At 48.3% G+C, this 142,065-nt stretch overlaps 5 protein-coding genes across 5 annotated transcripts in view; 2 read left to right on the forward strand and 3 right to left on the reverse strand.

Annotated features, from left to right (window-relative positions):
- Positions 1 to 1,757, forward strand: part of SLC2A6 (solute carrier family 2 member 6) — a 25,516-nt gene extending 23,759 nt beyond the window's left edge. Inside the window, exon 10 of the mRNA XM_056860193.1 lies at positions 1,584 to 1,757. Within this exon, the coding sequence (XP_056716171.1) occupies positions 1,584 to 1,757 (174 nt within the window). The remainder of the gene's footprint in view (positions 1 to 1,583) is intronic.
- A 6,849-nt stretch (positions 1,758 to 8,606) lies between these two features.
- CACFD1 (calcium channel flower domain containing 1) lies at positions 8,607 to 18,398 on the reverse strand. Its single transcript, XM_056860195.1, has 5 exons — positions 18,281 to 18,398; positions 13,375 to 13,447; positions 11,701 to 11,826; positions 9,696 to 9,803; positions 8,607 to 8,700 (listed from the first exon to the last, which is right to left on the reverse strand). Exons 1-5 carry the CDS (start codon positions 18,396 to 18,398, stop codon positions 8,607 to 8,609), a joined length of 519 nt encoding a protein of 172 aa, XP_056716173.1.
- A 5,421-nt stretch (positions 18,399 to 23,819) lies between these two features.
- Positions 23,820 to 91,516, reverse strand: ADAMTS13 (ADAM metallopeptidase with thrombospondin type 1 motif 13). Its single transcript, XM_056860196.1, has 28 exons — positions 91,376 to 91,516; positions 89,840 to 89,981; positions 88,295 to 88,434; positions 86,266 to 86,349; positions 83,663 to 83,787; positions 77,025 to 77,171; positions 73,991 to 74,125; positions 73,641 to 73,791; positions 68,451 to 68,555; positions 67,131 to 67,282; positions 64,386 to 64,449; positions 63,353 to 63,479; positions 62,576 to 62,724; positions 61,579 to 61,699; positions 52,859 to 52,939; positions 52,028 to 52,209; positions 50,243 to 50,378; positions 47,682 to 47,811; positions 42,629 to 42,848; positions 39,487 to 39,604; positions 38,438 to 38,567; positions 36,433 to 36,615; positions 33,471 to 33,675; positions 32,874 to 32,992; positions 27,883 to 28,031; positions 26,248 to 26,424; positions 24,951 to 25,135; positions 23,820 to 23,972 (listed from the first exon to the last, which is right to left on the reverse strand). Exons 1-28 carry the CDS (start codon positions 91,514 to 91,516, stop codon positions 23,820 to 23,822), a joined length of 3,951 nt encoding a protein of 1,316 aa, XP_056716174.1.
- A 13,648-nt stretch (positions 91,517 to 105,164) lies between these two features.
- Positions 105,165 to 118,252, forward strand: REXO4 (REX4 homolog, 3'-5' exonuclease). Its single transcript, XM_056860197.1, has 8 exons — positions 105,165 to 105,419; positions 107,483 to 107,829; positions 108,472 to 108,618; positions 110,505 to 110,698; positions 111,823 to 111,911; positions 112,219 to 112,293; positions 113,050 to 113,124; positions 118,109 to 118,252. Exons 1-8 carry the CDS (start codon positions 105,192 to 105,194, stop codon positions 118,250 to 118,252), a joined length of 1,299 nt encoding a protein of 432 aa, XP_056716175.1. The 5' UTR covers positions 105,165 to 105,191.
- Positions 118,253 to 119,846: 1,594 nt separating this feature from the next.
- Positions 119,847 to 142,065, reverse strand: part of STKLD1 (serine/threonine kinase like domain containing 1) — a 60,526-nt gene continuing 38,307 nt past the window's right edge. The window contains exons 11-18 of the mRNA XM_056860198.1: positions 141,766 to 141,849; positions 136,733 to 136,873; positions 134,580 to 134,708; positions 133,648 to 133,776; positions 126,118 to 126,246; positions 124,892 to 125,032; positions 120,227 to 120,306; positions 119,847 to 119,903 (exon numbers count right to left, since the gene is read on the reverse strand). Coding sequence (XP_056716176.1) covers positions 119,847 to 119,903; positions 120,227 to 120,306; positions 124,892 to 125,032; positions 126,118 to 126,246; positions 133,648 to 133,776; positions 134,580 to 134,708; positions 136,733 to 136,873; positions 141,766 to 141,849 — 890 coding nt within the window. The remainder of the gene's footprint in view (positions 119,904 to 120,226; positions 120,307 to 124,891; positions 125,033 to 126,117; positions 126,247 to 133,647; positions 133,777 to 134,579; positions 134,709 to 136,732; positions 136,874 to 141,765; positions 141,850 to 142,065) is intronic.

The raw sequence follows: 142,065 nt of genomic DNA on the forward strand, positions 1-142,065 counted from the left end.
GGTTCGAATCCCTACTTGAGCATGGAAGCTTGCTGGGTGACCTTGGGCCAGTCACATACACTCAGCCTAACCTACCTCACAAGGCTGTTGTGAGAATAAAGTGGAGGGGATGCGAGCCACTTTGGGCCCCCATTGGGGAGAAAGGCAGGGCATAAATGAAATAATAAATTAATAAATTAAAGGACACGGGGCGGGATTCTCAGCAGCACCAGACGAGCTGCAGTTGTGAAAAGGCACCTCCCCCTTCCCGCAGCATCCTGCGGCTCTCCCCAAAACGCAACTTCTGGTCCCAGCAGACGCTCAGAAAGAGCATGTGGTTCGGTGAGGGAGTATGCAGAGACTTGGGAAGCAACAGAGATCTCACATGAGCAGAAAACTTGGGATGGTGAGAAAGCAAGAATGGCTTTTGGGTGGAGGCAAAGATGTGAAGGGGGGGACCTCAGATAGGGACGAAAGAGGTGCCTGCTGGCTGGGATGGGGCCAGGCAGCAAAAAATCCCATGCTACAGCTGCAGGCCTGCCACATGGCTGACTCCTCGGTCTGCAGCAACAAAGGCCCGGGTGATATTCTGCACAGATGGGTTTTGGATACCGGACCCAGGCCTGTGCTGTGCCCATAAAGGTCTCCCTTTCCACCCTGACAGGGCTGCCACAGAATTGCAACCACCGTAGGTGACTGCTAAGCAGTGAGGGGGAAGGCGCAGGAAGGTTGGTGGCCAGCACAATGGGCGACTGGCCGAGGAGAAAACTTTCCCTCGGGACCCAGAGAGGAGTGGGGCTGCCTGCAGAGAGGCCAGAACGGAGGACTGGGGAACTGAGGGTGTGAGGAGGCTACAGGCTGAAGAGGCTTCGCCTCTCAAGCCAGACGCAGGAGGATGAGGGGCCAGAGCAGGCTGCCCGGCTGCGGAATGCGCAAGAGGCGGTTCCCGGCTTGGCATGTTCCTCCCCAGGGGTCCCCAATGTTTTTGAGCCTGCGGGCATCTTTGGAATTCTAATAGTGCGGTGGCTGCCATGCAATGGCTGCCACAGCTTACCTTCATTCACACAGTAAGGATCCTTGTGCTGTGGTGGCAGCTGCTGCTAAAGCAATATTTTAAAAAATCTGCGCCACCAATCAGTACTCAGTCAGAAGCCATGCGGGGCAATAGCCCCGCCTGGCCCCACACACGTTCCAAAAACACTTGGTGGGTGCCAGGAAAAGAACTGGTGGGCACCTTGGGGCCCACATGCATCACTTTGGGGACCCCTAGTCTACTGCCTCCCTTTGCTTTCTCTGCTGGCTTTCTCTTAGCAGGGAATTTTTAACCTACAAAGCATTCCAGCATTTCCCTACAAGTGGGAAGCAATGGGAATAATAAGCCAGACCACCAAGTGTCCTTCCTGAACATCACAGGGTGATTCCAAATTAATGGTCACATCTTAGGGCTAGTAGATGTGACATTCTGCAAGCCCCCACCCTCAACTCAGCCAGCACACAGACCTCAACCACAGCTCCAACCCCCTCAACATGTGGGCTGATACTCTCCTCAGGTTTAAAACCACTCCGTCCTTTCTACTGGATTGAACGTTTATTTAATTCCTTAGGAAGCCTTTGGCCTGGACGTGCCCTTCTTTTTCTTCAGCATCATCTGCGTGATGAACCTGATCTTCACAAAATGGTTGATTCCCGAAACCAAAGGCAGGTCCCTGGAGCGAATAGAATCGTATTTCCGGACTGGGCGGAAGTCATTTCTGGAATCCTTCCGGCGCCATAGATAATCTTGCAAGAACTAATTAAAGATAGAAGGACAGGAGGGAGATTTTGGAGGCCAGCGTGGGATGATCAAATGTGGTGACTGATCTCTGAGTGAAGAAGAGAATGCCAGTTTTTCAATGTGGGGGAGGGAGGTGAAGAAGCTCATCCGCACAGGTTAACTTGCAGATAGCCAAGAGCTGGTGTAGCAAAGGGATCTGAACTAGGAAGCTGGAAACCCCCACATGAATCCGACATTGGCAGTGAACTCACCAGGGGGTCTTAGGGAAGACACTTGCCCTCTCTGCCTTGGCTGTCCACAAAATGGAAACAGCAATGCTGACCACCACCACCCCCCGATCACGTCATCAGATTTCTGAGAGACTGGCCAAGATGCTCAGGTCATTCTGAAGCCATCGTAGTCATCACCCAAGGGTTCCTGTGGGTCAAGCCAAGCCCTCAGGGCTCCAGAAATGGCGGAGAAGTCTTTGGCAATCACACAGTTAAATCCCGAATCTACGAGGTTCTGTGACCTGCAATACTACTGCCCAGAAATGGTTCCCTCTGCCCATCCCTACACGCAATGTTTGCTTATGAGGGGCAGCTCATAGCAAAACTGGGTGAGAGCCTAAACAGATCCATAAACAGATCTCCCAAATGGTGGGTTTTTTTTGTTGAGAAATATCCACAAGAGTACAAGGGGGTGGGGGTGTCGAGCTGATTCTTTGAGGCTATTTAAACATTCTGTTTGCAGAGATGGATAGATTTGATTAGTTAAAAGCAGCATTTTAGATCAGTCACATTTTATGGCCCCTGATTGTACACCAAGAAGTCAGTGAACCAGCACGTGCATATTTAGTTTTGGATTTCTTCCACCCTCCCCAATAAATCTAACTTTGCTTCTGAAAGAAGTTTAAAAAATGCAGTGATTTTTGGTGCAAAATTGGTAGGCAGTGGGAGAGGGGGAAAAAAACTAGGACCAGTACCTTGGGATCTGCTCCTGCCCACATCTCAGGCTGTGCAGTGACTGGGGCTGAAGGGAAAAGTTGGCAGCTGCCGGTAGCGTTTGCATGTCAAGAAGCCAAATCTGACCAGACTGAACTATGCACAATTAAGCAGCTCAAGGATGGGCAATCTAAAAAATTGATTATTAATTGTATGTTAGGGGACAGATGGGACACACAGATTGTCTACCAATGTTTTTGGCTTTTACCCCTATAACATCTTTGCAGTCCAGTATCCCATTCCACACCGCCCCCTCCCCTGCGCCCACAAATCCACAGGGGGCAGCTCTGATCAGGAAAATGGTTATGCGCTGCCCTCGCCCTCCTTCCCTGATCATGTTCAATCACATATACCACAGTTGTTTTCAAGTAAAAGCACTCACCCACTCCTGCTCCACCTCTCTCAGCACTCTTTGTGCCAAACTGGTTTTGCAGAAACGGGTGGGGTTGGAAAAGCTGCAACGCCATCATCTCCTGACACTGGTCAAAAGGGTAGAGGCCACCAAAAGTGGCAAGGTGGGGCTCGCCCCCACCCACATCCATTGACCCATTTGGCCCTCTACAGCGTGGGTGCCCAGAGACCATTTGGAATTGTTTGGCGAGGAAAAGGAAGAAAAAGGGGGAAGGATTTGTTGAGCACAAGCAGAAGGCCCAGGAAGGCCTTCAGTGAGCCCAGCACTGCCCCCTTCTCCTTCTGGCTTCTGAAACTGCATCAGACAGTCCTCTACATACCTCCAAATTATTCTCTGGGTCCATAATGGCTAGCAACTTTAGAAGTTTAAACCGGATATTGAATGGATTTCCTGCAGCAGAAAAGCTAAATATACACAACTCGCAGCAGACAGCTTAGAATTTAGCTTCTGCCTAAAGGAGACACTCAAAGCATTGCAAGCACTTTCTTCCCTGTGTGCATCATATTCTTCAGAGGAAGAATTCCTCCCCCAAAACACACAACTGCAATTAAGGAGACTTTGAAACCACAGAGTTCTTACCAGAGGTAGAAAGGTCTTTTTATTCACTGCATACACAAAAGAGGAGCAATGTAGACAGCCCTATAAAATGATGGTTGTCGAGTTTCAACATTTCCCAAAAACTGGCCTCTCTAGCAATTTCCTTGAAGCCCAGCAAAAGCAGCCTTCCCTCCGGCGTGGTCAGTGTGCCACAGGGCAGCCGCCTGCGCTGCAGATGCCAAGGGCAGCCCCAACTCTTCAGCTTTTAGCGGTACAGCCCAGAGGCACCCTGGTGCTCAGTGGGAATTAGGCCTTACTTGGGTCTGCCTCCAGGCTGTACCACTAAAAGCTGACATAATCTGCATGGAGACACCACAATTAGCTGCAGTTTGTGGAAACCACAATTTGTATAACACACTCTGGTCAAGGCCAAACTGCATGTTTTGGGTTTTTACCAAGTTTACCAACTCGGGTTCCCGGCAGCCACACAGCAGCTGCAGGGAATGGCTTTTCAAAAATAAAGGCGAGCCCAAAGGTGCTCAGAGCACCACCACAGGGGTGGCAGGGTGGCCCCTCCCATGCAGAAACAGTGCTGGGGGGAGTTATTTCCCCATTTTTGCTGTGTCAGGTACACAGAATTCTTCAGAATATGTCCATGAACATGTAGTTTGGCCCTTGGTCTGTCAAGTAACAAATTCTGGTTGGTCTACCCACTCAGGCTTTGCTTCTCTCCTCCTCTCTACCTCCCAAGTAGAGAGGACATATTCTGTGGCCCTTGATGGGCAACACAGTGCAAACTGTGGTTTGTGACTGAGATGTCATTTGTGGATTGAAGTGTCACAACAAACCAGTTGGTTAGAATAATAACAAAACTACTACAAGTCCTGAAATCTCTATTTGATGCCAACCAACAAACCTTGGTTTGCTGGACCGTCTGCAATTGGATGGGATAACTAACCGAGATTTGATCCAGCCATGGTTCAGCTTTATGTCCTAATGCAGCTGTAATTTTAATGTACCTCTGTAGAAAAGACCCCCCCCCCCCCGCACCCAGAAAACCAGGAGTCACAGAGAATGGCAGTAGTCCACCCAGCTTTTTCTGCAAAATGATACCATTCTAGCCTGGGATGGATGGGCCCTTTAACTTAGCAGGAAAGTTCCTGATGGGTCACTGCCAGGGAGGGAGTGTTTAAGCCTCTCATGGGAAATCTAGATGGGGAATGGTCTAACCCCACACAGCTCCAGCCAAAGTCAGAAGCACTTAGGAGTACAGTGCAGTAAAAACAAAAGGAATGCTCATTTATGCATCCCTCTGATAAAATGCAGTTTGGATCTCAGAACTAGCTCAACGTTTTCTCCCAAGATGGTTTCTTTGCATTTCATTTCCGAAAAGGCTCCATCACAGAACAATGTGGGAACCATCAGTGTTTAAATCCCGGGCTTGCTGGCGAATGTCTAATCCAACCCTGTAGGCACACCAGCCCTGGCCACTGAAACGCCGGCAATTTCACCTGGGTCATCCCACCACTACGGAAATCCTCCCCGCCTCTCAACCACCACCTACAATTGGTCTGTCATTTACTTGAAAGCATTTTATTCTTTGAAGAGCCCTGAAGAGCAAACTTTTCACAACAGGGTAATCAGTCAAGTAAAGCTTCATTTAACAAGAGAATGAGCCAAGAGGCCCTGGACCTGATCTGGCGTTAGGTCACTTGGTTGAGCACAACCAGCCATCCCAGGTAATGCCCTGCCACACACACACACACACCCAGCCAGGAATTTGTTCCACCGACAATGGAACAATTCCTTCTTTAAAAATTAGAACAAAGAGCAGAAGGACATGAGCTCATCACCAAGCCTTCCTCTGCTTCTCCATGACTGCAGAGCTGAGACCCTCCCTTAAACCAGATCACTAAGGGGGGAGTGCCCTCCCCCTACTCAGCAAATGCGCCAGACCCCATGGGCATCCTCAAAATGTGTGCCGGTGTGATGCTGATTTATCTGGCTTTGCCTCCTCCCATAGTGCTGCCATTCAGGTGCCCACAGCAACAGGACCATGAACATCTGAAGCTGCCTTCTGGGAAGTCAACTGGCCCATCGATAGCCTGCTCTGATTGGCAGCAGCTCCCCAGTTCACAGACTCCAAGGCCTGTCCCAGCTATGCCATCCAACATCCTTTTTAACTGGAGATGCCAGGGACCCAAAACTGGGGTTTCCTGGATGCCCAGCATGGGCTCCACTGTTGGTCTCTGTTAATGGAGAAATTAAAAAGGTGGAAACTCCCTGGAGAGAGGCAAGGCTGTGAGGAACCTGCCCCAAACAAAGTGTGTGTCTGGGGGAGAAATCCTGACACCTGTAAGATACGAGGAACAAGATACCCTCCCTCCCACCACTGGGACCCGATGGCACCTCCTTGCAATTAAAAAGGGTCAGGCTGCCACGCGTGGAAGGCCGTTCTTGACGAGGTGCACCCGAGAGGCTGTTCTTGACAAGATTACCTCACTACAACCATGTGAAGTAGGCTAGACTGAGTGTGTGTGTGTGTGTATGTGTGACTGGCCCAAGGTCACCCAGCAGCTTTCATGGCAGAGGGGGGATCCAAACGGGTCTCCCAGATCTGAGTCTGAAACTCTAACCATGACACCTCGTAGGAGGGACACCTGAATTAATGGCATCCTTAAGTCTGCCTTGCTAGATCTCGCCTACAACTTTAAAGGGAAAAAATTATGGTGCCGCTACTCTGTTCGCAAAAGCAGCAGCAAGGATGGGAAACCTGCCAACAGCTTGGAAAGGTGCAAGAAAGTGTTTGAGTGCAGGGGGACCCCAAACGCCTCCTTCCTGCTTCCCTGAAAAGTTCAGCTCTAGAAGTGGAGCCAAGCCACAGGGCCAGAGGGAATGCTCCACAGCCCAGCCAGACAAGCACGTGTGGCCTTCCAGACCACGGGGCCCTGCTGGTATGTACGCTTACATTCACTGCATTTTCTCCAGTTGGGGAAATGGTGCTGGTGACTGTAAATTGTTAAAAGCACCCAAGAGGGAAAGCGGCAGACACCGGGCAGATCAACCAGGTTGCGTAGGATCCACGCAGGACACCATCCTGAGAAAAAGCCACTGTTCAGCTGGGCAGGAAGTTCCAATATGCATTAAAAAAATGCAGCTGTGCAGATTCAGCATCTCCAAAACCAGCAGTAGGCAGGTCAGTGAAATAAGTCGGCCTGAGGGTAGATCACCCTCTTCTTGAGTCTTTCTCTCCATCCACATGGAGGAAAATGGTATTAAACCTGTTTCATTCAATCTCTGAAGTTCCAGAGGAGGAGAAGAACTTGTCAACAGAAATCTTCCTCTGCTTTTTCAATGAGCCGCACGAAACTAGTAAAATTTCTGTGCCATTTCTAAGTTTGTTTACAAAGGAAGCATTCTGCTGGGGTTCTTCCTTTCCCGCCACATCCTATGGCAAATACTGGCCACACTACAGCTAGCAGGTAAAATACTTACGCATCTAAATCCTAAATTACCATTTTACTCCATTAACTAAAGTGTTCTCAAGCAACAAAGGCCCATCTCCTTTTGCAGAAAGAGACTTAAGGTGAATAAACAGCAATCATTTCCCAACAAGAAAGCACCAATGTCACGTGTTCCATACCCAAAGGGAACCAGAAGTGTCCTAAATAAAGTCCTAAAGAAATAAATAATTGCATCATGATAAACATCAATAAATGTAAACCTAAAGGATAAATAGGAAGCACAGAAAAAAGAACTTAATAAATATAGTTAAGAGCTGGAAAATAATCAAACAGAAAAGCTAGAAAAGAATCAAATCTAGACTGTCAGCTCTCCAGGCCACAGAAACTGTTCTTAATACACAGAACGTTCAGTGCCTCAGAGTTAAAGAATCCAAGTTCGGTACTGTATAGACGGGACTGGGGGGGGGGGGGCACTGAACCGGAAGGATTGGCGTGCACAATCCAAATGCCCCCCACACCATGTCTGATCATTTGGGTGTGTGGGGTGCCTCTGATAGCCTCAGGATCCCAATAAATGCCTACCTCTGGAACTGATCTTGGCCATACTTGCAAAATGTTATCTTTTATTAAATAGTAAAAACTGTGTTCTCTCTAGTCGTCTCTAGGAGAGACTAAAAGAAAATCTTGGAAAAACACAGACCAAGAATCCACAGGTCACACCTCCCCCTACAAAAAAAGCATCTCCTAATCAGCACTCCACCATTAAGTTCTAAAATTACTAAACTATCTCACAGAACACCTACACTAGAAAGAAACATAATTCTGCATTGTGCACAAGAAACCCCCTTAAGAGGAGGGAGTAAAGTTACCAAAGTCTGCAACCCCTAGAAGTCACAGCCAAGGGAGATCACCAAAAGAGAGCACGGTTGCTCACAGATTCACTTCTTATAAATTAGAATACCAGAGTTCGGTGGATGCTATCACTGCCGCCCCCAATAAAATTCAATGCCCGGGGTGGGGGGGATACAGCACCTGCTATACCCAGAAGTCCCATACTGAGCCACCAAATTGGGAGGTTGTCAAGCAGCATTTAAAGGGTTTTCTGAGAATGCAGCACAATATTGTGAGCAATGGGCTTTTCACCCTATTTGGTTCTAATCCTACCTGAGAACTTAGTGGGGCAGGGCTCAGGGAGGAGTTCTGATTTAAGCCCCGCCTCCTTAAAAGATGCAGCATATTTGATTCACAGTGTTACATTGGTTCAGGTTTCTGAAAGTCATTTTGGAGAGAAAGGAGTTAAGCTTTCCTTCTGTCCTCCCCGGTCCAGTAATGAAAGTTTGGAAGAGCTTCAAAAGAGTTCTGAGGTCAGTTTTACCAGGCGTGGAATTCACAGGATTCGTTTCTTCAAAGTCAAGCTGGGAATGCATGGCCCTGAACGAATCCTTCCAAGGTGGAGGTCACACTGCCTGCCCTTCGACGGTCCCTGTGAGCCCCTCTTCATTGTTCTGCTTGCGCAACTGCTGCATCTTTGCATACGAAATGGCGTCTCCCCTACAAAAGCAAAGGACAAGACACTGGCTTTTTGAGAAAGGACAGCATTTCCCTACATGTGCAGCTCCTGGCACTAGCAAAAGAAGCCCAAGAAACGGCCCCTCAGAGCCATGATCGCCCTTCCCAGAGGCAGGGCTGTGAGGTTCTGTGAAGCAGGGGTCTGGCTGGAGTCCAACGACTGACAAGCAGCCAGTTTTGGGGTTGGCGACTGGTGGGGGGACAGTGCTGTCAAGTCGCAGGACACTTATGGTGATCCCCCACAGGGTTTTCAAGGCAAGAGTCATTCAGAGGTGGTTTTGCTACATAGCAACCCTGTTCTTCCTTGGTGGTCTCCCACTCAAATACTAACCACGGCTGATCCTACTTTGCTTCCAAAATCAGGCTAGCCTAGGCCATCCAGGTCAGACCACTGAGTGCATGTCAATTGCTGGGTCTCCTGCAAGGGATGCTGGACTATGGGCCTTGGTTTAATCCTGAGGCTCTTAGTCTTAAGCAAGACTGCAGAGGATCATTTGGCGAGATTAGCTATGCCTCAACTGTTCAGAGACCTCAAACACACACTCACACTGTGCAAACATAAAACACAATTGGTGAACCAGACGAATGTGAGGATGTGCTGTCAAGTCACAGCTGATTTATAGTGACCCGGTAGGGTTTTCAAGGCAAGTGATGATGTTCAGAGGTGGTTTGCCATAGCCTGCCTCTGCATCACAACCCTGGTATTCCTTGGAGGTCGTCCATCCAAATACTCACCAGGGCTGACCCTCTCTGAGATCTGATGAAATCAGACTAGCCTGGGGCTATCCGGGTCAGGGCAGAAGCATACCAGTTTAAAAACATTCCTGCCATCAATCATCTCTAGAATACTGGACCCTGTAAAATGGACATTCCTACTAAATGCGAGTGCACATGTAAACATTCACAGAAACATGAACAGATCGCAACCCCCATTTCACTGCGAAGGGTAGAGGGCCGGGGCGAAAGTCTTCGCTTACTTTTTGCCCAGGGCTGAAAGCCCATATAGCACACCTGTCGCAAATGCAACGGCGTTGCCCAGCAAGGTTGTCAGAGTCAGGCTCAGTATGACTGGAAACACGGCCATCCTGGAAAGAGAGAGGAAACGGGTGAGACCCCTGGATCGTGCCCAGCTGCATCTGCCATCAGTGCAGGACGCCAGTGCTCTATTTATTTATTTATTTATTTATTGGATTTGTATCCCGCTCTCATTCCCGGCAAGCCGGGCTCAGAGCAGGTAACAACATGATCAGAGAGGGTCAACAAAGCACCATCCACAGACACTTTGTTAAGAGGTTCACCTTATAAACAGCTTTTAGGCCCTACAAAAAATATTTTTTGAAACCTGGAGGCAGGGATGATAAGAATACCCAATTCAAACCAAACTTGTTCAGGAAAACTCTTATACAACAGGGGGTCCCTGTTGTGTAAGGATTACTTCATTTTCTTAAGCACTATAAAGGCTACGGCTGCATTCAGGTATCACAATAAATCTCTGCTTGTCCATGACAGACACAAACATATTGTCCTTTATTGGCATAAAATCACTGTACATACGGTAGCGTGTAAAAATATAAATATTTGAGATATAACCTTACAAAATGGTTGAAAGACACTTGCATAAGATAGTGTTGTGAGCTAACACATCTGTCTATTTAAATAATTTGCGGGGTTCTATAGCAATCTTTGAAAATTGTGCTACCTTCTCCAGAACATAGGGTGAACGATTATTCAAAAGAAAGAAAGGAAGCATTACTGGAATCGGAGGCATTCAGTCTACACCTATGCAAAGGGCTTAGTTGTTCATTACGAATATCTGAATAGAAACTACAATAAAATAAAACATGGACAACTGTTTCAACGCACTTACTGCCACAGGGATAAAGTCTGTCTGACTGAGGGATTTTGCTAAATCTTCCATCAAGTAACACAGATGGCAAAACATTAAACCTAGCTAGGGAGATGGCTCTGCGATAAGATGGATCATACATATGAGATAGATATGGGGAAGGCTGGTAAACATCAAAAGGTATCCTTAAGTTTAGTGGCGAGCAGGTTTTATTAGCAGCCCTATATAAATCCTGAAGGCCTATGTCTAAAAGTCTGCGTTTTATCATCTGGAAAGCTTCTACGTCAGAGAACAAACACAGCTCAATTCTGATTGCAAACTTCCTGGTTTGTAAAGCCTGGGGTCAAATTCCAATTTGCCATGACACTGCAAATGCAAACTGGACTTCCGTGATTTTGTGAGCAGGAAGCCCCAGTTTGCTGAGGAGCATTCGTGGCAGGGTCGCAGCAGACTCAAACTTTCAATTGTGCTCCAGGTGCAAGGAGAAGGGGGGAAGGAAAGAAGGAGAGGAGCATGGCTGGTTGGGGCATCTGAAAGAGATCTATGTATTGTTATTATTGAACTGCCAAGAACAATTAAACTCTTGGGTCTTCCTCAACAACTGGCATTTGCAGAATGAGGCCTGCGTCCTTTGTCTAAAGCAGTGGTGCCCAACCTTTTTTTGACCAGGGACCACTAGGACTTTTTTGTTCGGTGCAGGGACCCCAAGGTTCAAAATAAAAATTCAGAGAATTTGAAAATAAACTTTAATCATAACTGTTAGTTAAACATTAAACTTAGAATAATATTTGAATATATATTTTTATAATAGAGAACTTTTAATTGAAAATATTAATTTATTACGGGTTTATAATTTTGTTTCGTGGACCTTAATTTAGTTCTCGCGGACCCCTGGGGGTCCACGGACCCCCGGTTGGGAACCAGTGGTCTAAAGCAAGGCCCAGGTTCCTGCCCTCGTTTTCTACATCTTGCTGCTGTTTATACAACTTTTGTATGTTTTATGTGTATGAGGTCATAACAGGCAACAGAAGGGGAGAAGCGGGCCCGTCCCCTGAGTTCTTGCCCTTGTTATCTCTGGTGGCAGCCTTCCCCTCCTCCCTCCGGAGGTGCTCAAACATGCCCTCTGGCACACTCACCCGCAGTAGAAAGCTGCTTTTTGCCAGGGGCGGAGCTTATCTGCCCTTGCAGATACGGCATTTGCAAACTCAACAAACTGGCAGCAGAACGGCGCTTCACAGAGGAAGAGGACAAAGGCGTTCAGCCTGTGGAATGAAAAAACCAGATACAAAACATCCATGGATCCACCCTCCTGTGCCTCATGGCCCCAGCAATTGAGGACCGCCTCCTCCCATATGAGCAGACCCGTACACTCCAGTCACCTTCAGAAGCCCTGCTTCAGTTATCCCCACCCTCTGAAGCTAGACAGGTGGCAACCCAAGAAAGGGCCTTCTTGGACATAGCACCAACACTTTGGAGACCCCTTCCCAGGCAGATTGGTCTGTTTCCCTCTACTGGTGCCTTTCGCCAACGTGTGAAGACTTTTTTGTTTCATCTGGCATACCCCCAATAATGGTTACTGGGCCTCATTCTGGCATTATGTGTTTAAATTTAATTATTCTATCATTTTGAATATACTTTTAATTGCTCAAATATCTTAATTTTTTTATGTTTGCTGCCTTGTGGATCTGCTCTGCTTTGAGCAGAGATGAATTTAGTCCCAAAATTCCATTCGGCAAATCCTGGCCACCTGCTCAAATCTACTGCTCTCTATTAGCTGCTGGCCCAGGCTAGCCCAATCTCATCAGATCTTGGAAGCTAAGCAGGGTTGACCCTGGTTAGTGCTTGGATTGGAGACCTCCAAGGATATCCAGGGTCAACACGCAGAGCCAGGTAATGGCAAACCACCTCTGCTCATCTCTGGCCTTGAAAACCCCATGGGGTCACCACAAGTCAGCTGCCACCTGAGGGCACTTTCCGCCACCACCATTTGCTGCCCTATGGTATCAGATTTCTGCTTCTTTCAAGACAGCACTTTTGTTTTTCCAGTTATGCAAAAAAAATTAACAGCCAAAAAACAAAACCAGCAAGGAAACAAAACAAGGCCAACCCATGGAGAGAAAATGTATTCCTTCTAGTAAATGTCCCGAGGAAGGTCAAGTGGTTCTAGCAAGTGGTCCCGAAACTTAGACACGGAACCCAGTTACAACTGCTGGCATAAACTTGGTCTCTAGGGTTGAGAAGGGATCACAAGGGTTTTCGCAGGAGGCTTTGGGAGCCCTCAAGCAGATCAGATCACAAGCTCTTCCTGCCCCATCTCTAGACTGCGACGGTAGCGGATTTATAATCAAAGGACCCCAATTCCATCAAACCTTCCAAGAAGGTAAGAAAAGCCCTACTGGGTTAGCCTGAGGGTCCAGTGAGTCCAGCATCCTGCCTCTCACAGCAGCCTAGAGGACAAAGCCTGCCCCCCCTGCTGTTGCCCCCAAAGGGATGCCTGCCTCTGAAAATGGGGGGGGGGATTTAGCCACAACAGCTAATATTTAATTCAGAGTGGAGCTGTGGGGCGGAGCTTCCAAGAAAATATGAAAAATATGAAATATATGAAAAATAGATAAAGAGGGAAAGGGGTGCTGGGGAAATGCGGTGGCCAACGGTTGCCTCCCATTGGCTGTTTCTCCCCTGAAAACGCCCTCCTGTTCCTGCCAACCAAACAAACCCATGTTTGCTTGTTTCACATGCAACGTACTGGTCTGCAGCGCTCAAAATCAAGCGAGCAAAAGAAACGTAATGAGGGGATGCGAGGTACTCACATCATCCAAACTCCAGCCGCTATGTTGAGAGGATGGACCGTGATGCAGTTGAAGAGGCCAGCTACGGCACAGGCTGAAAGAGGGGAAAAAGAGAGGGTAAGAGCCTGGTTGGAGGGAGGGGGCATTTGAATGGGCACAGGGTTGACCAGCTGGCCAAGGTGAGGGCAGGGGCTGCATCTGCTCACGCTAATCAAATCCACACTGTGCTCAGGGTAATGCTGATGGATCACCACTTTTGGTCAGTTCCTCCAGACCAGATTGGCCAGGGATCCTGGGGTTTTTTGCCTTCCTCTGGGCAGAGGAGGGGTCACTGGGGGAATGGGGGGGTAGTTGTGAAGTTCCTGCGTTGTGCTGGGGGTTGGACCAGCTCTATATTTCTGCGTTGTGCTGGGGTTTGGACCAGCTCTATGTTTCTAAAGGCACAGGAGCCAGGCCAGTTCAAAAATGCCCAACCCCGGCACTGCTGTTTGGTGCAGCTCCCAAATACCCTCCCCCATGGGATCGAGAATGAGCCAGGCACTCATTAAACTTGCACAAAGTCTTCTGCATCTGATATCCACTTCGTCCCCTTTAGAGTAGTCAGCAGGTAACTGTATCCCATTAGTAGAGAGGCGGCCGCAGGCTGGGTTTGCAAGAGGCTCCTCTGCTGAATGCACAAAAAATAACATCACCACAGAAGGAGGGGGAGACCCACAGGCTCCTCCTCCCTGAAATTACAAACTCTGGAGGTGGGAAACGTTGGGGGTGCTGGGTATCAAGCGGCCAGTTCTTCCAGCAATTCTTCCAGAGTCGGTGTGGCTGGGGTCAGGGTCTTCAGCTACAGCCCCTCCTCTGCTCGGGAGGCACACTTTGGCCTTGGGCACGTTGCTGGGACCCGGAGGCCCAACCTTCTGCTCATGCAGATAAATTCTTGCCACGTCAGCTTGCTGGAACAAAAGGCAAAGTGTTCCAGGACTGAAACAGGCTTCTGGGCCAGCTTCACTAGGGTTACACAGACATTCACAGCAGAGACTGACACTGTATTATGCTAGAGGAAGCCGAGATGATTATTCACCCTGGGTTGGGAAGGGCCCCCCATGCCCACAGAGGAAACACTTCTGAAAAGGGCATCTGTGTGTCAAGCTCTCCCCTCTCAGATGCCAGACCCCTGCCCCCATGACCAGATGTCAGCACAGTGGCAGCCCCCCACCCCATGTCCCTGGCTCTAGCTGGGGAGGAAATTCATGACATCCAGCTGGATTAAGTGTTCTGCAGAACGCAAAAACGTGCCCATGATACTGTGTTATTTTGCGTGGTCTTAATACAGGGCATTGTGATCTGGATGGTTCAGGCTACCCCAATCTCGCCAGATACTGGAAGCCAAACAGGGTCAGCCCGGATCAGTATTTGGATGGGAGACCACTGGGCCACTCCAGGGTTGCTATGCAGAGGCTGGCAACGGCAAACCACCTCTGAACGTCTGCCTTGACCTAGATGGCCCAGCCTACCCAAAATCTCATCAGATTTTGGAAGCCAAGCAGGGTTGGCCCTGGGCGCTACTTGGATGGGAAACCACCAAGGAAGAACTGGGTCACTACACAGAGCAGGCAGTGGCAAACCACCTCTGAAAGACTCTGGCCTTGAAAACCCTACGGGATTCCCATAGGTCGACTGGCACTTGATGGCATTTTACACACACACACAAACTTAGCACTGGTTGTGTTTATTTGGACCAACGTGGATTTGCCTGAGCTCCGTACAGAGAGCTCTTCCTCCTTACCTGGGGTCAGTTTAGACATGATGATATTGTTTTATGCCACATGACTGCCTTGGTTTCAACAAAAACTGCCCAGGAGAGACAAGCTGAACCTCCTTTCGAGATGCTCCTGGCACCTTAGGCAGGTATTCTTTGTTCAGCTATGTATACCGTTTTTCTCTCCAGTGAGGACCCCAAGTGGCTTACATTCCTTTGCCCCCTCCCCATTTTATCTTTACAACCCCCCCCCCCCACACACTCTGAAGTAGGTTTGACCAGCCCAATGTCACCCCTCAAGCTTCCAGGGCAGAGATTCAAATCTGGGTCTCCCAGATCCTAGTCCGACACATGAACTTTGAAGCTCTTCTCTGCAGCTTTGCTTTGCTCCAAGATCAGAAATGGGCCTAAAGTAGAGGTCATAGTGAGCTTCCCTCCCCCAGGGGGCCCTTAAAAATTAGGGGGGGCGCCTCTCCACCTCCTGCTACATCTCGGGAAGGAGGAGCAAGCATGCAGTGAGAGAGACGTGGGTTCTCCCCCGCCCCACATCACGTTGAGTAAGCCCTGTGTATCAGTAAACTTGGGTTAATCCCCAAGTACCGGTACCTACTCCATTCAGAGCTGGCGCTCTGATGAGCATACCTGCAGGGTGCCTGTGTTTCCACACATACTGCAGTCTCGTTTTTTGATGGGCACTTGAAAACCAACCCTTTGCTTTCCTCTTCTATCCCTCAGTTTCCCCATCCATGGGGAGATTAGCCCGGCCTTAGCTAGCGGCTACTGGTGCTTTTCTCTTCTCCTTCCTGCATGTACTGCATTTAATCATTTGTAAGCTGACCTATAAATATTTGCAAAGAACACTCCCCAGCAATGGGCTTGCCAGCACCCAATTGTGCAGGATTCGCCTTGCTCCCTCTTCCTTATTTACCATACTTATTACAGAAATACTCCTGGAAAAGAAGAAATGCATTGCAAGGATGAACCATTCCAAGAAAGTCCTGGTAACATTCAGGTATTGTGAAGAAATTGCTGGTGCCACTATTTGTTCCTTGTTTTGGCACCCTTCAGGTGAGGATGGGGGTTCATCCCCTGCCCCACCACTCTTTGCAAAGTGACCCTCTGGGCAAACTGGCTGCTGACCAGGGCATAGTGGCTGGCCCAAGGCCAGCTAGTGAGGCTGTAGTGGGATTTGAACACCGCTCTTCCTCTGAGCCAAGAACCATGATTTATAGAGCACTTTGACAGGCAAATTGTGCAGCAGGCTTTCAAGCACTCTTTATACAACTTTCTTGCACCAACAGACTTGCAAGGCAGGTCAGCTTGACAAAGCTGAGTAGGGAGGAATACCACCATGATGACACTTACCCCAAAGGAAGGATTAGATTCCCCACAGCAAAGCCCAACCCAACCTGGGCTATAAAACAGCACAAGGAAGAGAAACAAGAAAACATGCTTCATCTGGGTCCAGCACATGGCTAGAACCCATGAAGCTGCCTTCTACTGGATCAGGTCCACCAAGGTCAGAATTGTCTACTCAGACTGGCAGCAGCTCTCCAGCGTCTCAGGCGGAGGTCTTTCACATCTCCTATAACTTACACCAACAGCTAGTGTGGTAAAGTGTCAGGCTAAGATTTGGGAGACCCAGGTTCGAATCTGTACTCTGTCATGGAAGCTGGCTGGGTGACCTTGGGCCAGTCGTGCACTTTCAGGTGACCTTGGGCCAGTCATGCACTCTCAGCCTAACCTACCTCACAGGGTTGTGGGGAAGATAAAATGGGTATTTTAAAAGGGAAGAAATAAATAACATTCCTCAAAAGGAGGACAAATTTCTGCTCATTGCCCTCAACCCAGTCTGCCTTTTCAAAACATACAGAAATGTCTTTTGTCTCCCACAAAAATAAACCCTGAACTGCGAGCACTGAGTCCTAACACTCCATCACACCCCAATGCGACCAAGGAACAGAATTTGCAATGTAGAAACAGAGGTGGGGCCACAGAGAGAGGCAAGAGCCATGTGGGGAGGTTTGCCCCTTAACAGCCAGGGGTTCAGGGCAGAGTTGCATCCCAGGAGGGATGTCTGAACCCTACCTCTACTCACCCCGCACCTGTCTTTGGTATTACTAATAAAGAGTACTTAGTTATTCACTGCCTTGTTTCCTTCCCAATGGGACCCACTATGATAGAACACACAGCCAGGGCTCAGAGTGGATCTGCAAACTCACCAGCCTTGGGGTGGGGGTGGGGGGGTGGAGCTTACTTATTTAATGATACTGCTCATACAGCCAATTTGGCTCTGAACAGTGTCACAGTAAGACTAAAAGAATATATATATTCATAAACATATAACCAGGAATTAATAATTTTAATCTTGATCAACTGGAGGGGGGGATTGGCAACTGCCAATGTAATATTAAAGCCCACCCCTGATTTTTGTGTTTTATTATTCATTTTGTCATTTTAAATGTTGCTTTGAATTGTTCAGACTGTTTAATGTTGGGGGCTCTGCTTGGGTAGAAAGGCAGCGCAAAAAGGTTTTAAACGAACAGCTTCGCCTTGCTTTTGCCCATCTGGCTGGGGGCAAGGTTTGGAACGGACTGCTTGCTTCAAGCGCTGCTGGCAGCTGGCAGCTGGCTCCTCGGCAGGCCAGGCCGGGCAGAAGGCGAGAAGCCCCCGCGCGCGGCCGGCCCCGGGGGGCCCCGAGGGGCTGGCCGGCCGGCTCTCGCCAGAGCCGGCAAGCTCAGCAGGGTCGGGGCTGGTTTGCGCTCGGATGGGGGACCCCTCCCGGGCAGGGCCGTGGCGCCACGGCAGGCCATGCCCTTGAGCCGCCCCTCTGCCGTCTCTTGCCTTGAAAACCCCCCCCCCCCGAGGCGTCCCCGCAAGGCGGCTGTGCCTCGGCGGCCCTTTCCCACAGCGGGCCGAACACTCGTCCCGGCCCGCTTCAGCTGGCCCAGGGAAGCGCCCGAGGGAAAGGGCTGCGGGAGCGCCCGGCTGCCAGCCGCGCCAGCCTCGGGGAGCTCCCCGTCCAGGGGCAGGGTACCTCCCACCCCCGCGGCCTCCTCGGGGTGCAAACGGGATGCTCCGCTGGGCAGGGAGCTGCTCTGGTTCCGTGGGGGGTGGGCGGGGGTCTAGCCTTGAGCCCCCTCCCCTCCCCTCCCGGGCAGGGGCGCTACTCACAGGCGCCGCCGAGGAGGCCGGCCAGCCGGCACAGCCAGCGGTACCCCCAGGTGATGCCCTCCTCGCCCTCCGGCGGGCCGGCGGGGGCGGGCGGCGGCGGCTCGCCCGGCGCGCTCATCCTGGGCCGGCCCGGCGCCTCCTCGCCCCCCCCCTCCTCCTCCTCCTCCTCCTCCTCCTCCTCCTCCCCCCGCAGGGCCGGTCCGGCGGCCGGTGCAGCCCCCCCCCCACGCGTTGCATTGTGGGGCCCCCTCCCGGGGGGCGGGAGGAGGAGGAGTCTCGCTGCTGTCCGTCGTGTGTGTGTGTGGGGGGGGGGGTGCGGGTACTGCGCTGCGTTTGGGCGCCCTGGGCTGGGTGGCATCGCTGCAGCCGCCTTCCCCCCCCCCTTCCAGGTGTGAACTCTTCGCAAACGAGCGGCTTGACGCCCGGGCCTCCTCCTCCTCGCGAGGAGCACTAAGGGAGGCGCATTCCCCCTCGCACAGCAGCCTGGCACGGGGCGCCGCCAAGCCCTCCCCCTGCGTGCCTTCCCCGGGCCTGCTCTGCCCATGTGCCACCGCCTGCCCCTGAGCCTTCTCCGGTGCCAGGGCAGCGCCCCCAACCGTACGTGGCCGGCACCCCTGGCCATCCCAGTCCTCTCCCCAACTACCTGTCCCTCCAGAATCTGCTCCTCCTATCCTCTTAACCTTTGGAAATAAAAGGTTAAGTACTACCCCCACCGCGAAACGGATTCTGCTATTGAGGTGGTGGGGGGAGAACACCTGACCAAAAGTAAGATTTACCCGATGAATCCTAAGGAGAAGATTGTACTTAAAGACTTTATTGCTAAAAACTTGGCAAGGGGCTTTATTCGCCCTTCCCCAGCCTTCTTCGTGCGCAAGAAGACAGGCGACTTGCGAGTGTGTATAGACTTTCGCAAACTCAATGCAGTTACCCAAACCAGTGCTTACTCCATCCCCCTCATCCCAGACCTACTGAGCCAACTGAAAGAAGGGAGCATTTTCACCAAACTGGACCTGGTGGAAGCGTCTTACCGCATTTGTATTAGGGAGGGGGATGAGCCGTTGACAGCCTTTTCCAGCTGTTTTGGGATGTTTGAATACTTGGTAATGCCTTTTGGCTTAAAAGGAGCTCCGGGGGTCTTCATGCAAATGATCAATGAAATCCTCCATGACTTCTTGTTTAAAGGAGTGGTAGATGACATTCTCATTTACTCTAGGACTTTCTTGAGGGTTCTGAGACTCCTTTCCAAGTTTGGACAAATCACAAGAACCTGGAGGCCCTAACAGGGACTCGTAAACTCACCGCAAAACAAGTCAGATGGGCAGACTTCTTTTCCAAATTTCGTTTTGTGATCAAACACGTCCTGGGGAAGCAAAACCTATTAGCTGACGCTCTTACCCGAGTCCCTCAATACCCGGTTAAGGTGGAATGCCCCACTGAGTCCCTGTTTACTCCAGAGCAAAGGGGTATCCTGCCCACCTTAGCTGTTCAAACTCGCACTCAAGCGCGCCTAACTCAGGCAACCCCGCCTATTGGGGGGGGGGACAGCTTCAGTCCCTCCGCCGCCATCCGGAGGGACAGGCAACCTTCCTTCAGCTCAGCTCAGGGAGTACTCCCGTCGTCACGGAAGAGCTGCCCAATTCCGTTCGTGACGTTCTAATTCACGCGTGCCAGGCAGAGCTGGATGTCAACGCTCTGCCTCCCGGTCTTGAACGGGGGGACATGTGGGTTAAAGATGCTAAGTTGTACGTGCCCAAAGCTTTGCGGGCGGATATTTTCAGACTTGCTCATGGAGCCAAAACCGCTGGACATTTTGGCTTTGTCAAAACCCTGCACTTGCTCCGTTGTCAATTCTGGCGGGCAGGTATGTGCTCGGATTTGGACTCCTACATCCGCAGCTGTCCAGTATGCGCCACCGCGAAACGTCCCACCGGCAAGCCGACTGGACTGCTAAAACCCTTAGAAGTGCCCCAGGGACCATGGGAAGTCATTGCCATGGACTTTATGATTGATTTGCCTTTGAGCCGAGGGAAAACGGTACTATGGGTGATAACTGATCTTTTTTCCAAGCAGGTGCGCTGGTATGCCCTCTGCTCAAAAACTCGTCCATTTGTTTGTGTCACATGTTTTCAAATATCATTCGTTCCCGCGCAAGATATCGGATTGCGGATCAATATTTGTGACAAAGTTTTGGAAAGCCTTTCTTAAATTAGTTGGGGTGGAACAAGGATTGTCAAGTTCATTTCACCCTCAAATGGACGGGCAAACCAAAACAGTTAATGCTGTACTAGAATGTTACCTCCGTTGTTATGTGAATTATCACCAGGATGATTGGGTTGATCTGCTACCTTTTGCTGAATATGCGTACAATAATTCTGTGCACCAGTCCACTGGATTCAGTCCCTTCCACATTGTCCACGGCAAAGAATTTGGACCTGTCGGTCAAGTGGATATATCGGGGGAGGAGTGGCCCCTGAGATGTCGAACTGGATTCAAACCATTCAATCTACCTGGCCTTGGCTAACTAAAAACCTGGAGCGGGCCAAAAGAAAGTACAAAGCTCAGGCTGATAAACACTGGGCTCCTGGGTGGACATTCAAAGTAGGAGATCAGGTGTATCTCTCTACCAAGAACCTGCGGTCTCTGCGACCCTCCAAGTGTAAGCCCTTGCCCAAAGAATCCCCAAAAGCAACAACCCAGACAGGTAGTCCTAAGGCAAGTTGACTTTATTGGAAAAATCAAACGGGTTAACAGTGCTTGCAAACTAACTAAGCCAAGAATGGCTGGCTGGCGCAAATCAGTAGTATATATTAGCATAGCTGATATGGCAGGTTGGCATAGTAACTCAGTTTCCCACGGGAGAGGAATGCACGAGATAAAGTGTCTGTTAGAACAACAAAGCGAGGCAGCTGCGAGAAGCCGCGAGAAAGTCATAACACCTCAGAGGAGCCGAACAGGCCCACTCCTGACACCAAGAAACTGAGTGAAAAGTACATTGGTCCCTTCCCCATTTCTCGAATCATTAATGAAGTAACAATGGAATTGCAGCTCCCCAAATCGTTAAGAATTCACCCAGTGTTCCATGTTAGTTTACTGAAACAGTACGTGCCCGCGCCCCAGTGGCATCCAGAAGACCCCCCAGAGATTCCCGAGATGGGGGGGGGGAGAGAACATTGCGAGGTTTCCAAAATCTTCGATTCCCAGATACATCGAGGATGAATGGGTTAAGCATCAGCATATCACCGCACCTCGCCTGACCCGTCAGTTCCATGCCGCCTACCCAGATAAGCCCGCCCCGTCGGACGAGGGAGGAGGAGGCCTCTGGAGGGGCAGAATGTGAGAGTCATGCTTGGGAGCGCAGCTGGCCTCCAAGGTTGTAGCCCAGAGTATGTTATGTCTGCTCACACTTCGTTTGACAACCGTAATCTGTCATGAGAACCAGGCTTGGCCTGGCATCCAACTGTGCCTTTGGTTTTCTGTATATGTTCTAACCTGCTCATCCCCCTCCCATTAGAGTCCTCGTACCTTTCCCTGTAAGTTGCTGTTATTCACCTCCTGCTTCCTAAATAAACCAGCTTCTTAGAATACTCTGTCTGGACGTTTAGTGATTGGGATCCGACAGGTGAACTCAGACCTTACAAGCAGAGACATTTCTGTGTATCCCGCTACCAATTTTCATATCACTAATGTGCAGCTACATTCTGTGCATGACTGGAAGAAAATCCCATTGTGTTCATTGGCGTTGACTCCAAAGAAAGTATTCGTATGAGAAGTCAGTCAAGCTTATTAATATGGCCGACTGGAGAAGTTACAGCAGAGGCCAGGCGTGGCGCTTTCACGCACCACCTGTGGCTTTTTGGGGCCCCACTCCCCAACAAGGCGTCTGCTCTACAGGGAAGCAGGTAAAAGCAACTTCCTGGGAGGGCTTGTGGCTGGCGGGTGGTTTTCACCCTGAAACAGCCCCCGCCAGAAGAATGAGTCAGCTGTGGGCCTCCCTGAGGCACAGGCCAAAGATGAAAGGAAACGTGGTTCTTTTGGTGGATGGGAATTGCTAACGTGAGCCACGGAGTGAGCACCACCCGGTTAAGGAATTTGGAGTTTTGCAGAGGAGGGGGAGATTAAGGGGGTGGAAGTAGGACATGAGAGCTTTACTGCATTATATACGCTGCTTGGGGAACTTTCTGCCAGAGGAGCCAGTGATGGCAGCTAACTTAGCTTTAAAGAGGAGGATCAGACTGGCTCAAGGGTGGGGGGTTCTGACGTCGTCTCTGCCCAGCTTTGGCATTCACTTGACAGGTAGAATCTGCCCACGTCCACCACACCCCAACTACATCCAGATTAGACTGTTGGAAGGTAGTTCAGAAATGACAATTGGTACAAAACACAGCAGCAATGGCGGTCTGCCATGGGTTACAGCGGTTACATCACACCTACTGAAAGAACTTCACTGGCTGTCTATCTGCTTCTGGGCTCTGTTCAAGGTGCTGGCTTTCATCCCTAAGCCCCAAACCCCCTGGGACCAGGGCTATTAAAGGACCGTTTCCAGACCCCCAGGGCCAGGGTGATTAAAGGACAGTTTTACTGGCATGCCCAAGGGGTATGTGTGCATTGAATGAACAGTCAGGAAAAGCAGGCAGAGGAAGTAACTGGGGGAGACTGACAGTACAATCCTAAACAGGGCTACACCCTTCTACGGGAATGGAAGTCAATGGGCTTAGAAGGGCACGACTCAGGATGGCTCTGTAAGTGATGTGCTGAAGGTCTCACTCTAAGTCAGTAATACAGACAGTCTACATTAGGATATTTTCCCCATGGGTTGTTTGCCCTGGCTTTGATGCTGCTGGGAAGTGGGGGGTTCCATTTCCCCACAGCACTGTAGAAAATCCATGCAATTCCCAGGTTTTCTGCAGTTTTTCTCCAGTCTTTCCCAGACCTGACTTGCTGCAAAGTTTTGGAAAAGATTGTTACAACTACTTGTATATTGGATTCTCTAAATTTCCAGTTTTCATTTTAAAAAAAGATGTCTCCTTTCATGGCAGAGGTACACTTTCCCACTTATACAATGAAAGGACCTAGAGACCCACCTTTTATAATGAAAGCTAGGAATTCAGAGACCCCTGACACACAGATTGTTATAATGTTACAATAACATGCAATTGCTGTATTTTTTTTTTTTTAATTAGTAAGTCCTGGTTGCTGTTGCTGGGAACTGGGGCAGGGACACCGTGGGGCAACCTGCCACCGTGTGGAAGCCCTGTTGCCGCTGTGCTGTATCAGGAGTCCCAGCAGCAATGGAGAAAACCACACAAGCCTAACCCCGTGTGGAAAATACACAGGAATCTACCTTGCTGCCTCCCCTTCCACAACTATTGGTTCACAGAACATTTGAGCCAGTGCAAAGGCGGTTGGAGCTGCTGCCTGTTTGCAGGACGTTTCTCCATCCTGCATCTCCACAACTCTCAACATTTCTCCCGTTGCAGAGCCTCTGAGGTAGCCAGGCAGTGCTCATTCCCTCCGTGCTAACCACACGGCTGCTAGGGTTTTACTCGGGTTCCACAATCCAGTACTTTGCTCGGAAACGGATACCAGCAAAGTCTTTGTTAAATTCAATCTCTGCCCGGTTCCCGGTCGATTGCCAGTAAAACAGCTGGTTTCCAGAGAAGACAGAAGTCTTCATGGTGTTCACGTCTCGAATCTAAAAGGAAGGTGCTGGTCAGTCAATCAGCCAATTGCACATTTCTCAGACTGCCTCTTTCCATCTGTTTGTTGCCAATGCCCGCATACGCACAAACTTAAACCAGTTTAGCAATCATTCCTGCCCCCCAGGGGATTCACACAGGACCCTTCAAGCATTTCTCAGCTGCTTCAGACACCATGGGTGCGCATGTGTGGAAAACAGAAAGGCAAATCTTGAAAAGCATCGGGTCTCTGAATCAATGGATGGCTATGAGGGAAGGTGAGTTAGCAATTGTGTTTCAAACATTCTGTGCTGTGCACAGCATTAGTTTGGCTCTGAGAGCTACGCTTAGGTAATAGGGAGGGGTGAAGCAGGGAAGATGCTCACCTTCAGCTCACCAGGAATGCTCTCGGTGGACTGCTGCCCTGGAGGGCCACTGGTGGCCGGGACGAAGCAAAGCCAAGCGACCCCTGTGATACCGGCAGTGCACGGAGGCCACTCACACAGGTGAGCCTGTACCTGTTGCAGTCATCACTGTGGCTGGGTCTGTGAGTGGCCTCTGGGGCACCCCAGGGCCCATGTGGCTCAGTTTCTCTGGGGCTGTTTTCGTATCCACTGTGACAGCCAGCATGGTGTAGTGGTTAGTATTGGACTAGGATCTTGGAGACCCAGGGCTGAATCCCCACTTTGCCATGTAAGCTCACTGGGAGACCTTGGGCCAGTCCTATACTCTCAGCCAAACCTACCTCACAGGCTTGTTGTGAGGTTGTTGTGAGACCACTGAGGAAGTCCAGGGTCACTACGCAGAAGCAGGCAGTGGCAAACCACCTCCAAATGTCTCTTGCCTACAGGGTTGCTGCTACTGCTGCCCCCACCTTACAGGGCTGCTGAAAAGAGCTCCAAGCAAATGTGTGGGGAATCGCTTCTGACCCCTTGAACAACCACAGGTAAATGCTCACTACTGCAACAGGGTGGGAATGCGCGCAGTGCTCTCACCAAGATGTAATGGGACTGCATTTGGTTGGCCTGGGCGCTCACATCCACATGTACAGCATGGATGGCTATGCGGTATCGAGGAGCCACGTCAATGAAGATCCTGCATGTTGCTTGCAGGTCCACGCCAGCTGACGGTGAAGGGTTTGCTATTTCTCCTCGAGGACCAAAGAGCTGCACATCGCAGTCTGTGGTGGCAAAAAGAATGAAGAGTTCATGGGCTGGACTCTGGCTCCACCAAGCTGCTGCAGATGCAAACTGCTGCTAACAAGATGGGCATGGTGAGGCAGCAGCTGGGGCCCTGGCATAAAAATGTGATGGCAGCCCCAGAGCCCTTGGAGATGCCTGCAGGAGTCAGGCGGCCAGCTCTTCTCAAGCATTACATGCGGTAGAGTTCCTTGCAGTGGTGGGGAAAACTTCCCCTTAGTGTTGCCACCTCTGAGTTGTGAAATCCAGGAGATCTGGGGGTGGAGCCTGGGGAAGGCAAGACTGGGGAGGGACCTCAGCCAGGTTATAATGCCATACGGTCCACCCTCCAAAGCAGCCATTTTCTCCAGGGGAACTGATCTCTGTAGCCTGGACGGCCAGTTGTAATTCCAGGAGATCTCCAGCCCCCACCTGGAGGTTGGCAACCTCGCCCCGTTTCCTTCCTGTACTTCAGGGAGAGGAGGAGGCCTATCAAACACAGTGGCCTGACTTCAGAGACCGGTAGCCCCTCCCAGCAGAAAAACAGACATGATACAAATTGTGGCTCTCCATACATGAATAAAAGCCAAATAGCACATGCTTCAGATCAGGGGCACAAGAGGAGAGGAGATTCATCCCTTCCACACTCCTCAGTTTTGCAAAATCAGACTCCCTGCACCATTATTCACTCTTTAAAGGGGCAAACACAGGGTTTCTTACAGGACAGGTCTTCTAAAACTGTAATAACAGCATGCAAAGTCCAGACATGTGAGTGAAACCAAGCAGGAACTGAAGGGTTAAACGCCCTCTCCCCACCCCAGGTGGCCTGATCTGAATTGAGGCTGCATGCATACACACTCGGCCTTCTCCAAATGGGCAGACATCTATGATCTGAGTCATGTCTGGTAATGCCCCATGGCTTGTCATTTGTCATAATCAAATAACAGATGCATGCTGATGCGTGGAGGAGCCTGTGGCCTAGGCAGGAAGGTTCTGTGAGGCCCAGGCAGATCCTACAAAACCTGCCACCAATCGCCAAGCCATGTGGCTTCCTCCTCTAACCCGAATGCTCCACCTTGTCTTCAAAAGAAGCATCAGTTTTGAGCCAGCACACCTTGGTGGTATTTCTTCCTAGCCACTGTGCTGCTGTACTGAAGGACCACTCCGTTGCCAGGCAGCAGGAGGCGCTGTCTCACCATCAGGGTGTTTGTGCGGGTGTTGATAACCGACATTGTCAACCTCTTGCAGCCTGTCCGCCACATCATCCGGCCCAAAAACACCACCAGCTCTCCTGGAACCAAAGACACGGAGGGGAACGGGTCAGACATCTCCTCCTCTGGCACCGTGAGTGAGACCAAACACCACAGCTCCCTCCAGAAGCAGTTGTGCCAGACTTAAGGTTGCCAACCTCCAGGTAGGACCTGGCAATCTCCTGGAATGACAATCCATTTCCAGATGACAGAGATCAGTTCCCCCACAGAAAACTGCTGCTGTGGAGGGTGGACTTCACAGCTAGGGCTGCCTGGTCCATCCTGGCAACCAGCAGTTGTTGGGAGGCAGGTACAGGGGGCAACCATCTGTGTCCATGAATGATGACATCACTTCCAGTGTGATGCAGAAGCGCCGGCATGACACCAGGGGGATGCTCTAGCAATTGCCCCCAAACCCTATTGTTTCCATAGAGTTTTGAAGACACTGACAGAGCATCCCCACAGTGTGATGCTGGCACTCCTGCATCTCACTGGAAGTGATGCCATCATGCACGGATGCAGATCGCTCCCCCCCCCCTTCAGCTGGCCTGCTTTCATTCGTCAAACAGCTGAGTGCTGGTGGGCAGTGGCAGGAATCCCTGGGAGATTGCTTGCCGTTAGTGGGCACCTGGGAACCCTATTCATGGCATTATGCCCCATTGAAGCCCCTCCCTTCCTCAAACCTTACCATCCCTAGGCTCCACCACTCAAATCTCTGGGAATTTCCCAACCTGGAATTGGCAACCCTACCAGACCTGCTTGCTATATCACAAAAAGGGCCAGCTTTTGACTGGCCCAGAACTCTTCATCAGGCTGGATATTTTGTAAAAAAACAGTGGGGGCCTGCTGGAGAACTTTCTCCTCCACACACTTATGGGGGGGGTTAGTACTGAATATCTTGCTTTGTGAAGCATGAAGGGAACTCAAAATATCGCTATACTGGGACGGTTTGGTTGGTCTTAATAACAAGTATTACATGATTGTTGTTTCTGGAATTTTTCTATGGACTCACACCGCCACCAATTTTTGTCAACTTTGGAAAGCTCCAAGAATCCCCAGAGAACCTGAAGTTTTAGGAATATGAAGAATGTTTCTGTTCAGTCCTATAATCCCCATCCCATCCCTAAACTACAATTCCCATCATTCTTTGCGTGTTTCTGCCTCACATTCTTGGTAAGAACCACTTACAGCACATTGAAGAGGAAACATGGCGCCTGGGATAGGGGAGAGGATATGCTCAGGCTGCAGATTCGATCCCTCTACTTCTGGTGCACCTGAGGCATCAGCCCCCGTGGGCGCCTCTCTGGCTAGACTGCAGGTGTTCAGGGGCGCACTGTACGGTTACTTACCAATGAGATCCGTCATCAAGGGACATTCAGGGACATACTGTGGATGGGATTGGGATCCAGCCTGGCAAGCAGACTGGACTTCCTTCAGGACCCCTCAGGGACTTTCTGGCCGAGGTGGCAACTGAACTGGGGACAGACCCGGGCACCCACCTGCGCTGCAGTTGAGGGAGCTCTCCAGCACCTGGACTGTCACCACCTCTCCTAAGGGGCGGCCAATGGCAACGGTGCAACCGCTGGCTTGCAAGCCGGTCATGTTGATCAAGCCGGTGGAATTGAGGAACAGCCTCCCACAGACGCCTGCGTGGAAACAGGGAAGCCAACAGGTGAGGCACGCAGGCCGAGGCAATACAAGCGGTAAGCTGGTCCGGCCAGCCTCAACAGATTTCAAGCAAGAAGTGTGTGTGTGTGTGGGGGGGGGGGGCTGGATCCCCTTGCATCACCTGATCCCTGTCTGAAGAGGGTTGCCAGATTCGGATTAGGAAGTTCCTGGAGATTTGAGGGAAGGTGCCTAGGGAGGGGTGGGTAAGGGGAGGGGAGGGGAGGCACCTCAGCCAGGGGAACTGATTTCTGTCATGTGGAGATCAGCTGTAATTCCAGGAGATCTGGCGGTTGGCAACCCTATGTCAGCGCCAGGAGCTGCAGCTGCAGTTGCCTGGATCTAAAGCATGGGAGGGGCCACAGTAGGGCTGTCGATTCGGTTCCATTTGATAAGAAAAACAGCCAAATTTTCCCTGATTCGGGGGTTTTCAGTTCGGATGGAACCGAATTAAAAAAAAGGTGGGAAAACGATGCACCGAATTTGGCGAGTTCGGGGCGATCGCCGAATAAATTAGGCAAATTCGGGGCCTCCGAATCAGCAGCATAACCATCACTTAGTAAGCAGCATTCTCCCGCGGCCAATGGTGGCCAAGCCAGGTTTTCTCCTGGCCAATCAGAGCAGGGATTCTCACTTTTGAAATGGCCAGGAGAAGAGTATAAAAAGTCCCGTGACTCCCGTCCCAGTCCCTCCCGTCCCGACTGTATTCAATCATTGCCTTTCTCTTTGGTGGCGGTGCTACTGAGCAATCCGATTCCTGACTGGGCCGAGCTGCTGGTGCTTACCGGAATAGGATTGGATTTATTTCTCTGTGCTCCTCCTGCTTGAAGAAGACGTCTCACAGTTTAATTTTTTGCGGTTTTCCTCTATACCTTTTCTTGTGTGTGTGGGGGGGGGAAGCAGAGTCTGTGTGTGTGTATGTGGGTGGGGGAGCAGTTTCTGTGGGTGGGGGGGAAGCCAAAGGGGGGCTTTCGCCCCTTCTGCCAAGGGGGGGGGGTTGAGAGTGGCGGAGCGGCTTGCATGTCTCTCCGTCCGCTTGACAAACGCTCCTGCCGCACCTGGGTTTAGTTTCCCCGTTTGGGGTGCAGCGCGGCGCCCTATTGGTTTGAAAGGGGGGGAGGAGAAAGGGTGGCGGAGAGGCTTGCATGTCTCTCCGTCTGCTTGGCAAGCGCGCCTTGCGCGCTTTGGATTTCCCCCCCCCCATTTGGGGGTGCAGCGCAGCGCCGCATTGGTTGGAGAGGTGGGGGGTTAGACTTGCGTGAGTCTCCCTCTGCTTTTCAAGCGTGCCTTGCGTGCTTTGGATTTTCCCCCCGTTTGGGGTACAGCAGCCGAGCCCTATTGGTTTGAGGCTAGCTGAGCTGAGGCAGGCTAGCGTGCTTCGGTCACATCATGAGACACTTTGGTCACATTAAGAGTCACTGGGAAAGACAGTCAAAATTACCTGCCCACGCCTCAAATTCGATGTTGGGGCGACCGTAATCCTCCCAATATTTTTTTGAAGAGCTTGTAATGCGCTGGCCTCTTCTCCCCGGGACACAGCCGTACGTGCCTCACGGAGGCCTGGAAGGCGTCCCGCATCTTCCTATATTTTTGAAGGCATTTGCCCGGGGTTCGGTTATAGTCCCAAGCCAGGAGAGCCTCAGAGACCTGTTGGAACACAGACCAGCTGTGCTCCTTGGGCCGGTCGAAGGCCTCGAATAGGTAGCCCCACCTGCCCATCTCCTTCTCCAGCCAGGGAGTTTGCCTATGCATCCTCCTCCTTCCTGCCATTTTCCTGGAGTGAGCCCTCCTAGATGCGCGGGGGCTCGTGGGAGCAGGAGGGAGGTGGCACGGGGTGTCGAAATCACCATTTGCAACTTTTGGTGGGGTTGTTTGCATAAGGGGGGAGCGTCCCTCCACCATGAGAAGAAGGAGCAGGGCAGAAAATACTAACTGTGGAGTGTTTTTTTTTTTTTTTTGCACGGTCTGTTTTGCTGCTCGCTCTAAACTGTGTTTGCAAAATGTGACTTTTACAATGCATTTGCATGGTCTCTCAGTCCCAAGTCACCTGCTGATTTGTTCCTATTTGCTGCGTTAATTAATAGCATATGCAGTGTATAGCTATTGCGCCTCTGCCCTGAAGTTTGCAAATTGCAATCCTAAGGTCGTGTGTTGCTTTGCATGGTTTGCAAACTCCCGTCTCTGTCCCTTTCCATGTTTTGAAAACTCCCAAGGTTGTGTCACGTGTTGCTTTGCATGGTTTTGCAAACGTCCCAAACGTCTATTCATTCCAATGGGCAGATAGTTGGGGGAGACCCCTTCTGGGCCCCATATCTCAGGCCCCCCTGCCCCAATCGTCACCAAACTTGGGGGTTCTTGCATGAAGGGCCCCCTCAAGCTACGCTGACAGTTTGGGACCTCAAACCCCAAAAATGCCCCCGGAGCCGCAGAAAGGCGCGAATGTGGTTTTTATGCCTTTATTCTGCTGAATTTTCCCCTGAACTCAAATCTCACGCCGAATTCCATGGAACCAAAGTGGGGGAGTTCGGACTTCGACATTTCCCAAATCAAAACGGGCCAGATTTTGCTGGATCTGAATTTTTTTTCCAACAGCCCTAGGCCACAGTTTTACTGGCCAGCCACACACAAAGGCACAGAGAGGAAGAGGGTGAACCACCGAGCCAACAGCATGTTGCAGCAGAACCAAAAGGACATGCATTAGTGAACACATGAAACCTCACCGGCTACACATTAGAAATGGGCTGCACCACATTTCAGATATTCTAAGGGAGCTTCTACATAGGGCTGTCAATTCGGTTCAGCCCGAACTCAAAAAATCAGCCGAATTTCCCCTGATTCAGTGGTTTTTAGTTCGGGAGGAACCGAACTCAAAACTGGCAGGCAACCGGGGGGGCCGAATTCAGCGAGTTCGGGAGTTCGCGAATAAATTTGGCAAATTCGGCCGTCAGTAAGCAGCATAACCGTCAGTAAGCAGCATTCTCCTCCCCCGGCCAATCGGTGGCCAAGCTGGGTCTTCTTCTGGCCAATCAGTCAGGATTGAGTACTGGAGGAATCAGCTGATGTGCGGCCCGGCCAGGGAGAGAGAAAGAGAGAGCGAAATCCTCGTGTGTGTGGGGGGGTGCTTGTGCACATTCGCTCCTTTCTGTGGCTGCAGGGGGCGTATTTTTTGGGGTACAGACACAAAACTTTCACTGGAATTTCAGACCAGTGTTCTTAAGATACCCCCCAAGTTTTGTAAACATTGGGTCAGGGGGTCCCGAGATATGGGCTCCCCCCCTTTTTCTTTCCATGGCTGCAGGGGGCGCATTTTTGGGGGTACAGATCCCAAACTTTGAGCGGAGTTTCAGACCAGTGTTCTTAAGATACCCCCCAAGTTTTGTAAACATTGGGTCAGGGGGTCTCGAGATATGGGCTCTCCCCCTTTTCCCTCCCCCCTTTTTCCATTTATGTGGCTGCAGGGGGCGCTTTTTTGGGGATATAGCCCCCAAACTTTTAGCATAGCTTCAGTCAATTATTCTTAAGATACTACCCAAGTTTTGTAAAGATGGGTTCAGTGGGGGCAGAAATATCGCCTCCCCCCCTTTTCTCTTTCCATGGCTGCAGGGGGCGCATTTTTGGGGGTGCAGATCCCAAACTTTGAGCGGAGTTTCAGACCAGTGTTCTTAAGATACCCCCCAAGTTTTGTGAACATTGGGTCAGGGGGTCCCGAGATATGGGCTTTCCCCTTTCCCCTTTCCCCTTTTCCCTATTGGGATGAATGGATCAGCCGATCCTGTGCATCTCCAGAGCAAAACGTTCCGTGCCTAATTGGAATCATCTTGGATTACAAGTCCTCTTCAACCCCTCTTGATGGAACAGAAGACAGCCACAGTAAGACCCCTTTGGGGGCTTTAATCTATAATTTTTCTCCTGTGTATGTGTGTGTGTGTGGGGGGGAAAGCAGAGTCTGTGTGTGTGTGGGGAGGGAGCCGTTTCTGTGGGTGGGGGGGAAGCCAAAGGGGGCTTTTGTCGGTTCTGCCTGGGGTGTGTGTTCCACCTCGAGTCTCTCGCTCCCTGGTTTGAGGGGGGGAGGTTTCAGTTGTGTGTTGCAAAGGTGTTGTTTAACAAGGTTGTGTTGTTTTGCAGTTGTTTTGCAGTTGTTTTGCAAACGTCTCAGCTGTTGTCGGGGCTGGGAGCTTTGTGCGTGGGCGGCAAGCTCTGCTGAGAGATGCACATTAAGGGTGGGGGGGACCCCTTTCAGGGCCCATATCTCAGCCCCCCCTGACCTAATCTTTACAAAACTTGGGGAGTCTTTCAATAAACGTCCTTTGAAGCTCTGCCGAAAGTTTGGGACCTCTAACCCCAAAAATGCCCCCCCAGAGCCGCGGAAAGGCGCGATTGTGTTTTTAATGGCTTTATTCAGCCGGATTTTTTCCCGAACTTTGAATTCCCGCCGAATTGAACGGATCCGAAGTGGGGGAGTTCGGACTTCGGCACGTACCGAACCCACAAGGGCCAAATTCGGCCGAATCCGAACTGTACCGAATTTTTTTTTTTGACAGCCCTACTTCTACATATTACAGTTTGAACACTGGCACCCAAGGGCCAGAGTTAAAATATCCATATGCTTAAAATAAACAGTGCTACCCAACTGAACTCACCAGCCTTATCTTCCCCTGCCATCTTCTCCAACTGCTTCCCAGAAGTAGCCACTTCACCAGGCCATGGGAGATCCAGGGCTGGACCTCCTGGGACCTCAGGGCCGACAGCAGCTGCAGTTACCATTCGGTCAGCACCTGGCGTTGGAGTCCAGTCCTCCCACCTGAGGAGCCCGTCTGCTGTGGCTCGTTCAAGGCAGGGGCCCAGGGAGCAGCTTCTCACCGTCACAGGCTTGGGGGAATGCATGCACAGGGCAGGGTTCACGCGAGCTCCCGTTTGGGCATTGACGCAGAAATCTTGTCGTGCCTGGATGCCGTTTCCACAAGACACAGAGCACTTGTGGTGGGGGGGGAGAGAAATGTACATAAGCCAGGTACTCAGTGCAGGCCCTGCCCAGACTGGAAGGGGGCTCATCATAAAGAACAAGAAACACTCTTGCCCCCCCAAGCACTCCCACCTCCTCCTAGGGTTGCAAACATCCACCTGGAAATCTCCCAGAATTAGGCCTGATCTCCAGACTACAGAGGTCAGTTCCCCTGGAGAAAATGGCTGCTGTGGAGGATGTACTCAACAGCATTATACCTCACTGAGGTCCCTCCTCTCCCCAAAAACTGGACTCCACCTCTAAATCTCCAGGAATTTCCCAGCCCAGAGTTGGCAACCCTATGGCTCCTTCAGAATCTTTGACCTTCAACTACCAAGCGGTTTGAGGTCAAGATCTGGATTTTAGAATTCTGCCCAATTCTGAAACCCTTCAGCATTCCATGGCAGCTCCAGCAGGTACCTCTGTCCATTTGGTGAATCGCCACTCGTAAGAGCACATCCGGATGACACAGGGGATGCTGGAAAGGGGCTTCTCTGCTTCCGGGCAAGCAATGCTTGCTACTTCAGTCTCTTGGCCTCCGGAAAACTGTACACAAATAATGGTCTGGATGGTTTCCCCAAGCCCGCAGGAGGAGGAACATGGGCCGAGACCTGCCACTTTCCACCTTTTCAGAATGAGAAAAAAAACTGATGAACTGATGGTGCAGGGACACACATGGCTGCTCTCCACACCACCCCTCATTGAAACAGAACATGTGATGGGGCTAGGGTTGCCAGCCTCCAGGTGGGGCCTGGAGATCTCCTGGAATTACAGCTTACCTCCAGACTACAGAGTTCAGTTCCCCTGGAGAAATGGATGCTTTGGAGGGTGGACTCTCACCTGCCCCCAAACCTCCAGGATTTTCCCACCCCAGAGTTGGCAATCTCACATGGGGCCTCATCCTGTATTTGCCACTCCTAGGGGTACAGCCTGCAGTTAAATGTGCCACCCCAGATATCTCGGTAAAAATGTTGCAAGGCCATTGCTGAATTTGCATTCCATGAATGCTCAGAGATAGAACTACAACTACCTTTCCAGGAAGGCAAAAAGTTGCAGATAGTTTTTAAAGGTAGCAGGACACCAAATTTGTGTGCTGCGATAAAAACATTAAAAACAGGTTTAAAAACTGGGGTTTTTTTTAGTTATTTCTGATTGTTTGCTGCCTTGGAGGCTCTAAATTGCATGGAAAGGAGGCACTGAAATGTTTTTAAAGAAACAGAATAAATAACAAAAATGCACAAAAGGTGTCCCCCCCCCATGGGCTCAGAGGATCTCACTGCAGAGGAGGCTGCCCACTGTATCCTTGTGCGTTTTAACCACTGTGGCCTTTCCTCTTTTCCCTGAGTCCCTGCTAGGGGTGGGTAACTCGGCCGCGTCTCTGTATTGTGCTGGACTGAAACATTCAGTCACTCAAGATATAAAGATGGAGCCCTGAAAGGAGGCTGCACGCGACACATCGGATCTCATTTTACCGCCTGCCCATCACCTTTGTTACTGGTGGGGGGAATTCTGCCACACTTCTGCATCAGGTATGACTGGATCTTTCAATTATTTCTGATGCAGGGACAGAATCGCCCCCACCCCTCAGAGGAGGCTGCCAAGTATATTTCTGTATGTCATTACTCTTTCCAATTAGGAAACATGGTGCCTTTTAACTCTTTCACACTCTAAGGCCATTTTTGCATGGTAATTAGCAGCGCGTTCCAAGCTGAATTGCCCTGCATATTTTTTTGAATTTGGCACTCTGAACCGTCATTCCAGAAATTACTGTGAAGCCGGTGCATACCTGCTTCGCATTACCAAAGAGCCCATTTAACCCAACCTTTGGTGTTTGCAGTGAAGAATCTCCCTCAAGGAACAATGCAAAACAACAGAGGCGCATTAGCTATGCATATGCTAATAGCTATGCAAACAAGAAGGAGCAGGTGAGTGGGGGGAGTGGAACTTCTCCTTTTGCATCGGAACTGTGAAAAGGCATTTTTAAAGTCGCATTTTAAAAAAGAGCTTTGAGAGCAAGCATCAAAACTGACCATGCAAAAATGGCCTCAAAGATCCCATCCAATTTTAATTCACAAAAAATGTCCCTTGGCAATCAGAAGACTGGGAAACACTGCTGAAGTACAATCTCCGTACTCGCGTGGTGAGTCCCACCCTGGCCCCCCATGAGTCGCTCATGAGTTTAACTCCGCTCCAAAATTGGGCACTCTCTTTGGGAAGCCTCTCTAGGAAGAGTAGGGACAGGACATCGAATCACAAGGCCCCAGAGAGAAGGACAGGGGTTCTCCTCTGACAGGAATCAACTGATTGGCTTAGCACCAGCTGAGGGAGGAACAGAGCACCTATCCCTGCAAGGGTGTGTGATTGTAACACCACTGATAACCCACCCATGTGGGAGTGACTGTCGCCGGTCCCAGGAGCAGGCATGGGAAGACCCTTGAAGGTAGGCCCCCGTCAGGCTGGAGTGGCTTGGGATCTGTGAGATGGCAAGCCTTGAAGCCAGGGCACCAGACTAGCCAGGTTGTGTCACCTGACTGTGTGGTCTGGCCTCTCTGCTGCCTTCTCCCGTGGGTCTTCCCCCTACACGCAATAGCATACACCTTCCCCTCTTACTCCAACTTCCCCAAATAAAGTTAAAACTTGTTGTTTAAGACAGCCTGCATCTTCCCCAGATCGCCAAAGTGCAAATGGGCTGGCTTTGGTGTGTCAACTCTCAGGTAAGCCAGGCTGTGCATTTGGCTGGCTGGGGGGGTGTGTGACAGAGAGGGGCAGAGCTGGGCTATACCTGGAGATTTGGGGGAGGATGGCCCTCAGTGGGATTTAATGCCATAGAGTCCACCCTCTAATGCAGCTATTTTCTCCAGGGCAACTGATTTCATAGAATCATAGAGTTGGAAGGGACCACCAGGGTCATCAAGTCCAACCCCCTGCACAATGCAGGAAATTCACAACTACCTCCCCCCCCCACACCCCCAGTGACCAGAAGATGGCCAAGATGCCCTCCCTCTCATCATCTGCCTAAGGTCACAGAATCAGCATTGCTGACAGAATCACCATCTCTGTAGTCTGGAGACTAGGGATCATCCTGGGAGATTTTCAGCCTCCACCTGGAGGTTGGCAACCCTAGGTGTGCCTGACAGACTGCCTCAGCAGCTGCATGTTGAGTCTGTGTGGGCTATCTTTTGGGGGCAAGCAGTAGCCAAGTGGGCTCCAGGGGAGCTGGGGAAGAGGGCCCCTCCCTCTCTGTTTTCCTCCACCCTTCCTGGACAGCCTGTGACAACTCTTCTGTTCCTCCTACTTGTGTCAGAGGCTGAGGGGGTAGCAATGCTCCCTCCCCCTCCTGGAACTCCAGATCCACCCATCTAGCAAATGCCCAGCAAATGACCTCGGGGGACACGCCTGCAGGTTACACGCTTCCTGTTCCTTGGGGCGAGGCAAGTCCTTGCAGTGTATGTCTGGCAGGATGTCTTCCTCCTGTTTCTCCCCCGTCTCCCGTGCACAGTACAGGATGCAGCGCATCACGCCTCCCCCGCAGCTCACACTGCAAGGGCCCTGTTTGCGAAACCACCTGAGGAACAACAGAGACCAAACATTGAAAGCGCTCCCCCCCACCACCCCCCGCAGTGGGGCAGTCTGCGACTTCCTTGTATGTTAGCAGAGCTGAGCCCTTTCAAGGTCAAGGCCTAGCCCTGAAATAATAAAAAGAAGCACCTGGGGAGAGGCCATGGCTCAGTGGCAGAAGATTCCCAGTTCAATCCCCGGCATCTCCAGTTGAAAGGACCAGGCCAGAAGTGATGGGAAAGACCTTTCTGTGCCTGAGACCCTGGAAAGCTGCTGCTAGTCTGCGTAGACAAGACTGACCTTGATGAGCTGATGGTCTGATTCAGTAGAAGGCAGCTTCATGTGCGTTAAACTGCCTCTAAGAATGTGCAGAGTGCATTTCTCTTGCTGCTCAAACACACCTACCCGCATAGGATGCTTCCAAGTCAATGTACTTGGCTTAAGTGTGGGTTTAAACCCAAGCACAGCTCAGTGAAAAACAGCATCCATGGTGCCAAAGTTGATGAATTACCAGATTTTGATACATGAAACAAAATTCATCAGTTGCTACCCCCATCTTTGCCTCCACCACACTGACCCCCCCATTTGCCTCACCCACAGTCCAGCAACCCCTTTTCCTTCCCAGAAGAGCCACAGTGTGAATCTAAAGCTACACCATGGCTCAGCTGGAAAAAGGAAAAAAGCCCTTTAAAGGGCTAAAGGTGTGTGTGGAGGGGTTGGGTTGGACACACGGAGCTTCGCTCTCCCGTTTTTAATATGGAACTTAGCTCTGCTCTCCTATTGTGTCATGGCCCCAGACTCTGTCACGTCTGAGGAAGAACTGGAGCAATTAGCAGTCTCTCCAGAGACTGCAGCGGCCGAACCTCCTGAAACATCAGATGAAGGGAGAGAGACGATGGAAACAACAAAGCAGACAGAGGGGTTGCAGGCCCCCGCGGAAGGCCAGCAAACAGAGGAATGCTCTCCAGGAGAACAAAGATGAAAGAAGATTAGGCAGCTAATGAGCAAGAGGTGCAAGTCAGCATGATTCCGGGCGAGGCGAGAAGTAACAGCTGCAGAAGAGGACAGTGATTAACGGCCAGACCAGCCTCGTTCTGGGAACTGGCCTGATTTAAGGAACAGAAGGAAGTATGCTGATTGTGGAAGCAACTTACTGACCTCCGGTATCAGAGACGCTCCACTCTCAGATTGCCTTGCCTGCTTTTGACTTCGGCCTGGATTTGGAACTATGGACTGCCTTGCTAGTGACCTTGACCACGGACTGCCTACCCAACGACGCTATTGCCTAACTCCTGATAAGTACTTCCCTGGCTTGACTGCTGGACTGGACTTGACCTGTGCTTTCCCCGCTCTCTCTCTCACCCGGTGTAGCCAGCCAGCTGCAGAAGCAGCTTCAGTTTCCCCCTCAGCGACCTGCCACACCCTCAGTTCTCCGCACCGTGCTGCAGCCGCAGCCCTGCTTGCCTGCCCGGCTAGTACATATTGGTTATAGGCAAAGCATCCACCTGGTTAGTCCTGCCTGTAGTCACCCTGCCTTTCCCAGGAGGCCAGGAGGCATGCCTGGTTTGGGCACCATATTGTGTGGTTGCTCCCAATACAGCAGGGACTTTGCAGAGGCCAGCAGGGCGCTGGAACACGAAACCTTCAGATCTGTAGTCAGCAGCCCCCCTGGCAAGTCACATGGGCCTGAAGATCAGAAGGAGTCCCGAGGGACAGGATGACCTACCAGGCTATTGTGGGTAGGTAGCCTAGTTTTTAAAAAGTCTATAGAATTCTTTGGCTCTCCTGTTGCATTTCCATACAAACAGTGCCCATGCTGAGTGCTTTACCTTGGTGGACATGGCAAAGGATTACAGGTTTCCACCTGACTCTCCGGCTTCAGTGCCTGGTCACAATATTCCTCCTCAATTTCTTCTTTGGTATCAAAGTCAAGACAGACATAGCGCAACAAAATTGAGCCTGGAAGATGAAGTAGTTGGAATGCATGTTGTTAGTTACATGGGACTTTCTTCCATCTGGAATTCCTGTTCAGAATCTTTCCCACCGAGTGAAAGCTAATCTAACCATGGAACAATGGGGTGGCATGAGAGGTGATATCAGTAAATTCAAGACCCTGTTCTGCAAATTTCCGGTGTGAAGCATTTAAAGGAGGAAAAGCCAGCTGTGGAAGGCACCTATTGGCTAGTGCCTGAGTGCTACCAACCCATCCCATTCAACTCCCAGAACAATGTTGCAGTGGTTCAGAGGGAAGCATACATGTACATGGTTTACACCTGATGCACAAAACGAGTGTCAAGATTAGAGATGGGAAGGCCTGGGGGGAAAAACCCAGAAAAATTGGGGGGGGGGATTTTTTTTCCTGTTTTTTCCCCCCTTTTTTCCAAAGGCAGGTTTTTTTGGGGGGAGGGGGGGCGGCTTTGGGAAAAAACTTGTTGTTTTTCAATTTTTCTGTTTTTTTCCAGGCCTTCTCATCTCTAGTCAAGATTAATAAATGATCTGGCATTCTTCTTGCATTGGTAATGCCACTGGTGAAAACCAGGCTATAGGGAAACTGGAAGCTTCTTTTTCCCCTTTTCCAGGCTGAACAAGTGAGTACTTTCTAAGGTGAGTTCCCCTGTTGTACATCTGACTGGTTGCACACCCATGGCCAGACATGTGTCAGAAGTACCACATAGTTATGCCCCAAGCTTGTTGCTTGGCCCTTCGATCCTTATCCCCAACCAACCTATCAGAAACAAAGAACCTCCCTTGTAAATTCCAAACTCTTTCAGATATAAAAAGCTCCCGTTCACTGGTGGGAATGATGAGCTACCCACACATCCTTTTGTTGTCATGGAAGGTCTAACTAGCAAGAAGCACGGGTGGAAAGGCAGCTCACCTCCTCCACAGCTGACAGGGCATTCTCCAGCCAAAGGGCTCCAGACATATATTGATTGATTGCTGTTTTGATGAGGCCAAAGGGGGACAGAAGACTCCAGGGGGGGCACGTCTTTCTCCTTCAGAAAGGGCAGCAAAAGCACACAATTTTCATGGAGATGGCTTAAACGGTGCAGGATTGATTGAGCCTAGTGGAAACCTAGCAGGGGCTGCAAACTGGAACCTTCTGAGAGCCAGCGAAGTGTAGTGGTTATAGTGTCAGACTAGGTTCTGGGAGACTCTGGTTTGAACCCCCACTCTGCCATGGAAGCTTAGCCTGGGGATGGAGCTCAGGAGCTGTAGAGAGTCTGTCCTCCAGAACTGCCCTCTGTAGTCTGGGGATCACTAATAACTCCAGACCTGACCTGGAGGCTGGCAGCCCTATGTAGGACTTATCACTCACACAGTGCCTTGTTGGAACATGGCTGCTCCTTGTGCAAAGTAGTTCCATCCGCGGCACGTCTGGCACACACAGCTATTTTGCACTGGTAGCATCTCCCTTGCCAGCATCCTGTTTAAATGAGTCCTTAGACTCTCCCCCTCTGCAACCCACAGAAGTCTTTCCCAGCCCTGCTATGGCAGATCCTTGGGCTAGATGCTGAAGCTGGGACCTTCTGCAGGCAAGGCACGTGGAATGGCCATTTTGGAGAAGCCCCTTTGACACTAAAAGAGCATCTCGAGAGCTCTTCTGTGATTCCCCCCCCCACAGGGTCAAGGCCATGTTGCCCTTGCTCTGCCGTGATCATCCCTGCAGTGGAGGCCCTGCAAGGGAGGAAGATGCACCACCTTGTTCCTCCACCTTTCCGTATTTTCTGCTCTTCCACGCTGGGATGCTTCAGCTGCCCTGGCCTGCTGGCAGATGCTCCTTCAATAGGCCACCTTTCCAACTCCCTTCCCTGGCTGCCCCTCCCCTCCCCACCAGCTACCTTTCACTCAACCAGAAGTGTCCTGAAGCCCCATCCTCACATGCTGATGCCACCTCCCAGGTTGGTCCCTTTCCCAGGCAGGGCTTGAGGATGTGACTGGCTCCACCTGGCTGCCAAACTCTATTAGTGTTAGGTCCTCAACTGAATGGACGATCCCGGACTCCTTCACTGGAGTCAGGCTATTGACATGAGTTCAGACCAAGTTCTGGCCATGAGTCAAGTCCTTGGTTCTCAGGGCTTTGAAGCTCCTGTGTATACTTTCGTTTGTACTGTTTCTCACAGCAGCAGCGTGTTTTGTCTTCACTCATGGGAATCGCTTATCTCGCTGTTGCCTATCAACGTTTATCTTACTCTCTTGTCCTAGTGCTGTGTTGGCGAACCTATGGCATGCGTGCCCACTCCGGCACGCCTAGCCCTCTCTGGTGGCACTTGCGGGTAGGTGGCTCGCTGCAGTTGCTTGAACGGCAGCAACGTCCGCCCCCTCCCGAGCCTCCCGTCCTGCACTTCAAATGGCCTCCTGGGTCGTCTGGGCCCCTCCCTCTCTTTCAGCTCTGCCCTGCCCATCTCTACCTCGGGTTCCCGGCGTGCCTAGCAGTTCCTGCCTTGTGATTCCTGCCTAGCGGTTCAAGCCACGAGGAGCTGCCTGTCTGCCTGCCACCCCTGGAGGCCCTCCCACGCCCGGCTGCGGCAGCAGCAGCTCAGTGCTGCTCCATTGTAAATCCGGTAGCATGGGAGGCGACTCCGTGCCAGCGTCTCCGGCACCGAGGCGCGCAAAGGGCGAGGAGAAGGAGGAGAAGGGGGGGACGGGCAGAGCAGCAGGGAGAGTCAGCCAGGCGGATCGGGACCAAAGGACGAACGGTGTCCCCCCCCCCCAACCTCCAGGCTCGCGGGGCCGTCCATGCACCGCGCTTGCGCCCTCCTGCTCAAGTCCAGCAGCGCCGGGGGATTGCACTGACCAGCGAGTAAGTGCAAGAGCTGGGCTGGGGGCGGGGATGGATGGGGGGATGCTAGAGGAGGGGAGGCACCAAATGCATGCAACCCCCCCCCCAGGGATTTGGGGGCGGGGGGGTCCCTGCCAGTGGATCTTTATGTGTTCATGTGGCTTCAAGAAATTTTGGGGAAGGGCCATGGCTCAGTGGTAGAGCATCTGCGTGGCATGCAGGAGGTCCCAGGTTCAATCCCCGCCAACTCCAGTTAAAGGGACCAGGCAAGTAGGTGATGGGAAAGACCTCTGCCTGAGACCCTGGAGAGCCGCTGCTGGTCAGAGTGGTAGACAATACTGACCTTGATGGACCGAGGGTCTGGTTCAGGAGAAGGGAGCTTTATGTGTTCATGTGGCTTCAAGAAATTTTGGGGAAGGGCCATGGCTCAGTGGTAGAGCATCTGCGTGGCATGCAGGAGGTCCCAGGTTCAATACCCAGCATGCCAAATGCAAACTTTTACCTTTCAATAAAAAGTTGTTTGTATCATTGAAAGCTCTGTTATTGTGGTTTTCTTTTAAGGCAAATGATGGTAACATATGAGTTGTTTTTTCTAAACTAAAACCTCAGTATTCAGGTTAAATTGCCGCATTGGCACTCTGCGATAAATAAGTGGGTTTTGGGTTGCAGTTTGGGCACTCGGTCTCTAAAAGGTTCGCCATCATTGTCCTAGTGTTTTTAAGCAAGTAACCTGTATGGGGTCCCTATTGCTAACCTTGCCTGCCTGCGTGCAGTCAGTTCTTTATTTGCCTTTTAGTTCCTAATAAAGTTTTACTGCTTCAAATCTACCTGTCTGGATGAGTTTGCTTGAGGGATAATAGGGGCAGATGCCTGAGACTGACAATTAGTCTGCAGGCCTGCCTGTTCTGGGTGGGGCCTGGCCGGGCTACCACAGCTGCAAGTCTCATGTGGCTTGTCTCAGCCAACCTAAGTTGAGCCAGCAAGGCTGGGGCGGGTCCCACTGCCAGCCATCCTCTTAAACCAGCATTAGGACAGACTGGAAATTAGTCACGGCACTCAGGTGCTCAGTGTCTTGGGACGTTCAGTGGAAACTGGGAAGAAGATATTGCCTATCCTTGTCCCACTCACAGCATGCCTACATTCTGCATCCATCCCTTCAGAGAGGAGGAGGAGGAGGGAGCTAGCATTCAGCACGGGCGTGAACTTAGCCAAAGGGAAGGGTGACTGCAGTTCATACCCTGTTCCATCCCAAAGGGCAGACGTTCACTGTGCAAGAGACAAAGGCGAGGGGCTTCTTCTCTGCTGGGCACAGGGCATCCTCCACGACGGTTTCCAGGCCACCACGAACCTGGATGCAGGACAAATTCCGTGGGGCAATTCCTAAGCCACAAAGCGCAGAGCACTTGCCTGGCTCAGATGCCTTCCATCTGGATGGGAAGAAACAGCAATTACTAGGCCTGCAGAATACTTTATATGTGTGCCCTTCCATCCAGTGTAGGATCCCCAGGGCTTACAAAGACAGCCACTGAAACAATATGAAATGGCAAAGCAGAAACAATAAAAGCAGAACAGGTGTGCATCATGACTAGTATCCATCCAATCGAAGTTTTTGAGGAAGATACTTGGAGTTCCAAGATGTGTTCCGAACGCTCTCCTCCAATTAGAAACTGGTGTGATCTGTTTGGAGTCCAATATGTGGATCCGAGCGCTTAACTATTGGCTAAAACTCATATTCAACTCTATTGGTCTAACCCCTCTGATTCTAGCTGATAATCACTGCTCAACTTGGCAAAGTGCAACAGAGAAGATGCTCCAGAAACACAGCCTCTTTTCTCAAGCCATATTGCCATTGGGACACCAAAAAGCCAAGGAAACAATCAGAGACTCTTGGACCATGCCCTTCAATCAGATAGGGCTCAGATTCATAAGTATTCACGCATCTTGCAATACATCAAACCTTTCCACCCTGCAGACTACCTTGGATTCCTGGAAGTATCCAAATATTGAAGGGCCTTTACTCTTGCGCGTTTCAATGCCTTACCTTCAGCTCTCCTGGAAGGCAGGTATCTCCATACTCCCTTTCACCAATGATTATGTCCATGCAAAACAGAAAAAGTGGAAACGATAGAACATGTTCTGCTGCAATGTCCCTTCTACAAGACATAAGATAGCAGTACATTCTCCCCATGTTGTCATCCTTTCCTGGGAGATCAGAAGAGGTTAAAGTTTCCCTTCTCTTAGGAGACTCCTCTCAGGCGATAATGTTGCAGGCTCTAACGTATAAATAGAATGTTGGTATGGAAGTATGTCCCATTAGGCTTCATAAAGGCATAAAGACGAAAATGTGTAATAAAGATGATGTTACTTCATACACTGAAATACTGAAGTGGCTGTATGAGCTCAAGGTTATGGAATCAATCTAAGGTTCTGATAAACTAGAACACCTGTGACCGTATGAGCTCAAGGCTAGTAACCTGCTATGTTTAGAACTCAAGGTTCTGATATTGTAAACATTTAATACTGCTCTTTCAGCTGAAGGTCTTAGCTGCAGAAAGCACTCAGCTGCAGACGCTGTCAGATAGACAGAGCCATATCCACTAACCACTGTAGATGGCAGAAGTGTATTGTATCCATTGCAGCTTGCAGCTGAACGACTGATTGAGCTACTGGCTACTGACAAGTTATGGTTTGTTTATAGAATATGTTAGTCAAAGGCTGCTGGAGCCGTAGTTGACAGGACCAGCACATCTACATGATAAATGGCTCTGAAAAAGTATAAATAGAGACCTTTCTCTGACTAAAGGTTAGAGAAGATCCTGATGGTCTGACCTATGGACTTCCTCCATCTACCAGAAGATGTAAAAACTTGGCAGCCTGATTCTTGCGTGAATTAGGAACCTGATTCTTGCGTGAATTAGGAATCATTTATTCTTGTCTCTATTTCTGGAGAACTCTCACAGAGAGAGGTATTATGCCACACAGTCTGTCTCTCTGAAGACTGATTGTCTGGAATAACTGTCTGTACAATGCTTCATCCTGAATATGTGATGAAGGTCCTTATACTCTAAGGATTATAAGAATATAGATCTTACCATGTTTGAATATGGTGACATTGAGAACTCATTTGTTCTAACAATACTAATGTCTTCTCATAAGGTCTATGCTTTATACAGACTTCCTAGTTCTGACAGACAAGATGTAAATGCCACTAACAGAGCATATTCCAGGGGTTTCTCTACACAAAGAGAGAGCACTGAATATACTCTGCAGTCAGTTCTAAGACTGAGGTCTCATACAGAACTGTCTGACATACACATGCATACATAAACATGCATCACAGCCAACAATGGCTAACACAGAGAATTACTCTAATTGGAATACACATAATTGGAAATACATGGATGGAGATCCATGGAGCCTTAAGCTCTTAAACTGAACTATACACAATACTCTCTAAAGATTGGCACTGCCAGAGAGATTGCAGAATAGAGTTTATACTCTACACATAATGTTAAGCTTTACATATAGCTTCAAATACTGATTAATTACAGTATAGCTCTTAGCTATACAGCAATGCTTACAGCAATGCATACTCAAAGATGGCTTTCACATAGCCTTTTCTAATCTGAACATGGGCTTCAAACCCATAAACCTCAAACATATAGAGACTCTATGGTTTTATGCCTTCAGTCACAAACAGACTGATGTAGGAGCTTTAGTAATAGCTCTAACATGAAACTATGGTACCAGAGAGATCTCTCATTGAAATAACAGAACAATACTTAGAGGATACCTGAAGGAAATCTAACTATTCTAAATGAACTTACAGAATCCTTACAGAAACTCTGCAATGACATAACTGGGTAAAGTATGTCTTATATTTAAATAAAATGAATTAGAATACTTATTCAATGCACTAACCATTATTTTACAAGATTTCTGTAAACTGTATTATTTCCTGAATGAAATATATACTTGGGAAACTCTCATATAGAGTCATAGAGATTGTTGATATTGCTAATATTGCTTACATACATTATTGTTCCTGTTGAACTAACTAATATAGTTTTTATTTCTGTAACCATTTACATGCATATACTTTATGTGAAATAAATAGTATTTTTATTTAAATATTCTTTTCATATTTTTACTGGAACAATTCAATAGAAAGTCTATCTCGTGAGAGATGGAAAGTGTTGATCCCTGCTTAGTGGGTAACAGGCTGAATAGATACAGATTCCTTTTTAGGAAGGGGTCAATTCTAGGAGCTGGGTTACCTTAACGGCACGGACCGCGACAGTAACCATTCAAGTAGCCAAATTCTGCCTCCGGTCTAGTGGGATTCGTAAACAGCTAATTGAAAACCTTTCCCCATAGAAGATCTTTCCTCCTTCAAATCACCCTTCCCAGAATCATCAACTTTTTATTATTTTATTTTATTATTTTAACCTTTGATTTTTATTCAGAGCTGATATTGTATCGAAATAAAACTTGATTGATTGACTAGTATCCATTTTTACTAGTAGCCATGAATAGCCCTCTCCTCCATGAACATGTCCACTCCCCTCTTAAAGCCTTCCAAGTGGGCAACCATCACCACATCCTGGGGCAGGGAGTTCCACAATTTAACTATGTGTTGTGTGAAGAAATACTTCCTTTTATCTGTTTTGAATCTCTCACCCTCCAGCTTCAGCAGATGACCATGTGTTCTAGTAATGAGAGGGAGAAAAGCTTCTCCCTGTCCACTCTCTCCATACCATGCATAATTTTATAGACCTCTATCATACCTCCTCCTTTCCGAGCGAAACAGCCCTAAGCGTTTTAATCACTCCTCATAGGGCAGTTGCTCTAGTCCCTTGATCATTTTGGTTGCTCTTTTCTGAACTTTCTCAAGTTCTGCAATATCCTTATCCTTTTTTAGGTATGGTGACCAGAATTGTACACAGTATTCCAAGCATGGTCTCACCATAGATTTGTACAAGGGCAGTAATAGCAACAGTTTTATTCTCTATTCCTTGTCTACTGTAGTTATGGACAGCATGGAATTTGCCTTTTTCACAGCAGCCACACACTGGGTTGATATCTTCATCGAGCAATCCACTACCACCCCAAGATCCCTTTCTTGGTCTGTTGCTGCCTCGTTGGCACCCAGAAAGATAGTAAGCTTATATCCTTATTCTCAAGGCTGAAGAAGCAGCTTAATTGCAAAAAACGTTGTAATTCCGGGAGACGTTTTCCACCTTGTTATTCCTGCTGAATGGGGAGACATTCATCTCCCCTACTTACAACCTAAAATTACCATCATTTTGCATACACGTGGGGTTCCGACTTTTCTCCCCTCCCGCGTGCAACCCAGTGGAAGTCTTTTCAGACATTGTACAAAGTACGTTGGAACTTTAATTCTTTGTTATTTCCACTCATTGTCATTCTACTCTCTGTCTTATGTATTGTTATTACACTTGTTTGTTGTTTCTTCCCTTCTCTTGTTATATATTGATTACACTACTTGAATACTTATTGCATTGAGCTGTGTGCTGGTCTTTACTTTGTAGCAACTTTACAGTGCAGGTGATTTTGTGATGATCGCAAATTTGGGCTAAGATAACCCTAGCTGTTCTACTGCAGACCAACACAGCTACCTTCTCAAATTAAAGACAGTAGCAGTGTTGGTCTGCAGCAGAACAACCAGATTTGAATCAGGAACACCTTAGAGACCAACAAGACTTTTGGGGTATGAGCTTTTGAGAGTCGAAGCTTCCTTCGTCAGATACCTTTAGCTACTCCTTTAATGTGCAAGTTCTCAGAAGAGTAAGATGGCCTTTTTTTTCTTCTCCTGCCAAAGAACAGACTACAAAGTCTCCAAGGCTTTTGGCATCTTTCTGACTATGTGGTTACTGGGCTAGACAGGATGAGCAAAAATGGAGGATTCTGTGAGTGGCAAAGAGGCAACTAAGTATTCTTGTGCTACCACAGTTCAGGATTCAAATCGAGCAAGTGTTGGCAATTACAGCCACAAATTCAAGTGACATAACACAGCTGAGAATTTCCAGTTCAGAAGATGGAAACTAACACTTCAATCCTAAACAGGGTTACACCATTCTAAGTCCATTGATTTCAATGTACTTCTAAGGGTGTAGGTCTGCTGGAATTTTCGAAGTTTGGCATTTTCATAATTGCCAGAGAGGTGCAAGTTAGTGACGGGGCTTCTGAAGGGGAATGCGAGTCCCCCATCCTTTCTCAAGACCCATCCTTTCTCTCAAACAGGACTAGCAGAAAGAGCCTTTACTCACTGAGGCGGGCAGGGCGCCAGGGAACAAGACTCCTGCCTGGCAGGGGGTTGAGGAGTTTGCAGACAACGCAGGTCACTGGTCATTTCACCTCTTGTCTGGTCAAAGCAGGAATGATCAACTTGCCGCATCCCTGGGAAAGGAGTCACCAAGAGAAGATCAAACATCCCACTGCTGAGATCCCAAGGAGGAAAGGGAATTTGGAAACAGCTACGGTCGAATGTCAGCATAACATTTGTACACTGCTTGCGTTGGTTCAGAAGAACCATCACTGCATCTGGTGCAAGCAGGCCCTGTCCTCTTCCTAGTTGGGCTATGGTAGAAACTTCAGGAAGAATGCAAGCAAGTGCCAGTTACCTACAGCGCCTATTGACTAGCACCTGTAATGTCAACAAGACAGTTCCCCAGTCTCCAAAGCACTTTTGCAGATGTCTGGAAAAAAGGCTGTTGGTTTTGAATACAGAAGTAACAATAAAGAAGGCAAGCTGTCCCATGATACCTTGATGGGGGAAGGGAAGGACTGGTGGCTGGTCAAGCATTCAACCTGACCAAATATATGTTTGGCCACGCAAACTATAAACCTGAGATGAAACCAGGTGCATGCTGCAGGACTAACCTGCTGGAGTGTCTCTTTAAATATTGGGGTGGCTGTCAACGCTGAACCTGCCTTGGTGCAGTATTATAACCGAGCTTTATCTGGGTTTGGTCTCAGTGACTCCCCCAAGTTATTCAAGAAAATATATTATAAACAAGGCATATAGTTCAGTGGCAGTGAAAATAATTAAAATAACAAAACTGACTAGCTATCCTACTTACTGGAATCCTAGCACAGGCACAGTTGGTTCTTAAAGCAACCAGAGCATAATACAATTATATTCTTGGCAGCAAGGAGGGATAAGGAGAAAAGGGTACAAAGGGAGATAACTTATAGAAAAATGCTGGCCATAACTTGTTGACCTCCTCAGCCAATCATTGGGCAGTATCCATGGTGAGAGTGAGTTCGCCCTCCCATTCCAGATTCACAGCTGAACTACGTGAGTAATTAACAGTCCTGAGTAGAGTGCCTTGAGGAGTAAGTGCCAGTGTGGAGTGGCTAACACCTGCAGGGAACCAGAGAAGAGTGATCTTAGGTGGAAAATTCCCCTAAGATGGCTTTTGTCCTGACAGGGGCTCCTACCCCCCATTGAGCAAAGTTTATTAGTTTTTTATACCCCCTCCTTTCCTTTTGGCTGAAGTCTGAAGCCTTCCTCCCATCTAAGGAGGCTTCCATGGAAGGGCCACTAAATGTTGGAGGAAGGCGACACAGCATACCTGGACATCAGGGGTGCTATGTTGTTCTAGATGTGTATATGTGTTACCTTCTTAATGAATGTCAGCATATCTTTGTCTAATGCCTATCTTTGTCTAACCTGGGAGCTTTTCTCTGACTCCTCTTTTTCCTCATGGGCTGGCAAGGAGTAGGACACATGTACAGGTCTCTCCTCTAGAATCCATGACATCTTTCTTGCACACACATGATGCCAGAGTAGCTGGCCACTTGGAACAGGGAATAGAATTCTCTAGCAGTAGAAAAGAGCAATAGTCCAGTAGCACCTTAAATACTAACAAAATTTCTGGCAGGGTATGAGTTTTCGTGAGCCACGAAAAATTCTGAAGTATCTGAAGAAGTGAGTTTTGGCTCACGAAAGCTCCTACCCTGCCAGAATTTTTGTTATTATTTAAGGTGCTACTGGACTATTGCTCTTTTCTACTGCTAGTAACAGCTACCCATAGTATTCTCTAGATTAGGCTTCCTGCTCTCATTCTGATGACAACATAACTGTGAATTGAATCTATCTCAATAAATGTAAGTTTTACCTTTTTGCAGCATCCTTTTTTGGAGTTTATTTACTTCACATGGTACCATGCTTCTATGACTGTGCAACTTGGCTGTATTAACTGAGACATATCCCCAATACTAAAGTTGGAGGAAGGCTACTTGGAGGAGAGATGGTGTCCCCCCTACATCATGTCTGTCTTCCCCTCATTGAATCAGCTCCAAACCTGTTCACCTGTTGTGCTCATGGCCAGCGCTACAATGAGGGGAGGGGAGGTGGGAGCCTCAGGCAGTGGATGGGGAGGCAGCTTCCTCCTCCACCACTTTGACCCTTGCTGCCACCCACCCAGGAGCTGGAGCACCTTGCTGCTGGGTGATGCCATGTGGAGGGTGGCAGCAGCGGCGGTGGAAATGGGGGACATCCTTAGGTGGTGCTCCCTGCCGAGCCGTTGCTGTTGATAATGAACCCTGTGGACTTCAGGGAATCTTTTGCAACAAGAAATTACTGATAAAACTACCATTCCCAGGGATCTTTGGAGATGCCACGACAGAGACACACCTTTGAAAGCATCCTAAACTGACAGCACGGATCTGCATTTTCCCTATGTGTAATTTCTTTCCTGGTGTAGCAGACGTGGCACTCAACAGCCACACACAATGGGTAGCCATGTTAGTCTGTCACTAGCAGTAGAAAAGAGCAAGAGTCCAGTAGCACTTTAAAGACTAACAAAAGAGCAACACACCTCACCTTCCCCACAGCTCACGGAGCACGGTCCGAGCCGGGAAGCCCAAGTGAATTCCTGTTTCTTATTTGGTTGAAAGTAGCTGAAGGCAATGTCTGGGCTGGTGATGCTCCCATATTCCTTCCCATATCGCCTATAAACCTGGAGGAAAAAGAAACCCAAAGGAAGCTGCTAGGATGACTCTTGTGCAGCCTGATTCAGGTATAGGCATGTTCCTAAGACACTTCAGTATCATCAGATCATTAACTTCACAGCAAGAGGTAGCCCCAGCAACATGCCTGGTTCTTTGTGAGTAGAGCACACAAGTAAATACTATTGGATAATTTTTGCCTGCATCTCATCCTTTATTAAGGCATAACTATTCACACCTTCAATATTGGCTAACTTAAAAGATCTGGATGATAATACCAACCATTAATGCTACATCAATAAGTCTTCAAGTAAGGAGAGCAATTACAAAAATCCAGTAAATGTCTCTTACTCAAAAGTAAGCAGGATCGCCAATCAAGGGGCTTCCCCCACGAAGAAGCTGATCATCAATTCAGACTCTCCTTTTTAGAGGCTTTCAAAATCATTTTTACCAATGCTTATCCTGCTTGATAGGGTGCGCATTCTTAACTAATTAATTATAACTTCAAACAACATGCAAAGTTATCTGTACTCAGCTGTTCCCTTAATTATACACTGTTAATATATTATTGCCACTTTTAATCATAAAAATATCAGAAATAACAAGTTTTTCATACATAGTATTATATGTTGGTCCCTAACCAATAGGCCCCATCTTTGGCATGTATCTCTGCTTCTGACCTCAGTGGGCCATTCTCTCCCTTCTCAGACACTCCTTCTACCTGGACCTAAATACGTATTGTATCTCTGGATATGAGCTAGACTCTTTCTACATTCCTAGAGGCCATTCTTTGTTCTTTGTCCTTCTCCAAGGCTCTTCTGGATTCCTTTGTTCCTTATTCTACATGTCCCAGAATTTGGCATAGGCCCAAAATACGCGTTACGTGTGAGACAGGTTGCGTCACGGAAGCCCGTCCTGACCTGAGTTACACGTTCATGCTGCAACTAGCCTTTTCAGACCTCTCAGTTGCTCAATGTGGCTCCAACTGCTGTAAGGGGGAAGGCTTCCCTTCCATGCTGTTTTTGCCATCCCAGGACATGTGGAGCTCGAGGAAGGGGCAAACAGCACCCTCCCCCGGAGGGAGGGTGTGCACAAGTGGTGTGCGAGGGAAGCCCGATTCCCGTCCTCTGAGAGGTTTTTAGGGTTGCACTGTACAAAATGGTTCACAAACTTACTTGGATAAATGATTGAGTATGGTGGTCTATACTACTGAGTACAGCTTACTGTAAATAGGATCCTACTGTGTAATTTTTGCACTACTTAATGTGTCATGTGAATACTTATTCCATATCTCAGTTCTATCTTTTAGATTTCTGGTTGGTTCCAGACTTCTACAATCCTAATGCATTGTTTATTACATATCCCATTTTGTTGATTTATTGATTCAATCTGTGTAACACGCCCTGAGTCCCTCTGAAAAAGACAGACCATAAAGTTAATAAATAAACAAATATATAATGTGCATTTTGGCCCTAAGAAACAAGGCCAGCCTAGATTCTGGCCTAGATAAGCAGGAAGATAACCTCTCCTCTGAAGGAGGAGCCCACTGCCGACCCAGTCCTGCCAACTCATCAGATGTTTCCTGGACTAGTTTTGCCTGCCTCAACATCCCTGCTCAACATGGCCTTCATCTGGGTACACCACCTTTTTGCTTTATTACCTGTATCTCTACATCCTCCTGCACTGGTCCATCCATGCGAACTTCCTCTGAGCTAGGCAGGTTGTCCTCCATAAGAAAGACCTTGTATTCTAGCTGGTTGTCCTCCAGGACAGAGGGGTAAGTGACGTTCAAAGAGATGCTGCCAGCCCCAGCCACCACGTACTGCCCTCGGACCTTCACAGCTAGAATAAAGCAACAGTCATGTACCGTTAGGGCCCAGGCTAGCCATAGCTGCTCATTAGCTAAGCAGGGTTGGCCCTGGTTATGACTTGGATTGGGAGTCCACCAAGGAAGTTCAGGGCTGCTACACAGAGGCAGGCAATGGCAACCACCTCTGGACATCTCCTGCCTTGAAAACCCCATGGTCCTGGGGTGCAGTTCTGAGGCTTGCCAGATCTCATCAGATTTTGGAAGCTAAGTGGGGTCAGCCCTGGTTAGTACTTGGATGGGAGACCACTTAGGTAATCCAGCATTGCTATGCAGAGACAGGCCATGGCAAACCACCTCTGAACACCTGCTGCCCTGAAAAACCCTTCTGGGTCACCAAAAGTCGGCTGCAACTTGACGGCTCCTTCCATCACAGCCACATATTATCATTCCTCTGTCTATGGAATTTGCTGGGAATAAAAGAACATCAATGCAGACCTTTGTCAACACAACTTGTGGGATGTGGCTGCCTGCCCTGAGACCTGCCATTCATTCCCAGGGACTGCTTGTTGGTGCTTTCCTTTCTGAGGGGGAAGATCTGCTGCACAAGCCCTGCTGCACCGACTGGTCACTGTGCGAGAGCACACCAACTCTCTTATGCCTGCCCACCACTGTGGCACTTACCCAGGTGAGTGAAGAGTGGATTCTGATTAACCACACGGACTGTGGTGGTGTTACGAGAAAGCGCCAGAAAAGTAACATATTCTGGGAGGGGGGAAATTGAGAGGAGTTATGGTCACATTCATACCATGAAGATCCAGGAAGAGAAACGCAGAGACTGAAGTAGACCTCATTACTGTGCCATGACTGTTCACACCACGTTGTTACAGAGTATGAGCCAGATGTTTCCCTGTGCTGTTATCGCTCCGCAAAATGTTGTCCTCCAGGACAACTACAGGCCAAAATATTTCATGCATCTTGTCAAGTCTGAAACAGGAATGCGAACAAATTTGGCAGCCCCTCCCTTTTGACGAACAGTTCCGTTTCTTTTTCGCTTTGCCCTTGTGTGATTCAAACCTGCCATTTTTTTCCTTTTTGCTCCATTAAATGTACACAATTTTAATGCCTTGAGTCCATATAAATGGTGTAAAAAAGGCAGAGAATGCTGTAAGAGAGACATTTTCAAAATAGGTCCAAGGCCTTTTATGCAAGGGTTGTTTCTGTGGTGATCACCCCCCCACACACACACACAACTTCGGGGCTTTGTTTTCATCATACACATTTTTCTGACCTCTGGAAGTCACTTTGCTCTCTCTCTGCATTTCCCCCGCATTTTCTGGCGGCAACCAGAAAACGCAGGAAAAACATGGGGGGGTGGGGGGTGGGGAGAGCGAAGTGATTTCTAACTGCATTCCTGAAGGGGGAGCGAAGGCTCTTAGGAGTTGGCGTGACCCCTACATCGGCATCCGTGCCACTTGAGCTGTGCAAACTAGCATGGACGCTGGCATAGTGCCACTTATTGTCAGCTCTGGATCACCAGCTAAATCCCACAAACGAACTCCTAGGCAGGTTTTGCATAGAAAGTTGTTTATTGAGAAATAAGCACAGTGGTAAGCAGAAAGTGACTTGGGAATAAGCAACGACACTAATGGGGAAATGCTGAGGATGTAGGGAATATTAAGAAGAGCAAATCTTTTAGAACGCCCCCCCCCCCCGTTCCCTGTTCTCAGGGTCTTGTTCCCAGGGAAGAGCCGGCGTAAGACACAACATCAGTACAGAGAATAACATCATGATATTGTCGAAGGCTTTCACGGTCAGAGTTCATTGATTCTTGTGGGTTATCCGGGCTGTGTAACCGTGGTCTTGGTATTTTCTTTCCTGACGTTTCGCCAGCAGCTGTGCCAGGCATCTTCAGAGGAGTAACACTGAAGGACAGTGTCTCTCAGTGTCAAGTGTGTAGGAAGAGTACTCTTCCTACACACTTGACACTGAGAGACACTGTCCTTCAGTGTTACTCCTCTGAAGATGCCTGGCACAGCTGCTGGCGAAACGTCAGGAAAGAAAATACCAAGACCACGGTTACACAGCCCGGATAACCCACAAGAACCAATAACATCATGACCTTGAGGCTAACCACCTGGCTAGCCACTGAACAACAGGCCGGTGCCTGACATTCTGCCCCCTCTAAGGCCCCCCTCCCCCCATGTTCAGTGGGGAAGGACGATCCGGGTACAATGCATGGAACTGACACACCAACCTGGGGGCGGAGACATGGTGATGCACAACCCACTCATCGTAAGCAGGGCCAAAATGTTTCCACCGAACCAGGTATTGGAGTCCCCCCCCTGTGGATACGGGAGTCAAGGATTTTGGACACCTCAGTGTTCTTCCCCACCCACCACGCTAGGCACTTCTGGGGGGACTTTGGGGTGCCACTCGGGTGAGGGGACATGTTGTTTCAAAAGGCTAACATGGAAAACGGGATGGACCTTTCTCAGAGCCTTAGGGAGAACGAGTTCCACCGTTACAAGATTGACGATTCTCGCTATGGGAAAAGGGCTGATGAATCTTTCACTGAGTTTCTTGCTCGGACGCAGAGACCGCAAGTTTTTGGTGGACAAGTATACTAAGTCCCCCACCTTGAGCTCCCACCCTGGAGAATGATGTTTATCGGCTTGGGCTTTATATCTTTGTTTAGCCTGTTTCAAATTTTTCTGCAACCACAGCCAAGTGGTTTGAATTGTGTGCACCCATTCAGAAACGTCTGCACCTCCCTCCTCCCTCGAAACATCCACACTGCCCAGAAGGCTGAACTCTTTCCCATACACAATGCAAAACTGGCTGAAACCTGTAGACTGATGCACAGCATTGTTGTAGGCATATTCTGCAAAGGGTAAGAGATTCACCCAGTCATCTTGATGGTAATTGACATAACACCGTAAATAACATTTCAACACAGCATTAACCCGTTTGGTCTGCCCATCATTTCCCTCTTGCAGCAAGGCTCCTCCCATGGCTACTTCTGAAGCGTCTACCTGAACAATGAAAGGCCGTTGACAGTTTGGATGCTTCAGCACAGACTCAGTGGTAAACAACCGTTTGAGAGTCTCAAAAATCTTTTGACATTCCGCCGTCCACTCTACCCGAGCGGATGGCTGAGCTTTTAGGAGGTCGGTGATGGGCAACGCAATCTGGGCGAAGTTGGGGAGGAACCCTCTGTAAAAATTCACGAACCCGAGGAACTGTTGCACTTGCTTACAAGTTGATGGCAGTTCCCAATCCACTACCGCTCATACCTTCTTGGACCCATAGTCAGTCCCTGGGGTGAGATTATGTATCCCAGGAAAGTCAGTTGGTTACGATGGAATTCGCACTTGGATACCTTAGCACAGTGGTTCTCAACCTGGGGATCGGGACCCCCAAGGGAGTCGCGAAGTGTTTTCTGGGGGGTCGCCGCCACTGTCCTGGGACAGCCCTCATCCCGGGCTGTCCAGGACTAACCCAGACGCCCTGTAACCCTGATCCGTCCGTGAGGGCAGGGAAGACCCCAAGCAGAGAGGTGAGGAACTGGCCGACAGCCAGAAGGAGCCGGGCTGCAGAGACACGGCGGCGTGCCGCCGCACACCAGCTGTAGCCCCGCTTCCCATCTGAAAGGCGGGCGGGCCAGCCCTGGGCGCGGTCGCACCTGCGCTGGGCGGATGATGCGGCAGGATGTGTGGGAGGCCGAGGAAGCTCCCCTGGCTCAGCCAGTTCAGGTCTCGGAGGAGAAGAGGGCGGTCCCCCTTGAGGCCGCTACAGCCACGTTGTTTTTACTTTTAGCCACGCTTGGGTGGGGCGGGAGCTTCAGCCTGGAATCCAAGTGCGCATGTCTGTAGTGTGGCTTCGCTTTTCTGCCCTGAGTCATCAGTTCCACTCTGCCCTGAGTCATCAGTTCCGCTCTGGCAAGGCCAAGGGGGAGAGAGTCGAGGTGCATGCGCAGTTCAGGATTTCCCCCTCGAGCATGCAGGTTCGGTGAGGCGCAGAAGGAGCAGTGACTGGCGGAGGGGAGAAAAAGGCACAAAAAGTCCGAGCGGGGTAAGCGGCCCTCGGCTCTTTCCTGGCCCTTCACTCTCGTGAGGTGATTAAACGGAGCTCCGCTTTGAGGGATAACTGCAGTTCTGTGCACAAGCAGTGTCCCAGTCACAAGAGAGGGGGTTTCCTCGCGAGAGCCCTGGCCTGCTTGGAAGAGTTTTTGGGGAGAGAGGGGAGGACAAGGAACACAGTGCATGCTCAGAGGCACTCTTTCCTTCGTGCCAGGAAAGGTTGCCGCGTCACACAGCCACAGCCGCTGCGCAACAGGTGGTAGTACCGTTTGCTTGTTTGTTTTAAACTTTAAAATTTAAAGTAATTATATATATGGATACCCTGGACTGCCAAAAAAACAAATGTGTTTTCTTTATCCTATTGAAAATGTCATTTATGCAAATTTATGCAAATGTGACAAGGGTCGCAGGTTACTTGGCAATTGTAAAAGGGGGTTGAGACTCGAAAAAGGTTGAGAACCACTGCCTTAGCATAAAGCTGATTTTCTCTGAGACGTCACAGTACTTCTTTGACCATGGCAACATGTTCTTCATATGTTTTGGAGTAAATCAAGATGTCATCTAAGTAAACCACCACTCCGTTAAACAACAAGTCATGCATTAATTCAGTAATTCATTAATCAATTGCATGAAGACCCCCGGGGGGCCTTTCAAACCAAAAGGCATTACTAGGTACTCAAACATACCAAAGCAGCTAGAGAAGGCAGTCAATGGCTCATTCCCCTCCCGAATTCTAACACGGTAATACGCCTCGACCAAGTCTAGTTTGGTAAAGATGCGTCCCTCTCTTAGTTGACTCAATATATCGGGAATCAGGGGAATGGGGTAAGTGTTGGTTTGGGTGACTGCATTGAGTTTGCGAAAGTCAATGCATAAACGCAGGTCTCCCGTCTTTTTGCACACGAAAAAGGCTGGGGCACAATTCGGTGCGGTAGAGGGATGGATGAAACCTCGAGCTAAGTTTTTGTCCAGAAAGTCTCTGAGCACTGATTTCTTCTTGGGGCTCATGGGATAAATTTTACTCTTGGGCAAATCGCCTTCCTCCACCACTTCAATGGCGCAATCCGATTGTCGGTGTGGGGGGGTAACACATCGCACTCCTTGACATCAAAGCATCAGCAAAGTCTTTATATTTGGATGGCAAGAGAGAGTTGTTGAGAGGCCCATTCGGCTCGGCCGCCAGGGCGGGTATTGGAACTGCTACCTCTCATCGATGACGGTCACATTGGGGCTGGGTAAACTCAATCGTTTTGGCTGCCCATGGTGGGGCTGTGTCCACACAGCCAATTCGCTCCCAAAACTACTGTATAACGAATGCCTGGTACTATAGTGAAGTGTATTTGTTCCCAATGGTGCCCTATTCCTATGGCTACTCTGCCAGTGCTTCGGTCTACTGGTCCCCCCCCCCCCGTATGTCACTGCCATCCATCTGAGCAAATTGGACAGGTTGGTGTAGGCAGACCGCTTTTACGTTTAGGGCTTTGAACGTTTCTTCGCTAATCAGGGTACTGCCACAACCAGAGTCTACCAGTGCTTTGACAGAAATTTTTTTTGGGGGGCTTGTAATATTGCAAAACCACATACAGAAAAACTGTGTCCTCCACTTCTCTCACCATCAGCAGAGCTTTGGATTGCACGGGTGCAAGGGTCTGCGGTGGCTCTCCCTCTACTGCATACCCAGTCTGTTTTTTGGCTGTTTGAGAATGGGAACCAGGTTCAACGCTGGTGTTTCCCAGGTTGCCTCCTCCTCCGATGAGGCAGTGCTGTCCTCAATCGCGGTGGCGGTATTTCATTTCATTTCATTAACCTTTATTGGCATACCAAAGACAGAGATAGAAAAAACAACAACAAAATACCTCCAAAGGGCAATACATATAAGTTACAGTGGGGTTAATAAAACTTTTCTTGTTCTTTAAGAACTCCTGTAAGAAATTCAGCCACGGTAGCCGTAATTTTAGGATCATGGTCACTCAAAAGAAATTTGCATTTCACTTCATTACTCCTGTATGTCTTGTACTGGAGCAAAGTAGATAGCAGTTTATCCCGCAGAGTCACATAGAAGGGGCAATCTAAAAGGATGTGGTCAATTGTATCTAACAAGTTTAAACCGCATGTGCATAGGCGTTCATGTCTAGGGATCTGGAGGTATCGGCCTAAGAGCATCCTAGATGGGAATGCATTAACCCTAGCTAATAGAAAAGCGCGGCGTTGAGAAGGTATCTCTAGGTTATCTAGATACCTAGCCATTTTACCCGATCCATTATTAAGGCCTAGGGCCGCCGGAGAGGAGATGGGGGGGAAGAGCTGGGTTAAAATTCTGCAATTCTGCATCAAGGAGACGTTGCTTGATTCTTTTAAAGATGTAAGATTCATTGGCCAGAGCAAGATTATCTAAATCAATTCCAATTTGACAGAGTCTAGATCTAATCAATATGTCCCATGAGAAATAATGAAGTTCACTTTTCAAGAAATCGCGGCGGCGGTATTTGTAATCCAGACCCCCAATGGGGTAAGCAAAGGCGTATTTGTAATCCGTGACCCTGAGGGGTCAAGTATCTGGGTATTGGAATCCCTAGGGACCCCTGCATCAAGTGTAAGAGCAGGGGGGGCGTTGTGCCTGGCAGTGGCGGCGCGTCTGGTAGCTGCACTTCTTCGGCAGCTGTCTCTACCAGCCCGAGTTGTACTCCCAGGGTGGGGACTCGAAGCTGGCCGTTCCAGTCGTATTGGGCAAGCCGCTGCGAAGTAGCCGTGGTCCCCACATATGAGGCAGGCTCCACTCTGGAACCATTTGGCGCGCTCTCTGTCAGGAGCCGGCCTCCAGGAAGATGGAGCGGGTGCTTGTGGGACTGGTTTTGGCGGTGCGTGGAATTGCCGTGGTGCTGTTTCCTTAGCCCTGCATCTGGAAAGGGCAAGGAGTTGTCAACAACTTTCTACTTCCTCTGCAAGCAGTATCCACCCTTCGAGGGTAGGTGGGTCTCCTTGCATGAATCCCCAGTACAAGATTTTGGGATTCAGTGCTTCCCAGAAACATTGTATCTGTGTGGCCTCGCTCCAGTCCACAATTTTGCTAGCAAGTTGTTGAAATTCACTGGCAAATTCCCTGACAGCTTTAGTGCCTTGGCGTGGTTGGAGAATGGTCGCTTTAGCCTTCTCACCCCAGAAAGGATCCTCAAAGTGCCTCCGCAACGCCCACATGAAGTCATTTAAAGTCAGGATGGATCGGGCCCGCAAGTCGAATTGTTGAATCATCCACTCCGCAGCTGCTCCCTCCAGCAGGGACGACACATATCTAACCCGGCTGTCCTCTGTGGGAAAGGTGGGCCCTTGTTCCCTCATGAAGCTGTTCACTTGATGTAAAAAACATGATAACCCCTCCGCCGAACCGTCAGAAGTTATTCGCAAATCTCTGTGCTGAGCATAAGGACGTGGAATCGGTTGCGGTATGGGCGCACCGGGTAGTCCCAGGGCAGGTGAGCCTGGTTGTCCAGGCAGTGGCAGAGCAGGTTGTCCCGGTGTTGGGGCTCCCGGTAGGCCTGGTTGCCCCGGCAGCGGTGGGGCTGGCTGGCCTGGTAGCGGTGGAGCTGGTTGGCCCAGTTGCCCTGGTTGCAGTGGGCCCAGTACGGGGGGCTGTGCTCGTTGCAACTTGCCAAACTCCTGCCACATCACGTCCATTTGGTCACGCATCTGGGCTACTTGCTCCTCCAAATCCTGGTTCCGGTACCGCAGGCGTTGGAGTTCGTCCACGGTACCTCCAGTCCGTCCAGGTCGTGCTGCCTGGAGATTTGTATTCCAATCACCAAGGTCTTCCTCAGCGGGATACCCCCCTCTGTCTTGCGAAAAACTGCTGTGATGGTTGACCCTAGCCAGCCACTGCATGCGAGCCGTTGTTCTGCTCGGGAGCTCGAAGAAGGGGGGGTCGGGAGAGAATGGGAGTATGGTCCAATCCTCCTCCCATCTATCCGGATTTACAGGGACCTTGGAGCGCGCTCCTAATCCCGTTGCCGTCTGAGCGACCGCAATCACTGCCATCTGAGCTGCGGCCTGCGCTTCCGCCTGCTTCGCCGCCAACTCAGCGGCTCAGAGATCGGCCGCTGCTGTGAAAAGTTTCTCAGCCTCCTGTTGCAGCAACAGTAAAAGTTCTCCACGTTTAGTGAGGAGCGGTAGCGCCCGCCGCGCAATCTCTACCGGCACCAGACAATTAAAACAAGATTTCAATATTTGTAAAAATACGGCTTCGGTAACAGTTTCCTCCCGGTAAAATTGAAGTTGGTCCGGGATTGTCTCCCCCGGCTTCTCCGCCACAAGGGCACGGAGTACAACGTCCTATACGAAAGAAAACGAACCTTCCAGCGTCCTGCTGGGCAAAACGAAGTTCTTCCACGAGGGCAGCAAGCCAATGGGTTTCCTCCCGGGCTCGAACCGCAACCTCGGTGGAGTCCAGATGTGTGCGGCGCGCTTCCTTCCGGAGCGACCGCCGGCAATGCCTTCCCGCGACCTCAGCCAGGACAGAAAAGAGTTCTTGATGGGAGGATTAGTGTCATAATGTCAGCTCTGGATCACCAGCTAAATCCCACAAACGAACTCCTAGGCAGGTTTTCCATAGAAAGTTGTTTATTGAGAAATAAGCACAGTGGTAAGCAGAAAGTGACTTGGGAATAAGCAACGACACTAATGGGGAAATGCTGAGGATGTAGGGAATATAAAGAAGAGCAAAACTTTTAGAACGGCTCTTGGTTGCCACAGCACACACACACACCCGTTCCCTGTTCTCAGGGTCTTGTTCCCAGGGAAGAGCCAGCGTAAGACACAACATCAGTACAGAGAATAACATCATGACCTTGAGGCTAACCACCTGGCTAGCCACTGAACAACAGGCCGGTGCCTGACACTTATGCCAACCCCCCTGGACTGCGGTGGCAGTGTGAGTTTCAGGTGCCAGCGGGGCCTCCTGCCAGCATTCACCCAGCGCAAGTCCCCGCACCAATGTCCTGAGAGGCGTTCCTGGGGTGTTCTGGGGGACAAGGCTGCCACTAGGCAGCTTCCAAACCCCTTTTGGGTATGTGGCGCAGGCCTGCTTTCCCTTATGGGGGAAAAAAGCCTTTTTTCCTGGTTTTATTTTGGAAAAAAGGCTTTTTTCCCTTCTGCAGCAGCTGGGAAGCCTGTGAGGAGGCTTCTCAGCTGTGCCGTCCCGGCCGCCGTGGTTCGCCCTCCCCCCTTCCGGAATGCACTTTAAAGGTCAGAAAATATGTGCATAACGAAACCGTGCATAAAAAGTCCAAGGGGAGAAGGTGGAAGGCAAGAGAAGGGGGACCACAGCTATACCTCTGGCTTTCCCTTCTGTGTATGAGCCCTTCACGCTGAAACATGTAGAGTTGTCTCCACCACACACCCTGCAGGCATCCGTCTTCTTCCCAGAATCCATCCTGCCATCGCACCCAAAAGCCTGGGCAAAAGCAAAGAACAACCAGCTTAAATTGCTCCTGGTACTGATGAGGCCTTATGGCGCAGCATGGAGACAATGCCCAGTCACGGCACGAATGCCACACTGAAAGCCTCCTCTTCAGGTTCATTGCTTTAGTACAGGGATCCCCCAATGTAGTGCCTGGGGGCACCATTAAGCATACCAGCACTTTTCCTGACACCCACCAAGTATTTTCAGGAAGTGGGCGGGGCCAGGTGGAGCTTTGGGCCAGGTGGGGCTTTTCCCCAGCAAGGCTTCTGATTAGCCACTGGTAGGGTTGCCAGGTCCTTCTTTGCCACCGGTGGGAGGTTTTTGGGGCGGAGCTTGAGGAGGGCGGGGTTTGGGGAGGGGAGGGACTTCAATGCCATACAGTCCAATTGCCAAAGCAGCCATTTTCTCCAGGTGAACAGATCTCTATCGGCTGGAGATCAGTTGTAGTAGCAGGAGATCTCCAGCTAGCACCTGGAGGTTGTGCAACCGAAACAAGAGCTAGTGCCCCAAAAGTGACTACTGGAATTCTCAAGCACTTATGGCAAAACAGACAGAAATATGCTGATTAGTCAATCACTATATTGTGCATACAAACACAAAATGCAAAACAGTGTTATGCACAAATCAATTCTAAAGAAGAAAGTTCAACAGCCCGTATAATTTAAGGTCCTTGCAGCTTGTAAAGGAGTCCTTGCAGCTGTGTAGGTGAACGCCAAAATAGGTTTCCGGTAAAAGTCCTATTTCGCAAAACCGCTTTTTCATCATTGGCAGTCCACTATAACATTATCCACAGAACGTATGTTCTGGCTGAACAAGCTCTTAGCTCACTTGTAAAGTATTTGGTTTCTGAAAGGCTGCCTTCCTTACCATGCAGGCGCCCCACACACACAGGCCGCGCGCCTCCTCATCTCCCCAGACGCTCCGCTCACACCTTGTCCCATCTATGAACCGGTCTCCTCGACTCACCATAAAATTCTTCCCGTGTGCCCTGCACACATGTTTGCACAGCAGGTCTCCTGAGGGGAGAGGGGAGAGAGGGCAACACGAAGGACAGGGTTGGTAGAGCAGGAAATGCCCCTTCAGACGTCTTAGGAATCCTTTCCTGCTTCCACAATTAAACAAAAGCCACCAGCGGAACAACCTCTGGAAATGGCCTTGCTGGAACAGACACTGTTTTGTCCCAAGAATGGCCACGCAGGTACACCTGAAAGCTTGGAGGCCAGGCTTGAAGGAGAGAGCCCTCCCTTGCTGCTCGGCTCCACATCCGGTTACACAGTTACACTGCCGCTGAGCATGGAAGTTCCGTTGAGCAGAGCTCCCCAAATGGGGTATCCTTTATCTTTCAAATATACAGAAGGAAAGCCAATCTTACCAGCAATGCTGGGCCAGAATCCCAGCGTTCACCCAAACCCAGTGGCTCGCCTTTGGCCTTTGTCCCTCCCTCTCCTTCCCCAGATCTCTCACTGTCTTGGTGCCACTTCCTATGCTTTTGAAATGAAGACTGCCAGTTCTGAGGGGCAGGGACCTGCCTTTTGGCAAAGCACCATGTGCACAGATTACTCTGTGCAAAGATTTTATGTGCATGCACCATCTTAGGGGGAAGGGGGAATGCACCCTCTCATTCACGCCACTCGTCTGGGTTACCTTTGGCATAACTAGCAGCTGAAATCCACTTGTAAAAGGACTGGAACTCCGGACTGAGGTAAAGGGGCTTCGGATCTGTAGCACTGCATTGTTCATCCATGAAACCCAGTTGGGTCGTCAGGCAGGGCTACGGAAGGGGCAGACAAGCCAAACTCACAGATGGCTACACCCACACTGGCACTCTCTTTGCAAACCCAACCCATACATGGGCAGCTTTCTTTGTGGGGGAAATGTCCAGACACTATACAGGTATCTCTCGGGGTGGGGGTGGGGGTAGCAAGTGGACATGACTGAGATATGGAAAATGGCACTGGGGTTAGGAAAACCCACACCTACTTGCTGATTTCCCTGTACAAGTACCCACCCCCCAATATCTGGAAAACAGGACTGGGGACCTCATGCATCCCTCAGAGCACCCAGTCCTAAAACTGCATATGGTACAAATGCAAAGAACACGTTCCACTAGCATGGGGTGTCAGTTCTGGTCCAGAAATGATCCAGATTTGCCAGATTAGGTTTGTAGGTGTCTAGTCAGAAGTGGAAGCCAGTGGGTTGGGGGCACTACTGTTTTCTCCCCTTCACCTCCACCCTTCCATTAACCAAACCAACCCCCACAACCTCTTCCCTCTACCAGTTTTTGCCAGTTTTAAAAAAAGATAGTTGCTATAACACCATAGCATCATAACATTGTAATGTTATAACACTATAGCATCACAACATTATAGTGATATAAAAACTATCTACTTTTTATTAAGTCAACAGAATCCCTACAGTGGTGCAGAGCAGGCTGATGGCAGCCATGAGGCAATGACTAAAGAAACTCTACAGAATCCTTCTCTGCATGCTTGAGACACCAGCCAAATACTTCATACAGGCTGTGAAAGGAAAAGTGAAGATGCAAAACCTTCAGTGGATCTGAACCAGACATGTTCCACAGCTGAAGGAATTCCTAGGGAGGTGCTGCTCTGACAAACTGAAAGCCACCTGGACATTCGAAACAAGGTGTGCAGCAGATAGGAAAAGGCCACCTTACCTGCAAGTTACACATTTGGGCTTGCAAGTCTTCTCCCTCACATGGATGCCCACCAAAAGCAGGCCTGGAAGGAAAGGACAGAGAGTGTGTGTGGTGGGGGGGGCACAATGGGAGACTAGAGTGGTGACCCAGACCTAGACTGCTGTCATGGCATGAGGCTGCTGTCATATCACAGGAAAGATGCCCCACCCTGCAGTGCATGCCAAGCCTGGACAACCAAACATGGGTGCATAGGGTTGCCAACTCCAGGTTGGTAAATACCTGGAGATTGGGGGAGGAAGCCTAAGAAGGGTGGAATTTGGGGAGAGATCTCTCTGGGGTATAGTGATATAGGGTCCACCCTCCAAAGCAGCCATTTTCTCCAGGGAAACAGATCTCTGTAGTCTGGAGGTCAGCTATAATCCCAGAAGATATCCAGGCCACACCTGGAGGTTGGCAACTCTACATCCAGGAGTATAGCCAAGGGAGCAGAGCCACCAGGTGGGATCTGGGCCCCTGACAGATGATGGTGAAATAGTTATGTTATTATTTAATTTCAATATAGAGAAAGGTCAGGCCAATGTCCTGTGGGGAAGAGCCCTGATTTTAATTGTATGGCTTTCAAGCACCCTACAGTGAAGCCCCTTCCCAGGCCAACTGAGGGCATTGCAGAGAGTTTGGGACAACGTTGCAGAGGACTCTTCGGTTCTGCAAGATGGCTTCATTGGGAATTGCCATGGATTTAACACACTGCTTTTGCAGAAGGTCCAGATCATAGCCAACCTCTTGCATTCCAGTGTTTTCTGGGTTCTTTTCCAGCCTGATCAGTTCTGATCTGAACAGTGGCAATTTTGTTCACTTAAAAATGCAACGGCAGCACCAGACATCTACATGCGGTCTGACCAAGTACTACTGATGCTCCCCTGGGCTGCCGTCCCTTGAAATCCTCTGGTTGCCTTCTTGTTTTAAGCTCCTGATTTTCCTATTCCAGCCACTGCAAATGGCTGAGAGTGCCTCAATGGATAATTGTAGAGGGAGAGATGTGCTTTCATTTCTCTTTGACTGCCTTGGCAGCAAAAGTGACTGTTTATTAAGAGAAAAACAGTAATTAAAGCCTCCCCTCCCATTAGAGTTGCCAACCTCCAGGTGGCACCTGATCTCCCACTATTGCAACTGATCTCTACACGACCAAGATCAGTTCCCCTTGGAGCAAATGGCTGCTTTGGAGGGTGGGGCTCTATGGCATTATACCCTGCTGAGGACCCTCCCCAGGCTCCACCTCCCCCAATCTCCAGGTATTTCCTAACCCTCCCTCCCGTTCCACCAAATCATATTTGCCTTGGTTTTAAAGCAGCTTCCAATTCTCTATTGTGCTTAATTAATTACTTCTTGTTCACTATTGGTGAACTTATTCATAGTCAGTTTGTTTTGGGGGGGGATTTAATTACTGCATCCTCTTTGGCTATAAAATGTGATCTTTAAAAAAATCACAATTGTAGTTTCACAATTGTGCAATTATGATCATAATTTTAAATTAAGATACAACCACTGCTATGTCCAAGGCAAAAGGAATGATTAAAACCTCTACCGAAATTGATTACATCCATTCAGGGATGCCCCGGCACCAATAACACCAATGAACAGGAAGTAACTGATTAAGCATGGACTTTCCCAAGCAGCTAGGAAGTAAATTTAAAGGGATGACTGAAGAAAAGCAGGTGTTTTTCTGAGTGGGGATTACTTCCCAGTAAACTTCACAGCAGGATCTTGCCCTTGGGGACAGGCATTGCTAGATTTTCAGGAGCAATACAGTGCTAAATTAAGTGCTGTGCAGAACCCTGCTGCAGTTCCACTTGAAGATGAATGCAGGAAAAGGATCCTTTAGCAACACAAAAAGTTCAGTGTGGAACCAGTCACCCCATGCATTTATATCGGTTTCATAACAGTTGAAATGTCATGGCTTCCTCTAAAGAATCCTGGGAATTGTAGTTTTGAGAGAGTTCCCCTGCCAAACAACGCAGGCCTCCCAGGCCTCCTCTCCCAAGCATTCCTGTACCCAGACACAGCCTAAGACTGTGCCCAGGGACACACCCAACAGCCCACTGCATGCTAGGGCAGATGGAGACGGCCCACAGGCAGCACGGGCAGGCCCACACGGGCAGTGGCAACAGGCAAGCCTACGCCCCTGTGGCCAACGCTGGCCAGGTCTGAGCAGCCCTGGCGCCACAGCCGGCACCCCTGGGGCTTAGTGCAGCATGCCCTCTGGGGCTGCAGTGTGCCGGCACCTTTAAAGGGTCCAGTCTGCTGCCTCAGTCTGCACATTTTGCCCACTGCAGGGAAGATGTGGGGCTGCCAACCTCTGGGTGGGGCCTGGCGATCTCCTGGAACTCCAGCTTATCTCCAGATGACAGAGATCAGTTCCCCTGGAGAAAATGGCTGCTCTGGAGGGTAGATTGTATGACCTGCTGAGCTCCCTCCCCTTCCCTCACCAAACCCCACCCTCTCCGGGCTCCACCACCAAATCTCCAGGAATTTCCAAACCCAGAGTCGGCAACCCTAGGAAGATGGCGGGCTGGTCGTCATACCAAGAGCCTTCCCTGCCACACGGCTAATCCTGCCACTGAGAACCGTGTGAAGCTTCCAGAAGAGGGGTCCCGCAGAGCTCTCCAGAACAGTGCCCCAATGCCACTCACCTCCCAGCTCTGCCCAGACTGCCTCCCCGAACAGCAGGACACCTGGGCTTGGCCCGGCTGAGGGTTCCCTCACCTGGGGTTGTTGCACTGCCGTCTTCGAGCCACAACTCCCCCTCCACAGCTGCGGGAGCATGCCGTGAAAGAAGTCCAACTGGACCAATGCCCGTGGACCGCAGCAATGGGATTCAGGTCTTCCAGGGCATTACAGCGGCCTTTGAAGCACCACTGTAAGGGAGGAGAAGGGAGCCATCAGCAGCTCAGCCACAGTTTACCAAGGGGGCCTCACTGAGGAAGGACAGAGGAATGCTGAGCACGGCTCCAGGGCAATCTTCTAGAGCACCGCAGCACAAAAGCAAGCAAGTGGACGATGTGGAATGGGAACAGTGAGCCGATTCTGGGCGTAATGAGAACAACATTGCTTTCAAGTAGGGTTGCCAACCTCCAGGTGGTGGCTGGAGTTCTCCCGCTATTACAACTGATCTCCAGGCAACAGAAATAAGTTCACCTGCAGAAAATGACCACTTTGGCAATTGGACTCTATGACATTGCTGACAACCCTACTTTCAAGAGTTAGACCAAAGATGGGCCTGGTTCTAAGAGTGGCCAGGCAAATACCTCCAGGACCACCCGGCTCTACCTACTTTCTAAAAACACCTGGCAGGTGCCATGGACCCCAGGGGCACCATGTTGAGGAACCTTGCTCTAACACTTTACAAGCAGGCCAGAATTACCTTCCTGAGTAAGACCCTAACAACTAGTGTGGAAGTATACTGCCTCCATTTTAGCTATTGTGCAAAAACAAGATGTTACGAGGCCTATTGACAAAAAATGGGTATAACCTTTCTTTAACAGTAAGATCCTACAAATCATGGCAATGTTAGGCAGAAGCCTGGCTTAGAAGGGTCTGTGAGGCGGTCGTGTTTGCCAGCTAACTGTACTACAAGGCTGTGACTGGAGGGCCTGATGGCTGGGATGGTCTTAAATGAAGCCTGAAAGGACTCCCACGTGGCGCAGGGACACGGCCCGAGCAAGAAGACAGCACTTATTAATTCGTGTTGCTTCCAGCCTCCTAAATCCAGCTGGCCTTGTTCGTCCCCTGGACTGTCTTCCACTTAACACCTGCAGACTCTTTCTCTGTTCCTCCAATAGGCTCCAGGTCTCCACCTCCAACCTCTGTCCCCAAATCCCTCAACAGGGATGCCTAGCCACAGACCTCAGCTTCACTCCAGTGACCTGGTCTCATGCTTTGCTTTTCACCTGAGCTGAATCCTTGTCAAGGACAGATCCTGCGGCATTGAACCAGCACTTACACAAGAACAGTTCTACTAACCGTACGGCTGGCTACACCCCTTCTGTATCCCTCTGCATCCATCTTAGCAGAGGACTGTTTTACCTTGTGGATCCCACATTCAGTTCCATCCAGGAGGGGGACGAGGAGCCGTGTGCAGCTAGCCAGGTCGGCGGCGTTTGTGTGACAAGAGAGAACTCCACACATATCCTAGAATTGGAGGGGGAGAAAAACAGGGGAAATCTCTGTGCTCCTGAGTGGAGTAGAATCCCTTTCTGCTGTGTTGAGTTCCCTACGTGTCTATCCAGGCCACACACTAGGGTTGCCAACCTCCAGGTGGGGGCTGGAGTTCTCCCAGAATTATACTTAATCTCCAGACTGCAAAGATCAATTCCCTTGGAGAAAATGGCTGCTTTGGATGGTGGGCTCTAGGGCATCATATCCCCACTGCGGTCCCTCCCCCAATCCCTCCCTTCCCAGGCTACATCCCCAAATCTCCAGGAATTTCCCAACCTGGAGTTGGCAACTCTACCAAACAGGAACACCAAGTAGGCCTGTCTCTTAGAAGTCACTCAAATGTAACACAAAGTTGTACACAACTTTCCCATTGTGGTGAGGAAAGCCATTACAGGGAGGCTGTTCAGAGGAAAACAGGCCGCAGCAGGGAAAAGGCTCCCCTCCCCCACCCCACCCACTCCCAAGGGCATTAGCAGAGGCTGTTCTTCATTTAAGAAATTAAATCCAGGGAAAGTGATGCAGCCCTGCATGGCACAGGATGTTTGGCTCTCAAAACGAGGGCAGGGCTGCCAGTCACAACCTCACAACATTTGGTACCCAGAGAGCATTTGGGTTGAAACAGCAACAGTGGCTGCCAGTCTGTTTCGAAGTTCAATTCAAGATGCTGGTCATGACCTTTAAAGCCTTTCACAGCCTGGGACCCATGAATTTGAAGGACCGTCTCCTACCACATGTCCATATGTGTCAACTGCGGTCATCAGGCAGCCATAGGGTTGCCAGTTCTGGATTAGGGAATTCCTGGAGATTTGGGGGGTTGAGCCAGGGGATGGTAAGGTTTGGGGAGGGGAGAGACTTCAGCAGGGTATAAGAACATAAGAAAGCTCCTGCTGGAACAGACCAAGGTCCATCAAGTCCAGCAGTCTGTTCACACAGTGGCCAACCAGGTGCCTCTAGGAAGCCCACATACAACTGCAGCAGCATTCTCCTGTCTGTGTTCCAAAGCACCTAATATAATAGGCATGCTCATCTGATCCTGGGGAGAATAGGTATGCATCATGACTAGTATCCATTTTGACTAGCAGCCACAAATATCCCTCTCCTCCATGTACATGTCCACTCCCCTCTTAAAGCCTTCGAAGTTGGCAGCCATCACCACATCCTGGGGCAGGGAGTTCCACAATTTAGCTATGCCTTGTGTGAAAAAATACTTCCTTTTATCTGTTTCGAATCTCTCACCCTTCAGCTTCAGCAGATGTTCTACTATTATGAGAGAGGGAGAGAAGCTCCCCTCTCTCCATACCAGGCATAGTTTTATAGATCTCTATCATGTCTCCCCTTAACCACCTTCTTTCCAAGCTAAACAGCCCTAAGCATTTTAACCGCTACTCATAGGGCAGTTGATCTAGTCCCCTGATCATTTTGGTTGCTCTTTTCTGCACTTTCTCAAGCTCTGCAATATCCTTTTTTTTAGGTATGGTGACCAGAAGTGTACACAGTATTCCAAATGTGGTCTCTCTTTGTTGTTTTATCTAGCTGTAGCCCGAGTGGCTGAAGGTAATTGCTGTGCTGTTGATTGGTGAGGGGTGGGGCTGAGAGTATTTAGACAGGCTCTGCTTGACAGAGGCGCAAGCCTCTTGTCGTGGGGCTCTTAGCCTGGGGGTCATGTCTGGGGGCCTTGAAACAAAGTTTGTATTTGTAGTTTTCTCTGAAACCAGGAGTGTCGTGAAGCTTTTAGTAGGGTTACCACTGAGGGATTGTGCAAGAAACCATACCATGTCTGCAATGAATCAAAGAGGAATGGCTGGTGAGAGAGTGGAGGCAGTGACGTGTAAGGTTTGTGGAATGTTTGTTTTCCTAATCAAGGGTAACTGCAATTACACATGCAGTAAGTGTAAGTTGGTGGCTCTACTGGAGGAGAAAATAAGGGTAATTGAGGCACTCTTGTCTACACTGCAGAGTATAAAAGAAGGGGAGAAGTTCATGGACCAAACTCTTGAAAACCTCTTGAAAACCTCTTGGGAGGGCAAGAGGAGGAGGAGGGCCAAATAACTCAGTGTAGGGAGGGGGACCCACCTCAGGAGAAGAACATGTGGAAGAATATTACCCGCAGAAATAGGAAGCTCAGGAGACATTCCGTTCCTCTGCTGCTTAGCAATCGGTTTCAAAACCTCTCTATAGATGCTGAGCCAGGATCATTGGAACAAAGGTTCTTCTGTATATGTCTGGCTTGTCCCAAAATGTTGCCCAGTTCCTAATAAATCTAAAGCACTCCTCCCTACACCACCATCTCATCCATGCATTGCGACTCCCCAACTGTGCCTGCCTAGCTGGTCCTGCGTATGGAACAGGTAGCATTTCTGAGAAAGCTACCTCGGAGGTCCTGGCTTTTAGTCTCCTGCCTAGCAACCTATAACGCCATAGAATCCACCCTCCAAAGTAACCATTTTCTCCAGGAGAATTTGCTGGCTGGAGACAAGTTGTAATTCCAGGAGATCTCCAGCCACCACCTAGAAACTGGCAGTTTAGACCACCTAGAAACTGGCAGCCATCTCTTGTCTATCCCACCACTTAGGGTGGCTCATCTGACATTGTGGAACAGGCTCCCTGCAGAGGTGAGGGGATCCTTCCTTGGAGGTCTCCAGGAGGCCCTGCCAGGCCTGCCAGTTTGCCAGGGCTTTTGAGGGAGTCTGAGCTGGCAGGCATCTTTTAATGGTGGAGAGATTTGGGGCTTGCTATTTTAATTTTGTTTTTAACTGGAAACGTTTTTAACCATTATTGTAAGCCACCTCGAACCATGAGGAAGGGAGGGATATAAATGTTTTGATGAATAAATAAATAATGCCAAGGTGGTGAGGGTATTATCCTGCCCAGAGTCAACACTGAAGATAAGCATGATAGTTAATAGTAGTCTTTTATGCATGGCTCTTTCACTCAGTGTCACCCCTCCAACGATTTCAGGTCTTTATGTTGATTATGCATGGCGTTTCTGACTGTCAGAGGTTGCCTCGCATTTCCCCACATTCTGCTCGTGTTTTCAAATTCAAGATAAAACAGGTCTCTGAAAACGCAGGCAAAATTCAGGGAAACTGAGGCGGGTCGTGCTGTTCAAATGACAGGCTCTTAGAATGTTCCACTTACTGAGAAGTGAAGGTATCTTATTCAGCCAATCACTGAGTAAGCAGGACTCAACAACTTTTATTGATATACTTCCAGTAAAATATGTGTAAATGCAGATTATCAAGTCTTTAACACTTCTATAAAAACTCTTGTAAAAATACAATGTATGCAGTTACAAAGTATGCAGTAAGAGCAAGCAAGTCTTACATACTATTCAGTTTCAAAATCCAACTTCTAAAATATAACAGTCAAATTATTCTGATTCAGTTCAAAGTATCTAATTCACAAAGTCTAGAGTAAAGTATTTAAACCATACATACCATTCAGCTTTTTCTGAGAGCCTTTTGGAAGGTTCTAAATCTCTGGGCTAACTGTAGCTGTATTTATACTGTTTCTAGACCCATTAAGAGTGAAGAGTGTTCCTTTATCCCCTCTTCCTTATCCTTCAAAAGGGTACCTTTATTCTCTCTTTCTTATCCTTCAAAAGGGTACCTTTATTCTTTCTTATCAGATACCAGGAGCTTAGTGGCATCTGCTCCTGTCTTATGTCCTTATATGGATTTCCTTTTATTTCAGTCCTCTTAGCTTAGAATATAAACACTCATTTCTGAGTTACATGATAACTACATATTTAATTTCTATACCATCCTCTTCGTTAGGACTATACGCATTAAGTGAGACTACTTAGAAATCTGTAGCACAACGTTTAACTATATAACTAACAAAACACAATTATAGCTGACATTGTCACTTGCAAAGTGTCATTGTTTACATTTGGTCAGCTGCATAGCCTTCAGAAGGCAAGAAAGCATATTACTCTTATCTTGAGAGAACTGTAATGCCTTTAAGCTATATTAAGCACAATTTCAGCTATTAATGCACTCTTAGTACATTAAGATATTTTAAGACCTTGAAAAGGACAAGTATTCTGCCTTTGGTATTCTTTGTGATTCTGACATCTGGCAGCTGAGTCAGAAAGGTGACTTTTGCACACTAAATAGAGAGAAAATGCTTTACACTGCCCCTTCAAGGATAAAGCTAGAGTAACTTAAGTAGATAACTTTTGATAGAGCTGACCTTAAGAGCATTCTGTCAACCTTCTGTAAGCTGACAGGCTTTTCATTACATATTCACAATATTATATGAGCAGTGGATCAGTTTGCATGATGTGTTTAAGCTCTATAAGGAATTAATTCTGCACATGTTCACAGAATACCATGATTATGTCAGGGCCTGTCATAAAACATAGGGGGAACGAAAGGCAATCTCTGATGGTCAGAAACAGCCTGCGTGATCAACACAAAGAACCGGTTGTCAGAGAGGTGACGGCGAGTGAAACAGCCATGCATAAAAGACCAGATGGCTAACTTGTCTCCTGAAATTTATCCTGCCTCAGGCTGGCTCTGTGATGTTCCTGATGTCCTACAGAGCAGGTAATGAAGTGGGAGGAGGGGAACAGGAAAACCTGTAGCAGCTGCTTTGACAGCTTTGCAGGGAATTTAGCCCACTCTCCATTTGGGAATTTAACTCACTCTCCATTTGGCCATCAGACAGGGGGTTTCAAGCAAGCCTCTCTCTCTTAGCACCCCCTCCACAATCGCACAAGTCTCCATTAGAGGGGTCTGGTAAATATCTCTGTGCAAGTGTGCATGGAGGGCTTGAACATTGTAAAGTGCCAGGGGCGCGGGTGTTTCAGAGAGTAGCCATCTAGGTGTGCAGTAGAACAGAGTCCAGTAGCACCTTAGAGACCAACAAGATTTGGGGGGGGGGTGTCAAAGCTTTGTCAGAAACAAGTAGGAACGGAGATCCATGACTCCAGAAGGTGGGCGGTGTGTTGCAATGAATGGATGCAGAGGTACAATGCAAAATGTAGTCAGCTTGATTAGAGCAGGGAAATAACAGACATGGGGAAGATCTTTGTGGGGCCTCAGTTGTACCTACAATGTCATTCCTGCCAAAAGCGCAGGCAGCGGCTCCGCTCCCAAAGGCTATCCTGCACTGCTCGTCTGCCCCATAATACAGGCCAGGCTTTCCTCCTGGGATGCTGTCCTTGAGGTCCGGCAGGTCATTCACGCAGTCTGCTTGGCCTGTACTGGGGAGAAACCACCAGAGAAACTGCTGGTTGATTTTGGGAAGGCAGCATAACCACAATGGGTTCATTTGGGTTTGTTAAGTCAAGCCATTCACAGTATTGGGCTGTCGCTACATCCTAAGGCAGGAAGTCCCACAATTTCCTGTCAGCTGCCTGCCGAAGAGCGTGTGAGCAGAAACCCAAACACCAGCCCTTTTACCTGACAAAGGCGAGGAGCTGTTCTCTGCTACATGCAGACCACATTAGATCCACGCTGTTGAGAGCTCCCTCAGAGCCCATAATGTGTCCACTCCCAGAACACGGGTTCCCTTCTCCATCATGCTGGATCCCAAAGCTGTGACAAATACGAAAGAGGAGAAGAGGGGAAATGGGGAGGGGGGATGTTTAGGTGTCTTTTTTTTTAACTCAATATATCAGGAATTCTTGGATAGCCCAGTTTAGCCCAAGCTCATCAGGGCCTAGGAGCTAAGCAGGATTGGCCCTGGTTGGTACTTGGATGGGAGACCCCCAAGGAAGACCGCGGTTGCCACATGGAGGAAGACAACAGCAAACCTCCTCTGCTCCTCTCTTGCCTGGCATGCCCCATGGATGGGGTCGCCATGAGTCGCCTGCGACTCGAAGGCACATTCTTCTTCTTCTTCATACCAGGAACAGTGGATGATGAGGCAAGTCTAGCAGATCCCATGGAGAACGAGGGGTTAAGCCACCCCAGAGATTTGGAAAACCTGCTTTGTCACCCTGACAGTCAGGGCTTCAAACAAGGTACTCTGTGGGCCAAAACTGGCACTACTGCAGTGCCCGAGCAAACATGATGGGCACAACAGAGAGGAAGAAAAATGCACTTGCCCGTGAGCACATGCACAAACACCTTTCTTTTTTTACATTGTGTTACCAGGACCAGTTTTTATGGATTAAATTAGATTCACAGATGGTTTGGAGTCGACAGAGAAAATCTCTTGTACATTTTGGAACAGAATGAAATAACACTCTAGAGATTTTTCCTTGGTTAGATGTTAAAGCAAAGAACTTTCCTTTTCTTTTTGCTTCCTTTTATTTCCTTACAAGCTCATCAATTCACAAATCATGAGCAGCAGAAATTTTTTATTGATTTTTATAATTTATCATTATTTTGACGCAAGGGATAAAAGGACCAAAACAAATTTTGCTACCGCCAAAGTGCTCTGGTTTCTCTTCAGATTGTATAAATCTTTCATCTTTTACTAAAGCAGAGAACTATTAGAAAATATTATTCTATGAATTTTTGGAAACCCAGGATGAATACGGAAGGATTATTTCCATTGGAATCAGTAATGCACCATGATAGATTTCATCCTGATAATACCTTGGCTATTTGAGGTTGGTTATGCATGGGTACTTTCACTCCCATTTGCCCCCGGTCTGTCTCAGTTGTCCCTTGGAGTCATGCATGAGTTTTCCCTCCATTAGAGATGACCTCACTGCCAGCCCTCACAGACCTCGCTGCCAGACTAACCATTCCTCTGTTAACCCATTTCCTCCCTCTCTCCTGAGCTCAGTACGGTTGAAATCCCCATGCATAAGGCAAAGTGTGGGACACGAAAGCTTGGTTTCTCTCACAGCCAATTACAAAGCAGCGTGTAAAGAGGCGGGGATACAAATGCTTCCTGCTTCATCGGAACTCTTTCTGAGCAGAAGAAAGGCTTTCTAAAACCAAGGTTTGGATTCCTCCCCCCCTTTCAGATTGCTCTGTTTTTTTGTTCTTAAAATGCTTTTTTATGCAGCAATTGGGTTGGAGGGGATTTTCTCTCACAGTAAGCTCTACGAAGTAAGCCAATTACAAAGCAGCATTTAAAGAGGCGGGACTTGATTTGAGCTTGCAGACTGCTGGTGCAGAGATTCCCAACTGGAAAGGCTGGGTCCAGCGAGCAACGAACCTCAGGTAAAACTCCCATGCATAAGCGATCTAATGCTGAGACTACATAGGTTCCAAACTGATGTCCTTAAATGATGCTGAGGTAGGGTTGCTAGGTCCCCCCTGTCAGGTTTTCTCAGGTTTGCCGGATTCAGGTTGGGAAAATCCTGGAGTTTTGAGGATGGAGCCTGGAAAGGACAGGGAGCTCAGTGGGGTACAATTCCATAGAGATGAATCCACCCTCCAAAGCATTCATTTTCTCCAAGGGAATTGATTTCTGTAGTCTGGAGATGAGCTGTAATTCCAAGGGGTCCCCAGGTCCCACCTGGAGGCTGGCATCCCTATGCCTGAGGTATCATCTGGATGAAATCTATGCCAGTGCATTACAACCAAAGCATGTATTTAATGTTTTTGTAGAAGAACATATTATTGGGGGGGGGGGAGAAATGACAGGAATGTCAGCTTGAATTCCTGGCTCCTGCTACCCCCAACAGAATTCAAGTGTAATCTTCAGACTTTATTAGCACTTGAATGGCTCTTGCCGGCCTTTGGCTCTCTTGACACTGGGCATCTCTCTTGACATCTAGTCTGGCATCTCTTGACTCTCTTGACATCTACTCTGGCTAAAAACCTAGAGGCAATAGGACAACCCCAATGCCTAGCAAGTGGAGACCAGCACAGAGCAGATAATATGAAAATTACCAATGATCTAAATTCTGACTTGATGACAAAATACAGTCATGACAGGAATTTACTGACACAAAGCAGTGATAAATCCAGGGCTGGTTCCAGATTTGGGGGGTTCCTGGGGCACAGAGTTCCCAGGGGGGGCCCTTCCCACCCACTCACCCATGTGTCTCGCTCCCTGTCTGTGCCCCGCTTGCAAGCCCTCCCCCGCCCAAGCTCGAGCTGTCTGTGCTGCCCACAGCACTTTCCCTGAGGGCAGTGTGCAGTGTGTTCAGCTGGGACCACGGGTGGAGAAGCACTCACCAGTGAGCAGGCAGGGAAATGGCATGTTGGGGAGCCAGCAGCAGCGGGCCCCACCAGAAGCTCCAGGGCCCAGCAGCTGCCCCACATGAGGGCAAGCTGATGCCATCTCTGAATATGTTAGTTGTATTTTCCTTTTTCATATCTGGATTTGGATATGTTAAGCTGTTGGGCAGGATTCCCTCCTTCCTTCCGGCTTCAGAGGTAAGCCTGCGGCAGTGACGGATTACCATTTATTTAACAAATTTATTAGCCCCTTCTGAAAAAAATGCCAAAGTAGATATAACAAAGTAAAATTCATTTAAAATAGCATGGCCTCTGCAACCGGTAGAGACCTCTCTCTGCCTCCACTGACCTGTGTGCGATCTCATGAGCAATGGTGACTCCCAGGTCAAACCCAGTGTCCTCAGTGATGATGCAGTTCCAGAAGGTGGAGCAGACCCCACCAAGCTGTGTGACGCCCCGTACCTGGTTGTCCCCATCTGGTAACTCTAGGTCGAACCTAAGAAAAAGAGACCCAGAGGAAGAGAGCTGAACCAACAGAAATTCTCTGCCAGGCTATCAGGAACAGCCTTGTACTACACCACAGGGCCCCTCCCAGTGGCTCTTTGTGGCTCTGGGGCAAGGGTTGCTCTCAGGGCCAAAGCAGATTGGGCCCACGGCATTTTAAAATGGCAGAAATATTCTCTAAAATGTCAGTATCCCTGGGTCCGACCCATGGATGCCATAACCTCTAGTTTGGCCCCCAATTAGGGTTGTGCATATCGATAAACCCAAACTGAAAATAAACCCAAAATTAGCCATTTCTATAATTTTCAGGCTTCAGGTTTACCAAACACCAAAACCTGGGGTTCTCCCCAAAGCCAAATAGGCTATTCCCTAAAAAGCCAAATAATTATTGGGCTTTTTGGGTTCGGCTATTCACCTTTGCTCAGAGGCACGGCTCTGTGCTTTCTCCCCTTTTTCTTTCTTTTTTTGGGGGGTATAGGAAGCGAGTTTCGTTTCTGTCAGACAGTCAAGGGTTAATTTGTTTGTATTGATTGTTTAGCCAGACTCAGGATGATGATGTAATGCAATGTGTCATTAGCTAAATGGTTAAGCAAAACGCCATTGAGGACATGTCTTAGGTCACGTAGGAACAATTGTGTTTATTGCTCTCTTCTTTTGTTAAGAGCAGGAAAAGAGTTGCAGTTACCGTATATACTCGCGTATAAGCCGAGTTTTTCAGCCCAAAAAAAGGGCTGAAAAAGCCGAACTCGGCTTATACGCAGGTCAATATGGTAGGGGAGGGGAGGGGGAGGAGGGAGGGGGAACTTACCGCCATCACCGCCGCCATCGCCGCCGCGCCCGGGCGCCTTCCTCCGGCCGGCAGCAGCCTGGAGGGGCCTCCTGCCGGCCCAGGAAGGCCGCGCTGCTGCCGCCGCCGCACCAGGGCGAGTTCCTTCAGCCGGCAGGGTCCTTCCTGGGCCGGCAGGAGGCCCCTGCCGGCCGCGGTGCTGCCGCCGCCGCGCCCGGGAGCCTTCCTCCGGCTGGGGCCTGGAGGGGCCAGCAGGAGGCCCCTGCCGGCCGTGCCGCCGCCACCCACACGTCCGGGCGCTTTCTTTTAGCCGGCAGGGACCTTCCTGGGCCGGCAGGAGGCCCCTGCTGGCCGCTCCGTCGCCTCTCAGGTGCCTGGGCACCTTCCTCCTGCCGGCAGGGGTCTTCCTTGGCCGGCAGGAGGTCCCTGCCGGCCGCTCCGCCGCCTCTCAGGCGCTCGCGTGCCTTCCTCATGCCGGCAGGGGTCTTCCTGGGCCGACAGGAGGCCTCTGCCGGCTGCGCCGCCCCCGCCCACACGCCCGGGCGCGTTCCTTCGGCTGGCAGTGGCCTTCCTGGGCTGACAGGAGGCCCCTGCCGGCTGCGCCGCCACCGCTCAGGCGCCCGGGCGCCTTCCTCCGGCCGGCAGGGGCCTTCCTGGGCCGGCAGGAGGCTCTTCCCCCTCCCCCCCCTTGGATGGCACTGGGGTCGGGGTGGGTTGGGGTGGGTCAGGAGGGCCCAGGAGGCCGGCGGGAGGGCGACCTGGGGCAGGGGCCCTGCGCTCTAAAATGGCGGCCCCCATTTTAGAGCGCAGCATTGCCGGTAAAGGGAATTTCTTATTGACCCTCGGCTTATAGCGGGTCAATAAGAAATTCCCTTTTCTGGCCTCAAATTTGGGGGGTCGGCTTATACTCGGGTCGGCTTATACCCGAGTATATATGGTAGTTACCCTTTTGAATTTTACAGCAGCAAGATGCACATCTCTGCTCCCAGACGCCTGCTGGTATAAACTGGCAAGTTTACAGGTAGGTACAAAGGAATTGTTATTTTGTATCCAAGTTACCCTATCCTTTAGCAAGTAAAGATTTTGTTTTTCTTGAAACAAGGAAAGACTCTGTCTGTTTATTTTGTGCTCTGATTGACTCTTACCTAACCATAATCAATGATTCATCGAGCCAACCTTCAACATTTTTTGACTGCTTTTGTTAGGGCCCCATAGTAGGGGCCCTTTTGAGGTCGGGGTCGTGTAATCGGAGCCAACTTTGTCAACCAACATCCAGCCACACAGCTATCCATCCATCACTGTTCAGTAGGTTAATATGGATAAAGCATACGGATTTTTTAAAAGACCCAGTCCCATCTGGAGGGATATACCCTCCAACTAAAAAGTGCCAGGTTCGACTGCTGCTACCACCAGGCTTCTGAAGAAGACTTCTCAGCCGTGCGGATGAGCACTATCCTTCAGACAGCCCCCATGGTCGAGACTTCGGCTGGCTCCGATATCACCCCCCCCCAAAAAAAAACCTGCTCTGAAACTGAAGATCGTCCCGAGTAGAGGCTTCATTTCCCCGCATCGTGACCATCTCTTGAAATCAGATTTTTGATGACAGCAATAAAGGACTGTTCACAGGATGTCATTGGCCACCAAAAGAAATGTTTTCCGTGCCTTATCTTTCTTGCATTTAAGCCATTTTCTTCAGTTTGGAAGCTAATCTGCATGAACATCACGCTATGAGCTGTTCCCCAATATGGTGTCAGCAGGCAGTGCCAGAGCCAGGGTCTGCAGGGGTTCTGCATGAAAGCTCAGTTTCTCCCACCAGCCACAGTTGAAGGTGGGGGGGAAGGAAGTAGGGAACCTGGGTTGGTTAATGGAGGGAGGAGGTTTAAAAACAAAGCAAACAGGGGTGCCTCCAGCCCTCTGGTTTCAACTGCACCTAACTGGGGCCAAATTGCCAGTCGGCAAACTAAAGTTCAAAGTAACTCCCTGGTCTCTGTAATCACCTTTCCCCCTATACAAATAGAACTCAAAAGACAAACAGAGTTTCTTCTGTGAGGAGGAATGGATAATTAAAGTAGAATTCATATATATGACCCACTTTGGATCCTTGGCTGGGGAGAAAAGCAGGGAATACATGAGGCACATAAAAAACAAATAAAACAGAAGAACTCAGACTTGGGCAGAACTGTCGGACGTTGGAACCAGAGAGTGGGGAAAGTTTTGGAGTCCTCTTGCCAGTCTCTCCTGCTGGCTGCTTGGCTGGCCCTCTGCCGCCACCGCTGCTGGGGTTCTCAGCTTTATGCTCCTCTCCAGGCTCCTCTGTTCTTCCCACAGGACACTTCTTTACCTCAGAAACCTCTCTTCTCCCCTTTCTCTCTGAAAATCTCTCCTTTTTCCTTGGCCACCTCCTCCACAAGGACAAAAATCATTCCCTCCCAAACTCCCCCGGGGGGCCAAGCCCATTGGCTGGCCTGTTCAATGATGTGCAGTATACCAAACCCCCACATGATCAGAAATGAAAGATCCTGACTGCACATAGGACGCCGAGAGTGGAGATGCTTGCTGCACAGTGGAAAGCACAGGAGGCAGCACACTCCTGCTCATGCTCAGATGAAGCTGAAGAGGGCTTGGCTTCGGCGCCAGCCTGCTTGAAAACAGCCCAAAGGACAAATCGGAGTGGATTGAAAAAATGATGGAATTAGTAGAAATGGCAAAACTTACGGCGTCGGTAAATCAAAAGGATGATAATGAATTTGCAAAAGAATGGGAGGCATGGATTAATTATTGCAGAGATGAACTTAAATGTGATATTAACAAATGTATTTTGATGTAATTCAGAACGGATGTATTGAGTACTGATGGTTTTGTTATAATTGAATTAGAAAAACAATACAAAGAGAAAAAAAAGTTAATTAAAAGATCAGAGGAGGGGGGAGGGGAAGTCAAAGAATTAGGTTTTTTTTTATAATGTGTAATGAAATGTATATTGATTGTATGGAAAAATAAAAAATTATTATATATATATATATATAAAAAAAGAAAACAGCCCAAAGGAGATCTCCCACTATTCCAATTGATCTCCAGATGACCAAGATCATTTCCCTGGGGAAAATGGCTGCTTTAGAGGGTGAACTCTATGGCATTGTACCCTGCTGAGACCCCTCCCCTCCCCAAACCCTGCTCCACCTCCAAAATCTCCAGGTATTTCCTAATCCAGAGCTGGCAATCCTAGCCATCTCCCAGACAAGAGTTTGGCATTCAATCTTAAACTACCGTATATACTCGCGTATAAGCTGAGTTTTTCAGGGTGGGTTGGGGTGGGTTGGGGTGGGTCGGGAGGGCCCGGGAGGCCGGCGGGAGGGAGACCAGGGGCAGGGGCCCTGCGCTCTAAAATGGCGGCCGCCATTTTAGAGCGCAGCATTGCCGGGCTGGCAGGAGGCCAGCATTGCTGGGCTGGCAGGAGGCCCCTGCCGGCCGCGCCGCCGCCACCCACACGCCCAGGCGCCTTCCTCTGGCCGGCAGGAGCCTGGAGGGACCTCCTGCTGGCCCAGGAAGGCCACGCCGCCGCCGCCGCCGATTCACCACGTCTCGCGGTAAGTAGGGGGTTCAGGGGCTCTTCCTCCTCCCCCCCTTGGATGGCACTGGGGTGGGTTGGGGTGGGTTGGGGTGGGTCGGGAGGGCCCGGGAGGCCGGCGGGAGGGAGACCAGGGGCAGGGGCCCTGCGCTCTAAAATGGCGGCCGCCATTTTAGAGCGCAGCATTGCCGGTAAAGGGAATTTCTTATTGACCCTCGGCTTATACGCAGGTCAATAAGAAATTCCCTTTTCTGGCCTCAAATTTGGGGGGTCGGCTTATACTCGGGTCGGCTTATACCCGAGTATATACGGTATATCATTTCACATTCTCATTTTCCTGGCTCCTAAATTTTTGTTCTTTGGGGGGTGGGGGTGTCAGTTCCACATGTACATTGCTCCATCTAGTGGTCAATTCTATATTACACAGATTACAGTCCAGCATAAAAACCTGAAATTTAAATCTGCAGGGGGATATGCTGGGCTTAAATCTGTGTAATACCGAATCGACCACTAGAGGGAGCAAAACACAGGTGGAATTGACCCCCTCCTCCTCCTTTGTTTAACAGGAATTTAGAAGCCAGGAAAATGAAAATGCGGAAAAGCCCAGTGTTTAGGACACAAGAACCAATGTATGCTGCACTGGCCAGACCCCATTTGGGGTACTGTGTGCAGTTCTGGAGGCTTTTTTAGAGAAATGGTATAGAAACTTCAGAGAAAGTGCAGAGGAGAGTGATGTGGATAATTAGAGGTTTGGAGAGTGAGCCTTATGAAGAAAGGCTGTGGGAATAGGGAATGTTCGGCTTGGAGAAGAGGAGGTTGAGAGGGGATGTGATTACTCTTCTTAAGTATTTGAAGACTGTCATTTAGAGGAGGGCAGGGAGCTGCTTCAATCGGTAGTGGAGGACAGAACTCATAATAATGGGTTTAAATATTGGAGGGATATTAGGAAACACTTTTTGACAATAAGGGCAGTCTGATGAGGCCTGAGTATGTTCCCTGTCCTTCAAATGGCACAGAACATTGAGTGCAGTTGAGCATCTGTTAAAGAAAGGGGGAAATGAGGGGAAAGGGAGGGGGGGTTTAGCCTGCTCAAGCACCAAAGAGTTTATCTTATTCTGTAGCCTCCACCAGAGCAATGCAATAGTGGAAGGTGATCCCCCCCCTACGGTTTCCTTGGTGAATGGAATAAGGGCCGATTCCTCCCCCCATGCCCCAATTATCACTATTATTTACTATATTTATGAATTGTCCCTCTGCCTGCAATGACTACCTCGGAGCTCAAAACCTGCTTTGTGGGCTGATGCACAAAGACCCTCTGCTGGTCTTATCCCTCTTTCTAGCAAGTGATTCCTTTGTTTTTTGTGCATTTGCAGCCCTCGAGAAAAGTTAGGGACTCTCCCCTTTTTGCTTTTATCAACTAGTTTTATCCCATGTTTTGTTTGCAAGAGGCCCTGTTTCTGACAAAGACCTCCTCATTCATACAAAATCCACATTCATACAAATCTTCCCACATTTACTGAATGAACATAGTATAGTCTGGGCTGGCCCCTTGCCCAGTTCAGTCAGAACACATTAATACAAAAAACTTACACGGAGGTCACCGTGTTTGCTTTCAGGATTATAAACCAGCCAGTAAACTAGTAGTCTGCTTGATAGCAAATCTGTCACAGTCATGGTAACTAGTACTGGCTCCTGAAAAGTCAATTAACTCCAGATTCTGGAAGGCTCTATCCTTGGCCTGCCAGGTTCTGTCCCGGCTCCTCCTGCCTCGAATGTGCCTGCTGACCAAAGAATGTTTGAAACCAAAGCAGACACTGCGGTCATCCACAGACAGTTTAGCTGCTCTGTGTTCCACCACCATCCTCTCCATGTCTCCATGCTCACCTTGTACATTGCTCAAAGGCAATGTCGGACTAGGATGTCAGAGACCCAGGTTCGAATCCCCACTCTGCCATGGAAGCTTGTTGGGTGACTTTGGGCCAGTTGTATACTCCTAGCCTAACATACCTTGCAAAGTTGTTGTGAGGTTAAAATGGAGGAGAGGAGAACTGCGTACACCGCTTTGGTTTCCCATTGGGGAGAAAGGTGGAGTATAAATGAAGCAAATAAATAAAACAAGCTGTGTTACCTGGTCACATAGAGAACAAGATCCGCATGGTTGGGATCTGAGTCATTCCCGGGGTTGATCTGCCTGGCCCAGCCACAAACGCTGACGATCGAGGAAGTGAGGTTGGTGGTGATGGTGATGCCTTCCTGGGATAGAAGCAGGAGGGTGAGCAGAAATCGGATTTGCATTCAGCTCATCAGTCATGAAGTTCATATTCTTTATTCCCATTATTTAATGTATTCAGATTCTGGATTCCATGCTTTATTGCAGGGGTGGGGAATGTCAGGCTCGGGGGCCGTTTAAGGCCCGCGAAATCATTTGGTCTGGCCCTTTGTAGGTCCTGGAAGATCTCTAGCTCAGAAGGATCTAAGACTGGTGATCCGACCCCTCCCGCAGACATGAATAGCCTCTATTCAAGGCGGATGTGAGTTTGTTTTGCCGAGAAAAGGAACCTTTTTCCTCCTTGCAGAAGAGTCATTAGCTATGGAGCTGCAAGGACCGCCCAAGAAACCCTTTCCCACCCAGGCCGTGGAGAAACGTATTCCCTCTGTACTACAAGAGGGATGGGGGGGGGGGGAGTGGCAACAATGGAAGGGTTAAAGGGGGCAGGGCCAGAATGCGCGGGGAATGGGGGGGGAGCTCTTAGCCAGAGTGTCCTCATTTCATCCCTGCAAGCGGAGGTAGTAGGAGCTGCCTGTAGAATCCGGCCCTGACCATGCAGAGCAGGAGCAACTCTGGCGTGTGGCTGGATGGCTACGCTCGGCTGGTGCAACAGACCATCCTGTGCCACCAGGTGGGTGAGTGCACCACTGGTTGGATGCCTGGCTGCTTGTCTGTGCCGGGGGCAGCTGCCTGCTGGGGACTTGGTCGGCTAATTTTTAAGTTGATAATTTTGTATGGCCCACGAATGATGTTATTGAGACAGCAAGGTAGACTTCCCCTGACTATGGAAGATCCACTGATTTAGCAATTGGTAATAATCTCTTTTCCTTTCTGTAAATGTATTGAAATGTATTAGGACAGCAAGGGAATAGCTTGTTGCTGGGCAGGATATCTCTGTGTGTCTGTGTGCTAGTAACTGGAGCAAGAGTCACAGAGGGTTACAGTAAACCATAACAAGAACTGGGTGAAACTGTTACTATACTGCCGCCTCTATGTCTGTAGTGCTTATCAGCTTTACCCTGAATGTTGATGGGTTGTCACATCTTGAATTTGGATAAATATCTCTCCCTCAGTACAATCGGGACTCAGAGATTTCTGCCCATTAGGGCCTCTGAGTCAGCAGCTGCAAATAAACTGTTTTCTTGAAATAACGATCTCAGGTCTCTCTCTCCCCCCACGAACCCCCGTTTACCACATCATTATAAATATCCAAACGGCCCTTGGCGGAAAAAAGGTTCCCCACCCCTGCTTTATTGGTTTCCACTGGTAAAATGGGAAACTATTTTTTTCCTCCCAGCCCATTTGGGTGAAATTCTCAGGAACTGTAGTCCATTTTCAAATTCAATTACAGGAACGCCAAGGAAGAATGGGATTGGGATCAGTTTCTCATCAAATGCACATGCTCAACCCACAAGTTTCAAGCTGCAAAACCAGGCCAGGATCTCCTGTGAAATTAAGCCTGCAGACCAGCTGCCCTCAGGGGACTCACATCTGGTCCCTTGTGAGGAAAAAAGCAGCTTTGGAGGGTGCGACATTCAGGAGAGAGGTCGAAGAAGCCCCATCCCACCCCCACCGCTCTACCACTTTGGACTGTAGCTTCACCAGCGGCATTTTATGAAAGAAAAACACAGTTGGCGCAATCTAGACATAACTGTTTGCTGTAATTTTGCCCTTAAATGGGCAGAAACAGCTTATAGAATACAACAGGAAGCAACACACAAGGCCTTTCATTCATTAATAGGGTTGCCAACTCGGGGTTGGGAAAGACCTAGCGATTCTGGGGGTGGAGTCTAGGGAGGAAAGGGCTTCAGGAGGGGCAGGCCCTCAGTGGGATATAATGCCATAGTGTCCACCCTCCAGAGCAGCTATTTTCTCCGGGGGAACTAAACCCTGTCGCCTGAAGATCAGTTCTAATTCCAGGAGATCTCCAGGTCCCACCTAGAAGTTGGTGACCCAAGGTCAGGGGTTCTCAACCTTTTTGAGCCTGGGGGCACATTTGAATTCTGATGGGCACATAATGAGCACAGCAACAAAATTGCTGCAGCAGGAGATGGAACCAACCACAAAATGATTGCCACAGCTTAACCTCAATGCAGATCCTTGTGCTGTGATGGCAGCTGCTGCCAAAGCAACAATTTAAAAAAATTGCACACCCCATCAAATCTCCAACAGTCAATCAGAAACCCTGCTGAGCAAAAGGCCTACCTAGTCCCACCCACTTCCTAAAAACACTTGGCAAGTGCCAGAAAAGGGGTCGGTGGGCACCGTGGGACCCCTGCCCCAATGACCATTGTTCTCCAGACTGCAGAGCTCAGTTCCCTTGGAGGAAATAGCAGCCCCGGAGGGCAGGCTCTTTCACAACTTCCCCCAAACTCCGCCCTCCTCAGGCACCCCCCCCCCAAATCTCCTGAAATTTCCCAAGCCAGAGCTGGCAACCCTAGTAACTGAACTGATGTTACCACCTCCGGCTCTGTGAGGATGATCATTCGGATCAGGTGAATCCTCAACTGAGCTCCCAGCGAGCCATCTCGGAGCAATTCAGCACCCTGCAGAGGGGAAAACACCATCCCACAAAGGTTGAAAGGAAGCTTGAAGTCCATTCAGGAATAAACTAATGTTTTAATAGATTAATCTGCTTTAAAAAAATTAGAAGGAAAATTTTTAATATGCATTATTTATTTGTTTAGAGTGGTGTAGTGGTTATGAGTATTGGACGAGGATCTGATAGAGCCAGGTTTGAATCCCCACTTGTGCCATGGAAGCTTGCACCTTGGGCCAGTCACACTCTCTCAGCCTAACCTACATCACAGGGTTGTTGGAGGGTAAAATGGAGAAGAGGAGAATGATGTAAACTGCTTTGGGTCTCCACTGGGGAGAAAGGCAGGGGTATAAATTTAATTAATTACTGTATTTATTCTTATTCCCTGTTGCAGTAATACGCTGGAATTAATGATTCATCCAGTTAAAGCTACAGCATGAATAAGTGAAGTAGCTACAATGGAGCTGCTTGTCTGTCAAATTTACTGCAGGGTTTCACTAAGTGCAGTTGGTAGGGTTGCCAACCTCCAGGTGGGACCTGGGGATCTCCTGAAATAACAATTGATTTCCAAATCAGTTCCTCTGGAGAACATGGCTGATTTGGAGGGCACACTCTATGGCATCACATTCCCACTGAGGTCCCTCCCTTCTCTAAACCCTGCCTCCCCAGGCTTTACCCCCAAATCTCCAGACATTTCCCAACCTGTAGCTGGCAACCCTAGTTGGCTATGTGACCCCCCCCCCCCAATGCTTGGGAGGCAGTGAACTGGCAGAGACCTGCCTTGGCAGAATGGACCACACCACTTCTGAGGGCACATACAGAACCATATTCTGGAATGTTCTCCTATGTCCAAAATTCCCTGCAAGTAGAAATCCAGCACTGAAAGGTGGAAAGATCCTTCCTTCCTGCCATGCTCTTTTTCAATTTGCATGGTGGTTTCCATGGTTCACAACTGGAATCCACCACCCACAGTCTGAAGGGGAGCCATCTGTTCTAGCACTTTAAGGCTCTGCTAACTCATCTCCCTGCATGTGTGAACCAAGAAGCAGTCTCTCTATGCAGAAACAGTCTCACCCTGCTATCCTGTACTTAGGGAGAGGAGGAAATGAAATTCCCAGGCCTTGTGGTCTTCTTGGCTCAGAGTGGCTCAAAATGTTACCCCAGACCAGGCCTGGGGTCTTGGAGCCTTCACAGACCTGGGACAGGAAACCCTGGAGCGGTGTCATTATCCTTGACCCATAGACCATGGGGCTAGGGGGCTAGGAAGTGACACACCTCCCTCAAGCATCACGAAGGCTTGGCAAGGAGGAGACCGAGTTGTACGTACGTGACGGCTCAAGGCTGGGGTGGCCTCGCCCATAGAGTCAGGGATGTGCAAACAAGAGGAAGCCGCCTGACTCTTCTGCATCCTACCAGTTGGCTGCACTGCAGATGGGTTTGGAATAGGGTTGCCAACCTCCAGGTACTAGCTGGAGATCTCCTGCTATTACAACTGATTCTCAGCTGATAGAGATCAGTTCACCTGGAGAAAATGGCCGCTTTGGCAACTGGACTCTATGGCAATGAAGTCCCTCCCCTCCCCAAACCCTGCCCTCCTCAAGCTCTGCCCCAAAAACCTCCTGCCGGCTGTGAAGAGGGACCTGGCAAACCTCGTTTGGAATGAGGTTTTGCCTGTGGGTGTTGCAGATCCCCTTTGATCAATGTAAATAAATAATTGAATAAAGTTGGCCCATTTTATCTCCCAACTGAGGTGTTGGCTCTCTTTATTCTGTGTCTGTAGGCAAAGATAACTTCTGCTGAACCTCACAGAGAGGGACAAAGAACTGGGCGGATGGCTGCCCTTTTCAATAGCAGTCACGTGTTTTCGCCCTGTTAACCAATTTACTTGGTATCGCAAGCTGCACCAATGTCAGAAAACAGGCAAAGAAACAGCACCATCAAAAACGACTCACAATGTTCAGATTGGTGAGGATGTATCTCTCGGTGTCTTCTTTATGGAACTGGAAGACATCTGGCCCCACCACAACAAGCAGCTCCAAGTGTTTCACATTCAGCTCAGCCCCTTTCCGGACTCGGGAGGGAAGCTTTCTTCCTGCAACACACAGAGTATTTGGGGAGGGAAAAAAAGCATCTACTTGGATTGTCTGAATGGTAGTTAGACACTCTGCACATGCACACTCTGGTAGTTTTTGCGGTTTGTCTTTTTTTAAAGCAGTTTCTTCTAGACCTCACTGCTGGACAGAAGAGCCTCACAGGGTGGCAAAATTTATCAAGGGACTAATGGTGATTGCTGGATATGTGGAGCAGCTAATGCACATTTTATACAGCTAATGGGAGTGGTGGAATTCTGGAATATGCTTGCTATGGTGATCTCACAAGGTATAAAGAAAGAGTTACCATTATCCCCTAAGTTTTTTGTTTGTTGAACTGCATAGATTTTCTTCCGAAAGAAGTCCATGAATTTGTGCTTAATACAATAGCATTGGCAAGGTTAATATCTGCCCAAAATTGGGGGGAAAATAATCCTAAAGAAGGCTGAAGAAGCTGTCAGAGTGTATTCATCTGAATAAACTAACCTGTCTTTTACACGGCCAAAAGTCCGAACATTTTGTAAAATGGATTTTTTTTGTCGAGATTGTACAGCTGGCTTAAGCTTGTCTATTTTGTTATTGATATATTTGTTAATTTCTGTTCTAGACTCTTGTATTTTATTTGTTTTTTAAAATATAAAGTTAAAATTAATACAAAAAAGAAAGAAAGAAGAGCCTTGCAGAACAGGCTCAGTTCTCTTTTGAATAAAGCTGAGCTGAAACTGCATTCAGCAGAAAATCTGGGAATATATTGGTCAGAGGAGTTGTGGGGTGCAAATCACAGAGGCTAGGCCAGGCTCCTCAAACAATTACCGGGTTTTGGACCAGGCAAAATGTCTTGGTTTTGTTCAAAACCTGGAAAAGGCCATTTTGTTTAGGAGGCTTTAAATGTGTAATTCGATTTGATTCTCTCTCCTAGCTTGATGAGCAATTTAATGTTTTCCATCTGGTTGCACTTCCTGAGATTGCTAAGTGTTTTAAAAGTTTAAAACCATTAGTGCTGATTGTCCTCCTCTTTCTATCTGGAGTTATGTATGTATTTAGATATGTATACCCCACTCTTCTCCCCAGTGGAGACTCAAGTCATCTTACAGCATTGTCCTCTATCATTTTATTTTCACAACCATGTGAGGTAGGTAAGGCTGAGAGCATATGACTGGCCCAAGATTGCCCGGCAAGATTTCATGGCAGTGGTGATTCGAAACTGGGTCTCCTAGATCCTACTTCGGAACTCTAATCACTACACCATGGAAGGCTTCCCAAACATATTGACTCTTCCTGCCCAAGACGATGTGGTAGCAGAGGATGAGAGCCAACTCAAAGGTGGAAAAAGAAATTGCTGGAGGAGAGCTTCTCTCTGTGCACTGCACCCCTCCAGGCTCCGCCTTGGGCCCAAGAGAAGACTACCTGTCAGTCCTGATGTGTGGTTCCAGGGAGTCCTGAAGACAATGTGAGGCCTGGGATGAAGCGGGCCCTTCAACAGCTTCAGGTGTTTGCCTCTCACAGGCTGAACGTGAACCTTCTCTCCAGGGGCCATCGTCACTCCTTGCTGGAGGAAAGAAAATCCTTCCCTTACGTTATTAGTCGTGATATCCAGTAGAAGTTTAAACAAAAAATATAATCAGTAATGCAAAGCGAAGGAGAGAAGCATCTAAATTATGGAAGGAAAACATTTAATGTCAGGACCAAACCAGAGACATAACAGGAATTCTGTGCTTGGAGCTTTTAGAATAATAGAGTTGGAAGGGGTTATAGTCCAACCCCCTGCTCATTGTTTGAGCAGGGGGTTGGACTATAGCCATTTTCCCAATTTGAAATGGCCCCCAATGGAAATGGCCCCCAAATGCCCCCCAACTTAGGAAGGTGATTAATCTGTTCCGCCTTCAAGAACCTGAAGTCTTTGTTGCCAGCACCACTACTAGGCTAAATCCAAAGGGACATTTTTTAACTTACTGCTGTCTTAATGGTGAGTCCTTTCCCCCTTGCCTAGTAATTCTGGACGGCTTTTCTCCCTGTTCTCCCAGCTCTTATCTCTTGGTCACCCAAACTGAACACATTGCCTGTCAAGTTCTTCATACTTCTCTGCTTTGGAGGTGGGGGCTGAGACGATCATGTCTTTTTGTATTTGTAGAAGCATGTTTCTAGCACTCAGCTTAAACTCCTTGAGCATAAGAGTTGCGTTCAGGAAATAATTACTGGAATAAAGACAATGAACTCACAAACCCTAGAAATCTTACCATCTGCTGTTCTTTTTTCTAAACAAATTCTAAATTCTAGAACCGCTCAACTTTCAGATTTAGAACAAACTATAGAGGTTGAGCCAGTGTATGCAAAATACTGACGACTGTGAAGCTTTAACTGATTTCATCAAAAGATTGAGCAAACACAGATTTCAACTGCTGGCCAACTTCCAGCAGTCAGACCAGGGTTGCCAACTTCCAGATGGGGCCTGGAGATCTACCAGAATTAGAAGTGATCTCCAGACAATAGAGATCTGTTCCCCGGGAGAAAATGGATGCCTTGGAGAATGGACTGTAGGTATTATACCCTGCTGAGGCCCCTCCCCAAACCTCACCCTCCCAAGAGTCCACTCTGTTGTGTATGTATTTAGTAGGGTAGTAAGCAAGGAGAGGTTTAGGAGCTTGAGTTCCGCACAAAGGATCCTAAACCCTGCTCGCCCTATTGGCTAAACAAACTGATCCTATTGGCCCTAAGCCAGCATGTCCCATTGGTCACCGAGAGGGTATTCCCCCCCATCACGGATCGCGGGGGAGTGGCTACAGGTGGCCAGGGGGGCATATAAGCAGGGCACGTTCAGTGTGTAAGTTAGTTCTGTGCTGAAATCAAATAAAACTGTGTTGTTGAACTCCGTCTCTGATCTCGTGAATCCTTCCCACGTAGACTTAATAGTGGCGACGAAGACTGGGGAGCGGCCCGACTGACCTGCTGACTCACTCTCGTTCCGCCATTCACAGTGACCGGTTCGCTCCACAGCCCACTCAGATGGCCCAAAGCCTGGAATTCCACTTGCGTGACCAGGATCCCGGAGACTCCGTCGCCGAGTACCTCGCAGCGCTGCGCCATTCAAGGACCTTGATAGGACCCTGCAGGACCACCTCACCTTCGGCCTCCGCGACGAGAAGGTCCGCCGCTGCATCGTGGCCAAGAAGGAAGTGAATCTGGCCACCGCCGTCGAGGAGGCCACCGCAGCCGAGACTGCAGCCAGGGGCGACCGCAGCCGAGACTGCGGCCAGGGGCGACCACTGCCGCGACTGCACCGCCGCAGCCCCGCCCCGCAAAGCGGCCCCTGTCCATTTTGGGGACACCAGCGACGGCGACTCCGCGGACAAGGCCCACAAGATGTCCGCCAGGGTGCCCAAGCCACGGGACCCGGCATCGAGGGCCTGTGCCAGCTGCGGCAACCCCCACGACCACCGCACTTGCCGGTTCTGCAATGCCCGTTGCAAGGCGTGCGGTCGATCCGGCCACATCACCAAGGTCTGCCGCTCGTCGAGGCAGCCTCGCCAGGAGAAGGTTGGCGCCGCCCAACCAGTCCACACTCTCTCCGAGGATGATGACTACGAGTCCCTGTGCTGGGGCCGCCATGACCGCCGCCGCGTCCACACCCTTGCCCTGCACAAGGTCCACGGCGTCAACAAGCTCTCTACTACCGTTTACATCGAGGGGACCCCCTGAGTGATGGAAATGGATTCCGGGTCTGCCCTCTCCATCATTTCCGAGGACACTTTCCGGGACCTTGCCAAGCGCGCCCCCCTGCCCGAGCTGGAACCCTCCAGTCTCATCATCACGGATTTCCAACGCCACCGTGTTTGGGTTTTGGGTGTCGCCCACATCTCCATGCAATACGGGTCCCTCACCAGCCGCCTGCGCCTCGTTGTGGTTGAGGGCTGCCGCGCCAGCCTACTGGGGTTTGAGTGGTTCAAAGCCCTCGGACTGAATATCACGGGCCTCCACCACCTCAGTCAGGCGTCGCTCGAATCTGTCTGGTCCGAGTTCGAGGATGTTTGGCGTGGCCCCCTGGGTTGCTACAAGGGGCCGCCTGTCCGCCTCCTCATCGACCCTGCTGCCGCCCCCATCCGTCTGAAGCCTCGCCGCGTCCCCTTCGCTCTCAAGGACCGGATCGATGCGGAGCTCGATCGGCTCATCGCCCAGGGCATCCTGGTTCCGGTGCCCAACATGAGGTGGGAGACTCCGATTGTAACTCCGTTGAAGCCAAACGGGGACGTCCGCATCGGCGCGGACTACAAGTGCACCCTGAATCGGGCTCTTCAGAGTCACGCGTACCCTGTGCCTGTCGTCAGCCACCTTCTGGCATCCCTTGCTGGGGGCCGGGTCTTCGCCAAACTTGAACTGGCCCAGGCAAAGTGAAGACTGGAACCACACGTTTATATACACTGAGTAGCAGTAAATATTTGCAGCTGTTCAATGCATGATTGTAGCACTGCACTCAAACGAACAAAACATTGTCCGCTCATGGACTTGTTAAAATATTGTCGAAGGCTTTCACGGTCAGAGTTCATTGGTTCTTGTAGGTTATCCGGGCTGTGTGACCGTGGTCTTGGTATTTTCTTTCCTGACGTTTCGCGAGCCGCTGTGGCAGAGGAGTAACACTGAAGGACATTGTCTCTCAGTGTCAAGTGTGTAGGAAGAGTAATATATACCCCTTTCTGTCTATATATTACTCTTCCTACACACTTGACACTGAGAGACACTGTCCTTCAGTGTTACTCCTCTGAAGATGCCTGCCACAGCTGCTGGCGAAACGTCAGGAAAGAAAAGCAAGACCACGGTCACACAGCCCGGATAACCTACAAGAACCTATGGACTTATTGTTCATATAATTTGTTTTATGTATTACAAGTTGCATATATATGTAATGTGATATAAAAATATTATATCATTACTTGTTCATGTTATAAAATTTTATATTTGGCATACTTACTGCTGATTTTGTTTCATAACCACCTGGAGGTTGGCAACCCTAGGCGGCGTGTTAGAAGCTAAATTGTTATGGTTCTAGTGAGTTAATGAACGAAAAAGAAAATATAAGAAAGAGCTTTTCTGGCTAAGAATGGAGGGAGTGTACACTGACTACATTCTAATAAATCAGCACTGAATTTTGCCTACTTCCCTTTGCAATACAGGTCATTACATGATCCCAAAAATATACTGAGTTGAGACTACAAGAGAGCCAGTGTGTTGTAATGGTTAAGAGCAGTGGTTAGGAGCAGTGGACTCTAATCTGGAGAACAGGGTTTGATTCCCCACTCCTCCACATGAGTGGCGGACGCTAATCTGGTGAACCGGGTTGGTTTCCCCACTCCTCCACATGAAGCCTGCTGGGTGACCTTGGGCTAGTCACAGCTCTCTTAGAGCTCTCTCAGCCCCACCTACCTCACAGGGTGTCTATTGTGGGGAGGGGAAGGGAAGGAGATTGTAAGCCGGTTTGATTCTTCCTTAAGTGGTAGAGAAAGCTGGCAAATAAAAACCAAATCTTCTTCTTCTTCGAAACTCACCAGCTGCCCTTCGCAATATCTGACTTGGCATTCCGCCCCTGGAGGGCTCAGGACCTTCCCCCCAGCAAAGCAGTTGCTCCAGAAACTCCTCAGCAAACTGGTGGAAGAATTCAGCCTTCGGTCACTCACGAACGAGGTGGAAAGGAGGACGCAGTCCTCTAGGAATTCAAAGGCATAGAGTTCCCCCCAAGCTGCAAGGGAGCATCGCTGGACTCTGCAAGGTGTTAGTCCAGACTGTCCTTCTTTGCAGGAGCAAGTGAGGTATGCAACCTCGAACTCAGGTGCTGTGAAAATTCGGAGTTGAGGTAGAAATGCCTGGAGTTAATAGAAGCAATGAATATTGACAAAATTGATCCGCATCTCATCACTCTTTCAAGCAATGTACGTTGGGAGTTTTAGCATTCTTTTGGAGAATGCAGCTGAGTCCAGCCTGTGTCTGCCACCAGATGCCATGGCTGAAGGATGTTACTGGGAAGCATATTTTCATAACACACGTCATGCTGTTTGATGAACCTTCTGCAGAGGTGGCCCTCCCAGGTGCCAAGGGCTGGTAACCACCTCTGGTCGTACCTTTGGGATGCTGTTAAGAGCAACAAAGCCAGATCTGACAGATGGTGCCCAGTCCACCTGTAGTGCCTCCTTGTGCAAACCCCACTGAAATAACATGTTTTCAAAAGAGAAAGCAAAGGCCCTTCTTACCTTCCAAATCTGAAGTGGTACCAAAATAAGAAAATATATCTTGGGGATCCAAAGAAGCCAGAAATGTCTGCAAAAGAGAAAAGCTTTCTCTTTCCATTTGGAAAAGGGAAGGCAGAAAAAAAAATCAAATGCAGCAATAGAGGGATACATCTATTGGAACCAACTAAAATGTTTTCAAACAACATGTTGTTTGAAGGACCAGCAAAAAAGAAATCAAAAAGCACAACACTGACTTTTTTAAGCAACAGGGAAGTTTCTAAACATTCCTCATCAGAAGGAACCTCAGTTTAAGATAAAACAAAACAATAAACCTTATCAAGAAATACCGCCACTGCAAAAGTTTTATTCAAATAGGGTGGGGGGCTAACACCATACTATTAACGAAAAGGGCTGGATGCTTTGTGGGGCTGTCGGGTCCACATTCCGGAGCCATCAGGTCCACAAAAAGGAAAGAAGGGTTTCTTTTCTCTTCCCCAGGCCAAACTTACCGCTTGTGGTCTGGACAGCCGGAAAACTCCAAGAGAGAAGGCAGCGAGAAGGAGTGCCAGGGGAGTTACAGTCATGATGTGAGAGTGAGCTGCGATGGACACCGCTGAGCAAACAGAAACCTCGGATATTCTTTTGGAGCCTGGCTTCATGTGAAGCAGAAGCCTGGAAGTGTCCAGGGTCTAAACAAACAAGAGAGGTGTGTGTGCATGCGTGGGGGGGGGGTGTTGTGGAGGGGGTTTCGCTGGCCGTTCAAGGCCAGAGCTCTGCCAGAATATCCAGAGGGCGGAGGACACTCTTGGGCAATGCTTGTTTGAATGTAGCAAGTCACGATGGAAACAGGCGCTGCAGAGACGGTTTTAAAGAAGGAAGAAAGAAGCAGTTAAGCTACCCACAGGTCCAGGATTGCCAGCCTCCACATGGGGCTGGAGATCTCCTGAAATTACAACTGATCTCCCGACTACAGAGATCACTTGTTTATTTATTTATCTAAAACATTTATTCCACCTCTGGAGAAAATGGCTGCTTTGGAAAGTGGACTGCATGGCATTACACCCTACCGAGTTCTCTCCTCTCCTTAAACCCCATCCTGCCTTCAAATCTCCAGGTATTTCCAAACCTGGAGTTGACAACCATACAACAGGTCACAGCCCTATTCCCTGCACGCTTACTCAGAAATAGGCCCCATTGTGTTCAATGGAGCTCTCAAGTCAGCATTCAGATGGGATTTTAGACTGCACCATAGTGATGTGTTCAGAAATAAGGACTTAGGGTTGCCAGCTCTGGGTTGGAAAATCCCTGGAGATTTGGTTGTGGAACCTGGGGAAGGGTTTGGGAAAGAGAGGAACCTCAGCAGGGCATAATGCCGCTGAATCTGCTCTCCAGAGCAGTCGTTTTCTCCAAGGAAACTGATCTCTGTAGTTTGGAGATTACTTGTAATTCTGGAAGATCTCCAGGCAACACCTGAAGGTTGGCAATCCTAGATGTAGTGCTAATTCAGACATTCATCCCTTGAGGGTTGTAGGATCCCCAGCATCAAACATGAAATCCATGGAGCAGGGCCTTGTGATGTCAGATCGAATAGCAAGATGTCAGTACTGTTGTTTCGATGCACCTGTAGGATTGAACCACATGGCCTCTAATAGTGTGAAGAGCCACAATCATAGGGCTTTGAAGGGGTGGACTATTCTTCACCAGGCACTCCAAAATCAAACAAAACATGGGAATTAGTTTTGTGCTAAGCATGAAATGTACTTGAGCTGTTGAAGTGCCTGTGATTATTATTATTATTTGAATGTATGCTTTTGTGTTCAGTTTGCATAATTGCTCTTACGGAAAAGCTAGGCCTAAAGTATAGGAGCTGGTTTGGAATACTGTGTATTCATATGCACACACATGGAAGCTTTGGGAAGGTTGGCATCGGGGGGCCATGAATCAGCCAGCTCACGCTGTCTGTGGCTGAGACAGGCTTTCACCAGTAAGCAGCGTATCTTCGGAATTACCTTTCCGTTGAGGAATGTGGTATCTAGTTACTTCCAAGATCACAAGACCTAGAGCTTGCCTAGAAACAACATCAGGCAAAATCTATAGGATAGTCTAATCAAAGTAAAGTATATCCCTTACTTTACAAAGTAAAGTGTGATTGGGGCTTTTCTACGTCAATCTGCGTGTCAATAGCCATGGGCCTGCCCCCATATGAAAGCATAACGGTTTGATGCTTCCTTTGTCTCTCTGGTGAGTACCCTGCATCTTCATTGTGGGCTATTTCACCCCAGCTCTGTTGTTTAGCTAAATAAAGAACTGGTTGTAACCTCCTCCTAATTGTCTTTATTGGACTCTATGAGACGATTAGGCATCTCACTGTTAATGCCAGATAATCGCCCCTTGTTCCAATTTACATGTGCTAAAGCACTGGTTCCCAACCTTTTTTTGACCAGGGACCACTAGGACTTTTTTGTTCGGTGCAGGGACCCCAAGGTTCAAAGTAAAAATTCCAAGAATTTGAAAATAAACTTTAATCATAACTGTTAGTTAAACATTAAACTTAGAATAATATTTGAATATCTATTTTTATAATAGAGAACTTTTAATTGAAAATATTAATTTATTATGGGTTTATAACTTTGTTTCGCGGACCTTAATTTCGTTCTCACGGACCCCCAGTGTGAGAGATCCCCCTCTCTGAGTTTGCTTCTCCAAATCAGTTGCTCAGACGTTGATACAGAAACAATCGATTTATTGAAGCCTTCAGGAGATGAGACAGGCACAGGTAGAAAGTTGCAAGTGAGGGGCTATACGGGTTTACAGAATATATTGACTCCAGGGCACTGGGGCACTGGGGTTCACACTTATTGTTATGGGAAGTTACAAGCTTGGCATAATACAAAACATCAGACAGATCCCAGGAAGTCTGGGCGGCTATCACACTTCCAAGGCCGCATCGGCCTGAGGGAGTACTGGCAGGAAGAACAGCGGGGGGGGGGAAGATACATGGGCCATCAGGCCTGGCGCCTGAGACCAGAAGGTGTGAACTGCTTTTACGAGTTCACTGATAACACAGCAGGTGATGGAAAGCAGAGACACAAAGACAGAGACCCTCACATTCTGCCCCCCTTAAGGCCCCCCCCCGGGGTCCCCGAGAGGACGAGGCTTATCGGGATAAGCAAGGTGGAATTCCCGGACTAAGCGAGGAGCCGCCATGTGGGGTGCGGCCACCCATTCGTCATGAGCGGAGCCAAGGTTTTTCCAGCGAACAAAGTAAAACAGTTTCCCTTTCTTCCATTTGGAGTCTAAAACCTTGGATATTTCCAAATGGGTGTCCCCTCCTACTACGGTAGGAATCTCGTGTGCGGGAGGGGGGTGGAACTGGGGGGCTGCCACATAGGGTTTGAGGAGGCTTATATGAAAGACTGGATGGACTCCTTTCAGAGTTTTTGGGAGGTCCAGTTCCACAGTAACCTCGTTGATTACTCTGGTAATGGGGAAAGGTCCCACATAACGGTCGCTCAGTTTTTTGCAGGGGCGAAGAGAGCGGAGGTTTTTGGTGGACAGATAGACTTGCTCCCCCACCTTGAGTTCCCATCCCGGAGACCGGTGTTTGTCTGCTTGTTCCTTGTACTTGCTTTTTGCCCTTTCCAGATTTTTGAGCAACCATGGCCAGGTGGATTTAACCACCTGAATCCACTCCTGAAGGTCAGGGGTAGACTGGAGCTCTGGCGAGACGGGGGCAGAACCGAAAGGGCCGAAATCCGTCCCGTATATAACTTGGAAGGGACTAAAGCCGGTAGAGGAATGAGGCGCATTGTTATACGCATATTCGGCAAATGGCAGCAGGTCGACCCAGTCGTCCTGGTGGAAATTTACATAGCAACGCAAATAACATTCTACCACCGCATTTACTCGTTCTGTTTGACCATCCGTTTGGGGGTGATAGGCGGAAGAAAGGCCCTGCTCTTCCACTCCCATTAACTTTAGGAAGGCCCGCCAGAATTTGGCAACAAACTGGACCCCCCGGTCGGAGAGGACCTTCCTCGGGATCGAGTGTAGCCTGAGGACGTGTGTGATGAACAGTTTAGCTAAGCCCTGGGCTGAAGGAAGGCCTGCACATGGAACGAAGTGAACCTGTTTGGAAAAGAGGTCTGTGATAACCCAAAGAACCGTTTTTCCCCGACTCGGAGGTAGGTCGGTGATAAAATCCATGGCGATGACTTCCCAGGGACGGGAGGGGCTCTCAAGCGGTTTGAGAAGCCCTGGGGGTTTTCCCATCCGTTTCTTGGCTGTGGCGCAGGTGGGGCAGCTGCGCACATACAACTCTACATCAGATCTCATACCGGGCCACCAGAATTGTCTTCGAACCAGGTGAAGCGTTTTTATGAAACCAAAATGACCCGCTAGCCTGGCACCATGTACAAGTCCCAATACTTCCTTGCGAAGAGAGGAGGGGACGTACAGTTTCCCCCCTTGCACCCACCAAGTGTTGGTACGTTCCAGACCAGTGGGGAGGAGGTGATGCTCCTCCTCCTGCAAGGAGGCGTCCCGGAGTCGCTGTTGGAAGGCTTCCGGGATGCCTTTGAGTGTAGGGGGGGTCTCCGGTGGTCGGGCTTGGGACCGGGTGGTGACGGCTAAGCTAGGAACTTCCCCTCGCTGCTCGGGAGTGAACAGGGAGTCGACTGGGCGATCGAAATCGTTGCGATACTGGGGAAGTCGTGACAAAGCGTCGGCTAGGGCATTTTCTTTGCCAGGGACATGTCTGAGAGTGAACCGGAACTTAGCGAAGAATTGGGCCCACCGAACCTGTTTGGCATTGAGTTTTCTAGCCCCCTTGAGGGCCTCAAGATTCTTGTGATCGGTACACACTTCGAATGGCAGTTCGGCCCCTTCCAAGAAGTGTCGCCATATGGTAAGGGCATGTTTGACCGCTGCTGCCTCCTTCTCCCAAATGGCCCAGTTGATTTCAGACTGGGAAAACTTCTTGGAGAAGTAGGCGCATGGTCTCAACCGTCCCCCCTCATCCCTCTGCAATAGGGCCCCGCCCATGGCTACATCCGAGGCATCCACTTGCACCACAAAAGGCTTGGTGCAAAACGGGTTCGGATGAAAAAAGTAGCTTCAAACGTTCAAAAGCTAGCTGGCACTGGGGGGACCATTGCAAACGGGCTGAGGGAAGCGCGGCGCTAGCCCCCTTGTCCTTGGTACGCAACAGGGCAGTGAGGGGAAGCGCAACTTGGGCAAAGTTAGGAATGAAGTTCCGGTAAAAATTGGCAAACCCCAAAAACTGCTGAAGTTGGCGGCGGGTAGTGGGGGGTTCCCAGTCCCGCACTGCCTGGACCTTGGCGGGGTCCATTTCCAACCCTTGGTGGGAGATCACATACCCCAGAAATGTAATGGAGGGTTGGTGGAATTCACATTTGGACACCTTAGCATACAGTTTGTGCTCCCGCAGCCGCTGGAGCACCTCTCGCACTAGGCGCACATGGTCTTCCATGGTTTCAGAGTAAATAAGGATGTCATCGAGAAATACCACCACCCCCCGAAACAGCAAATCATGCAAAACCTCATTAATTAATTGCATAAAGACACTCGGAGCCCCCGAAAGTCCGAACGGCATGACTAGGTACTCAAACATCCCAAAACAACTGGAAAAGGCCGTTTTGGGTTCGTCTCCTTCTTTGATGCGAATGCGGTGGTAGGCTTCTACCAAGTCCAGTTTGGTGAAGATTCGGCCCTCCTTTAATTGTGCTAGAAGGTCAGGAATAAGAGGGAGGGGGTAAGCATTAGACTGGGTGACTGCGTTCAGTCTGCGAAAGTCAATACACAGTCTTAAATCTCCCGTCTTTTTCTTTACAAAGAAAGCTGGGGCTGAATAAGGAGCCTTGGAGGGGCGTATGAAACCCCTCGCCAGATTGACATCCAGATAGTCTCGCAACACTGTCTTTTCACTAGGGCTCATGGGGTAAACCTTTCCCTTAGACAGTTTGCCTTCCCCTACAATCTCGATGGCACAGTCCGTTTCTCTGTGGGGAGGCAGTTCGTCGCACTCTCTAACATCAAAAACATCAGTAAATTGCGAGTACTCAGAGGGTAATTGAGGAGAGACTGGGGCGGGGGACCCTACCAGTGCGGCGGCTGGAGTCCTGAGTACCCGTTCCTTGTCATGCAACCCACAGGGGTTTTCGGGGAAGGAAAGCACCCGTTTAACCCAATCAATGGAGGGATTGTGCCCCCTTAACCAGTTCATCCCTAACACCACAGGGGTTACAATAGGGGCGATAGTGAAATACAACCGTTCCCAATGTTCCCCCACGGACATAATCACGGCTGCAGTTCTGTGGGTCACCGGGCCCCGTTTAAAGTCACTCCCGTCCATTTGGGAAAAACGGAGGGGTCCCGGAAGCCGCTTGCGCCGGACACCCAACTTCTTGGCAGTTTCCTCATTTATCATGGTGCGGGCACACCCCGAGTCGACCAACGCGGGGACCTCTAACGGGGGACCCCCTTTGGGTAGGGACAGATGGACACGCACAAATACATTGTCCTCTTGGGCGCTTACCATCGGTGGAGCTCCTTGCACAACGATAGGGACGGTCTGCTGCGGAGCCCCCTCTACAGCAGACCGACGGCGTTTTTTGCCGGCTGTTCCCACTCTTCCTCCTCGCTGGAAGAGGGGGACGGGGTAGTGGCCTCCGGGGAGCCGTCCGAATCAAAGACGGTATTTGTAATCCGGGACCCCGATGGGACCGTAGAGTCGGATGCCCCATCCTGGGGACGTGCGTGGAGAGCGGAGGGTGCGCCGGAGCGCCGGCTCAGTGGTCCACTTCTGCGGCGAGGCTGGCTGTCGGCGGCCGGTTTCGTCGGCTCGGCCTGGGTTTGGCGGGGAGGGGTCGGACGGCCTGAGCGAGAGGGGCATTGCGATGCAAAGTGACCCTTTCCCCCGCAGATCAGGCAGACGCCGGCCTCGAACCGCTTGCGGCGTTCCGCGGCCGAGAGGACCCCGCCACCCCCTTGCCGGAGTTCCCGGCCACGGTCACCCCGGGGCCTGGGGTCTCGCCCAATCCGTTGCTTGGACAAGTTCAGGAGTTGTTTGCGATTCTCGATGTCAGCAGCATGGCGAACCCAACCTTCCACATCCGGGGGGTTCCCTTGCATGAAGGCCCAATGTTGGAGGTCTGGGTTGAGACCCTCCCTGAAACATTGTACCAAGGTAGCCTCACTCCAGTCCAGAATTCGGCTAGCCAGTGACTGGAACTCACTTGCATACTGCGCCACCGACTTAGTCCCTTGGCGCAGTTGCATCAGGGAGGCTTTAGCCCGCTCACCTAGAGTCGGGTCCTCAAAACGGTTTCGGAGTGCTACCATGAACTCGTCCAGGGTTCGCAGCACCGGCGAGCGGAGTTCATACTGCAACACCATCCAGGCAGCCGCCTCCCCTTGCAGTAAGGAAGCCACGTACTGCACCCGGGACTCCTCAGAAACGAAGGTTCGGCCTTGTTCCCGCATAAAAATGTCTACTTGGACCATAAAAAAGGTCAACTGGTCTCCCGACCCGTCATACGTGACTTTCAGGTCCCGACGGGCCGGGGGGGCAGGGGTTGCGGGCGGAACTACTGGCGCCCCGTCTGGGGGAGCACCGGCTGGAGGTTGCAATTTCAGCGCATCTAGGGTCGTGGCCATCTCACCCATTACGCGTTGCATGATCTCCATCTGTTCCTGCATAGCCCGGCGGTCTTCCTGCCACTGCTTTCGTTCTTCCTCCATGAGGGCCTCTTTGCGGGCCGGGTCCCCTTCGAGTCCCGTGCTGGGGAAGGCCAACCGGCGATCCTTCGCCGCAGTCCGCGAGAGCGACCAGCCCTTGGGAGAGTCCAGCCAATAAGTGAGCCCCCGGGGACGTCCGTCCCGATCTTGGTCGGGGGCGCGACCCTTCGGTTTCTTTGGCTTGGCTCCCTCCTCTTTAGGGTCCGGCTTCTCCGGCTCGTCCGGTTCCTTGGGGGCATCGGGGTTAGGGGTGGTGTCCTCGTCGGCTGACATTCTGTCCAAAGCGGTACAGCTGCAGTCCGAGAGGCAAGGACTTGCAACTTAATGTGAGAGATCCCCCTCTCTGAGTTTGCTTCTCCAAATCAGTTGCTCAGACGTTGATACAGAAACAATCGATTTATTGAAGCCTTCAGGAGATGAGACAGGCACAGGTAGAAAGTTGCAAGTGAGGGGCTATACGGGTTTACAGAATATATTGACTCCAGGGCACTGGGGCACTGGGGTTCACACTTATTGTTATGGGAAGTTACAAGCTTGGCATAATACAAAACATCAGACAGATCCCAGGAAGTCTGGGCGGCTATCACACTTCCAAGGCCGCATCGGCCTGAGGGAGTACTGGCAGGAAGAACAGCGGGGGGGGGGAAGATACATGGGCCATCAGGCCTGGCGCCTGAGACCAGAAGGTGTGAACTGCTTTTACGAGTTCACTGATAACACAGCAGGTGATGGAAAGCAGAGACACAAAGACAGAGACCCTCACACCCAGTTGGGAACCAGCGTGCTAAAGTTACCGTGAAAGGTGATGAGAAGATGCCATCAAGCGTGTGGAGACCACTGAGGGGCCGAAGATGCCTACTCGCCGCCCTGAGTTTCAGCCCCCAAACCGAGGGCTGCCCATCTCCAGGCGGGGTCTGGGGCTGACCTGCAATTACAACTGATCCCTAAACTACAGACGTCAGTTTCCCTGGAGGCAACTTTAGAGGCAGCTGGCCGCCCCCTCCTCCCCCACCTCCCCCTCCTCCCCCACCTGGCTTCGCGCGCTCCTTTCCGCCCCGCCCCGCCGCCAGCAGGAACCCGAGTGCCGCGGGCCGCGTTTCCCGCCGGCTGAGCTTGAGGGACGGACCAGGAAGGGGCGGCGCGTGAGCTGCTGCTCCGCCGCCGCGGTACGGTAAGAAGCACGTTGGGGGGCAAGAAGTGTCCATTTCCCTTCGGAAAGGCTTGGGGGAGGGGGGCCGAGGCCAGCAAAAAGACAGAAGAAACTCGAGTGCTGGGTGGGGCTGTTATTACCGCGTGGCCTCGAAGCGTGTGCAGACTGCCTTCCCTCTGAGAATGTGCAGCGTGCTTCTGGGCGTGTGCCAAGTGCCTGGCAAATGAGGGAGTACCATGTAGGTGATAAATCACCAGCGCGAGGGCAAGTGGCCGGTTCACTATAAGCTGACCGTTTACCAGAGACTTACTCACAAGAGCACCACTGCTGTTCATCTAAAGCTTACAACGGAATACAAAACATCAACAAAACATCAACGTTTTGTATTCCGTTGTAAGCTTTAGATGAACAGCAGTGGTGCTCTTGTGAGTAAGTCTCTGGTAAACGGTTAGCTTATAGTGAACCGGCCACTTGCCCTCGCGCTGGTGATTTATCACTTACATGGCAGATGAGGGAGGGCACCTGCCGTGTCTCGAGGCATCCCTGGGGTGGAACAAGAAAGTGTGACCACAGAATAGCCGTCGGGACCTAACATCCCCGGGCGTGGGGAGGGGTGCTTGAGGGCTGCTAAACTTAAAGACCCTTTCTTAGGAATCAGCCTCCATAAACGGCATATGAACAAAACGTCTTGAGGCTCAAGCCCGCTTATGCTTCGCTGGATGCATCTGGTGTGATAAATCTGTTGGTTGGGTGCTACAATAATCTTATTTTACTGCAATGGGGGCTAACGTGGCTCCCCCCCCCCAACCTGATCTGCGTGTTGTGTGCCAACAGTCCAATCCACTACCAGTGCTATGCAATCCTAGGCACAGTTGTGCCCTAAAGAGAGGCTGTGGCTCTGGGTTAGGACACCTGCTTTGTGTGTGGAAGGTCCCAGGTTCAATCCCTGGTATCTCAGGCAGTAGTGATGAAAAAGACCTTGAACAGAGAGAGAGAGAGGGGGGAATCCTTGCCATAAGAGTAGCCAGATACAGATTTTGATAGACCCATGATCTGGTTCCGTGTAAGGCGGCTTCATGTGTATTCAAAAAACCCTCCTAAGCCCATTAGTTTTAATTGATTTAGAAGAGTGTATCTCTGCTTGGAATGGCATTGTTGGAGTAGAAAAGTAATTTCCAAATATGTTCTTTTGATATCATTGCAGGTGTGTTCATGTTGAGTGACCCAGAGGTGTAGTTTTTTTCTATTTTCATATATGCAAATATTATAAAGACCCCAAAAAGGATTAAAGAGAATTATGTATATAGAGAAAAATAACAAGTATCAGTAAAAATTAAGATGGGTTTTTAAAAAACTTTTATTATTGGAAATTCTTATATTTTTATTATTTTTGTGTCAGTTTTACTTGGTCGCTGCTTTGAGTAAGTCTCTGGAGAATGCATAATTTAATTTTTTTTAATTCAATGATATTCATTCTTTAAATAGTTTACAAAAATGAAGGTATTAAGCTGCTGTTAGTAAACAATGGAAGGGCATAAAAAGAATGTGAGTATGTGAACATTCAATGTAAACGTTTGTTTGTTTGTTTGTTTTTGGTTTCAGAAATGTTTGTGACCAGAAGTAATTGAGTGTCTTCATGGCAAAAATAAGAAGCAAAGACTTAAAATCTCCAAAAAGTAATGGCACAGACAAGCCTGCGAATCTTAAAAACCAACATAGAAAAAAAAAGAAGAAGAAAAGATTATTTTGGAAACAAAAAATCAAGCTGGCAGAGAAGAAAACGCAAAAAAGTACCAATGTGGTGACATGGTTGCCACCCAAAACTCCCCAGGAAGTTTCATCTAACTGGAAGGCCTTGCAGGAGGTATGTCCCAGCAACAGTTCCTCCTCTGAGCCTGAACCAGGCCCTTCCTGGTAGATCCAGACAGAGGGCTGGGTTTGGAGGAGGTGGTCTCATTTCAGATCCATTCTGGGCCATGATACTCTTGGGAAGATTGTTCAAGCTTGGGAAGATTGTTGACACCCATTTAAGAACATCCCCAAAGGTCTATCTAGTATTGTTCTCTGATTTTTCTGTCCTGCTCTAGTTTTTCTCTGTGGAAACTTTAGAGAGTGTTCCAGTGTGTCTGTGGAATGTTGTGCCAATTGGAAGTTAATTTTGGCAGATCGGGCAATTTCTGGTATGGAGGAAAGTCTTCCATAAATTTAAATACAAGAGAAGATGTAGCATACATATATTTGGAGAAGAGTTGGATGTTTGTGGGTTTCCTTTCCTCTGGCAACTCATTGAACCCTTCTTTCCTGTGATCATACCAATCCTTCATTTGCTACTTTAAAGTCAAGAAATAAAATGTCTAGTGGACATTATATGGTCAGAGATGAAGGAAGTCAACTGGTTTATTTTAGAAAGGCCTGGTTGAATGAAGCCAGGTCGAATCCTGTTAAGTGTTCTGTAGTGGACAATATGAGGATGATCTGTGGGTGGGGAAGTTTATTACAGACAAATCACTACCTGGTGAAAGATCAAAGACCCATTATGATGGTCTGCCCGCAATGGGTAATACTTCCAGATGGACCTGAGATAATTTGAAGTGGACATAACTTGATATTCATGCCTTAGTGGGTCTTTGGACTAGTGAGTTGGTAAGCTAGGTCTGAATTTATAAGCTCCTGGTATTTCTGACCTTTTTATTGGAAACTGCTCTGAGGGTCTTTTGTGGAAAAAACATCTGTCTATAAACTTTAGCATAAACATTCAGCATTCCTTTTTCCACTGCCAGCCAACAGATCCCATCAGAAGCTCACACAGCTTCCCCTGTTGTCTGTCCCTAGAATCTACTATCCAGAGGTATATTGCCGCTGTAAGGAGGATCTGTTTAGCTGGCATATTTATATTTATCATGGCTAATAGTAGTTGTCAAGCACGTGAAATGGTATAGTATAGCTCAATCATGTCAGATCTCAGACTCTAAGCCAGGTAAGTGCTTGGATGGGAAACCACCAAGGAAGACTTTGCAGAAGAAGGCAATGGTAAACCACCTCGGCTTCTCACTTGCCTTGAAAACCGTGTGGGGTTGACATAAGTTGGCTGTGAGTTGATGACACTTTACACACTCACAATAGTGGCTGTTAGGCTGCTGACCAATAATGAATTGCTGGTGAGCAGTTTTGGAGTTGGGGGAGTGATGGTCCAAGGCCCTTCCTTCCCACAATCTCCACTACCTCCATATTTATCCTTTGCCTCTTGGCTAGAGGTCCAGGTTTGACTCAAGATTGCTGACCCTTACAATAGAGTCATCTTCCCTGAATTTGGCTAATCTCTTTGCCTGCCTCTTGGCCTGTGTTGAATCAGCAGCTGAGCTATGCCCCTGTTTACATTTACACTGGTATAATGGTGTGTTCCGGAGCTTTTTCCATTTTTCCTATACAGGAAAAAGTAGTTGAACTGCATAATTCGGCAGCAACAAGATCCATGTAATGCCTTTTATTAGGACCAACCAACCTGGCGTATACAAAGTACAAGCTTCCAAGCTCACCAAAGCTCTTCACCAGACTGAATGTTACAAAAGGTAGAAGGTAGAATGCTGTGTTCTTAAGGTCTGGCAGAGGATGCCTGTTAAGATCATGGCTGATCTTAAGATCATGGCTGAGAATTCTACCTTCTACCCTTCTTTCTTCTTAAATTTTGTATCATCCCAGCCTGATAAAGTGCTCTGGTGAGCTTGAAAGCTTGCTCAGTGTTTTGGGCCAATTTGGTTGGCCCCAATAAAAGGTGTTGGACGGCTGTTGTTCTTGCATGGACCATTACATCTTTTTATGATACGGCAGTGCCGGGGGGGGCGGGGGTTGTTAGATTAAAAGGGTTGCTTGATTGAGCCCTTCAACCTCTGCTGAATTCAAACGTGTGGATTTGTTTTGTCACAGAAGCTACTGAGGCAAAAGGCTGCCAGTTTTGATGCTGCTGTTACTGGACTTGGCATGTGCTCCAAGAAGAAATGTGCAGCCAAAGAGGAAGGCACTGTCCCCAGACTGGCAGAAGTAAATGGAGCTGAGAAGAGGTTAAAAGGCAAGCCTTGCGAGAATGCCAAGCAAGTTCACGCTGAAACCCTTGTTCACCCAGCCCTTCCCAAATGGAAAAGATCTGCTCATGGAAGGAACTTGAGCCAAGCCCAGAAAAATAAGGAAGAGCACAAGGGAGGTGAAAGCAATGGCCACGTTGAGAGGGACCTCGGAGACATTAAGCATAAAAGAAGGAAACCTGAAAAGCCGGCAGAGTAAGTACTTTGCATAGAAATTTTTTGGCAGAACGGGAAGAATAATTCTCGTTCTGTGGTATCAGCCTCAAACGTTCAGGCTTGTCAGTGTTATGGCCAGAAAGGGCTTTTTAAGCCCAATATGAAATTCCGTGTGTCTGGGCAGCCAGATACCTGAGTTGGTTGGATCAGAATTACGCAAGTCCAGTCTTGCTTGCATGTAATTAATGAAACCCTCCCATCCGACCCTTTTAAAATGTGTTCTGTGGTCCCATTGGTGATGGATCTTGCAAATACTTAGTGAGGTGATGAAGGGGAAGAGATGCAGAGGCACCTGCGTCTTCCTGCCTGGCCGTGCACCCTGCCCAGAGCTACCGGGGATTTTAAGGTGGCCTTGCAATGGCCATTCATCTGGTTTCAAGCAGGTGACTGTGCGCAGGTGAACCCTTGAGGGATTTCAGATGAACTCTCCGTCTTTCAAGGATCGGGGATCATCTCATGTTTGCCCTCACAACAACCCTACGAAATAGGCTAGGCTGAGTGAGAATGATTGCAACAACCAAGCAGTTGCTTGACCTCTGGTCCGCTTAGACCAAGCTGAAACCTTTACTTGCTGCAGCCTTGCCTGCTTGATCACCATGTAACTTTTGTGTTGCATTCCAGCATCTGGTTTGACGACGTGGATCCAGACGACATTGAAGCCGCCTTGGGACCAGAAGCAGCAAGCATTGCCCGGAAACACCTGGGGGTTGAAGAGATGCCCCAGCAGCCAGCAGAGCAGACATTGGTGAAGGAGAAGGCTTTTGAAGGGTATATGTTCCAGTATGAATCAATTTGTTCCAGTATGAATCAATTTAGGGTAGAGCTGCCAGTCCATCAAATAATTATTAGTTCAACAGTAGTTTGCTTTTGCAATGATTAATCTTCTCATAAACTTGGATGTTGGGACATTCTGGATAACATATCTGTTAGCTGCCTTTCTTCCTTATGGAGCACATGGTGACAGAATAATAATAAAATACATAAACTAGATTAAATTTTGATTTTATTTTTTGTGTGTAAAATCACAATTTAGGGCTGCTGTAATCAAATGCAGTTTTAAATAAAACTGTCTCCAGCTGTCTCCTAAACATGAAAGTGAGGAGGCCAGGAACCACGTACATACCAGAATGGAAAAGAAAGGAAGTCTTTTTTCAGCTCACAGCCTTCCCCTCAATTAAAATTTGTTTTCACTAATTAACTTGACTTCTGCCAATTAATCAGCAGAAGATAGTGGATTAAGGTGTTATTTAAATTGATTAAAACTTGTACTTTTCTGTGGTTAGTCTTCCAAAATGAGAATGGGGATTAAGCTGACTTCTCTTCCTCTGGTTCACCTCGCTGCCAATGACTTTAATGTTGCCTCTTCCACTGAGCAAGTTTCTTATGGCCGTGAAGACGTGTTTAAAAGTGTGTCTGCTGAAGTCTCACACGTTTGGGGGAGGCGTGGCTTCAAAGGTTGAGGACAGGGGTCTGTGGTTTTGCATAACTTGTTCCCCTTCCCATACCTAGCAAGGCCAAAGTAAATGCAGATTGTGCAAAATAAAAGAACGAATGTGTTCAGCTGGCACAACCACAGTGGCTGAAGAATCCAGCTTTTCTTGGTTCAGAATCTTGGATGCAAAATTTGAATGTATTTAGTGCAGGAAGCATATAGAGCCATCTGCTAGTTGGGTTTCTCCTTCAGTGAAAGGTACAGATCAAGCCAGAAGTTCCTGCGGAAACGGAAGCCCTGGTAGCCAGCAGTTAATTTTTAGCTGGGACAGTATTTTGAAGTGAGCAAAGGTGGGTGGCGGAGGGTGGCAGCAGCTCCATCTCTTGATTTCTTCCCACCTTGGGAGTTGGGACACAGGCAAAGGGCTCTTTAATTCCCTCCTTCCCAGGGTGAGCAACAGCAGAGACTTGGACAGAACACTTCCTCCAGGTATCTCAGTTGCTCGTGACAATTTCCCTGCATCTGTTTGGGGCATGGGAGTGAGTAGCTGAGGTGTGCAGTAATAGAGTGTCTGGGCTCAGCAGTAGAACCTCTGCTTGGCGTGCAGAAGGTCCCAACTTCAGTCCCTGGAATCTCCAATTGAAAGGACCAGGCAGTAGTTGATGTGAAAGACCTTTGCCTGAAACCCTGGCTGCCAGTTTAAGTAGACAATACTGACCTTGGTGGACCAAGAGTCTGATTCAGGATAAGGCAGCTGTGAAGCCTCCTGCATGGCTCACTGGGCAAGAAAGGGGATTGCAGTGTGTTCGGTCATTGTGCTTCAGCCTGGGAGAAAGGGACCGAAAGAGACAATAGGGTGTGTCTGGCCTTTCAGAGCTGGGTAAGATCCCCCCGTTACTTATCCTTACCCAAAGCCTCTAAGGGAAGGTTAATAAACCTTTTGATGGGCTGTTTGGGTGGCATTTCCTGGGGCCAGTTGCTACAGGAGGTCTTGTGCTCATTGAATCTTCTTTCAAAAGTGATTCCAGGAGAAAAAACTCATGGAAGGCTTCATGATAGGAGTCTGGCACATGGGTTTGCACCCGTCCCCCCCGGAAGTGGTACCTTTGAATGGGAGTGTTACCCTGTCTCAACGCAGCAAAGCTGATGTGGGCAGCCAGCCAGCAATGGCTGTTGTCCATCACCTTGGCAGTATGTCACTGAACAAGACTCTCTTTGGCAGCTTGACCAGAGCCGTGGCCATGGACTGTGAGATGGTAGGCGTGGGGCCGAAGGGTGAAGACAGCATTGTGGCCCGTGTGACCCTTGTGAACCAGTTTGGCAAGTGTGTTTATGACAAGTACATCAAGGCCACGGAAAAAGTGACAGACTACAGAACAGCCGTGAGTGGTATTCGGCCGGAGAACTTAAAAACAGGTAGGTGGCCACTGTACCTTTGCAAACATAAATAAATAAATTTTATTTGCAGCTAATATGCCAGATAGAACATCTGCAGCTGCCTTAGTCAGTCCTATGCTGCCTGAGATCTTTCCACTCAGGAGGGGTAGGATGTGAAATTTGGATGTTACTCCTCTGTTGATATACCGAGGCATAACATCTGAATCGCAAGATGTCATCGTTCTGCGGTACACTGCATTGGTCAGGCTGTACCTGGAGTACTGTGTGCAGTTCTGGAGGCCTCACTTCAAAAAGGATGTGGACAGAATGGAGTGGGTGTAGAGGAGAGCAACAAGGATGATCAGGGGCCTGGAGACCAAGCCCTATGAGGAAAGGCTGAGGGAGTTGGGAATGTTCAGTCTGGAGAAGGTTGAGGGGGGACATGATCACTCTCTTAAAGTATTTGAAGGGCTGTCACTTAGAGGAGGGCAGGGAGCTGTTCCCATTGGCAGCAGAGGATAAGACTTGGCATACGTTTGTTTGCTTACTTCACTTATACCCCACTTTTCTACCCAGTAGGGACCCTCCATTTTATCCTCACAACAACCCTGTGAGGTTGGTTAGTCAGAGAGTATGTGACTGGCCCAAGGACACCCAGCAAGATTCCATGGCACAGTGGGGATTTGAACCTGGGTCTCCCAGATCCTAGTCTGATACTCTAACCACTACACCACACTGGCTTTCAGCATATGTTATGCTGTTGTTGTTTTATTTGATTGATGTTTGAATTGTTTTAACTGGTTTTTCTATTCTTTTTAACATTACAAAGCTTGTTAGCTGCTTGGAGGCAAGATTGAAGGGGGGGAGCGGTTTAAAGGTAGTCTGGTGCTTTCCAGGAAACTCCCTTCAGAAGGCTTTTTGATGATAATTAAAAAACAAGGGAAAATATGGAATCCTCTGGAAATGGGGATCGTTTTGCTCTTTGTGAGCATTGCTTTTCAGGGCACTGCTTAATGTGGGTCTTTGTTTGGGTCATGGTGCTTGCCAAGAAATACCAGTGGAAATTTCTGGAAAGACATCAACCCTTGGGTGAGGCGTTATTTCATTCTTTCCATTCTGTGTTTATTGATAATGTTTTTTCCCTGTTCTTTTCACTTGTTTAGGGGAAGACTTTAAAGTTGTTCAGAAGGAGGTGGCTGACATCCTAAGAGGAAGGATTCTTGTTGGACATGCTCTTCACAATGACTTAAAGGTACAGAACCAAAGCCTTGCATTTTAGTGTTGATGTCTGTGGATTTTCGACCAGTTCCTTTTTTTCCACCAGAGATGCATAATCGTATTCATTGAAGTCTTCCACTTTGCGATATTCCCTAGCTGAGTGTGCAGCCTTCCTGTGGTGGTGTGCAAAATGCTGGTTGCTTCTGCCTTGGATTATTCTTTATTTTCAGACTGTTGCATGATCTTGCAGCTAAGTCTCCTACTTTGTTTTAGCAAGTAGTCTGATTCATACCCACTATCTGCTCGCTGAGCAATTACAGGAGATGCATTTGACGTTTCAGATTCTGTTTCTTGACCATCCTAAAAAGAGAATCCGGGACACACAAAGATACAAGCCTTTCAGACAGCAGGTCAAGGTAAGCCCTGAGTTGTTCAGTCTTTTTGCCACAACAGCGCCTTGATCGAGGAGTTTGTGAGCAATTAATAGAACAATGGACAGTTTCAGGATATTTATTGAAAATAGAATCAACTTAGTTGTCCAAAGAACCACATTGCCAGTTCAGGCACCTGGAATAACCTGCAAAAATCTGGTTGGCTTCTAATTCTTCATCTTGTGAAGAAACATCACTCCTTATCTTCTCCAAGTGGCAAAAACTCCCTGCCAAGCTGTTGCAGGAACTTGGTTCCTGAACTGGAGTCTAGCATTTCATGGCAACAAAGAAAATTAAGTGCTGGATGCACTCTTGTTGGCTCAGCTTTTATTTAGCCCATACGGGGAAGTGACTCATTGGTTTTTGTTGGTGGGAGCACCAGTGGACTAATTTGCTTTTGTTAAAAAGGGAAGTCATTTTTATATATTTTGATTTATACTCTGCTTTTTTCATATTCAGAGCATCTTATACTAAATAATGCAAATAGGGAATTCCAGGAGCAATTCTCCACTTCTTTCTGCTGGTATTCCATCAGGGGATTATCTTTCTGTGATTCTGCTGAAAGTTTCATTTGTTTTTGTTTGGGTGCTTCCAGAGTGAGGATCTCAGATCCCTGGGGCTTTCTGAACAACTAATCTATCAGGCTGTCCCTGCAGAATAAGTTATGGGTAGTTTCCAAGCAACATTGGGAAACAAAGCAAAGTTCTCATCTTCAGACGCAATGTTTTTTTGTTTCCATAGAGTGGGAGACCATCCCTGAAACTTCTTTGTGAGAAACTGCTGAATGTGAATGTACAGTGTTCGGAGCACAACTCGGTATGTATTCTGTCCAAAGAACTGCTTCACTTGATCAGACCAAAGGCCCACAGAGTCCAACATTAGGTCTTCAAGAGCAGTCAGCCAGATACTCCTGAAGGAAAGGGTGGGAAGTGTATTAAGTTTTTGCAGGGGGTGGTTTTTGTTATCTCCCAAAGTCTTAGAAATGGGCTAATTCCAGCCTTTCTGCTAATCAGAGATATATTGCATTGAACATGGAAGTTCCATTTTACATAGTTACAACTTGGTCCAATTGACCTATTCTTCTTGTTACATGGAGCATCATGTTTGATGTACTAGACAATCATGCTTCCTTTCCTCCTGCATAGCTAATCCGCTTTACATCAACTTCATCATAAATGAGCGTTGTCTGAATCTCTAGCTCACCTCTTCTGAAATGGCGAATGCAGCTCTTGCTTGTGTCAGAATGATTTAGCTAGCGCATTAGCAGCAGGTTTTTTTGTTCTTTAAGGGTGCATTTGGACTGTAAACTAAAAAAAAATGCGTGTTCACCACTTCATGTACGAAACAGCCATCAAAAATCTATGGTTGCAGATAGAAGTTCAGATCACTTCAGAGACTATGCTTTTAAGTGGAGGGAGTTCACATACTGCCCTGACTTGAATGGTCCAGGCTAGCCAAATCTTGTCAGGCTTCAGAAGCTAAGCAGGGTTGGCCCTGGTTAGTACTTGGATGGAAGACTACTGAGGAAGTCCAGGGTTGCTAAGCAGAAGCAAGCACTGGCAAACCATCTCTGTTCTTCTCTTGCCTTGAAAACCCCATGAGGGGTCATCATAAGTCAGCTGTAACTTGCTGGCTGTACTTTCCACCACCACCAGTTCATCCACATTGTATACCTGTGGGTGAATACCTGCCCTCAGATATACTAATTAATCTATTCAAGTCTTCAGTACCTCCATTTTGTTTGATAAGACAGCCATCTGAAAAAGCCAGGCAGGTCAAGAAATAGCTTCAGGAATCTCCATCAGCAACCTTCAGGTGAATTCTAATACTTCTTTTCATCAGCCCTTGAGTAATCAAAAGGTTTAGTAGTGAATTGCTCAGATGAGAGGACAGTCCAAAATAACAAACACCAGTCAAGTTACCATCCTTCCAAAATCAACTTCAACTTCATTAATACGGTCAAGTGACCAATCACATACCAACACATCAAAATTTCCAGATTCAATAGTTTTGAGTCACAGGCTGCCTCTACAAATAAAGGTGTAAGATCAATAAAAGCAACCCCTGATTAAAATTATCACCTTAAAATTGATAAAATTGTAAAATATTCTAACAATCATTCTCTAATAAAGTTCTGCATATTTTAATAGCAACAGCGCAGAACTTGGCAGTTTGGAGTGTAAGCTGAGGGTCTTCTCCTAATAGGAGCTTCTTTGCCAAAAGCTCAACTGACTCTTCAGGGAATTTACCAAGCAGGGAGGAAATAAGCTTTGATCTAACTGGTTCTTGTAGGTTATCCAGGCTGTGTAACCGTGGTCTTGGTATTTTCTTTCCTGACGTTTCGCCAGCAGCTGTGGCAGGCATCTTCAGAGGAGTAACACTGAAGGACAGTGTCTCTCAGTGTCAAGTGTGTAGGAAGAGTAATATATAGTCAGAAAGGGGTTTGAGCTGAATCATTGTCCTGCAAAAAGTAACAAAGGTAATGTGCTAACCATTGTCCTGTAAGTATCAAGATAATGTGCTAATGAGGGTGTGGTATGTTAATATGGAACCATTGTATCCTGAAGTGATCTGTTAATGTGTGAAATGCAAAGTTAATCTGCATGGCTATTGTTGACTGTAGTCTTTGTTAGTCTGGAGGTTTTCAAGACAGGAAGCCAAGCCTTATTCATTCTTTAAGAATTTATTCTTTAAGAATTTATTCTTCAAGAATGACTAAGGCTTGGCTTCTTGTCTTGAAAACCTCCAGACTAACAAAGACTACAGTCAACAATACCCATGCAGATTAGCTTTGGATTTCACACATTAACAGATCACTTCAGGATACAATGGTTCCATATTAACATACCACATTATCTTGATACTTACAGGACAATGGTTAGCACATTACCTTTGTTACTTTTTGCAGGACAATGATTCAGCTCAAACCCCTTTCTGACTATATATTACTCTTCCTACACACTTGACACTAAGAGACACTGTCCTTCAGTGTTACTCCTCTGAAGATGCCTGCCACAGCTGCTGGCGAAACATCAGGAAAGAAAATACCAAGACCACGGTTACACAGCCCGGATAACCTACAAGAACCAATGAACTCTGACCGTGAAAGCCTTCGACAATATTTTGATCTAACTTCGTGGTAGAATGGGCAACATATCAGTGCATGTTCGATGGTTTCAATGTCCCGTCCCACACGGACAAAACCTCTTTGATCTAGGAATCTTCTTGTATTTCCCTTCTAAAACAGCCGATGGTAGGGCCTGGAATCTGGCAAGGGCAAAGGCCTTCCTATAATTAATAGGCTCAAGATGAGAAAAATAAGCCGCAGGTGAGACTAAGTATCTAGACTTAACAGGTACTAGGAAAAATTGTGATTTTCCAAGGTCTGTCTGGCATTCAATGTCTTCCACTCTTTGCTTCAAGAAACGGGATGCTAGGTCTACGCCCATGGTTAACAGGGTAGGTGGAGAAAGGCCCAGGCAGGCCATTTTATTAAGGACTGTCTTTAGCCATGTTGACTGGAACTTATCCTGTAGAAGCAGGGGTAGTAGTCCTTGAGGGTTAAGATTTTGTTACGGGAAAACGGAGGTTCGCGGAGGAGAGAGACCTGAGACCGTTAGTCGAGAAAACAGTTTTATTACATTGGTTCTTGTAGGTTATCTGGGCTGTGTAACCGTGGTCTTGGTATTTTCTTTCCTGGCGTTTCGCCAGCAGCTGTGGCAGGCATCTTCAGAGGAGTAACACTGAAGGACAGTGTCTCTCAGTGTCAAGTGTGTAGGAAGAGTAATATATAGTCAGAAAGGGGTATATATTACTCTTCCTACACACTTGACACTGAGAGACACTGTCCTTCAGTGTTACTCCTCTGAAGATGCCTGCCACAGCTGCTGGCGAAACGTCAGGAAAGAAAATACCAAGACCACGGTTACACAGCCCGGATAACCTACAAGAACCAATGAACTCTGACAGTGAAAGCCTTCGACAATAGTTTTATTACAGCTGCTGCCCAGCTTGCAGTTGACAAGCAGAAAGACTGAGCCCCAGTTTTACTGGGGAATGAACTTTTATCCCAATTCCAGGCTAAGACATAACATGTCACCATTCGGTGCTTATCGGATAGTTTCACAGAGTCAGGAGCACAGATTCACAACGGTTCTATCCAGTCCCCGTTATCATTTACCATGACTTTTCCCCCACTGACTCAACACACAGAGCTGTCTTGTACTGCAGCAGACTTCTTCCCTCGCTGTCTCAGTACATTCACAGAGAAGGAGAAAAGGTTATCAAGAACTATTAAATCAAAACACTTAAGTGGATCCTCCACGAACAGAGGAAGTCTACCTTGCTGTCTCAATTTAATTTAAGCCAAAGAATAATGGAAGCAGTACAAACCCTTGCCTCCACCCTCACCAGTCCTGCCTCCAGTCTAGCAGTAGCATTTGATATGCAACAAGGTAAATGGAGGGCTGCTCTCAAGAATTTAGATTGAACCCGCTCCAGTGGGACAAAAGTAGATGAAGGTGGCCCAAGTAAAGTCTAATATGTCAGTTGTGCCAGTGTTTTCGCTTGGTAAAGCTTAAGAGCGACTGGAAAATAATGCCCTCCCTTAGTTCTTAGTGAGCTTTTCTAGAACCAGAGGCTTGTAAGACTACTCCTAAACTTGAGTACCTGATCTATTTTGTGGCCATCAATGCTCCATGTTCGTACTTTAGGGCACTCACCAAAGGCCATAACTTTTGTCGTTGAGTAATTAATGTCTAGTTGTTCAACAGAACAATATTGCGATAGCCTCTGCATGGCTCTTTTAAGGCCCACAGCATAGAGTAAGACAGAGATATCGCGATGGGCTAGCTTTGGGGGGTGTAAAACGGGGTCTTTTAAATTGCTAACTAAGTTGTTGATGTAGTAACCAAAATCAACTTGAGTAGTTAATGCAGGGGGGGAAATCACAGCAATATATCATAATGCCAGTATTTTTTTAAAAACATATTAGAGTATTTATACTCCTCTTTTCTATTTATGTACATGTATGTGTATTCATACACACACAAGGCCCCTTTGAAACATTTAAATAGATAAAAACTTAACAAGCAGCATCTGTTTGATTTTTTTTAAATCAGTCTAAACTAGCTGGCCCAGGCTAGCCTGATCTCGTCAGATCTCAGAAGCTAAGCAGGGTCAGCCCTGGTTAATATTTGGATGGGAGACCACCAAGGAATACCAGGGTTGCTGTGCAAGGGAGGCACTGGCAAACCACCTCTTAGTCTCTTGCCATGAAAACCCCAAAAGGGGTCGCCATAAGTCAGCTACGACTTGACGGCACTTTATACACACACACAAACTAGCAAAGGGATAAATTGAAGATTTTGATGCATAAATTGGAGGTTTCCTTTTTGATGCATAAATATTAGTTGAGCATTCTGGGCACCTTCAAGACAAATCTTAAATTTTGTAACTAGCCATAATATTTTTTCTGAAATTCTGGCCAGATTTCACACCCTCATAGCAAACTGTCCATGTAACAGTTCAGACTGATGGTATCAGGGACTTGATAGTATGCCGAGTGGAATTTTCAAGCATTAAAGCAGTTAGAATGTTGAACACCCAGCATGTTCTCGCTGTTGAATAGTAAGTTGTTCATCCCAAGAGAGATGGAGCAGCACGGAGGGGCTCATTGGAGAGCTGTCAGCATTTCAGCCACGGGGCAACCGTGAGCTTGCCTCCTTCTCCAGCTGTGCAGAGGCTCCTGTTTGCACTAGTTTAGAGGATTTGAAACTCACCACTTGTTTCACTTTCTCAGATCCAGGATGCCCAGGCAGCAATGAGACTCTACATGATGGTAAAGAAGCAGTGGGAAGCATCACTCAAGACACCATCAAAGGCAGAAAGAAAATTAGTCCATGGATGTTACCCTCCTGTCCTGACTGATACCTCTGAAGCTTAAGAATGGCTTTTCGTCTCTGGCTGCTTCTTTGTGCTGAATCTGTCATCATACAGAAATTAATCTAAAATAATTTGGTTACTAAACACTTTGCGTGCCTTTTATGGCCAAAAATGTCCTGGGACCTTCCCATGTTTGCAGTCCTGAGTTTGGAAAGCAACTGAAGCACACAAGTTCTTTGATTACTCATGCTTCTGTAAAAAACGACTGAGTTGGTTAGCTTCCAATGTGTGGGTTGCCTGCCTAAGGGCAGCAGGAACCAGAGAAGCACACTGGGGAGAGTGTCACTGGCTGCTTACACCAAGCCCGGATTTCTCTCACTCTGTTCTGCAAATACCGAAGCAGCAACGTCCCACTTTTGCATAGAGTGCTGTACCTTTCAGCTGGCTCTTGCGTGTTCATGCTGTTGCACTCCATTCACCTTTGGAGCATCTGAGGATATTATAGTCACTGCTGCTGGAGTCTGTGCAGATTAGACCCCTCATTCCCCTAAATGTGAGCTGGCCAGGAGATCAGTACCCTTCACCCTGCTGATGTGGACCAGTCGGGCCAGCTGCTGTTGGGTGAATCTTTTCAAAGGTGAGGGGCAGCTTTGGCACAGTATATTGTCCTCCAGTGTCAGTTGAGCAGGAGACTGCTACAAGTGAAAAGGGGCTCTGGGCACCACTGGCCTCACTTGTTGTCCACATATGTGTTTGGAATGGATGGGCAGCTCGAAAGCAGTTGGATACAGCATATGAGGACCACAATACAAGCGACACACAGGTCCGTCCTGACTGGGACAATTTTTTTAAAACTACAAATGCTTTTAAAATGAGATTGGCAGCCTCAGAATGGACCTGTGACCTCTGTCACTTGTATTGTGGCCCTGAGTGTTTTAAAGAGAAGCAAAAATCTCACTGGGGTAATGCAAATCCCTTGCATTAGCCTCAGAATCTCTTTGGATCACCAGCTTTTGAACTAAAGACACATCTTTATTGCCTGACCCATGAACAGCATGGGGCTTGCTAGTCTGGCTACATGTTTATTAATTGCAACAGTTTGATAAAATCTTATGACACAAATACATAGAAACTAAAATTCCTCAGAACTGGAAATCCCTTCAAATCTTGTTGCTGTTCACTTCAAGGTTGCTGACAAAAGGAACACAATGAAGGAGTCTCTTGCTCTGTCAGATGTCACATTTCAGGTGAGGTACCCTGCAGGTATAGAGATGGATTGACTCAATAAAGGAAGCCACAGCCCTCAATTTGCAAGATCTGAGCAATGCTGAAAAATATAGGACATTTTGGAGGACTTTGATTCATAAGGTTGCCATGAGTCGGAAGCGACTTGACGGCAGTTCACACACACACACACCCTGCAGGTATAGGGGAAAAGGTGTATTGTTAAAAAGAATGGACAGGGTCCTGTGGACCAATTTCACTAATGGTGGTGCCTTTCTTTGTTCAGTGGAAGAGCCCCTTGTGTCAGCAGTTGGTTTGTGGCCCTGTAGAAAACCATTGTCATCAGTAGAAAGGATTCACTGGATCCAACCCAATACATGTTCTAGAAAGACAGACCTTTCTAAATAAAAATGAAGCATTTATTTTTAAACTCATTCACCTTTTTTTTGCAGTTTGGATAGTGCCTTGTCTACCAAGGTAACAATTTCCTGGAGGAGGAAGGAAAAGAAAAAGCATCAGACATTGATTGGGTGTGCTCATTTTTAGTTTTCTCTGGCATCTAAAGTACTGTTTCAGTGTCACATGCCGCTAACCCAGCACTGCTTCTCTTTCAGTATAGAGAGTAGGAAATAATAAAGGCCAGGAATCAATATAAACAGCTCAGAATCAAATAGCAACCAGTCAGTTTTAAATCACAGATTTTAATCTCAGCAGTCATTTAATGCCCAAGTGTGTGGGTGATGCAGTGCCCTCATAGCCAGGAAAGGTCTTTTTGCTGAAGCTTCAGCAAAGCACTGTCGTTTTTGCTTACCAAACTGGATGTAAACCTGTTTTTCATTTCTGTCAGCATCTCTGTAATATTCTGAGAGACCATCTCCACCACAATTTCATCTGTAATTCAAAGAAATTGGGAGAATCAGCAGAGACAGTTCAGGGAAGAGTGGGACAGATATCCGAAACTGGCAACACAAATGGTTTGTTGAGAGACACTCCTGAGACTAGCATCATATGAAAAGTTGGAACATTCAGATCACCACAAAAACGGGTTTTCATCATTTATTGTGGATTGTCCCAGCAGCTGGAAGCCTAATGGCAACTGGGGAAAAGCGCAGCAAAGGAAAGACTGGCCTGGCCCCACCATTACCCAGAGAATAAGCAGACGGGGAGACCTTGCTTCTCCCTCCCTCCTTCCCTGCCCAAAAGAACTCTGCTTCAACTACCAGGTGCTCTGACACTGGCTGGGGTGGGGAGATGCTCTGTCTCTGGCCAGAAGAACAAGGGTCCTAGGAAAGTTCTAACATTTTCAACCAAGCAAGATCAGCCTGGCCCAGTTTTATAAATTCTGTCAAGCTGGTCTCCTTCCTCAACCTTTTCACTCCCCTTATGTCTTGTCTTTTTGTGTGTCTCGTCTGCATAAGGGCAGGGCCCGTCTGTCTCAGCCAAACCAGTTTCAGAGGGTGGTTGGTATGCAGTAGAACAACTGGGTTCATCCAGTGGTACCAGTCAAAGCTCCCTTTGTTAGGTATCTCAAGAGCTTATACCCCAAAAATCTTGTTGGTCTCTGAGGTACTTGACTCCAATCTAGCAGTTTACCCAAACCAATCTCACTGAATGGTTAAAATGATGGGGGTGGAGGAGATATAAACTACCTGGAATGCATTGAAGGAAGGGGAAAGATAAATATGAATCCTCATGTATCTTCTTCTGTGGGGCTAAACTGGTCCTTTAAAATTTTCCCCAAGTTCATATTCATGCTATTAATGACCAGCATATATTAGTTTTCCTTCTCTTATTGGGACCTTTAAATTGCTTGAATTAATGTTGTGTTGTCCCTGGCAGTAATTTCTGTTTAAAATCCTGATTACCTGTTGCTGTTCTGAAACTTAGTGTGTAGATTCTATGTAAGTAAGCCCCTTCTAGGAGAGCCCCCCCCCCATAATAAAATAATAGTTACCATTTATAAAGTACTTGAAAATATTCAAGGCACTTTCCATATGTTACCCAGCAGTCCACAGGGCAACCGTGTCAGCTAAGCTAGCATCATATTGCTCATGGGAGCGGAGCCTGACAGCAACAGGGTGTCTAAAACCATCCCTGGGTGTCATCCTCCACTTCTCCCTCCAAAAATCTTCCTGTGGATTTGTAGACCCTGAGGAACAACATAAGAAGTGATAAAGGGCTCAGCCATATTCGACTTAATACTGACCAACAGGCAAGAGATGGTAGATGAGGTGAAGATGGTGGGGACAGTGGGGGAAGTGGCCATGTCCTCCTAGAATGCCCCTTTGCTGTGGGGGACCAAGTAAGTTCGTAGCCACACGTGTCTGTTAGATTTTAGTAGGGCAGATTTTAATGAACTCAGGCATCATGAGTGTCATTTCAAGGGCAAGACTGCTGGAAGGGAAAGGAGCAAGTGAAGGGTAGGCTCTCCTAAAACAAGAGCTCTTGCCGGCTCAAGCCATCACTATTCAAACAAAAAGGAAACATGGTAGGGGATCCAAGAAGCCAAGTGGATGAACAGAGAACTCCATGAGCTAAAGGAGATGTTCAAGAAATGGAGGCAAGGACATACCTCTAAAGAGTTTCTGTAGGTTGCGAGGCACTTTAGGTCAGTGATCAGAGAGGCCAAAGCTCACAGCCAAGGCTGGTCAGGGAGGCTTGCTACAAGAAAAGCTTCAGATATGTGAGGGGCAAGCAAGGGAAAGGAGGCCATAGGCCTACTGTTGAGTGAAAATGGAGAAACTTTGACAGAGGACAGAGAGAAAGCAGAAAGGCTCAATGCCTATGTTGCCTCCGTTTTCCCCCTGAAAAAGAACGGGCTCATCTAGAAATGGTAGTAGGCGTGGTGTCCGGGCTGCTGGTTGATATGGATAGAGAGGAAGTTGAGAAGCACCTGGCTGCATTTAATGTGTACAAATCCCCTGAGCCGGATGGTATGTACCTGAGAGTGCTCAAAGAACTTTCTAGAGAGCTTGCAGAGCCATTGTCCATCATGAAGACCTCTTGGAGGATTGAAGATGTGCCATAAGGCTGGAGGAGGACAAATGTTATTCCAATCTTCAAAAAAAGGGAGGCGGGATGACCCAGGAAACTAGAGGCCAGACAGTCTGACCTCTTTCCCAGGGACTATATTAGAGCAGACTTTAAAGAGGTCAATTTGCAAGCATCTGAAAAACAACTTGGTGATCTGGGGAAGCCAGTACGTATTTGTTCCTAATAGGTGCTGCCAGACCCACCTTGTTTCCTTCTTTGATTGAGCGATGAGCTTACTGGATCGTGTGAACACCATCAACGTTTACCTTGATTTCAGTAAAGTTTTTGACAGAGTCCCACATGATGTTCTGCTTGGTTAGCTGGAGCACTGTAGACTGGACTAGGAAAGTGAAGTGGAGAGGGAACTGGTTGGAGAACCGCACTCCAAGAGTAGTTGTCAGTGGCATTTCATCTGATTGGAGGGAGGTGTCCAGTGGGGTGCCACAGGGCTTGGTTCTGGGCACGATACATCTCAATATTTTTATAAATGATCTGGATGAGGGGGTGGAGGTACTACTCATTAAATCTGCTGATGACACCAAATTGGGAGGAGCAGCAAACACCCCAGAAGATATAGAATTCAACGAGATCTGAACACACTGGAAAAGTTGGTGGATGCGAACAAGATGCAATTCAACAAGGACAAGTGCAGAGTTCTACATCTGGGTAACAAAAATTAGAAGCACGCATACTGGATGTGGGATACACTCCTGGGTAATTGTGTGTGTGAACAAGAACTAGGGGTACAGGTGGAATGTAAGCTGAATATGAGCAGTTAGTGTGATGCTGTGGCAAAAAAGGCTAATGCGGTCTGGGGTGTATCAACAGGGGCATAACATCCAAATCGCAAGATGTCATCACACTGTATACTGCACTGGCAAGGCTGCACCTGGAGTATTGTGAGCAGTTCTGGAGGCCTCGCTTCAAAAAGACACGGACAGAATGGAGTGGGTGCAGAGGAGAGCGACAAGGATGATCAAGGGCCTGGAGACCAAGCCCTACAAGGAAAGGCTGAGGGACTTGGGAATGTTTAGTCTGGAGAAGAGGAGGTTGAAGGGAGACATGATTGTTCTCTTTAAGTGTTTGAAGGAGGACAGGGAGCTGTTCCTGTTGGCAGCAGAGGATAGGACCCCCAATAATGGTTATAAATTACAGACGGAAAGGTACTGGCTGGACATTAGGAAGAAATGCTTTAAATTGAGAGTAGTTCAGAAGTGGAATTGGCTGCCTATGGAGGTGGTGAGCTCCTCTGGCAGTCTTCAAGCAGCGGCTGGACAAACACTTGTCAGGGATGCTCTAGTCCAGGGTTGTCAAGCCCACGGGCCGGATCCGGCCCACAGAGGGCTGTTCTCCAGCCCGCGAGCCGAGGCAGCCAGCCCCCACTCCCCCTCCCTTTATGGGTTTCCCTTCCACCCCCCTGTTGCTTCTCCCACCCCCATCCTTCTCCCTTCCACTCCACCCGTTACTTCTCGGGTGCAGCCAGGCCCCCCTCGGGCCTGGCAAGCCCTCCCTTCCACCCCCTGTCCTTCTCCCACTTCCTTCACTCTTCCACAACACCCCCTCCCCTGTCCTTCTCAGGCACAGCCAGCCCCCCACGGGTCAGGTGCGGCCTGTGTCTTCTATAAAGTTTGTATCTCCAGTACCTAGCATTACATTTTATGGTATTTATTTATGTATTTGTTACGCATAGTCAGCCCAACCAAGGCTGATCCTGCATTGAACAGGGGGTGGACTAGATGGCCTGTATGGCTCCTTCCAACACTATGATTCTAATCAAAGTGGGCATCTGCATTGGGATGGAGCAAACTGGCAGAAATTGCTGCCCCTCCACTGCAAAACAAAATGCCATTCCATGGGAGAAGCTGTTTCATTGGATACACCCCTGTGACTTGCCTAATGCCACCAGGTGAGAATTGTCAACATGAATTCAGGTCGCTGGCTGGCTCTCTTAGCTACTCTGCTAAGGTGGACACTGAAGCTCAGGCTTTGGCAGGCCTCAATCAATGGAAGTGTCTCTCTACATCTCTTTCCTAGCAGCACCTGGGGCAGAGAGGTGGCTGAGATGGCACATAATGAAGGAAAGGAGTCTTTGAGGCCCAAAAGCCTAAAGTAATTTTGGTCATTATGGTAGGTGGGTTTTACATGTGAATGAGCTACAGCAATTGTATTTCAGCCTCCATTTGAAACCCCACGCACACTTGTCGCCAAAGTAGGTTGAGGAACCTCTTCATTCATTCATGTACATTTCTAACATACTCCATCTCTCAAAGTTTGGAGTAAAGTTTCCTTCTACTGCAGCTTGCTTCTGAGGTCGGTCACTATTATGAGTACTTTTCAGTTCCTCTAGAGCTGCTAGGTTGGGGTTAAATGAGGTGGGGATCCAGAGCCCATGTTTCCTTCTGCCTCAGATGAAGTGGAAGATATGAGGGAGCAGAAGATTTACCATAGTTGAACATCTCGTCAATCAGCACGCACATGTCTTCTACTACTTCAGGGTCCTCCCGGTGCAACTGATAGACCTCCTTGAGCACGGTCATGCCGCTGCCCTTTTCATCAGTGACAATGAATCGGAAACCAGACAGTTCTGAAAGAGGGAGACAGACCACTGAAAATTTCTCTAGAGTCTTGAGGTGGCTTACAAAATGCAATAAACAGATAAAACTGTAAATTAAACAACCACATCTTAAAACCAGCATTAATGTCCTGCACTTGGCTGAAAGTCGGAAGGAGAAGGCTCTGCATTCATAGCTGGGGGTGCTCAGATGCCAGGCACAAGTTAGGCCGGTTGTGATTTAAAGATGAGCCATTTCCTGGCTCCCTCCTAAGCAGAGTCCAGCAGTAGGAGCACTGCCATCTGGTTGCCTCTAGACACCCATCAGTGGCAGCAGCCGATAACGACCCGGCACGCACTGCATGGATCCTCTGTTCATCTGCTTCCAGCTCACTTCATTTAACTTTTTTAAAACATAAGTTTCTTGGATTTGAAGGCATCAGTAGTGTAAGACATATAAGTCCTGCTGCGGTCACTGTTCATGTCATGGTAGTGATTCTATGGCACAACCACGTTGTTTGGTTCCCACAGCTTCATTGCTTATGGGCCTCAATATATGTTTGCGCATATGCTTATTTTTTCCAACATTGCTTGGGAGTGGCAACACTCTACACACACCTGTCTGTGTCAGCAAAGCCAGCCCAAGGGCGAGATTAAGACTATTAGAGGCCCGACACCCTGAAAATGTTATGGTGCCCCCATGTGTCATTCACAATAAAAACAACAATAAACTGTAAAATAATGTTTTTAAATGACACAAAACGTACATGTATGCTGAAATAAAAATAGCTTTCTAGATTTTTTTGAAATATCTTAAGTCTTTCAAATGTGTTCTTCTTTTTCCTTTGTGCCCCTGCTCTGCTGGTGCCCTAAGCATGTGCTTAGTCTGCCTATGGGGCAGCCCCCATAGCTCCAGCCAATCAGCTTGCCAATCTCCTCGTGACTCACATCTGCAGTGTGCAAAACCGTCCTGAGGCACAGGGGGCTAGCCTGGGGCTGGTGCATCAGTAAGGCTGCCTCCACAGCTGCTTGGTTCCTTCTGCCTCGCACTGCAGGCCACAGGCTCTCAGCCTGCCTAGTGGGCTGGCCATGCTCCCCTGCCTATTGCAGGCTATTACCAGATGTCCTCAACAGGCTCGCCAATGCCAGACAAGTGTTCTTCGCCAGCACTGGCCTTTCAGGGTGCAGCCGGAGAGCATTCAGCAGAAGCAAGGAATAGGGCTCGTAATTAGCTTCATCAACACAATCTGGAAGGGGGAAATGCAAGTATCCAGTAAAATAAAACCCATTATGCTTTTTCACACCTTTGCAGCTGCCACTGTACCACTTTGGGGTGAAAAGAAAGAAAAATTGGAGCATTGTATGCAATCATTGGTATAAGAATATCTAGAATATAACAATAGAGTAATTATTCAGAATTTCTTTTTCTGGGATGTTCAACCCAGTCTGTCTCCAGGAGGGGATTAATCCACTCTTTGCCCAAATACCCTGGTAACAAATGTTGAGGGCATAAAGATTCTATAGGATCTGCTGCAAAATACCATCACCCTCAAACCCAGGACAGCTTTCACTCTGGCCATCCGCTTTATTAGAAGGGAGATACCATGTGGTGAGCCACTTCAGGAGTGCTCTATGTCCTTGTGCTACTGGGGAAGCTGGACATGCCCTTTCTATAGTGACCTTGGATACATATTTATTACACCCATCCTCAAAAAAAACCTGGGAAGATCAGAGGAATTATTTACCTCATTCTTCTTGCAGACCTTGAATCTGAAAACTTGGAAAGGGCTGCCAAATTCTGTGCAGCTGCCAGAGTTTACAGAGGTACGGGGCTGATTTACTGACATGTTTTTGCTTTTGTACATATATTTTAATGGAAGATTGTATATATGTTCTTGTAGCCACTCTGTTCATACTGTAACAGGCTTTGACATATTAGAACATATGAACTGTTGAATTAGTGTTGTACATATGCAGAATTCTTCAACGCAAAACCATATTTTTCATGGAAAGCCATGATTAGAGGCTTGTCTTTCATTTAAAATTGGACAAGCCTAGACATGCCTGGCCAAGAGACTTTTTTTGAGGACATATTTAAACAATCTTTTGGATATTTACGCTTTAGGATAATTAAGCGTTTGGATATTTACACTGTCGTATTTAACCAATCGTATTTATCCAATCTGTTAACTAACAATGACTGTATAGAGCTGCAGCTGTCTAAAACGTTACCTAATAGTGTTGTATAATGTTATATTGGGTTTTAAGGTTTAAATATGAGGGAGTTGTAGTAGAATGTTGAAAATATATTCATTTTTATCGTGTTCTTTAGGAGATGAAAATGTTGGTAAAATTAATCATTATAGAGATATAACAAGACTAAAAACTGTCTAGAAAATAGCTATGATCAGCAAAATAACCTGCTGGAAGAGGAAATCCTTATATGGTAGTCTGCAGGAAGCTTGCAGCTACAGAGGATGTGCCGTAAAAATATATCCAGCCGTAAAAATATATCCAGCTGTAAAAATCATACCAAGTCGTAAAAAGGTGACTTTTGACAGTATAAATACAGGCAAGGAAAGGCTAGAAAATTAGATCTCTCTAAGTGAGACTAAGAGAATCTCAGAAGAGATTGGCTTTGGGTATGTATGGATTTACTTATATATTATTCTAGATAGTGTGAATCAGATTATTTTAACTAAATCAGACTTCTTTAACTGTTATACTTTAAGTATTGGATTTTAAAACTAAATAGCATGTAGAACTTGCTTGCATTCTTGTATACATTGTTACTGCTTTTAAGACTTTGTAATACTTGCATATACACATATATACACATATATTACATTGAAGCTATTCAATAAAAAGACTTTTGTGAGTAAATTAAGTTGAGCCCTGCTTAGTAGGTGAATAAGATAACATACCACTTCTTAGGAAGGGGTCAATTCTAAGAGTATAGTCAATTCTAAGAGTATAGTCAACTGAAAGGCACTGATCAGCTTCAAAACATATTTTATTCTGCTGGTCTATGACCATAATAAATGATGATTTATTGGTATTCCCTGGAGGAGATAGTAGAGCCACTGCACATGAAATGTTTTTCTTATAATAAAGTATGACCCTAGATGCTTGAGCTGCTCTTCTAACTTCAGAGGGGAAATATCCTGGAAGATCTAACCCCTGTAGAGCAATCCAGCACCTTCAAATATCTAGGGATAACATTCAATGAAACTTTAACCTGGAGGGCTCATTTGGCAATTACCCGAACCACAGTCTTAAGATCCATGGGGCTATTCTGAAATTTTACTATACAAAAGGAGGATTCTTGATTGACCCATCTCTGAAACTTTATCAAAGTAAGGCGATTCCCCAACTTTTGTATGGTGTAGATGTTTGGGGCTGGAAGGATAGTCTGGTCACAAAGCTGGAAACAATCCAAAATCACTTCTTGAGGAGAATTCTAGCCTTACCCAGAGGCACTCCTGCAGCCCTGATGTGAGCAGAACTCAGTTTGCCCTCAATCAGGGCCCGTGTTCACTTAGCCCTGTTAAGAGCTTGGAGAAAGCAAAGCAGTGACACCACCATCTTCCATCGCAGGCAGTGTTTTAAACGGATGATGCAAAATGATGCCGACAAGCTAGCCTGCTATAACAACATCCTACATTGCTACTTCATATTAGATGGTACCCAGGCTGTCCCCATAGCAGGTACCAACATTCAGGATTGGGTGTTCAAATGTGATGCTGCATCGGACAGGCAATCAGTCTCCCAGTCCAAATTCTCACCATGGTTTAAACAGTTTAAAAGGGATCATGTCAGAGCTTCATACCTGGTCAGTATCCCCTTCCATAACCTCAGAATAGCTTTTACCTCCCTCTGGTTTCAAACCATGCCAACCGCTTGGATAGCTGGACGTTACTCCTGAACACCATGTGCCTCTCGCCTATGTATCTGTGGGGCCGCTCCAGAGGACCTAACTCATTACACCTTATTCTGTCCTCTTTATACAGAGCCCAGACTTAAATTCCTCGGAGTGATTCTAAAGGGCCTAAATCTTTCTCCAGATCAAGAGAAGCTGCTCTTTCTCCTATCAGACACCAATCCTGATGTTTCCTACAAAGTGTCACTCTTTGCTTTAGCAGCTAAGAAAATCTGAACTAAAGCTGTTCTTAATCAGGGAACAACATATTTAAATATTAGTTTCTTGTGGGTCAGACTGTTTTAAAGTTATTTTAATGTTATTTTATGATATTTTTATGTTATTTTAATGTTTTGTATGGTGGATTGTGATGGCCTTTGGCCACAGACAATAAACTTTATCACTCACTATCACTCCTGGAAGACCTTCTACAGCCCCCAGAGAACAAACTATTGGGACCCACCCCTTTTTCTGCTACCCAGCTGGTGAGGAGGCAAAGTTTTCAAATTTCCCAGAGATTCCTTTCTACATGGATTTACCTAGGCTTCAGCTGCAGCTTTCTTCCATGTTGCAGGAGATGGTGGGGTATATCCTCTAGAGTTTGCATGGGGCTTTTGGGCTTAGGTATTATCCTACACAATCTGTGAGGATGCCCAACACCGCAAGGTAAAATTAGTTATGGTGGGCAACCTATCTAGTTTTTTCTACCATCGCTAGTCTTCTAAGCAAAGGACTCTTGAAAACCTCTTGGAAGGGCAAGAGGAGGAGGGCCAAATAACGCAGTGTAGAGAGGGGGACCCACCTCAGGAGAAGAACATGTGGAAGAATGTTACCAGCAGAAATAGGAAAATCAGCAATCGGTTTCAAAACCTCCCTATAGCAATCAGTTTCAAAACCTCCCTATAGATGCTGAGCCTGGATCATTGGAACAAAGGTTCAGTGCCCAGTCCTCTCTGGTCTCTCAAGTCCCTGAGGATGACAGGACTCAAACTTCTGCCCCCCAATGTAGGAAAAGGCGAGTGTCGGTTATTTGGGATTCCCTACTGAGAGGGGTCGAGGGTAAAGTGTGTCGACCTGACTTGTTGTCTCGAGCGGTGTGTTGTCTGCCAGGAGCGCATATCCGGGATGTGACAGAAAGTCTGGATAGAGTTGTTAGACCCACAGATCATTATCCCTTCCTTCTTATTCATGTGGAAACAAATGATACTGCCTGGCACAGCCCAGAAAGTATTAAAAGGGACTATACAGCTTTGGGTAAAAAGGTGAAGGAACTGGGACCACAGGTTGTGTTTTCGTCGGTTCTTTCTGTAGTAGGCCGTGGATTGGGAAGAGAACGAAAAATTCTGGAAATAAATGAGTGGCTGCGTCGATGGTGTTGCCAGGAAAGGTTTGGTTTTTTGGACCATGGCTTATGCTACCTGGATAATGCTCTTCTATCGGGAGATGGTTTGCACCTCTCAAAGGTGGGTAAAAATGTGTTTGGCCACAGCCTTGCAAGCCTGATAAGGAGGGCTTTAAACTAAATCTTCCGGGGGAACGAGATATAAATTTAAAGCCTCAAGTGAGGACAATAACTGCAAATATAGATATGAACGATTTGTGGAGGGTAGCACATACGCAAGGAAAGACAGTTCAAAAATGTAACAATGGGAGGGAGACAATCTTAAATAAGCTGCCAAGAAGAAGGACCTGTGGTCTAAGGTGTCTCTACACTAATGCACAGAGCATGGGAAATAAGATGAACTAGAACTTTTAATAGCAAAAAGCAAATATGATATAATATTTAGTTCAATATATTGTTCCATTACGGAAACCTGGTGGGACGAGTCTCATGATTGGAATGTATTAATCGAAGGGTATAACCTATTTCGGAGAAACAGACCAAATCAGAAGTTGGGAGGGGTAGCATTATACATTAGGGATGATTACACCTGCGAGGAGGTCCAGGACTTAAACGCTGGAACCCAGCTTGAAACCATCTGGGTAAAAATTAAGGGAGAGAAAAATAGTGATGTCATTGTGGGGGTATATTATAGACCTCAAGCCAAACTGAAGAGTTAGATGATGCTTTCTTGGAACAGATGTCCAAACATTCAAAAAAGAAAGATGTAGTAGTAATGGGAGATTTCAATTAACCTGACATCTGTTGGAAGGCTAACTCTGCCAAAACAACTAGGTCCGACAAATTCCTCACTTCCCTGTCAGACAACTTCATAGTCCAAAAAGTGGAAGAAGCGACAAGGGGAACAGCCATTTTGGATCTGATCTTAACCAATTATGATGTCTCGGTTTATGGGGTAGAAGGAGTGGGATCTTTAGGTGGGAGTGACCATGTTCTCCTGGAGTTTGTTATACAGCAGAAAGGAGAAGCAAGAAATAGTCAAACATGTACTCTAGACTTTAAGAAAGCTGATTTTAATAAATGTAGGGAACTACTGGGTGTGATCCCGTGGGTGAGAATATTGAATGAGAAGGGAGTACATGAAGGACGGGAAATTCTTAAAAGGGAGATACTGAAGGCGCAATTTCAATCAATTCCCACGAGGAGAAAAAAAGGTAGAGGTGTGAAGAAAACAGGGTGGATAACTAAATAACTTTTGGTTGAGATAGGATTTAAGAAGGGCATGTACAAGAAATGGAAAAAGGAAGAAATCAGCAAAGTGGAATTCAAATAAATAGCCAGCACATGTATGGAGAAAGTCAGGAAGGCTAAAGCGCAGAATGAGCTCCGGCTAGCCAGGGAAGTTAAAAACAACAAAAAAGGGTTTTTTGGTTATGTCCACAACAAAAGGAAGATCAAGGTAACGATCGGGTCATTGTGTGGAGAGGATGGTGAGTTATTAACAGGGGAGGCCGAAAAGGCAGAATTACTTAACTCCTTTTTTGTATCAGTCTTCTCCCAAAAGGGGAATAGTGCTCAACCTGGGAATTATGGAGCAGAGGACGCAATAGGGAATTACAACATAGTATAGACACTGAGATAGTACAGGAATACCTGGCTACTCTTAATGAATTCAAGTCTCCAGGGCCGGACAAACTGCATCCAAGGGTGTCAAAAGAACTGGCTGAAGTGATTTCAGAACCACTGGCAATAATCTTTGAGAATTCATGGAGAACAGGAGAAGTTCCAGCAGACTGGAGGAGGGCAAATGTGGTCCCCATCTTTAAAAAGGGGGGGAAAGAAATCCCAAACAATTATCACCCTGTCAGCCTGACATCAATACCAGGTAAAATACTAGAGTAGATAATTAAACAGACGGTCTGTAAGCACTTAGAAAGAAATGCCGTGATCACTGACAGTCAACATGGGTTTCTCAAAAACAGGTCATGCCAAACTAATCTCTTTTTTTTTTTTTTTTGAAAGAGTGACAAGTATGGTAGATGAAGGGAATGCTGTAGATGTAAGGAACCTTGATTTCAGTAAAGCCTTTGATAAAGTCCCCCATAATCTTCTTGAAACAAAGCTAGTAAAATGTGGGCTGGACACTGCTACTGTTAGATGGATTGGTAATTGGTTGACAACCAAACCCAAAGGGTGCTCATTAATGGCACAACTTCATCCTGGAGAGACCAGTGGGGTACCACAGGGGTCTGTCCTGGGACCGGTACTATTTAATATTTTTATAAATGACTTGGATGATGGAATACAGAGCATGCTAATCAAATTTGCAGATGACACCAAGTTAGGAGGGGTAGTTAATACCCCGGAGGGTAGGGTCAGAGTTCAGAATGACCTCGGTAGACTGGAGAGCTGGGCCATAAGCAATAAAATGGATTTCAGTAGGGAGAAGTGTAAAGCACTTCACCTAGGCAGAAACAACATAAGGCACAGGTACAGGATGGGAGATAGTTGCCTTGACAACAGTACATGTGAAAGAGATCTGGGAGTCTTTATGGACCACAAACTGAACATGAGTCAACAGTATGATAATGGCGGCTAAGAAGGCCAATGCAATTCTGGGCTGCATCAATAGGAGTATTGTGTCTAGATCAAGGGAAGTAATACTACCACTGTATTCTGCATTGGTCAGACCTCACTTGGAATACTTTGTCCAGTTTGGGGCTCCACAATTTAAGAAGGATGTTGACAAGTTGGAGCGTGTCCAGAGGAGGGCGACCAGAATGGTCAAAGGTCTGGAATCCATGTCCTATGAGGAGAGACTTAGGGAGTTGGGTTTGTTTAGTTTGGAGAAGAGAAGGTTGAGGGGAGACATGATAGCCATGTTTAAATATTTGAAGGGATGTCATGTTGATGAGGGAACTAGCTTGTTCTCTGTTGCTCCAGAGACTAGGACACGGAGTAATGGATTTAAACTAATAGAAAAGCGATTCCACCTAAACATTAGGAAGAACTTTCTGATGGTGAGGGCTGTTCGACGGTGGAATGTGCTGCCTCAGAGGGTGGTGGAGTCCCCGTCTTTGGAGGTCTTTAAGCAGAGGCTAGATGGCCATCTGTCGGGAGTGCTTTGATTGTGGAATCCTGCATGGCAGGGGGAGGGTTGGGGTCACTGGGGATGTGGGGGGAGGTAGTTGTGAATTTCCTTCATTGTGCAGGGGGTTGGACTAGATGACCCTGGTGGTCCCTTCCAATTCTATGATTCTACTTCTTGGTTAGCCCAGAGTCCCTAAGAGAGCAACACAGCTTGAAAAATACCAGCCTTACATGAAAGTTAAGGTATTTCACTCAAAATTAAGTTCCTTCCACTACAACTAGACCATGAAAACTCACCATGAAGGGCCAGGGCCCAGAAAGCACAGCATGCAGATTCCGCCACATCTCCATGCTGAAGGTGCATGTGGAGGACTGCAGAGACAATCTCAATAGCACATTTTAGTGGGATTTCAGACATGTCAGTGACTGGATCAATGGAGAAACAAAAACAAGTTCATGTTGGCCAGAAAAATACTACAACACACTGACCAGATTATTTATATTTACATCTTGCTCCTTCCCAAAGGTCCTGGGTGAATAATAAAGCAAACAAAATTATTCAACTAAACTTCCAATTGAGAAATGTTTTGAAGCCTAACAAAGAGGAAAATACCCAGTATGCCAGCTCACAGCATGACAAAAAGGTGCTAAAGATTTTCCAAAATATATTAGCTTAAATTCAGAGAGTTGCATTTATCCTCTTGTAATCAATGGGAGAAATAAATTGCCACTTAGTAAGTCCATTGATTTCAGAGCTGCTTCTGCGTGACTGATTCTCTGGACAGGAGCCACCGTGCCTTGGGCTCTGAGTGAGTTTCTGAAGGACAGGAAAATACACCAGACTTGAGTAGGCCAATGGAGTCCCTCAGCTGCTGCAGAGTCAGACACAGTGAGAGAAAACCAATGGAAAAACTATTTTAGCAATTCAAAACCATTATTTGCCCCCAAACAGTGTCTGACACTGAAAACACAATTTTACTCAATTACTATGCATGATTTAGTAATAATATATGCTCTCCTCAAAAATATGGGGGATTTGAAGCACTTGATTCTTTTGAATTATTTTGAGCTGTGGGATGGTCAAGTGATCAGCACAAACATTTTCTGGAGAAGCTCTGAGACTAAGTGGTGGAAGTCCACAAATGCTTCTCCAGCCACAGAAGCCGAAGTGTCAAACTTCAGTAGCCCTCACTGACACGAAGCCTCTGCTGTGCTCTTCTTCCGCATACCATTTACTACCAGGCTCCAGATAACTCCACAGCAAGCAAGGCTGATATCTTTGTTGTGAGCACAATTGGACAGAACGGTCAGGACTTCTGAGAAGATACCAGCTTTCCTCAGGGCTTCCGCAGCTACGTCTGGCAAGCAAAGGAAAGGAGATAGTATAGACTCAGCTTGTACAGGAAACCAACTGATAAATGATGAACTGAAGACACACCATAAAAATCCAGGGGCAGAAGACCAGGAATCCTAACAGAGAGCTCTAGGACAAAATAAGATTATGTGCATATGCCCAAATTTGTCAAAGGATTCCCATTTTTCTGGTCCAGTTACATTTTTTATTTGCTAGTAGTCAGCAAGAACGTCAGCAATTCATTACCAACCTGGGCTCATCTTTTGGACTGGGGAAGGTCTGAAGGGCCACCCGCACAGAAGGGTGCGCTTCCAGGTGAGTGGAAGCAAAGCCAAGGGCGCTTTGGGCTGCCTCCTATCAGTGGATCCCCTCCTTATGGTTCCCTCCCAGCATCAACCAGAGCCCCTGCCTTCTCCACTGCAGCACCCACTGTGTGGACCGAGCTCCCTGAGGAGCTGAGGGAGTGCCATCGTTTGAGGGGGAAAGGATTCGAGCTTGCCATTTTACCTTTGGGATGCTTTGACTGTTATTGTAAGCCACCTTGAACCAAGAGGAAAGATTTATAAATGTTTTCATAAATACATAAATCTTCAGGAGACACTGCAAGGCAATTTTATTTGCCAGGGCTTTTAATGGAGTTTACACTGCAGACACCTTTAGGGGGAAAGGGGTGCCTAGAGTTTTCTTCTTTTGGTTTCAATTGTAACATTTCAATGGTGATGCATAAACTGCCTTGAACCACAAGGAAAAGTGGGATTAAAATCTTATTAAAAAATCAACCTAGTTTTCTCCAATGTAAGCAGCAATAGAAGCTTTGGCAGGGTCCGTCCCCCCCGCCCTCCCGGGTGCAGATGGGAGTGAGCAGCCAAAGCTCATAAAAGAGAACTTTGATAGAGCCTCTGTTGCTGTTCACGCTGGTAAGTAGCTACTGAAAGGGCCCTTGGCCTGTGTGTCTCCATTCACATAGGACACGGGTCCTCAGCCTTTTGGAGCCTGAGGGCACCTTTGGAATTCTGACACCATGCAATGGATGCAGCCATAAAATGGCTGCCCTGGAAGGCAGAGCCAGCCACGAAATAGTTGCTGAAATGGTTCAGTGACACAGTGGCGATCTTGGCACGGCCAATCAAAACCCCAAGGGCCAATCAGAAGCCTTGCTGGGCAAAAGCCTCACCTGACTCTGCAAGCTGCAGGAAAGGTGCTGATGGGTGCCATGGTGCCCACAGGTGCCGTGCTGGGGTCCCCTAATGTAAGAGTTTCATTTCATGCCAGGGGCAGTGGAGTCTGGACTGAACTGCCCCTACCCAAAGAGCATCAAAGGTGTCTCTTCAAGCATGAGGTCAGCCACCACGGGCTTTGTTGGCAGATATTATTCAAAGGCACCACTGTCCCTTTGACCACAACTGGCTGGACTCAAAGCAAGTGGGTGTTAAAACGATCCTGGATGGAAGATAGGCAACTGCTTTGCCTAATGCTGCCAACATTTAGCGCTGGGTCAGTGATTATCACCTGGTGGGGCATGTACCACTGGTGAGATGCAGAAACAGCCTAGGTGGGATTCAGAGTTTTCATAACAATTACTAAGAATTCGTTGGGCCTCAGTACCCCTGTCCGCCTGCAAAAGTGACGTGCTCTCTCCTGCAAACCTTATCTGCCATGTGACTTTTTGGCCTGCTGGTAACAATGACAGAATTCCTGCAAACATATAAATGTCCTTCCTGGACAAGTGGGCTTTTTGTTTCTATCATGGTACAACTCATGTCCTTACACATGAACTGCCTTATACTGCATCAGACCCTTGGCCCATCAAAGTCAGTATTGTCTACTCAGACCGGCAGTGGCTCTCCAGGGTCTCAGGCAGAGGTCTTTCACATTCCCTACTTGCCTAGTCCCTTTATCTGGAGATGCCAGGGATTGAACCTGGGACCTTCTGCATGCTAAGCAGATGCTCTACCACTGAGCCGTGCCCCCGCCCCCTTGGTTACAATGATTGGTGGAACAGGACATAAGATACCAAAGTTCACTCACTGTTACTCGACATCATCATGAATAACGTGCAGATCATCCACAGCAGCCCTTCATTGTTGGAATAAGCCTTCATGGAGTTTATCAGGCAATGGATTGTGTTTTCGCTGGCCAGCACATCCACATCCAGGTTCTTCCCCACAGCTGCCAAAAGCAGAACATAAGCCAGGAGCCATCAGTTGCCTCCGTTGCTTTCTCATTGCACTACAGGTGTGCCAATAAACGGGCCCGCTCTTCTTCAGTGGGCACAAGACATAATCTGGCAACACTTGTGTGTGAGAACCTCTGCATCACAAAAAGTGCTTGAGACAGACTGAAATTTGGGAGGTGGTATATTATGTAACACTGGTGGAATTTCTGCCTCCTCTGCCACCAGTCTCAGATGGGACGTGGCTATTTTTGTGACAGGAAGCTGATGGGAAATCTGTAATTCAGAAATCCCCTCAGCCAGGAACTCACTCAAGTGGCTTTACAGAGCCCTCCGTTTCTCAGCCACCCCCTGCCCAGTCCTTCCTATAGAGAGATGTTATCATAATGCTGGCTGCATTGCAGGAAAGTACGGGAATTAGGCCCCCGAAGCGCTTCAAACACTTTAAAAGTAACCCATCTGTTGTTTTCAAAAATAGCCCAGAGAATCTGAGCGGTCCTTAGAAGCTCATCAGATCAGATGGTGGACAAACTTCCCTGATGTTTCACCCTAGGGGACTTTCCTCTGCCGCGTGCTGTGCAGCAGCAGGACACATTGGGGTGCCTCCACGGACACCCTAGGCCTGGCCCACACCCTGTGCAAACTGCGTCCATGCTGTGAAATACAGGCAATTTACACCCTCATTGCTGTTGGGAAGTGGGGTTTTCCCCCTGCTTCCCTACAGCATTGTGGTGCTTCTGCGCACCCCCTGGTTTTTCCTTGTCTTTCCCAAAGCTGGCCTGGTTGCCATATAGGCAGGAAAGTGTTCCCAGCCCAGCCCACCCTGCTGCCATTTTCTCTGTTCTAGTCCCCATGGGCCCTGACCTGGACGGCCCAGACTACCCTGATCTCATCAGATCACAGAAGCTAAGCAGGGTCAGCCCTGATTAGTACTACACAGAGGCAGGCAGTGTCTTTTGCCCTGACCTTGATGGCCCAGGCTAGCATGATCTCATCAGATATCAGAAGCTAAACAGGGTCTGCCCTGATTAGTCCTTGGATGGGAGGCCATCAAGGAAGTCCAGGGTTGCCACGCAGAGGCAGGCCACGGCAAACCACTTCCCTGAATGTCTCTTGCCTTGAAAACTCTACAGGATTTCCATAAGTCGGCTGCAACTTGATGGCAATTTCCACTGAACACCAGTCCCCACGGCAGCACCACCCCCCCCATGCCTGCAGGGTTGATTTTTTTGAGGTTTCTTTTTATTGGTAACGGGCATATGAATATGATGATTCATGAACACACATGAAGCTGCCTTATACTGAATCAGAGCCCAACAAATGTGATGGTAGAAGTTCCATGAGCAGAATTCCCAGCATTTCTTTTTCTCAAACAATCACATGCATGAGAGCCTGATTTGGATTGGGACCATTATGTTGTGGGGGGGGGGGAGTGTCGACGCCCTTCCATGCCCTCTTCCTGATCTGAAATTGCTGGAGTGAGCGACTCAGCGCGCCTGGACATTGGGGGCCACTACATCACTCTAAGTGTGTATTAGTATTATCTCCTTGAATGGGATGTCCCTCTCTTTGCCTTAACCTGGGAGCTGCCCTCTGACCCCTCTTCTGTGTGGGTGTTTTTTTTCCTTCCCATTCCTCCACATGGCTTTCCATGGAGTCACACATCTCTACAGGCCTCCCCTGTGGAAACAATGCCTCATACTCCCACACACGTGATGCCAGACCAGCTGGCCACTTGTGACAGGGAAAAGTACTCTTTAGATCAGGTTTATCTTTCTTCCTTTTGACTGCAACTTGAATGTAAACTGAATCTACTTGAATAAATATAAGTTTTACTTTTTGCAATATTCTCCTTGGGAGATGTATTTACTGCACTCGATATCCTGCTTCTATGACTGGGCAAACTCTGCTATATTAACCAAGCATCCCAACAGAAATGGCCTCTGTTAGTGCCACTGGAAAAATATACAGGTACTAATATTAATACTAATACCCAATGGGGAAAACAGCAGCCCCTGAGAACCATTCAGAATGGAAAAATGGGCACGGGGAGAGGCTGAAACACAAATGGACCCAGTCCAAATCAGGTGCCCACACATGTGATTTTTAAAGGAAAAAAATAACAGAAGCCCCCCTCACAGATTTCCCAGCATCGGGTTCTGATCAAGTCTTCCACTGGCGGCATCTTGTGTGGGATCAGCTGTGTGGCCCAAGTGGGTGAAGTCTGAGGCGCTAGTTTTGGAGGAACTGGACACCACTGAAGGTTTTTAATCAGAAATGTTCCTGATCCAAAAAGAATTCCTCGTGCTTTAAGCAGAAGCTGTCAGGTCACCAATTAAAAAGCTGTATCTCAAAAAAATTTTAAGTGGGGTTGTAAAGAAACGAGCTGCTTTTCCTTGAGGTAGGGGGAACCTTTTAACCATTTTTCTTCTTTCTTGGGCAGGAGGCAGGAGGCATGGCAACTGCTTCCTCAGCCACCTTTTTAGAAATGCAGATGGAGGTATCAGGAGACAAAGCAGTGAGTCAAGCTCTCCTCCCCACTTTTATCTCCAAGCAGGGATCAGAGACTTGGAGGTTTTAAAATACTAGAAAGGGCTCCAGGAAGAAAGTTCCTGGAGGCTCCAGAAAAAACTTCTTTGGCCCAGGTTGACCTGGGGGGTTACTGCACTTGTATTTCCAGCGATGTATTAAGAGTTTGAAAACGTTATAAAAAATACTGTTCGCACTTTGTTTGGCCCCTTTAGTTGTGAAGACGTCTTCCAACCATTTATAAGCCGAGGTATCCAAAAACTCTTTTAAAGCGATGTTTTTTATAACGTTTTCAAACACTTAATACATCGCTGGGAATACAAAGTGCGGTAACCCCCCTGGGCAGTGGGTGGAGAAAGGGAAGGGTTAAAGCTGCTGAGAGCCAGGAGAGAGGTCTCTTGGCTGGGGCTCTCAGGGAAGACAGAGCTCATCTGAGACCGGGAGGAGGCAGTCATGTTGACCATGTGCTGGCCCCAGGCGCTGAAGAAGTCTTCTAGGTAATGGAAACTCGGTGGAGACTTGGAATATCTTAAGTTTAAGAGGCTGTTCTATATTCCACCATCTGATAGGGCATGTATAGAGGGATTGCGTTTTTCTCAGTTATTTTGAATCCCTTGCTCAACCTCTTGCTGTGCTAAAATAATTGCTGTGCTAATTAATTTTGATTGCTGACCATAGTTCTCTGTGTCACATAGACCTCCCCCAGCTTTGAACATGCTATTGTAAAACAGGGGGGACCCCAGGAGGGAGACTGGCAGTTGGCAAGCAGCTATTTCTCCAGTGGCAACCCCAGGCAGTATCTCATCCCTGTGGTGCCCAGAAGTGGGATAACCAGGAGACACCGAGGCAAAGCCTCAGGGTTTGAAAGGGACGCTAGGCGGGAATCCTGCCCCCTGCCCCAGTGAACAAGTCCTGCAATGGTCAGGTGGTGGCAGCGGATACCAGAAAAGAGAGAGACAACCCCCCTCCAGGAGAGGTTGAGAATCCCTGGGAGAGGGCAGGAGTGGAATAGGGCCTGCGAGTCTGAGCAGGCCCGCTCCGCCACAGGGGTGACACAGAAATCCTGGCAGGGGGCACTCATATCGGCCCCATGCAAGCTACAGCCCTGAGATGTGGAAAGAGCTCCATTAAGGTAGGACGTTTGAAAGCTGTGAATCCACAATGATCTGGAAAGAAACTCTACTGCCTACTCCCGGTATTCTTCCCATCTGCCTTCCTCTCCCCTGCACCACCGGTGGGCCTTTTTAAAAAATGTCAGTAGTGTTATATTGCTGCAGAGTCTTGATAGTGATACAGTGATAGTGATACAGCTAATACCACTTTTTTAAAAGCCCTTGGGCAGCACAAGAGGATACCAGAGAAAGCCTGGAGAAGCCCCCCCTCCCCCGGGGATGCTGCGTAGCCACTGTGCATGCCTCTTCAGTGAGGGCATTGGGATGGGGAATCATCACCATGCAGAAGCAGTGAATGGGCTCTCAGCAAGCCAACCTTTTAAGGCTGACGCCAAGTGGAAAATGGAGAGACCTGCCATGCTTTGTTGGAAAGAGCGATTGAGATGGTCAATCACAGTCAGGATAATGGTGTGGAGCCCAACTGCTGGTCATCGCCCTACCTCTGCCAATGATGTCAAGCAGCAAAGAGCATCCAGCCAACTGTATCTCAAGAGAATCAATGTGATTCTTCGCTGCACGGGCCACGGAATTGATCAATTCAAAGCAGATATTGAGGTTGACTGTGGGGAGGAAACCACAGCTGCTTTATTTTATTTTTTGCTATTGAGTAACTATTACTGCTGTCTAGTTGTTTTCATTTTTTTACTTTCTTAACATATCTTTGTGGGCATACGCCCTGTTGCACAGTGGCTAAAGAAATGAATGTGCACAGGTGTGCCCACAGGGGCTGCCCCAAGCTAGCACTGGGCCGCAGCCCTGATTGGGGGTAGCCAACAGGAAGGGTGTTGCTGAACTGTCACCATGTAGCGGGTCTCCACCCACTCTCTGGGGAGTTGTCGGCAATGACTATGGGTAGGGGCTGCAACACACACGTTGGCACAGACTTTGCCAAGCCTCCTCTCCGGAAGGGCCTCTTCCTACCTGATGTGGCTCTGGATGAGCCCCACAAAGACAGGTAGCCTGTCTGTGAGCTCAGCTGTCTAGCATGACAGCACAGGGAAAGGACCACCATGTCTGCACGATCCTCGCCCAAATGTCTGTGGCGCTCGTTTCCCAGTCCCCTCAGCCCTTCTGCTAGTGGGCCCCCCATGCCCAGTGCCAAAGACTGGATCGTGTCTTGGGCCACCGTGGAACCTTTGCACATCAAACTCCCAAGTGCAGTGAAATATTTTGGAGTCAAAACTTACCCTTGGCATCTTTCAAGAGGGTATTAAGACGCTCAATGCCCTTTTCTTGAGCTTCCTCTATGTCTGGATATGCCAACATAAATTCTGCAGAAGATAAAAACATTCACACCTTTCTGAAGAACCTTTCATAGACAAAAAATATGTCAGAGAACTCATCAGTTATTCTTTTACAAATGTCCCCATAAATGCACAAGGCTTGATGTCCATCACCCTGGGTCACAGCTTTCCACACACCTGCTTGGGAGTGAGAGTTAATGTTGCGTAAGAGTTAAGCATGTGAGAACATGTGCACTGGAACTC

Source organism: Euleptes europaea, chromosome 14, assembly GCF_029931775.1.
Source record: "Euleptes europaea isolate rEulEur1 chromosome 14, rEulEur1.hap1, whole genome shotgun sequence".
In the NCBI taxonomy this organism is placed as follows: Eukaryota; Metazoa; Chordata; class Lepidosauria; order Squamata; family Sphaerodactylidae; genus Euleptes; species Euleptes europaea.

Bases quoted from the DNA above. Each gene is read 5' to 3' on its own strand.
- REXO4 (XM_056860197.1), top strand. From the start codon at position 105,192: ATGGCAAAAATAAGAAGCAAAGACTTAAAATCTCCAAAAAGTAATGGC. The intron at 108,619-110,504 runs GTATATGTTCCA...TCTCTTTGGCAG, and splicing joins AAGGAGAAGGCTTTTGAAGG to CTTGACCAGAGCCGTGGCCA. The intron at 111,912-112,218 runs GTACAGAACCAA...TTGACGTTTCAG, and splicing joins CTCTTCACAATGACTTAAAG to ATTCTGTTTCTTGACCATCC.
- ADAMTS13 (XM_056860196.1), bottom strand. From the start codon at position 91,516: ATGGCGCAGCGCTGCGAGGTACTCGGCGACGGAGTCTCCGGGATCCTG. The intron at 68,556-73,640 runs GTAGGTACAACT...CTCCAATTCTAG, and splicing joins CTTTTGGCAGGAATGACATT to GATATGTGTGGAGTTCTCTC. The intron at 62,725-63,352 runs GTAACCCAGACG...CTCTCCCCTCAG, and splicing joins AGCTGCTAGTTATGCCAAAG to GAGACCTGCTGTGCAAACAT.
- CACFD1 (XM_056860195.1), bottom strand. From the start codon at position 18,398: ATGAGCGCGCCGGGCGAGCCGCCGCCGCCCGCCCCCGCCGGCCCGCCG. The intron at 13,448-18,280 runs GTGAGTAGCGCC...CCCCTCTTTCAG, and splicing joins CGGCCTCCTCGGCGGCGCCT to CCTGTGCCGTAGCTGGCCTC. The intron at 9,804-11,700 runs GTGAGTGTGCCA...CTCTCTTTCCAG, and splicing joins AAAGCAGCTTTCTACTGCGG to GATGGCCGTGTTTCCAGTCA.